The sequence below is a fragment of the Melozone crissalis genome, unplaced genomic scaffold (genome assembly GCF_028551555.1).
Source record: "Melozone crissalis strain CALT ecotype California unplaced genomic scaffold, PUWL_Pcris_2 ptg000039l_1, whole genome shotgun sequence".
In the NCBI taxonomy this organism is placed as follows: Eukaryota; Metazoa; Chordata; class Aves; order Passeriformes; family Passerellidae; genus Melozone; species Melozone crissalis.
Genome location: NW_026535817.1, coordinates 1,503,272 through 1,625,530, shown reverse-complemented (window position 1 = coordinate 1,625,530; position 122,259 = coordinate 1,503,272). Strand labels below are relative to the sequence as shown.

Below are 122,259 nucleotides of genomic sequence, written 5' to 3'. Positions count from 1 at the left end.
GCTAATCTGTAAGTAGACTCAAAACAGAAATGCTGCTTTTGTGTTCAATAGGATGTGAAGGACAAAACTTTAGCAAACTTTGAATTTCTGAAAATTTCAGGTCTTATGTGCTGAGTGCTAAACTTAAGAAATGCTGGAAATGAGTGCTTTCTAGAGGGAAAATCTGAAAAATTATCTAAGTTATGGGTCTGGAGTTCTCCTGACTTTTAACAGGGTCTTTGGAGCAGTGTTGTGGGAACAGCAGGAAGGAAGGTAGGACAAATAGGGAGGAGTAGGCAGTAGCTGGACTGGGGAAACAAGTTGTCAAAGCCTAAAGAACAGCAGCAGGAAGTTGAAGAGCAAAAATGGTGAAAAGACGGACCGCACACATTTGTATGAAGCCTGTTCTGTCTGAAGTTGTTGAACACTATGTGCTTGGCTTTAATTATTTTCACCTGTTCTATATGAAATTATTGAACCCTCTGTGTGCTTGGGGTTTTAATTATTTGCACCTGTTCTTTCTTGCTGGTGTTTCTTTGAGTTTGGTCAAGTTGTCCAGAGTTTCACCTGAGGAGTCAGAAGGGACCTGGGGCTTGTGTGTTTTTTGCTGTGGGAATTCTGGCACAGTGATTAAAGGCATGCAGTCCTGAGGAGGAAAAAAAACCCTAAAGAATCATTAGGAAGTGAATCAAAAGTGAGCAGATGGAGTTACCACGGGGAATTGTTATCAAATTGAGCTGCCATCGTTGCATTTAATGAGGTAAGCAGGAGATGAAGGCAGCAGCAGCAACCCAGCTCTGTGTAACCAACTGCTGTGTGGGAACTAGGGTACTGCTATGAAGCGGGAACGCTGAAATTGGCAGGGGAAAAAAAAAATTGCATTCACAGACTAGTAAAAATAAACTCACTTTCTGAGTTCATTTTAGTTTGGGGCTTGGAATGGCTGTAACTTCAAATTGGGGCTGTTTTTCTTTATCCTGTGACTTGTAGGAGCCAAACGTCGTTCATTTGGAAACGTTGGCTCTGAGATGTGTTGAGTGTGCACTGCTGGAGGAAGCTTTTCTTGAATGGACATGGTACTGTGTGTGTGTGTGCAAGCCAAGAAGAAATGGACATGGAAATAGACTAGGCTTTGCTATTTCTTGTTATAATCCTACAACCCAAACTGACACCCAAAACACAACAAATCAGAAGCTTCCAACCCGGGTTGAGAGGGTGACCTCTCCCTTCCAGCCACCGGGATGGATCGAGTCACTGGGGTCAGGTCCAACACAAACACGTTTGATTTGCCTGATCCTGGCACGGCTGCGGGATCGCCGGGGGCTGCTCCATGCCCAGGCAGCCGGTGTGAGGGGGAGGAGAAGCCGGAATCCTCTGCCCCCCCCGGCGCAAGGTGCCGGGGAGTGGGAGGAGGAGGAGAGGCTCGGGTGCCGGGAGGAAGGAGGGCGCAGCGCTGCCCGGGGCGGGGCGGGGGGCGGGCGGGCTGCGGCGCGGAGCTGCCCCTTTGTCTGCGGGCGAAGTTTGGCGGCGGGGCGGGGGCCGAGGCGCTGCCCCGGCACCTGCCGCGGGCCCGGCGGGCACTCCCCGCTCGCTGCTCGCCGCCAGGGGCCATGGGCGCCCCGAGCGCCGCCGGGGCCACCGTGCTGCTGCCGCTGCTGCTGCTGCTGCTGCTGCTCCCAGCCGCGCTGGCCGACGCCGCCTCAGGTGAGTCCCGCGCCGAGCGCGTCCCGGTCCCGCGGGCGGGGGATCCCTGAGGGGAAAACGGCTCTGGGCGCCTTTTCCCCTGGCACACGGGACGGCTCTGCCTCGCTGCCTCCCTGGTCGCGCTGCCGGCCCGGGCGGGGGTCCGCCTCCGCCCCCCGCCATTTTGGCGGCTCTTCCACAGGCGAGGTGAGGGGCACCGGGGCGAAGCCGTGCCCGGCTGGCGGGCACGGGGGAACGCCGGTCCCGCTCCGGGCTGCCCCTCACGGCGGGCGGGAGGGAAGGCGGCGGCGCTCGGCCGTGCCCAGGTGAGGGGAGCTGCCCCGGCACGGTGTGTGGCGCTGAGGGGCCGGGGCGGGCAGCGGCAGCCGCAGCCCTCGGGCAGCCCGCGGGGAGCGGAGCGCTCGGGAATGCGGCGCTGGGAGCGGGCAGGGCCGGGAAAGCGTGAGGGGAACCGGCAGCAGCCCTGCTCCGCTCCCTGCGGCTGGAGCCAACTTGGGAGCGCTCGGGGAGGCACACCGGCATTTGTCTCGGCTGCTGGACGGACTCGTGGCCAGCGCAAGGCTGTGCCGTGCTGATGTTCGGAGTTTGGGGGTGCGGGTTGGATGCGTTCGTGCTCCTGGGTGGTTTTGCAGCCTGTCCTTTGGCTGTAGGTTGTTGGTTTCTGAAGTGGCAGTCTCCCCGAGTCCTGCTCCCACCATGAATCCCAATTTTAAGTGCTGCTGTTCCCAGCGAACAGCAGCGGTTCAAACCAGCGATGTGCGTGCGAGCCGGGGCGCTGCTAGGTGTGGGCTTGGACATTTGCTACCCAGTGTTAACTCGTTGGGTAGCACTCCGACAGACTTCACTTTTTCTGGTTTCAGAGCTTTTATTTTTGGTAAGTGACGTTACCAACAACCCGAATCCAAGATGTCCCCCACAAAAATACCACAGCAATAAGTCCGGGGTGCTTTTTTGGGTGCTTCAGTTTGTGCAAGTCATAATTTGCAGAATGCTTTTCAGGTGTGCTTTGCAACAGGTGGTGATCACACCTGGGGCTTTGAGTTTCTTGGAAAATCAGGGCACTGTTGCATGGCAATCTTAATTAATTAATGTGTGTAGTGTGTTTGGCTCACCCATAATTGGGGACAAAAGTAAAATTTATTTGTAAGTCAGGATTATCCAAGTCCTGCTGAGCTGGGTTGTATCTTAATCTCCCTTGGTAACTTGTAAAGGAGGGAGCTGTGTCTTTGCCGTTTGTGGGGAAGAGGGATCAGAGTTGGTGAATTTGCTTTCTAGTCCTACATGGTCCCTATTCCCTGCTCTGGCCCCGGAGGGGATGAGCACACTGGTATTTTAAGGAACTCTAGCTGTCAGTGAGCTAAAAATGAAAGGCAGCCAGCCCTGGAGGGGTAAAACAGATGGGTTGTGCTGGTCTTAACTAACTGATGTTAAATTTTTGGGGTTTTTCCCCCCCACTCCATGCCTCCCAATAATGTGTGACCTTGCGTTTTGCACTGAATTTTGAGGTGGAGCTAGATGATGAACCTTGAAATTATTTTCTCTTGCCAGAAGAACAGCTATTTGCTGAATTTGAGAGAAATGTGGCTGGGCTCCTGTGGCTCATCTTCTTGGCAAGGGAAAATAATTCCCGGGGGTGCCTCCACAGCCACTTGCAGCTGAGCTGAAGACAAGCTCAAAGGAGGAGCCTTTGATTCCAAGAAGTGTAGCTCCCAGGTTTTCTGTACAGATTGGTCTAATCTGCATTTCTCGGGAAACTCCACTCTTTGGCAGGGAAATTCTGACTTTTCTGGGTGGTCCCTCTAGGCAGCCTTTCCGTGGTCTCTTTCCCTTTCATCCTGGAGCTCCTTGGGTTATTTTGGGTTGTGTATTCCCCTCACCCTTTTGGGAGACGGATCATGTGCAGTTGCTCCAGGGTGACCATTTCCAGAAAATTGATAGAAAAGCGGTCATTCAGCTTATTCCTGGTTTTACTTCCTAACCTCTTATTTGATTATTGGGGTGAAATATGTGAATATATTTGAATATATTGGTTGGGTCCCTGTCCGTGCCTGGGACAAGCTTTCTCTCAGTTAGCAGGGCCAGGACAGCTGAAGCAGCAGAGCCCTGTGAGCCTGTCCTGTTGTCCATGCAGGAGTGGTTTAGGAATGAGGATTCACACTGGCTCTTCTCACACTGTTATTTTGGCAGGTCCCCTCTTTTCTCCCTGCCTTTTTGAGACGGCCAGAGGTCCTGTCCCTTACCCAGAGGTTGCCCAGCTGCCCCAAAACTGTATTTTTTTGTGGCTGCCCAGTTCAGAGCAGGCTCACTGGAGGATGTGCTGCTGCTTTTACTCGTTCCTAACCTGATTTTGTTTTTTTTTTTCTGGTCCCTCAGGTGCCTGTGTCTCCCACGGCCTCTTATTTGAGGTAGGTGAGCTCAAACGCGCCGTGCTGGGGAAGGGTTGGAGAGGGTGCTGTTCAATGAACTTGACTCCAGTTCCTGCTTTTTGTCACCCCTGTGGCTGGGGTGCAGGCCACAGGTCTGGCAGCTTCCAGTCTGCTGGAGAACACACATCCCTCTCATGGAGAGGTTGGGAATTCTCCCTGGGCCTTTGGACCCAGCCAGTCCAACTGGGTGAGAAGATGTGAGGGACTTGTGGGGTGTTGGAAGGCACAGATGTGCAGTGCCGGGCAGGATGGAGGTGGTGCTTTGTAAAACATGAGTGCAATGCCAGGCTGTGTTCTTTCTATGTATTTCTTTCCCTGATTTAATGAGCTGTTAATGACAGCAGCTTAACACTTTTGGCCCTCAGCTGGTCACGGTGAGTCTGGTGTACCCCGACTGATCCTTACAAACGCAACACATTTTCTTTTCTGGTGCCTCTAGAAACGTAATCCGTGAGTGACTCGGTGCAAGAATCAGAGTTTTTAAGTATTCATGAACAGTGTTTTGCTCGGTAACGCTTGTCTGCCTTGCTCTGGTACTACTCTGGGCTAAAAGGAGGTGCCTGAGCTACTTTGTGTCTCTGGAATGCTTCTAGATGTGTTTGCTCCTCTTCCTGATGCACTGTGGAGGGTCCTGGCAGCCCCCAGGAGAAACCTGTAGCGACTTTTCATTGTGTTTTAGACGGTGCTTGGAAACACTGTTTCCTTTCAGTGTCTGGTGCAGAGGAGGATGATGAGAGGGATGGAGCACCCATTCCATGGGGAGAGGCTGAGAGAGGTGGGATTGTCCAGCCTGGAGAGGAGAAGCCTTGGGGTGGCCCTTACCTGAAAGGAACATGAAGGAGGGATGGAGAGAGGCTGTTTCAAAGGGATGGGGTGATGGGACAGAGAGGAATGAATGGACTCAAACCAACAGACAGGGGAGGTTCAGGTTGGATATTGGAAAGGAATTCTTGGCTGTGGGGGGGTGAGGCCCTGGCACAGGCTGCCCAGAGGAGCTGTGGCTGCCCCTGGATGCTGGAAGTGTCCAAGGCCAGGAGCTTGGAGCAGCCTGGGTTTGGGGGAGGTGTCCCTGCCCGTGGCAGGGGTGGCACTGGATGAGCTTTAGGTGCCTGCCAAGCTGTTGTTTGATTGCACGTGGAAGTGGCTGTAGGTGAGCTGCTCCTGGGTGATTGTGGGAATGCTGTTTGCTGCACAAGTCTCTGAAGTCACCTGGAAAACCCTTGGTGCATAAATCAAACCTTGAAGTGCAGCGATGCAGGCACTGCAGGGTTGCTGCAATTGTTAATGCTGCGCAAGTCCTGCCTCTTGCTTGGCTGACTTAGCTCCAGGGTCAGCTGGTGTCTGTGGCTTTGCTCTGAGGGAAAGCACCTCCCTGAGCGTGATTCCCAGCTGAGCTGCTTGGTGTTCCTCCCTCTGGCTTCTCCTGTCAGCGAGTTTTCAGCTCCCTTTACTTGGAAAGAGGAAAATCCACTTTACTTGTTCTTAGCTGCAGGCCACGAGGAGACACACTGATGTCACTCTGGAAGTCAGGGTGTGTGGGAGGTGTGGAGCAAATCCTAAAAGCTGGAGTCTTTCTGCCAGCTGGTTTGTGCCAAGGGGGAGGGGAAGGACAGGGCTGTGCCTGGAGGTGCTTTGAATGGTGAGTGTGATTGAAAAATGAGTTTGTGTCTGGGACAGGCTGCAGCACAGAAGGACAAGTCCAGCTGAGCAGCATCCATTTCCATTCTGTCCTCTTTAAAACATGGATGTTATCTGTGGCACCAGCTGCTGGTAGTGCACCTAGGGATGGGTTTCTGGGCTGGATTGTTTTGGAAGTTTCCTGAGACACAAATGGGCTGCTTGGTTTCAACACTAGAAAGCACTAAAGAAGCATTTTTTGAAAGAAAATGTTTGTAGTCTTTGGGTCAAAAATTGTGAAGAGAATGAAAAGCCTTAGCTTAATTGTACTTGTGCTTCTACCAAAAATTTTGCTTTCTTTTGTGACATCTGTGTGCGTTTTATTGTCAGAAGTTTAAACAAATCCTGATTTTATGCTTTTTAAATCAGATTTCTGTTTCTATCAGTAGTTTGAGCTGGGCAGAATGAGAGTGGAAAGGTAATAAATAAAAAATGCTGGGAGTCTCTTCTCCCCCAAATTTCCAATCTCCCATTCCAGAGAGCTTCTACCCTGAATAAATTCAGTGACCTTTAAAATAAATGTTAGCCAGTGCAAAGCACTTCTGGTTAGGGAATATATCAAATTAGCAGTGGAAAATGGGCTTCATTTTAATTTCATTAGAAAGGTAAGGAGTTACTACTGAAAAATGAGATCAGAATTGAATATTTCAGTTGAAAGGTTTGCTTGTTAACTCTTATAATGGTGAAGATATTTTTGTTTATAAATGATGTGATTTAAATGGCACTACTTAGCCTGGGGCTGCGTCCTCTGGATGTACATGAATGTTTTGCAGCTAAGATTTATGAATACAGTAATGCAATGCCTCTCATGGAGCAAATCTCATCTGCTTGTGGGTTTCAGAAAGCTGGGATCAACTGAGGATCAAAAATAAAAGTGATTTTTGAATCAAGTGTGTGCTCTATGTGTGTCCCTTCTTTGTGTTCCTTGAAAACAGCAGTGAAATACAGAGGGATGGGATAGGCTCTTGATTTCATGGTACCAGGTAAAAGAACCTTAGATGTAAGAGTTTTCCTTTGAGGATGAAGTGAGTTTTTTCCCTTCATCAGCAAATGAAGGGGACTGAGGAAGACATTTTAATATAAAATAATTTTTCTGTTTTATCTTAGTGGATCTAAATGTCACCTCCTTGCCCAAGCAAATGCACCCTCATGCAGCAGCAGCAGCAGCATCTCTCCATTCCCCCTGAGCCTGGAGCTGGGCAGGGGTTCAGATCCACAGCCCTGCTGTCTGGGAGCAGCAGTGGCACCTGGAGAGACACATCCCTTTCCATGAGGTGTCTGGGCAGGGCTGAGGCCCTTCCCTGCACCAGGCACACCTGCCCTGCCGCCAGAGGAGCACCCAGCCCCTGTCTGCTCACCCTGAGGTCATTTATCTCACCAGGTATTCCACAGTGGGCTGCAGGTGCATGGGATTCACCATCCCCTTCCCTCCCCTCCAACCCCTCTGAGCCTCTGGACAAATCTCAGTGTTTTTTCTCAGTACCCTCACTGCTCACAAGTTCTTTCTCCTTCTTTTTCTTCTTTTTGGATCTTGTATTCCAGCAGTCCAGAGCCCAGCAGTGAGGTTGTGCCCCTCTTCGGTTGTCTGTGCATGTCTTTGGCCCCCTGTTGGAATCCATGGGGTCTCTTCCTAAACAGCCAGGCACAGGCAGGGTTTTTTTGGCAAGAAGGGATTTTTAAAAAGACTCCTCTTTGCTTTGGATAGGAGGAATTAATAAATCTGGAGAAATTCATAAACTACAGAAGAGTTCTGGGAGTTGTGGGGCTTTTGAGCTTTAATCTGACACGCTGGTCTGTTTTCCTTGGAGCTCTGAGTGTCTGCTGGCTGTGATGTCCTTCTTGGAGGCCTTTCTTCTCCATCCTGCTTGGTGCAAGACTCATGCCTTAATCTTCTCGGTGTTGTGGGAGTCATCTGGTATCAGCTTTATTTGGAGATCAGGGTCTGTACAAGAGCTGCCCTGTTCCACATTTTCCATCTGTCTTGGTTTGGAAAGACCGGAGTCTGCTAAGGAAGGCAAGAGCCTCCCCTGAAATGGAGAATGTAAACCCTCCCCACCCCCTCTGAATTGCTATAAATTTGAAATTAAGGGGCTCTCAGGCAATAATATGTGAGCAGGAAATAACAGTTCTTTAATAGGGAAGGAAAAATAAAAGGATAAAATAAACAATGCAGTACACCAGAACTACAGTGACAGAGTCAGAACCCAACCTGACATCCTGTGGGTCAGGGTGTTGGCGGCAATCCCATTGGAATTGTGGCTGCAGCCCTCCTGAAGTGTCAGATGTGGTTCTGTTGGAGCAAGGGGGATCTGTAGAGAAGGATGTATTCTTCCTCTGAAGATCCAGAAGAGACAGCTGCTGTTCCTCTGGGGAATCCAGTGGAGAAAGCTGTGCTGGTGTGTCAGAACCTCTGGATTATATCTGGGTAGCAATGCTTGGCTCCTCCCTCTGGGCAGAGCATCTCCCAGTGGGATGCTGTAGTTCTTATCAGCCATGCAGTGACATTCAATAGCTGTTATCAGCAGATGTCCCTTCCCAGGGAGGAGTGATTGTGGTCACTCAGAGAGAGAAATAAGGCAAACTGCCCACTTGACAGAAGACAACTGCCATACACATGGCAATGGAATACATCTTGCCTTGCACTCTGGAACAGCATCCCAGTAAGCTCCTGGGACAGGAGCTGTTGTGCATGGGCACTGACTGAAGTATGCACATTTAATAGCACAGTGCTGGGAGCTGTGGGCCAGAGCCTTGGCAGGAGATAGCAGCTTTCCCATGGATTCATTCACCAGGACAGGAATTCAGCAAGTACCCAGCGTTTAGACATTTTCCAAGTCATTGTGCTTTCCATCTTTCAGAATGCATTTGAGCAGCTCTTTATCACACCTTATAATTCATCATTTACTTCTTCTTCTTCTTAAATCCCCACCATGCAAAATGCCTTTTTCCTTTGCTGGGTCTCTTCCTCATTCTTTCCCTTTCCTTAACCCCTTCAAAACCTTGGTCAGGATTATCATTTGCATCTTCTCTTTAAAGGAGGAGTTGCAGTGTCTAACTAATTGGGAAGAGAAATTTTACAACTTTGCTGTACCTTTTCAGTGACTTCCAAAGAGCTTAGGGACTTTGTAAGATGGCTGAGGGAAGTGGATCCCCACTTTGCTGACAAATTGAATGTCTGGAGTGAAGAAGTTAAAAGGAACTGAATGTCCTTTCAGGCTTTGGAAATAGATTGTTGGTGGTTTAATCCATCGTAAACCTTGGGCAAAACTGGACTATTGTGTCTGTGGAATTCGTGGTCCCATGTGGAATTTCTCATCTCTAGAGTAGTTTCGTGTTCCTTTTCCCCTTTCTTTTTTCCCCTTGAATAATCCCCATCAAAAATGCCATGATAGTTAAACTAGCATGTTCAGTGTTGTCCAGGATACATCATTCCCTGTGCCTTTTCAGCAGACATTACCTCTCCATTGTTGCTGTTTTAACCACTGACTTCACCTGAGGTACTCCTTGGCACTTTCAGGAAGACAAAAACTCGCAAATCTGAAGTTATTCCCAGCTGGGTGCATTGATTTTATGTCAGCCATGTGGTGCTCTGAGGTTGGTGATGCCAGGATGCCAATATTTCTGCCAGGCATATTGAATAGCTCCCAGTGGGAATGCAGGCAGCAGGCTTGCCTGGGAAGGCTGCTGTATTTCTCCTTGTGCTGTGGTTTATTGCTCAGCCACAGATTAAGGAGGCCCTTTAGGATAAAACACTCGATTTTGTAATCATTGTATCTCCTCCAGAGTCATTCTGTAATGAATCCTCTCACTAACCCCAGGAGCACAGCAGCCAAAGGATCTTTATATTACCAGCTGCTGTGCTGCAGCTAAGGGAGAGTCCCAGGATCTGTTTCTGAGGATCAGCCAGGGGGAAAAAATCCTCTCCCTCCTCCCCCAAAAGATAAATCCTGAACATGACTTCTTCCCAGATTAATTTGAGTAATTTAAAGCCAGATGTTTTGTTACTAAAAAAAAAAAAAAAAAAATTAGTTTCCTAACCTGCTTTGTTTGTGTTTTATGGACATGAAAATGAAACTTCTTGCAGGCTGAAAACTGGGAAATTTTAGTTTAAGTGTAATACATTTTTGGGGACATCTACAGGAGCTGAAAGATTGCAAAGATTAGAAACTTTGAACCCTTTGGTTATCAAACTAGAAATCTTGTTTCTAACAGAATGGCTCCTTGAAAATCTGAAACTTTTCCTTTCCTGGGACTTCACCTGTTGTCCTGCCTGAATAGATTTGGTCATGGTCATGTGGAATTAATTCCTTTTGGGTGCTCAGCCAGCTCGAGACTGACATGCCACACATCAGGTGTTGTGGTTCATGGCTGTTTATGTGTTCAGAGGAAACACAGGGTTGGTTGTTTTATTGTGAAAAGCTCCTGCTGCTGGAGACACAGTTGTCATTACTGACATGCCAGGAGACAGTTCTGAGTTGGTGGATGCTGTAAATCCTTTTATGCATCGAGCCTGGAAAAGTGGTTCCAGGGGAAAACATGAGCAAACTTGTTAGCAATTTCTTTCCCACATTTTTTTGCAGTTTTATGGATTCTTCTGTGTATGTGAAAAGCTTGGTTTTCTTGATTGCCTAAGGAATTCTCAGTGTTGTAGAGTAGAAGTAACTTGCTATGCTTTTATTCCAGTGGGTTAATTTTTTGTTGTTATTTTTCAAAATCAGAATTCAAAGAGTGTTCCATTTTGAAAACCTGGGTTTGGTTTTAAATTGAAGGCACTTAAAAATTGCATTTACTCTTTTCTGTCCTGATTTCTCTGTGAAATTGTGAGACCATTGTGGTTACGGAAACGGAACCCTCAAAGTGTCTCAATCTGCTGTTAAATGGAAATATTCCAAACCAAAAATGAATTATGTGCTTCTATGGAGTGACATAAAGGGTAATTCTTAGGCCTCTTTTCCATGATTTATTTAAAACAAAAATTCCCTCAATGAAACAGTAAACTTAATGAAAACCTATTTAAATTTTAACGAAATCCTTAGGACAAAGCAAAGTTGAATATGTTACTTCCAAGGACATTGGGAGACTTCATATTAGATAAAATGGAACCAATTGAGATACAGTTGATTAAAAATTGAGCAGAATTTGTCCCAGAATTTAGGCTTTAAAGCCTTGTTACCTAAGAGGAGTCTGGCTATGACTGCAGGGCAGTGTTTTGCAGTATGTTTTTTTTTTTTATTTCCATGTTGTAATTTTACTTTCTGAGAGGTTTTTGGAGGCTTGAATGCAATCCATGGAGGAATGCTATGGATGTGTGGTGTGTGATTAACAGGTGTATCTGTGATAGCACAGTATAACTGAGACCCCTCAGCATGGGAAAAGTAGAATGGATTTTAAAGACATTTACCTCTGTAACGTTGGGGGTTCCTTTTCTGTCTGGTCCCTTAATACTTTGATTTTTCTGAGCAGACTTAATTAATTAAACAGTGGTCCTGCTGTTTGTTTTGGAAGGTGATGTGGCTTTAACCGCACTGTGTACATCCTGCTGTGCACCTCAGAGTTCCTCTAGTCACAGGATCCTCTGCAGGGGGCTTCAGAAGGATTTGCTGGCTTTAGAAGAATGGTTAGGCTTCACTCTTTGGAGAGGAGTGTGCTGGAGTTACCACAGACCCTTCCCTCTCCTCTGACCTCGTTTTGTGGGGGAAGATCTAAGCTCACAAGATGTAAGACTGTCAGTTCTTCTTCTTGCTTCGGGCAGAGAAATATCTGTGAGATCAGAGGCAAGCCTCTTGAAATCCCTGGGAAAAGGCATGATCCATGATACACTGCAGCCTAGGAGGGAGCTGTGCAGTTCAGCTGCTTGTCCTGCTGGGATCAGCAGCCTGGGTTGCCCAGTTATCCCCTTGGATGGCATTTCTGTCTGGGCAGAGCTGCCCGTGGGCACCTGGTGTGTCCAGGCTGCCAGGAGCACTGATCTGTGACATGGAGCCCTCTCATCACCAGTCTGTGAATGATTATGGTGATGCTGATTTCCCTCATTAAAATAGGAAGTGTTAGTAGCAAGAGTAAACTGGGAATGATGATCTCTAAGCAAAATGCTTTTGCTGGTCTTTCACTGCTTATCAGGAAGCAGTGCTTGATGCTGTTGAGCCTGTGGCTTTTTGAAGAAAATGCAGGATTGGAATCTAGCACAGGGAACCTGCAGTTTGTTCACATGTGATGGTTTCCCTCCTTTTAGTCTAGCATGGGAACAGGCATTTTATTCTGCAGGTCTACCTGATGTGATCTTCAAGGTCAAATCTTCTCCTCAGCATCCTGTTTATACAGATGCCTTCATTAGCCTCTGCAAATAGCTGCTAAATCCACATGTTCAGGCTGAGGAGATGATAATTCCTCATCTGGCAGCCTCAGTAAGTAACGTCCTTGTTAAAATCAGCTGTTGGGCTATGTAAAAGGTGCTGTGAGGTCTCTACACTCAATATTTTTAGTGCATTCTGCATGGTGCCAGCATGTTTCTAACCTTACTGAAGTCATTTCATGCTTCTGTAATTCATTGGGTTTTTAGTGTATTTATAGATGCTATTTTATCAAGCACTGCAGTAGAAATGATGAGAGCATCTGGTGAAATCCATCACATCTCATGCAACAGCCTCTGAAAAAATAACCTTGGTAATCGAGCCTTTCCCTCTTTGGATGGTTCCACTAATGTTTTAAAGGCTTTAGATATTTAATGTCACTGGGGTGCCCTAAATGTCACTTTCTGTGACATCAGCCAGCAGTGACACCTGAAACAGCAGAGCCACCCTTCAGCTGGCACCCAGACCCTCAGCTGTGACCATGTGGAAACCACAAAGCTCTGATTTGTTGGGATTCCTCTTGGGAAACTTCCCTGAGGTGGTGTTGGCAGCAGCATCTGTGTGGGGTGACAGAGCAGGGTTGTGTCAGGAGTGTTGGGCAGGCCAGAGAAATGAGAAATATTCCCCTGTGCTGGCAGGGAGAGCTGTTCCCCTGCTGCATCTTCCACTCTCTGGGAAGTGATGCCTGAGTTATTTGGGTGGGGACTGCAGCCCTGCCAGCCTGCAGCCTTGCAGAGGAGCTGGAGGGGAGGCTCATTGAAACATGATCAGCACGTTTCTATTTGGGGAGCCCGCATTCCTGGGCTCCTCTAAGTGCTGCAGCTGCTTTGATGTCGGTGGAGCTGGGCATTTTCCCAGCGGAGCACTTGACCCTGGTGCTGGCAGTCAGCCTTCCAGGCACTGAGCTCATGTCATGAAGCAGGGCTGCAGGCTGGCCACAGCCTTGCCAGTTGGCGTTTTCCAGAGAGAGCATGGATTTGCCTTCTCATTTCCCTTCAAGGGATTTGCAGCACACCCAGCTGTGCCCTGTCTCTTTTTCATACCTTGTCTTGGCCCTATATGTGAAATTTTGGCTCTTGTGAACCAAGCTCTCACCTACACACATAAAAAACTGATTTGGCATTGGACCTGGAAGTTTAGAGAGGAAGCTGGCTTTGGGGGATGAGTTAAAGGTGGGATGGAGATTCCCTTCACGTGGCTGCCTTTAGACACCCTAATGCTCAGCTGCCCTGGATGGGAATGCAGTTCCTTGCGTGATTCCTGCGCTTCTGGACCACTTGTGTGAGGGGCAGCGTGCTCTGGCATCCCGAGGCTGCAGTCCAGGCTGGAATACCAGAGGTGTTGGGAGGTTGGCAAGGTCTTGGCTGCACCCATTGTGGTGTCCTGGGTGTGGCTACAGTGCCCAGGTGATGTTCTCATGACTGAACTGGGCAGCAGGGGCTGTGCTTTGTGCTCTGTGCATGTTCCTACAGTAGTTCCAGCAGGGTTACTCTCACTCCAGTCAAACAGGACTATCCTTGTCTTCCCAGGCACCTGGAGTGCTGGAAATCCATCCCTGCTTTGCCTCTGGCTTTCTGCTGGCTGTGCCTCGTGTTCGTGTCTCTGCTTCCTGGCAAGGCTCTTGCTGTGGCTGCTGAGAAGTCAAATGAGGTCCTTGACTGGGCTTTTTTTCCCCCTCTTTGCACAGTCAGTTTGGTCACTGTGAAGGTGATGATCCCTACGTGTCTGAAGGAGTTGGAAAATGGTATTGTAGGATTCCAACCAAAACTGCGTTTCTCTCTCGCCTCCCCTCATTTCCCCGTTCTCCTAATCACCACTTGACACAGACTTCCAGAGGGTTTTCTGATGAGCTTTTGGCCTCCTTGTGTTCCAAATGCTGCTTTATTGACCCTGTTGTCAATGTGGGGACCTCAAAATGAGAGCAGTGCAGTGGGACTGGTGTGCAGGAATCTTTTGGTATCCTCTACACAGAGAGTAAATTTTCAATTTTATCAGTGACAAGGGTTCTTTCTATAGAGTGTTTTCCCTGGCATTTCAATGTGAGCATGTATATGAATAAATAAAAGTTCCTGCAGGCATCTTACTTTTTTTTTTTTTTTTTCATTGTGCTTTTAAATAGCTGCACTTACAGGAGCCTGTTTCCAATTTCATCTGATTTTTTACAGACCTAGGGAAAGAAAAGGCCTTTCCTGTGGACTTTAGACTTTCAGAGTTTAAGTCCTGTAGGAGAAGATCAGCAAGGGGCAACCACCCTGACCCTGTGAAGTGTTAAAAGCAGGTGTGCACCTCCTGTATCCAACTTTGGGCAAGGTGTGTGTACCCTTTAAAAAAAAAAAAAAGGCAACTTGGAAGCTGAACTAAGCAGTGGTTGGTTGTATTTCTGTGCCCTTGGGTTTGCTGGATTTTCTGCCAGATGTTTTGCTGTTTATTTTGTGCACACTACATCTGAAGAGTCGCTGTAGGTAAGGCAGTATTTTGGGTAGTTCCTTGGAATAGCATTAAAACAAAAAAACTGCAGCAAAGTCCTGCAGAATTTACCAAACAGAGGATGCTGTGCATCAAGGGGTTTGTTTGTTTTCAAAATAGTTTTTTTTGAAAGTTTTTGATTCAGAATTTAGGGCAGCTATGATAAACCTGTCACCTTTGCTGGAGTTGTAGATGAAGGTATTTGGGAGAGAAAAAAACCCTTCTGGTGTGTCTTGGATCTTAATTTCCATCTTAATTTCCTCAGAGCAGGACATGTCCTAGCCCCAAGGAGAGGAAGAGGTTCAGAAGCTCAGGGCTTGCTCCTCATTGTCTGTCTCAACCAGATTCATGCACAAAACAAACACAAAGCTGGATTTTCTTTGGGAAGCAGTGATTTATGGTGTGGAGTCACTAAACATGTTTGCACATGAGTCCTTTGGGCACACATAACAGCTTAGCTGGGGAGCCTACCACAGAAGCATTCATTCCTTCTTATCTTGCCCCAGAGGCCAGGGCCAGTGCTGTTTTTGTTTCTGGTCCCAAAGAACTGGCTGCAGGCAGGGGTGAATTAGAGGGGGATCTCCAGGCTTTCTGAAAGGGGGAAAAAGAGCTACACTTCAGTATTTTTTACAAAAAAACCCCTACATTATGATATATTACATCTGAATACAGGATACAAACATCCTGGCTTGTACTGGAAATAGTGGAACAGCAGGACCAGAGCAGGGACTGTCCCTGTGTGCTGGCCACTGGTGAGGCCCCACCTTGCACGCTTGGGGACAGTTTAGGGCTCCTGGCTCCAAGGAAGGCACAGAGGGGCTGGGACATGTCCAGGGAACAGAATGGATCTGGAGCACAGGTGTGGTGAGGAGCGGCTGAGGGGGAAAATAGGAGGCTCAGGGGGGACCTTCTTGGTCCCTGCAACTCCCTGACAGGAGGTCACAGCGACAGGACAAGAGTAAATAGCCTCAAATTGTACCAGGGGGTGTTTCCATTGAATTTTAGGGGAAATTTCTTCAGTGAAACGGTGGCCAGTCATGGAAACAGCCTGCCCAGTGCAGTGGGGGAGTCCCCATCGTGGAGGGGTTTAAAAGCCCTGTGGATGTGGCACCTGGGGACACGGGTTAGTGGTGGCCTTGGCAGTGCTGGCTTGATGGCTGGTCTCCATGGTCTTGAAGGTCTTTTCCACCCTGAGGGATTCCATGGTTCTGTGATTCTGGGAAACATTCTGGGGGCTCCTGGTGTGTTCAGACTCGAGTGTTAAGGTGTGATAAAATTCCTCTGTGAGTATTAGGGGCTTACAGTTCAGGGGGAGCAGTGTTACATGAGCTGGGTGTTTGGCACTGCTGTCACAGCTGGAGGAACATTATTCTGATTTTTCACTGTTCATTTGTGCTGAGATGTGGGGGGGATGCACAGGGATGGAGGAGATCCAGAAGAGGGTCATGATTCCTCATTACAAAGGACTTGAGCACTATCTGCACCAGTTCTCAAAGGGAAAGTTAAGGGGTAATTTGTAGAATGCTACAGAGGGAACAGAAATTATTATAAATAATCCTCTTCTACCCATAAGAGAATGGAGGAGCCAGAAAATGAAAGCTAGACAAATTCAGCCTAGGAACTAGGTAGGTTTTACTGTGGAGATTGGAAATCGTTGGAACTGTTTCCTGGTGTGTGCTATGAATTATTCTGTATCACTAGAAATCTTTAAATCATGGCTGGCTTCCCCCCCACTGAAAGTTACTCTTGTGTTAAATTGCAGCTTTTGGCCCAGAGTCCAGAATGAATTGATTTATTGGCAGAGTCAAGCAGCACAGCCCCCCTGCATTGCAAACCAGGCAGCTTTGGGGTGGATCTGTGGAAGTGCAGGGGCACAGGGACAGCCTCGTGGGGAAGGTGCAGTGTTCATCTCTCCTGCCTTTTCACATCACAACTAAGTGGAAGCTGAGGGAATTCTGTCTTGCTCCACTGACACTCCTTGTGTGTGAGTGGAAGGTAAAGCCCACTCCTGTCCCAGGATTAAAAGCTGTGTCTCGCTTGCATGTAACTCTTGCTGAATAACAGCAGTATACACAGAAATGGCCAAATCACTGTGTGCTGCTTTATTCCTTGCTCTGGGAAAAGGGAAAGGAAGGAGGCAAAGGCATCCTTCCCACCTGCTGGTAACATCCAGCTGATTTACACCCTGTCCCTGTGGCTCTTGTTCTCCACCAGCTGGGGTGAGTGGCCAAATGAATGCCTGGGAGTTATGATGGCATAAAACTGATGTGAGAGCGGAATTATGGAGGGCATAAGCTTGTTCCACACTGGAAACCAAGGCTGCAGGAACAAGCTGTGCAGCGCCCTGGCTCCTGGGAGGATTAATTACAGATGGTGGCTGTGGCAGCTAAATCAAGTGCCTCTAATGTTGTGTAAACTTCATTAAACAAATGCCGAAGCAGGGCTGTAATCTATGCCAAATGGGATAGGATGACGAGAGTAGAAAAGGAAAATACTCTGTGGGAAGTTAAAAAAAAAGAAACCTCAGTGTCTAAATCCACTGGAGTAATTTCTTCTACCTCTTGTGCTTTAATGGTAGAATTTTAAACCACAAGCTTTTAAACTTATTATCTGGCAAAGCCTCAGTAGCTTGAATTAATAACAACTTTCTGCTAATGCCTTGCTGAATTCCTCTTAGTCAGCAAATCCTGGTTTATCTGATATGCTCAATCCTTCCTGATATTCTGCCACCACGAGCATTTGGCCATTTCTTTTCCACTTGTGGCAATGGCAGAGGAGGAAGCACTGACCACCAGCTTGGTTGTGGCTGCTGTTGTTGCTGGACTGATGTGGTGCAGGGCTTATGGGAGCCCTGGATTCTCATTTTGGCTGCAGGTTTGTGTTTTAATCTGAAAGTTAAGAGCTTCTGCATGTTGATATAATATCCTAAGCAATGTTATCTGATTTAAGGTCCAAGAAATGCAAGTTCTTCCAGCTGTCGCCTGTAATGGGTGCAGTTTCATTCTGCTCTGATTCGCAGGCACTCGTGTGCTGCTGCAGAAAGGGGTGCTGGCATTCCCCTGCCCCCCTCAGAGGAGGCAGCAGCCTGGGTCAGGGAAAGGGGAATAAATCTCTGCTGATTTAGCAAGTGAAAATCTGCTCAGCAGAGAGTCCCACGGATGGCAGCGCTGGGGCTGGGAATCAGGGCACGGAGGAGGGCTGCTCTGGGGGAAGAGTCCAGGGCATAATCCCACAGTGGGATTAATTCATCTGCAATTTGTGATTCCACCCCTGGCAGCTCAGGTATTAACGTGGTGAGGGACTGAAAGGCCACTTAAATGAACTGAGCTTTTCCAGACAGGGAGAATTGACTGGGGAGGAAAAGCCAAGAGTGTACTTCAAAGTGCTTTTGGTGGCCAGTGACAGAGTTTTTGTGCTTGTTTAGTTCAGCTGTTTGCTTGAAGTTGGACAGTCAGGGTTGTGTTGGACATTTGTCACTACAGACACTCTCAGTGTGACCCTGTGCCTGGCTGAACAATCAAGTGGATAGTAGCTTGTCCTTAAAGGAGCTGCAGGAGATCTAATACCCAAGGGAGTGCTTTTTTAAACTATTATTTTCTCTCAAAATAATATTTTTGAATTATTTCCCCTGCTGTGTCTCTATCCTCTCCCAGATCCCTGTCCATGTAGGGTGCTTTAAGGTGACTTGTGTAGCTCCTTCAAGATCAGGAGCCTGAAGTCAGGCTGTGGATTTAGGGATCCTGCCTGTGCTTTGATTCTTTCCTCTGCTGTTTTAGCTGTGTGGTGGCTCCACAGGACTTGTGAATGGTCAGCTGAACATGGGGCTTTTGGAGAGGAGCACTGAACACTTTGATGCATAAATTTAGGTTCAGGAGCTTGACTTAGCTCAGCTGGTTTGGAAAATGCTGATTTTTGAAAATGTCATCTTTCTCTTGCAGTTTAGGAGGGCTTAAAAGGAAACCAGTCTTGCCCAGTGTCTCTTTTTGATGTAGGAAGCAAGTTAAAAAGTTGTACCATTTAAATGAAGGTAGATTTCAAGCAGCAAAAATATTTCAGCTTTTATGTTGGCATTAAGTCACTTTTGGTTTTGAAACGCATTTTTAAGTCTTCTTTAAGGGATCCAGGACTAACAGCCTGGCCCTGCACTGCCCTGCAGGTAAGTGCTCAGAGGAATTGCTTTTGGTTACCCACAGTTTAGATGCAGCTGAAGAGAGATATTTTGGCCTTTGGGCTTCATCAGATAACACAGCACAGGCTCTGTGATCAGTGGGAACAGCACATGTTCTTAGGGGAAGCGCTGGAATTTTTATATTCATTATAAAACGCTGCAAAATGTCTTTTTCTTTTCCTTTCCAAGCTGTTCTGCTAAAGGGAATCCTCATTCCTCCTCTAAAGCTGTTCCTTGCAGTAGGAAAAGCAGCAAAACAACCAAATGTTCTTTGCTCCCTTGTCCTCAGGAGCAGCTCAGGGGTGCACGTGTGTTTTGTGCTCAGGGTGAGCAATGCTGAGGAGTTTTACAGAGCTGATGAGTGCAGTGTCAATGGGATCTCTGTCAGCTTGTTTTTCAGGAAGGAGGGATGTGGCTTTCCTCAAACAGGGAGCTGGGCAAGCAGCCAATTGGGTACCAAAAATAAGAAAATCGTGCAAGTCCAGACCCAGCCGAACTGCAAATGACTTTGAATGGGCCTGCCTGGAAAATGCTGGAGCCACAATGATGGAAAGGTCTTAATTGCTTTTTTTTGAAGAAGCATGTCCAATTCTGACAGTCCAGAAGTCCACATGGACGGAGGGGAAGGACTGATAGATCCATATGTGCAAACATTTAGTCATTGCATTTATTTTTTGGATGCTTTATACCTAAAATGAGGGGAAATTGGAATTAAAAAGTAGTTTGCTGCTGGGTAACACCTGTACATTTCTATTTGCCAAGGCATTTATTTTGTGTGTGAGATCTGTGTCAAGCCTGGGAAATACTTTTCTGCAGATGCCTTGAAAAGGAACATTCCTGAAGCAGTGTTGGGTTTATGATCATCTATTTTATCCCATTTACTTCCTGCTAATTGCTGCTGCTTGGATTTATCTGTATCACTGTGAGTTTGCTTGACTGGATTTATCTGTTGTTTGGATTTATCTGTATCACTGTGAATTGTCCTTGCTCAGGAAAGGTATTTTCCAAGAAGAGCATTTTTATGTATTGAGAATAATTAGTTTATTTGTTTCTCCTTGAGGGGTCTGTTAAGTGTATTTTCTTTAAAAAAAATTATTATTTTTTGAGTCTTCTTAGCCCTGTTGTGGTGTATTGATGGGAAGTTTAAAAAAAACCAAACCTATAAATCATGGATCCTTTGGGAGGATTTAAAAAAAAATCTCATGTCAGGACAGTTGGGTGGTGCTTTGGAGCCAGGTCTTTTTTTTCCTCCCTTTAAAAAGACTAAAGTAGGTTTTCTGGCCTTCTGGGTAAACCTTGTCCTAATTTGCGTCCCTCTTACCTTCCTTGGTCTGTGTGAAGCTCCAAAATGCCTCTAATTAGGGAAAACATGGCAATGAAAAGCAATTACAAAAAGAGTTGTTTCTAACGCAGCTTTGACGCCGGTGCTGGTGCTGAGGGTGAGTTTCCAGGCAGGGGGAATTGCTCGGGGAGCAGTGTCTGGCAGGGTTTGATGGATCTGCTTAGCCACTGGAACACGTTTTGCTGCTTTGGGCAACGCTGAATTTACTGTTGGCTCTGCCTTATTTTTTGCCAGCTCTGCCTGGAGGGAGGCAACAAGCCATATCTGCTTGGAAAAAGCAGCCTGGGAAGCCCAGGAATTGCTGCCTGGCCGGGGATAAAGGGCTTGCTGCAGAGCTGGGCTGGCCTGTGGCAGCGTGAGCAGTGTCCTTTCGGCGGGGTTGGATGGAGAGATGTTCCTGCAGCTTCTCCTTCCTCTCCCTAGCCAGGGCCCAGCGCCCTGGGATGGAATTCCAGGTGCCCGTTTGGCACTGACAGACAGGAATGGGAATGAGCGCGGCTCAGCAGCTGTGCCTGGCTCTTAATTGCAGGTTCCTACAAGAAAATGGCTGTTGGATGCGGTGTAAAGGAATTAAATCCTAATGGCCCGAGCAGACGATACAAAAGGCCTGTGACAGCTGGATGGATGGTAATGGTTCCCTCGGTCACTGGAGATGTAAACAGGCACTTCACACCCCATTTTCCCTGCTCTAACTCCGCTCCTAACAGAAGGATGGGCTGCCTTGAATTTAAGCAGATGCGAAGAGGCAAGGAGGGGAGAGGAAACCTGTGCTTGCTCACGTGTCTGTAAAATGCTGAACACACAAAGATGGGGTAATTGAGACAAGCCAAATGTTTATACAAGGGCATTTCTAGTGCGCCCATCCTTAGCAGGACCGGAGTTCAACTTGCCTGGGGGAGAGGATGAAATGAGACCAGAGACTTGTTTTCTTTTGTTTATCTGCAGGAGAATCAAAGCAGGGCAAGGGACAGCTTTGATGCGGGTCAGACGTGGGTTTTGTTAAGTGCAGGGCTTGGTTTGGATTCATTAGCCGGATGCAGAGGGAGGAGACCTCGCCCGGACGAACACCAGCAGGAATCATTGCTTTGCTGGGAGAGGAAGAAAATCTAACAGTGGAGTCAGCGTGGGTTTCTGCTGACTTGGCTGCGCTGCTGTGTTTGGGCAGTGAGGAACCATGGCTTTATTTCTGGATTGCCCAGTGGCAGGTACTGAAATGGCCTTCTACCTTTAGCTGGTCCTTTTTAAAGAATTTATTGTGGGGCACCTCCTCTTACTCCTTTTTACGGTCTTGCTCTCGGGTTTTTTTCGAAGGGACATACTTCTCCTGATGAGGAAGGTGGTTTTGCTCACTGTCACGAATTCCCTCCGAGCTAACAGCTCTCGGATGAGTTTCAGTGTGGCACCCTGCTCATGCCCAGAACAGCCAGGGCTCTCAAGCTGGCAGCAAATGTTCCTGGCTCCCACAGACAGAGATTTTGGAGAGATCAAGCAAGTTCCATTGTACTACGCTAGCAAATTATTGGTGCTCAATACTTGTCTTGAAAAAATTGCTAACAAAGGGCACATCACAGCCAAAACTTGCACAGGTTTTGGCTGCTCCTGGCTGTGTGATCAAAGCGCCTTGGGGGGATCCAAGATCACTCCACCCTCTTAATGGGGGTTTGGCTCTTGGGCTGGAATTGCCGTTCAAGGGGACACTTTTATCCCAATGGGATTAGACCTGTGACTGTGCAGGGGCAGAGCTGACACTGCCAGCTCGCTTTGTGAAGGTCACCAAGCAGGAGTGGCCGTCATTCATTAACAGCCTTCTGAAACAGAAAGCTCTGCTTTCCTGCCCGTTTCCTGACAGGTTCCCTGCTCGCTCCTTCCTTGGAATTCATGCAGTTTGCTGCTACACTGGAGCAGCGGACAGAGTATGAGTATTGTGTGTGACAGGCTGCTCCTCCTAGGACTTCCATCTTGCATAAATCACTTCTCTTATGCCTCTCTATAAAATTTAAATGACATCTGAAAGGAAGGGACTTGCCAGCCCCGTCCAGCTGAAATATTCAAGTTGTTTTACATTACACTGGTATTGCTCAAATCAAAATCTCAGCCTTTAGGATGGGACTTGTGACCACCTAAAAATTAGGGCACAGCATCCACAGGAGAGATATTGGAGAGAAAATGTGATATTATTTCTTACCCTAAGGGTATGTGAGCTTTTGATTTTCTTCTGGTATCGCACTGGCTGCTGTGTCTTTTCATTGAAAGCAATAATTGCTTGCAGTCCTTGGGTTTTGGGTCAGCAAAAAGGGCAGGTTTGGGTCTACTTTACATTCTGGTCCATGAAGAAATTGTCCCTTGTCTAAAGTGATTTTCCTTCAAACTGTTAGGTCTTGGAAGCAAGTGTTTTTATGAGACAAGGTGGTTCACTGGAATACTTCACCCTGTTTTTCCTCAGAGGTATTTCAAAGCACCAGTAAAATGTCATCTCCTTTCAGAGTCTCTTTATGTTCTGGGAAGGTTTAAAAACTCAAATATTGAAAGATAAACAGGCTTTGCAATCTAAAAATTGTAAAGAGATTTGAATGATGAGATGGTAACACAATGGCAAAATTTGGTGAATGCCACAATGGCACAGTGGTGAAGCTGGTGAAGTTTTGGGAAGTTACAGCAGTTAGCAGAGCCCACCCCCAAAACAAGCAGGGAAAGGTAAATGATATGAAATGGGCTGAATGTTAAGAATGTAATAAATGATGTCTGTAAGAAGTGGGAAAATATCAGGGAGAAGAAAGGAGAAATGACAGGAAAGAAGGACATTCTAGGAAGATGTGGAGAATGCTTCCCTCCCCTGTAGCGAAAGCATTTTAAAATAACTCCTGCCATCGTGGATTTTCTCAAGGTCCTTGGTGCTTTCCCAAACCAGCCCTTTGCCAGGCGTGGGGATTTCAGTTCTCTGCCCTGAGTGTACGCAGCAGGGCTGCCCGGGGTCATGGCAGGAGGCTGGATTGACATTCCCAGCAGGCTCTGGGGTTTGGATAGTCTCTGTGATCTTTCCTTATCCCCTGCCATGCGGTGGGAACCATGTGCTGACGATTCCGAGCAGGTGATGTGGCTGGAGGGGATTATTGGAAGCACAACTCCCTCTTCTTTAGCATGGCCACGGCTTGGAGGTCCAGCAAGGAGCCTGGGGGCCTGCCTGCTGTCCTTCTGCCCCAGGTTTTCCTCCTTTTTCCTCCTGGAGATAGAGATACTCACTTTAGCATGGCAACACAAGGAAAACCCCACCCTTTCCTGCCATCCTGGATGACATTTTCCTTACACCTGCAGACCCAAGGTGTAAATGCAGCTGCGACCATGTCTGCATAAGCTTGCTACAAAAGCTCCAGTGGGGTGGCTGCTCCTTGTCCCTGAGAGGTGAGCTCTCTTTAGGTACAAATCTCTGTTTTTCCAGTGCAGATGCTGGGGTGGGGAGGGTGGGGTGGACACGACAGGACTTGTGCACGTAGCTCATGGGCACTTCAGTCTCGCTGTGCTCTGCCTTCAGACGTGGGAGTGGTGCCCACGTTAATCATCCAGGCAAGGGGAGGGAAAAACATCCATGGCTTGGCTTCTTTTCAAGTCAGGTGTGCTCCGAGCTAGGCTCCGAAATTCTGCCTCCCTCTGCTCCTCATCGTGGGGAGGGAAAGTTCTGCACATTAACAGGGGGTGAAGCAATTTTTTCTGCCTTTGTTCATCCTCATTTCCAAGAACAGTGTGTCTGGGCTGTCTCAATGTCTCAGTCCTGTGGGAGCTGGTATGGGCTGAGGGATTTGGGATTTCCCTGGAGCAATCTGCTTTTGCAGGGAGGGCCCTGACTGTCTTGAGGCTTTCATCAAGCATCTTCCACTGGCCTCTTGAAGGTGAGGGGAAGCTGGAGGATCTTTAGTGTGCTGTGTTAAAAAGAGTTGCAGGCTTGCTTTCCTCTTTGTTTTTAGGAGCCTCCCCTCAGTGTGAGGCTCTCTGGTGTGTGTTTTGAGGAGGGGATGCTGGATGGCTGCAGTTCCCACTGGGTTTGGCTGCTGTTTTAGCAGGTTTGTCCTGGAAGGTGATAATGCAGCCACTTCCCAGTCACCTGTCACTGCACATCCTCTGTTCAACATCCCCTTGTGCAAAGTCTGCTGTGTATTCCTAGAAATAGGAAACAGTCATAAATGACATCAGTGACCTAAAGCTCAGCCATTTCCAGCCCCCTGCCATGGGCAGGGACACCTTCCACTAGACCAGCTTGCTCCAAGCCCCATCCAGCCTGGCTTTGAGCACTTCCAGGGCTGGGGCAGGCACAGCTGTACTTGCCAGAAGCTGAAGGTTGCACTCCTAGCAGGACTTAAACAGCTGTCAGGTGCATTCCAAGTGCAATATTTACTGCACTGTAGAAAAGAACACTGAAATACTTCGTGTTCCTAAGCTCCTGAAAAATGGGCTGTCTCATGATGGCAGTTTCTTCCCAGAGCCTGAAACAACATTGCTCATGGCCCTGAGAGGGGAACACCAGGCACAAGGTGAAGGCTGTGTTTTGGGGCAGGCTCTCCTCTGGGCTGGTGCAGTGCAGGAGCTGTGGCTGAGCCAGGCACCACTGACCCAGCGAGCCAGGGATGTTTCCCTGCAGGCAGGAAGGGAGGGAGCCTGCTGCCAGCTTCACTCTGGTGACCCACATTGCTTTCCTTTTTTCTTTTTAAGATAAAGGTAACTAAAGATGCAGGGAAGAATGTGGCCTCTGGAGGTCAAATGAAATGATGGATGCAGGTGTTTGGAAAAGCCATCCATCCACGCTGGTGTGCACAGACCTCTGGGAAGGGTGCCAGTGCAGAGGAGTGGAAGAGCTGTGCAGGAAAGAAAGTTAATTCATAGTATCCAATCTCCCAGCTCAGTTTTTTTATTTTGCTGAGGGGGAAAAAAAGGAGGGAAAGGGGAGGAAGGAAAAATACAACAGAGTATTTTTCTAAATCCCCTACTCTTTTTTGGTATCAGGTGCTTTGTTTACATGCTGCTGGTTTTGAAAGCATAGGGAGTAACAGGTAGGGAGACAGCTGAAAGTGTTGGAAGCACCAAGGCCTTGCTGATGGGAATTCCCACCACCATGATCTTCAGGAGAGATGAGTGTACTGAAACCAGGATTGTGATTGGAGCTGCTCTAAGTACCTGCAGTTCAGGGAATGTTCCTTTGTGCTTTGCTGTAATGTTCTTAGAAGTAAGTCTTGTGCAGCAAGGGAGATTACCCTGCTTTTTCTCTGGAGGGCTACTTCCTTAGAACTGAGTTAATCCCTGCAATCAGGTGGATCCCATTCATCCCTGGTGTGGGATTTCTGTAGCTCTAGGAAGGTGCCAGGCTGGTGATGGCATCAGCTACAGTCATGGCACAGACGGGGTGAAGGTGGGGAAAGGAGAGTGTGGAATCATATCCCAGGTTTTACAGCTGTCTTACAGGGGAACCTCTCCCTCTCCATCCTGGGCTTTTCCTTCCTGAGCCATTCAGTAGAGAGGACACTTCCCTCAGGAGTGTTTCCTGTGCCGCTTTTCCTAAATCTCTGCATTCTTCAGGGAAGCTGTGAATCGTTCAGGGAACAGGCAAGCCCTCAAGTGTGGGACTCTTCTACTTGGAGACCTTCTCCAAGTAGATGCACACGAATAAAAACTTAAAACCCGAGGATCCTGCTGGAACCTGGAGTTAAAGGCATTGTGAGATGTTTCTGAAGAAACATGTGAGATGTTTCCATGTAGAACTTCATGAACAAAATATTGGAAAATGGGATTTCCTTCTTTGAGGAGGAAAAAAAATTAAATTAAAACTACCTAAGCTGCGCAGTGGTCAATCTGTTTCACATCAGCTTCGAGAAGGAAGAGAAGGAGATTGCAAGGAAGAGTTCTGCCATATCACAGTGTCATGGTTAAATTTGTAATGAGGCAGCAATTATTTCTAACCAAGCGTGAAGCAGCCTGACAGGAATTGGCTCACACCATGTCAGGGAGCAATCTTCAGCCTGGCAAATATCCACGGCATGGAGAGGGACGTGAGCAGAGCCCTGTGCTCCTCCTCTCACTGAATCCGTGTGGACAGTGATCCCTGAGGCTTCATGTGAGCCAGAAAACACATTACCAAGCACTGCTGCAAGCTTATTAAAGAGGGAGAGTTAAAATGGTTAACAAAAGCACCTTCTCAGGTATTACCTGGTGTAATACCCACCCCATTCTTGCTGCCTCAGGACGGAGGGAAGATGCCTTTTCTTCCTCAGCCTGAACTTAAGGGATGCATATGCTTTGCCTCTGCTAAATATTTCATGGAGCAGCTTCTGTAGATTGAGACATCATTACAGTGAAGGAGCCAAGTGCTTTGATATAAAACTGTCCCTGTTTTACACGATGGGCACTGGAGAGATTTAGGAACCCCCCAGTCTGCTTTCAAGAGTCTAAATAAGTGCTTCTGCATGTGCTCCCTCTTAGCCTTGCTGCTGCAGCCCCCATGACGGGCTTGCTGTGTAAATTGTTCCAAGATTTATTCTGAGAGAGATGTTCAGTACTGAGAAGGGGGTGAGAGACAAAATTCATGTGCAGGAGCTCTAGAGGTTATGGTAATCTTTGTCCTTGGCTTGCTTCTCCTGTGGACAGTCAAATTTTGTAAAATCAGTTTTTCTATAGAAGGGTAAAGGGAACAAATTGGAGAGATGCTCCAGGTATGGATCATGGTTATTTCCAGAGCAACTCCTGACATCTCCCTGGCACTGTGCTGGAAATCAGGTCCAGATTCATGGTGGTGTGCACTCATCAGAGTCATGGTGGTGTGCATTGAAAAAATAAATATGCTTTACATAGGATTACAGGGCTTCGATTTTAAATAAATATTTTTTTTTGCCATGACCTTACACACAGTGCTTCTGAATAATGAAAGCAAAAGGAACTGTTCCAGCATGAGCTCAGAGACATGTGCAATTTGCTTCCTGCTGAATGCTGCCACTTAGCAATGGATAATATGATTTATTTCTGACTGATGGCCAATCATGCTAATTAATAGACTGGTACTTCGTCTGCTGAGGCCAACCCATGCCCTGTTTCTCTGTCCATCTTTTATCTGCCTCACGGGAGGGAGTTTCAGTGCCTCACAGAGCTGCTTTTTATGCCTTCTTCTCTGGAAAGCCATGGTTTGTGATTCATCTGACCAGCCTTTCCAGCCCTGGAGTTACTTTTTCCTCCCCTGCACCTTCTGGCCATGGCTGCTTCCCTGTTGGTGTTATTCCACAAGTTTTGCCTCTTCTTCCTCAGTCTGCTCATCACTCTTGGACAGGATAAGCTTTTGTAACCCTGGCACTTTCATTTCATAGAGAGAGGGGCAATTAGCTGTAGTTCTCCTGAGTTGTTTGGTGGGATTTTGTTGGCAGTGTAAAAAAATAACGACAATTTTCAAAGCACGTGTGACCCAGTGAATGCCAAGGACTGTGCTGCTTAACTTCTTCCCTCCTTCCCCTCATGCTGGCCCTCTTGATCCCAATGAACTTGATTCCACTTCACAGCACTGAAGCACACAAACACATCTATCATCTTTGCCCTCTTCAGGATATTTTAAACCTGATTTTGTTTTTTGGGCCTGTAGTTTCCGTGTGCCAGAGTCAATTAATTGACTCATTTGTAAGAGAAGGCAGCAAGGAGCCTGTGTTTGAGTCAAGCACTGAGGTGTCACCCACTTTCTGCTGCCATTATTTCCATTTGGTTTTGGACATAAACTGTCACCTTCTTGAGTCTCAACAGCTCCCAGTGAACCAGAGCAATACTGGAAACAGTTCTGGAGAACGTGAGGACACTCTGCACATTTCCTTATTCTACAGGCTTTTCTTCATCATTTTTGCTCTTTAGTGAAGCCTTTGCTCTCCAAGATTAATGACTGTGCAGGGGTCCTCTTTCCCTTTGGAAAGGAAGGGAGAACCACTTCATTAATCTGCTGCCCAGGGAGCTGAGATGGAAGATAAGGACATAAAGGGCTGTATTTTCTGGAGGCTGGAAGGGACATTACTCTGCTTGGATCCACAGTGACAACAGTAGGATTTGAGATGTGTAATTCCTTGCTTGGAAAGGACACTTCCTAAATATCCAGCCTGGAACTGGAGATAGCTCTACATTTGCTGACATGGCTTGCAGAATTGCTCAGGAGTGGATTGTTGCCTTCAAGAAGTAGAATTAGAGTTACCTTTCACCTGGTGCAGAGCTTCTGAGGGCCATGACTGGTACTGAAGGAAATTTCCTTCCTCTGCTGAATCAGCTGCAAGGGTTTTCATGGCCTGATGGGATTTTTTTTTTTTTTATTTTTTTTTTTTTTTTTTTTTTGGTTATTATTGTTAGAAAAGGGATAAAAGGCCTAGTCTGTCTTGTTCACTCTGCCCTGGCTGAGATGATGCAGTTAACGTGGCAGCATTTGGCCCCCCATAACCTGCATTCCAAATTGAAATCCCACATCCCCCTGGCAGTCTCACTTCACCATTTGACACATCTGTCACTGGCTGATGGCTGCTGGTGTCCTGGTGGCCCTCCCAGGTTCAAGTTTGGAGCAAGCAGCATCACTTGAAGGGGACAGAACATGACCTGCATCCAGAGCATCACAGAGCAGAGATGGGCACCCCTGCTGCTCCAGAAGTAGCCATTACGCTGTAATAAGTGCTATCATTAAAGCTGTGATCTAGTTTAGATTAAATTAATCCTTTGCCTCCCTTCTTTTCCACAGCTGTTCAGTCAAGCACTTTGGGTTTGACATCCATTAACAGTTTGATATCCACTCACAAGTCATTTTGGGGGCAGGATGTTTGAAATTTGCCAGTTGGCAGGTTAGGGGCTACTTGGGCAAAGGGGAGAAAAACCAGCAGGAGGACCCCAAATGTTATTCCTGCACGCTGAGGACAATTTCTGGTGTGTGTTGTTCATCAAAACACACAACTGGGCATGGAAAAATTCTGCAGCATAAGAAGATGGGAGAAAATAGTAATTGTTTTTCCTATTTAGTCCATTTATAGATTGATTTAATGTGAGAATAAAATTTGCAAAGAGGCTGCAAGTTGTTTTGGGTGAATCTAATAGTGACAAACCAAAAGGCATTAACCTTTCTAAAGGAACACTGCTGCTCCCAAAATATTGAACAAAGACCTCTGTGTGCTGATTTAAATCCTGGTTAGAACCAATAATTTGAAACCATAGTTTTACATAGTGCATTTGGTTCATTTGGGGCCCTTTCCTGGTGTCTGTGTGAAAGATAGGATGAAGATTACAACAGTAAGAATATTTTGGAATATCTTATCCCTAAAATATCTCAGGACTGCTGGGAAATGTTATTTTTAGACTCTTGATTTTTATGAGGCTGGTACAACTGGTGAAAGATTATCACAGTTGGAAAACGTGGCAGACTGTTGAACTGTGAAAACAGTACCTTGTTTTACTTTATGTAACTTCTTAATTCCCTGACTGGAAGAAGGGGAGAGCTGGTTCCCATTCCTGGAACAGTGTGTTCGTGTTGCTGTGCTGTTAATCAAGCCCTGTGCTTTACCTTAGCTGCTCTGTGCTCTCCTAGGACATGGGACTGAAGCTGTTTCCATGGAGAGGAGCTGAATTTCCATGTGATTCCCGAGCCCTGTGTTCCCGTGTTGCTCTCTTCCCATGTGGGCATGCTGGAACGAGCCCATTAAAACCCCCTTGTCAAGGAGCTTCTATTATCTGCCAGCAAATACCACATCTAAAAAACACACTCAGCAGAGCAACAGCTCCCCGTTGCCAGAGATAAAACATCAAATCCAAACCCAGTGGACACTGGGAATCCTTTATGTGGCTCTGAATTGCTTTCATCTCCTCATTGCTCCACTAATGGGTATCCCCACAGACCATGCAGTGCTCTCCGTGCTTCCCTCTCCTTGGGGCTTCTCCTGCCAATTTTCTGGCATTGTCAGGTAATTGGAGTGGAAATGACAAATGAAAGCGGTGCTGCCAGGGCTCCTCGCCTGGCAGCCGCTGGGTGATGCTGGTAATTGTTACCAAAAGTGTAATTGCTCCGGGCTCTGCCTGCCGATTCAACAGAGCAGCCTGGAATTCCTCCTCTGAGACACCCAATCCCTGCCTGTTCTCAGTTGTCTCTGGCACAGGAACGACTTGGGAGGTAAATCCCACCTGGCACTCGGACTTGGAGCTCCCTCGGGGCTTTCTCCCCGTGGTTCCTCTCCCAGGGGTTTCTCAGCTCCCTGCTCCCCGAAGCAGAGTCTGGGGCAGAGCAGCCTCTGGGAGAGTTACCCACAGAATCCCAGAATGGCTGGGGGTGGGAGGGAGCTCTGCAGGTCACCTGGAACAGGGATGGGTCTGGGTGAGTTTGGTCCCTGGGCAGCTGTCCCAGTGCTCTGCCACTCTCATGGAAAGAAGCTCTTCCTCATGGTGAAGTGAGACTCCTTGTGTGTTAGTTTATGGCTGCTGCCTCTTCTCCTGTCACTGGGCACACCAAAAATTGGCACACCTTGGAGATACTTGTATGGATTGATGAGATTCCCTCTCAGTCTTCTCCAGGCTAACCAGGCCCAGCTCCCACAGTCTCTCCTCGTGGGAGAGGTGTTACAGACCTCTCATCACCATCAGGTGATTGGTGGGGTACAGGACAAGCAGCAACCCCCTTGTTTTTGCTGTGACAGCACAAATGTGCAGCTCGACCCCTGGCTGGCACAAGGGCTGCAGCTGTGCTCTGCTGCCTTCACCCTGCTTAGCACCTGCAGCGATGCCACCACCCCAGTGAGCGGCTTCACAGGTCCTGCGTGCTGCAGGGGACACCCCCGCATCCAGGGACATTTCAGGCATGGACTGGATATTTTCAGGGAGCCGTAAGAGGATGCAAACCAGCTGTTGTGTGCTTCTTGTTTCCCCTGTCACAGAATAGCTCCCACAGTGTTATCTGGTGTGATGATATCCTGACTAAATTACTGAGGCTTTTCGCATATTAATAGCAGACTGGTTATTTGTGATTTGTTGGGTGGGGTGGGTTTTTTTGTTGTTGAGGTCGAGGAGGGACAGGTGCAGCTGTCTGAAGTTCCGATAGCCAGTTGAAAAAGCACTGCTCCAAGAGATTTAGGTCTTTCTGTGCTCTGGTTCATGTGACAGGGTGACAGCAGCAAACCAGGAGCACTCACAGCTGCTCTGGGCTCCCTTTGCTCCATGTCTGCTCTTTGGAGCTTTTTCTTTGCTTTTACTGCTTGTTGTGTTCTTGCCTCCTTCTTTTATCTTTTTCTAAATCCTCATCAGTATTCTCCAAACCCATCACACTGTGCTCCTGTGTCTCCAGTTTTATCTCATTTTGTCTTGGTCTGGCTATCTGCAGGCTCAAAAGATTTGGGAGCATTTCTTGGTTTTTGGGCCCCTGTTCTGCAGGCTGGCCCAAGTAATGTAGATGTATCTCTTCTTGCAGTGTAGTGTTTTAAAATTCAGTTGAATTAGGTATCATTTCTTCTTTTGATGTAGGGAAATCCAGGGAATTAATAAATTATAATGGCACTGCTTGGTGTTTAAGGAATCCTTTCCATCTTCAAAGCGCTCTCTGCATGGTATTTCATTATTTATACTGTTAATTATATTAGTACTGGTAAGGAAAAAGCCCCTGAAATTGTCATTGATAAAAATACTCTCAACAGGATTGGAATCCAGCACTTAGATTGCAGCAGATAATTTGTCCAGTGAGGTGCAGAGCCTTGGAGAAGATGCCAGGCAGGTTTCCAGCAGTTCTTTGGGTGTCTACTGCAAAGTCTTGCTCTATGTTTGGAACTGCATTGCCTGGGAGCTTTGAGGTGTCCTTGTGCCTGCTGGGTGAGCACCAATAAACTCACCTCACAACAGGTGATAGGTGGGATCCAGACTTTCCAAACTGGACACTTTAGGTCTGCTGCCAGGAATCCTAAGCTAAATGTTGAATTGTCCAAAGAGCTGGACGCTGAGACCCGTGAAGTGCTTGGGAGACTCTTATATCCCAACAGATCAGGTGGTACTTTCCTGACTATTAACTAGATAATGAATTTTTTAAAACTCTGCAGGGAAGTGTTGGTTTTGATCCTCTACCTGGCGAAAGGAATTTAGAAGCAGCTGATTTGAGCCCACAGACAGGAGCCAGCCTGCTTGGGCTGTGATAGAAACCAGGGGAGGAGGAAGAGCAAAGAGGGGTTTTCTTACCACAAACCTGAGCATTTAAGTCTATAAATGTGAATAAGGATGGCTCTGTGCTGACATTGTGCCATGAGGTTCCTTTGGTTATTATTCCATGGAGAAAATTATTTTCCTTTTTTAAAAGTTTTACTGAGCATGAGAGATCAGAGGTGAAGGTTTAGGAGAACCAAAGGATGGGGCACTGAGTCTGTCCCTTCCCTTCCCACTCCTGGTTACCCTGTGGCTGCCTTCCCTGCCAGCTTTCCAACACAGAGCTCTGCTGAAGCCAGCAGGATGAGTTAACTCCAGTGTATGTGTTAGCTACAGCTTGGCACACACATCACTTAACCTTCACTTCTTCCCTAACTGCACCATCAATCTGCTGGCAGAGATGATGTCAGGGTTTCTGTTCTGCAGCCCTGTGTGAGCCAGGGGAGAGCCAGCTGTGTTCCTGAGCAGGAATTACCATCCCTCTTTGCCTTGCCCAGGGGCTGTGCACCTTCTAAGGTCAGCATTGCCACTGATGTGGGAGAAATGCTTTTGGAAAGCAGGGCAGAGACCCAAGGAGGGTTTTTTTGGTAATACTTTTGGCCATCCCACTATTTGCAGATTGATGTTCTTGAAGTGCCTGAGCAAGTGGCCTGGTTTTTGAGGATATTTTTTTCTCTCATTAAGCGTCCTAATGGGCCTTTAAGGCACATTTCAGTATTTTATCATTATGCTTAACAGTTTTAGTAGTTAGCTGTAAATGTGCTCGTGGCAGTCAACTGTTAATCATCCTTCCTAAGTCCTGCTTAGCACTGTGAGTATATTGAGGTAAATCACTACACGGTGTAAATGAACAGCAAGGTCTGGTCTCCTTAGAAAAGAGGCTGGATGACTGGGCTGGGGGCTGTCCATCCTACCCAGGAGAACATCCTGTGTGGTGCCAGTTTAGCCCAGTGTTTGTCTATACAACAGGGACAGGGATTGTCTAGCTGCAAGCAGTGTTTCAGCTGAGAAACTGATCCTCCTCTTGCCCTTTTCTTGTGGAGGCAGCGTGGGATCGTGACCTCAGCAGGGAGGGAATGGAAGGGGGTCAAGCACGGCTGGTGGAAACCCTTGTGAATTAGCTGTGGGTGTTCCAGCTGGGTGCACTGATGGAGTGGTGGTGACAGCTGTTTCCAGATGTTTCAGGCTCTCTGCATGGCCAGAGTCTCCTCCGTGGTGTTTGGGAATACACGTGCCCAGGTAGAGCAAACCCCAGGAGCGGCTTTGCCTCAAAGCCACCTCTGCTGCCTCAGCACCACCTGGGATCACCCTGCAGTGTGGGCAGTGTGAGCCTGATCACAGGGAAGTTTTCCAGAGATGTTGTACTCCCCTGGGGCTCTTGGAGATTGGATTGTGTTGCTGTTGGAGCTGATGATTGGCCCTGCATGGCCTCGTCTTTCAGCTGTGTTTTGGAAGCTGCTGAGTGACAAGTGCCAACACAGGGCCTGAGAAGCGTGTGGGAGGGAGGGGCTCCATTGCAGTCCGTCTCTGTGGTGCTATTTGAGATGTGCTGTCAAGACAGGACGTGCCCTGTGCTGCATGGGCCTGGTTTCCAACTTCCTTTGCAGAATAACACCTCTTGGAAGCCGGATTCCTGCCAGGACTGCCGGTGCTGGAGCGGCGTTGTCACCTGCCAGCCTACAGTCTGCAGAGCCCCTCAGTGTGACTTCCAGAAGGTAAGGACTGAGTGCCTGTGGCTGCCCAGAGCCAGGCACGGGCGCTGAGTCCCTGTACTCCTCCTTGGAGTGACAACACCTCGTGGGGGAAGCCTTTGTCCCCTTGGCTGCAGCCAGAGGCCGGGTGTTGGAGCAGCTTGATCCCCAAGGAAGCCCCTGAACTGGGCTCCAGCCTCCCAGCATGAGCCCCCCTTCCTTTGGAGGTGGGGCTGGGGCTCCCTGGAAGGTGCAGATGGGCACTTTCCACTCTGCTGAGCAACAACAGAGCTGAGATTGTCTGTCCTCCAGTTTCTTCTTCCTCGTGATGGTTGCTGAGCTTTCCTTGTCTCCTGCTTGTTTTTGTCTGGGTCTTCATTAATTGGCCATGGGATTGGCCTTGCATTAACATCTGGATTGCTGGGGTAGAGTGCACAAATAGCAGTGAAAAAGAGTGTTTTAAAGAGGCTGTCAGGATAATTATATGGCTTTGTGAAGCAGGTTAAAATGTTTCCCAATATGACAGCACTAATGAGGAAATAATTTTGATTCTTACTGGTTTTCCCCATTATTATTGCTGTGTATTGATTAAAGCTAGACTGAATGAGTAGGAATTTTTGTGCTAAAGAGGAGGGAGATCAAGTGCTGTCATGGCACATGTAATAATGAGTGCACTAGATAAAATGATAAAAATCAGATAAATGAAAAGGTAGCTACTTTAAAGCTCATAAAGGGAAATAGGTTTATAGTGTCAAGCGAATCTGTGTGACTCCTTGACATGGGCAATCTCCAAGATAAAATGTTTAAGTGTTCCAAAAACATCTGGTCATTTAAACATTGAAAAGGATCACCAAGGATCTCAGAAGAAAAAAATCCTTTCATGCTTCAAGGCTAAACCACCAACAGAAAAGCAAGGTCAGAAATCATCGTCTTTCTCTATGGTTTATTTCTTATCTACTCATTATGAGATTTATGCAAATATGGCTGATCTTGTTTCAGCAACATCTGGCCCATGTTTCTCAGTGGCCTTTTAGTGAAGAACCTTGAGTTTTGTTTTTCATTCTTTGAAAACTGGTTCAGCTGAAGAATTCCCAACTGTACTCTTGGGGGTGTAAAGTCTGCTGTTATTTTGAGGGCACAATGTCAAACACACAAAGTGCTGTGCCGCCTCTCAGAAAGGCAATGTAGCGCAGCAGCATTCTGTATTTCACCTGAAACCTCTCCTTTCTGAGCTGAGAGCACCAGGTCCAGCCAGGCCTCATGGCTTCACTTTCATTTCAGAGTCCCTGTTTGATGTCAGCTGCTTATTGGAATCCTGTCTCTTTTCAGGGAGAAGTGCTCCAAATAGCCTCCAACAAGTGCTGCCCCCAGTGTGCCTCCCGAGCCGAAGGATTCTGCCAGCACGAGGGACAGATCCACAGCGTGAGTGCCCTGCCCACTGCCTCAGCAGGGACCATTCTTACCTGGTTTTAGCTCCCTGTTTGCTGCAGCCAGTGGAGGCTGCTGAGCTGCTGTGCAGGGGAAGGATGGATCTCTGCATTTGTATCCTGTCACTGCCAGAGAGTGGAATTTAGCAGGAGTTTGGTCAGCAGGGTTTGCAGTTGCTGAGCAGTTGTGTGTCCTGCGTGGCTTAATGGGAGAAATTTCCCCACTGATTCCTTCCCTTTGCTGTTTCTGTGCTTGGCTGAGGCAGTGCAGTAACATCAGAAGGGGAGCAAAGCGCAGAGAGCTTGACATATTAGCTGTGCTCAGAGAAGCTTTCCTCTCAGCAGCCACCTATGCTGCCAGAGATTGATTGCTGCTCTGCCACCTGGGTTCTGTGTTCTGTAATCCTGAATTATTCACAGAGCAGGTTCTGGGATGTGGTTTCACCCAGGGGGGCTGAAAGGCCAAAACAATCAGAATAAGTGTCTGGAGATGAGGAAAAAAATCAAGATTCATGGGTAGTAGTTAATGAATCATGTCAAACAACTGGCAAATGTAGAAAAATGACTTAACAGCAAACTCAAGTTCTATGTATGGTCTCTTACAGACTTTTCTGTTTCACAAGAAGCAAGTCAGGTCCAAACTCAAGAAATATGCTAAAATGCCCAGACATATTTGCAGGGCTGTGCATATTGGAGGGCTGTGCTCTCCACACCTGAGATGGATGTTGAAACCCATGGCCAGCATGAAGCTGGTACAAGCTAAACAAAATCTGGAACAGGAGCGGTAGCATACCCATCCTCTTCTCGTGTTTCTTTGTGCCTGTCATTTGGTGGCACTATGTTTTATCATAATACATTACATTTCTTCTTGTGCTATTTCTGCATTTTCCTGTGCTGTTCTCCTGCTGCAGCTTTTGTCTTTTGGCTCTTTTTGAGCCTGTTCTTTGGGCAGGCATCCCCACAAAAAAGATATGGATGTATTCGTACCTCAATTGCATTTCACATCCCAATCCTGCTGCCACGTGGTCAGGAAACCACTTTTTATCAGTGCCAAGCCTCGTCCTGGAGAGAGGAGGAGCTTGCAAAGGGACAAGGCTCATTTCCAGCTCTCACTGTGCCCTTGGTTGTGTTGTTGTGTTGTGTGCAGCACGGCACGCAGTGGGCCAGCTCGGGCTGTGTGCGCTGCTCCTGCGCCCACGGGAAGGTGACCTGCAGCCCCAGGACCTGCCCAGCTCTCACCTGCGCCCAAGGGGAGCTGCAGGACACTGCCCAGGGCTCCTGCTGTCCCAGATGTGTAGGCCCTGGTGGTGAGTACTGTCTGAGCTCAGAACCTCCTTTTAGCCTCAAATCTGGAAAGCTTTTCTGTTTTTGTGCAGTTTTGTTGGGGACACACTAGAGGCATGTGAGAAATTCCCTTTCTCTTCTGCTGCCATCTTTACATTTTTAATGGCTTCACTCATGGGCCAAGAGGTGGGGGCAAACTTTGAGCAGGGAGCAGATGTGCCTAATGTTGTCCTCATTTTGGAGATTAAAACGGGGAAAGAAACCTCAGGTATTCCCTGTGCACTTGGACTGCAAGTTCCAGAAATGCTTCTTCAGCTGTTGGGTGCCTTTCCTTGTAGAGTTCCAGTGGGAGTGATGCATCCAGAGCTCTTAACTCACAAGCCCCTTGGAAACTGGGGGAATTGTTGCCCTCTTAACTTGCTTTGGCAGTTTAGAATTCTAAGATGCACAGGAGCTGTGTTTTAACTATGGGTGACAGAAAGCGATGAAAGGGCATTGGAAAATAAACCTCCTCCTTGTTTTCCTGTCCCTTAGAGCCTTGCTCCTTTGATGGCCACGTGTTCCAGGATGGAGAGGGCTGGAGCCTGGGTCAGTGCTCCAGGTGTGTCTGCAGGGATGGTGCAGCTCAGTGCTCCACAGCTTCCTGCCAGCCTCTGCTCTGCAGCCAGGTCAGCACCCTCCAGCCTTCTGGGAATGCTCCTCAGCACCTCCCTTCCTGTGGGCAGCGTGCATTTCTCATGCTGGGGAACAAACCAGCAAGCCAAGCTTCTGGGTGACAAGTGGGTGGTTTGGAAAAGAGATATTTGCCCTGCAGAAATGGTGTGGAGTGACGGTGAAGCCTGTGTGTCTGTTCCCTAATACTTTCTTTCCTCATCATTTAATTTTTATCATCCCTTTGCTGGTTAATTAGGCAAAAATTATGTATAAAGAAACTACTTTTTGTTTCCACTCAAAAAAAATTGATCTGGAGTTGATCAGGAAATGTTTTTATTTCTGTTGGGTGAAGGAATGAAAACACAAGATTTATAATGGGGTTTAACTTTACAAATTTCAATGTTTGGTTTGCAGCTGGAAAGCTTGATCTGCAGATTTTGTTACTTTTTTTTTTTTGTACAAGAACTCTAGAAGTGCATTTGAGAGTAGTCAACTGTGGGTGAAATTCCCCTTTTGCCTTCAGAAATACAAGGCAACTTGAGCTGAAAGAAAAGTCTCAGAGCAGTGCTCCTTCTGTCTGTTTGTGTTTAGAAAACAACAAAACTGGGAAGAGGGGTTAGGCAAGCTCATGGTTTTAGTCCAATTAGGAGAGAAGGAACACTGCTGTCTCCAAGGTCTTTGCTGTGGACAAGTGATGAGTTTTTAGCATTTATGCAGGGATCAGCACAGCCAAAACCCTACAAGACACTACACAGCATTAACACAGGGTTAGGAAAGGCAGCAAACTGTTCACAGTACTCCGTACTCAGGGCAAATCACTCAGATTTTGGAATTCTTGTTGTTGTGTTGAAGGGTGTGACTGTGCTGTTTGGATCTTTTTCATGGGGTCCATGGTACCCTGGTTTTGGGCCCCTTGGTGTACTCCTTTTCAGCAGCATGCCTGGAACTGCTTCCCTGGAAATCCTTGTCTCTGACCTTGACTTTATGTTTTAGGGACTGCCATTTTCCAAGTATTTTTGATATATCCAATGATGAATCCAGGAGCTCCCTGAATGAGAACTCTTCACTGAGAAAATCAAAAGCAGTACTCACAAACCTTTTTCTCTATTGATGCATTCCCAGCTTTCTGTCACTGGACAGATGTTTGGACAATTAACACTTTTTTTTTTTTTTGATAGATGAAACCCCACCTGTTAGTGTGTGTGTATGTGTGTGTGTTAATTGTGTTTTACTTTGTCCTGAGATATTCCATTAGTATTCATTTACAAAGTACTCTGCATTAAAAGGAATTTTTGTCTGCTTTAGATCCCCCCTTTCCCACTCCAAGTGGGCTGGCGTTACCTGCTGAGCCATTGCACTAATGTTTAATCAGCTAATCATTAGGATCTAATTTATGGAATCAGGAGTGACTGGGTTGTTGCTGGGATGTATTTGAGAGTAATTGGGTGGCAGCATCCAAGTTAATGCAGCAGAAAGCCAGTTCTGATGGTGTTCCAGGCATTTCCTACCAAGGACATGTCCCACTGGAAGGGACATTAGCAGGGTGTGCAAAGAACCTGTTCTGATCTCAGCGAAACCAAAGATTTTCTTGCATGGGCCTTTATCTCTGTCCCTTCCTTTGTTCTCCACTCCACAAAAGCCAAGACAAAAATTCTCCCAGGATTAAATTCTCATCTTCCATCTTTCTGATAACTTTGCTCTTCCCTCGGAGCTGAGGGAGAAGAATGCCTAAAATTCCAGTTGCATGCCACCAAAATACACAAAAAAGGTCCTTTAACTCTGCTGGGAAATTTTGCTTGGTAACTTTTGTGCAAAGTCTTCCACTGATTCTTTGGGAGCTCAGGGTTTGACTGATGAACAGTGCTGTTCCCAGCTGTAGGATGTACATGGACTGGGAGCAATGGAATTAGCCAGGTTTTGGATGGTTGGAGTTGAGGCACACAGGAAAATTAATATTGGTGTGAAGTGCCAGCATTTTCCAACATGATTTAAATCCATCGTAAAAAAAACTGAAATTGGAAAAATCCAGTTTTAAGCATAATTTAGCATCTGCACAGACAGTCTGGATGGATTTAACTAAAACAGTGCAGATGCCTGAGAGGTGGTGAGTGTAAATCACACCTTCAAAACCTCAAAATGTGGCAATTCCAGAAAAAAACTTCTCTCATCCATCTCCTGCTTTATTGTGCTTCCCTGCAAGCTGTATAATTATTTTTTCCCTCTATATACCTGAATGTAAACACTTTATGTCATGTGTATGAATTTATCTGCATCTCTCCATCTATTCACACCTCAGCTGCCATCTAAATAAGCACAGAAAATGAGGTGGAGAAAACATCTTTAAAGCCTTTTACTCTGCTTCTGTGGGGCCAAAATGAAGCCCTGAGTGGCAGAGGGTTATCCCATGGATGCTAAATGCCTGGAATTCCAAGCACTGATGTTCATGCTTTCTTTTCCTTGTCTCTGCCTTCTGTTTAGGAGGAAGTCATGGTTCTGCCTCCTGGAAAATGCTGCCCAGAATGTGTCCCCAAGCCCTGCTCGGTGTCGGGAAGAACGTTCCAGGTGACTTGTAACAAACCACACCAAAACCACTCCCAATTTTTGGCACATCTCTCTTTCCCTTCTCCCCAGCCTCTGACTTTGTGCCAGCACTGATAGCTTACTACAAACATTGCTTTTTTCCCTCCTGGCAAGGCAAGAGAGCTGAAAGAAATCAGGACTTGATAAGAATTTGCTGGCCAAAGCAGATGAGGCACTTTCTTTCCACATTCATTTTGAAGGAGGAAAGCAGAAAGCACTGGTGGTCAAAGTATTTATAGCTTTCATTGTGTCATCTGGAATTAATTGAGTGCATTATTTAATGTATGTGGGATTTTCTGTCAATGATTCTTTTTGGCTAATAATAGTAGTTTAGGCCTCCCCAAAGCCACTAGCTTGCAATTAATGAGAAATACACATCCACAGTGTGATCTAGACCTCAGCCCCTCTTCTTCCTGTTTGCTGAGCATGTAGAGATCAGCGTTTTCTAAGGAAGGTTTATTATCTGATACAGACATGCAGAAGGAGCCATCATATTCCATAAGCAGCTCAGGTTTCTGGAAGGAATTTGGTTGTTTTCCAAGAGTGTTTAACAGCTCTATCCATGTTCTTTTTCAACAGCACGGGGAGCAGTGGCAAAAAAATGCCTGCATTACGTGTGTGTGTCAGAGAGGGGATGTCAGGTGTCTGAGGGAGACCTGTGGCTCTGTCACCTGTGAGGAGGTACTGAAAAATCACCCACCTCTGAGAGCCCAGCTGCACTTCTGCTGTGCCAGGGGCCTCAGAGAGCCCTGCTCACTGCTGGGTGCTGTTTCCAGGGGCAGAGCAAGGTGCAGCGCCCTGGGAAGTGCTGTGAGGAGTGTGTGTCTTCCAAAGGGAGCTGCTTGGATGGTGGCACCATCAGGTACCACGGGGAGATGTGGAACAGCACCCTCTGTGACTTCTGCATGTGCCAGGAGGGGGAAGTCACCTGCCAGGGAGCTGAGTGTGCCAAAGTGGAGTGTGCCAAGGTGAGAAAGGCTTTCTTCTCAAGGTTTGGGATCTTATTTTTTCCCCTCCCTTTTTTCTTGTTTCTCAACTTGAGGCACTTGAAGAACCAGCCCTTGTTTTGTGCAATCCCCTCAAAAATATTTCACAGAGGAGAGCAAACCTGGAATTTCCCATGCAAGTTTGCACAGTGGGCTTCCACTGTGAAGCAAATCCAGTTAATTTAACTTGGATTCCCTCCCATGCTGTGTCTGCCTGCTGTAGTGGAGGGTCAGACACACAGGGGATTCAGTGGTGATCACTGGACTTACCAGGAGCTGAACATGGGGAAAATGTGCACGTCAGAGATGGTTAAAAGCCTAAGAAATGTTCCTTTTATCCTCATTCTGCATGCTGCAGTGGTCTTCAGGAAGGTAGTTGGACATGGAAGTCAGCGTTCTACTTTTCTTCATTTTTTCCATGTCACTCTCAGCATGGAAGTGAGGCTGGCAAGGTGTTTTATTCCCAGTGCTGTTTACTCCAAAACTAATACCCTCCCTGCCAGGTTATGTTATATTTGCTCTGCAGTGGATGTGCAAAATGCATTAGATAGGGTTGAATGCTTCCCCCACATGCTTTGAATTGGCTTTTTTTGTAGTGGGATAAGACTTCTGTGTTGTCTGTCACTGCACAGGCTGAGAGGATTGGGATTGGTCATCCTGGGGAAGAGAATGCTTTGGGGTGACCTCACTGCAGTTTCCAGTACCTGAGGGGCTCCAAGAAACATGGAGAGACTTTTTGCAAGGGTCTAGAGTGACACAATAAGAGGTCATGGCTTCACACTGGCAGAAAGTAGGTTTAAATTGGATATTGGGAAGAAATCCTTCCTGTGAGGGTGCTGAGGCCCTGGCACAGGTTGCCCACAGAAGCTGTGGCTGCCCCATTCCTAGAAGTGTCCAAGGCCATTTGTCCCTTCCAGCCCAAACCTTTCAGTGTTTCTGTGATCTGTTTCAATTGGTGGGTTCTTACCTGTTTTATGCCTACTGCTCCACAGTGTCAGTGAGGAAAAGGGAAAGAATTGTGGCCTCCTGGGTTTTCTGCCTCAGTGGTGGTGATGCTTTTCTGGTGACCCTGCCTGTGTGTGCTAACTCTTGAGCAGCAGCAGCACCACCCTTGTGGTGTGTCTGAGGTCCAGCCGAAACCCAGCATAACGGTTTCACTGGATTAGCTTGTTTTAATGAGTGTTCAGAGGAGTAAAAACCCACACGTGGGCTCCCAAATGGGACACAAAAGGGCGCATCAAGGCATAAAAGTGGATGTTCACCTGTGGCTGTGCCTTTGAAAGAGCCAAAATGCCCCGAGTGTGGGACCCAAAGTCACCCCTGGCGTGGTGCTGCTGCTGATCACGGGAACTGAAACTGCTCAGAGAGATTTTGCTGGATGAAAAGTCGTGGTTGCCATAAAATCTCGTGCTCTTGCAGCTGTCTGAGCGAGCTGCCTGCGTGCTCCTGGCTGTAAATTGGATCATTTACACTAATGATGATGGCCTGCTGTCATGGCTCAGTGGGGAGGATTAGTTAATATTCATGCTCACATCTTGGGTACTGACAAAAAAAAATCCACTGTTGAGAAAAGCCAGGGGTGTCTTGCAGAACAACAGCTGGAGATGTTAACGTGTAGGTTCAAAACCCCTCAAGTCATGTTCAGTCCTGGTTTGCCTCAGTAGTACAAGGTGTGCATTAATTAATTACAAGAAAATGTTTGCTCAGAAAGCAATGCCATGTTTTCTTTCTCCTTTGTATTTTCTTTCTAAAGTTGCAGATCTGTTTACTCAGGCACCTGCCTCAATAAACCAGAGCCAGTGTGAAGCCAGGAGCTCTTGGATTTCTCTCCTCACAAAGCACTATTAATTTCCTGGTCACATCCTCCTACTGGAAGTGTAATGAGGCCACAGATAGGAACTGCAAGAGGTTCAGCTCCAAACCCTTTCAAACAAACTCGCCCAGCAAAGTGTCCGTGGTGATTCTGACCTAATCCTCAAAAAGCCATTTTCAGCAGGCTGTGAGCATGTTCTCCACCTGGAATATGATCAATCTCTCTGCAGCAAAGCCACAAGTTATCTCCCACAGCCTCTCCCTTTTCTGAGCCTTGGCAGAGCAGCACAGCTGCATTTTTTTGGGGCTAGGCAAGCTGTGTTCCATGGATAGCTGCTCCCAGTTTTCCTATAGCCTCTGTTTATGGATGTGGGTGGGGATGGCAGAGTTTACAGTACACAGCAGTGACATGAGATCCAAACCCTGCCAAAGGCATTTTGGAGTAATTGAAGAGCAGAGATGTATAGAAGCAGCAGGGAGAGATTTGGGCTGTGTGTGGTCCTCAGAGACTAGGAACCAGGTGGTTCCTCCTCTGTTTCCCTGCTCTGGAATGCCAGAGTGTGGCCTGGCTTAGGTGTTCTTCCTTGGTGACTCTAGCAATGACCAGTGCTGCTCCTGCCCTGTCTATGTCCCACACAAAGATTGTGTGTGCCAGTGTGGCACAGGGAAAATGATCCTGGAACAAACACCCAACTGGCATAAATCAGAAAAACTTACTGATAATCCTGGAAACCAAAGCTGTTTCTTGTGAGCTATGTCCTGGTTCCCTAGGAAAAAGAAATCTCTCTCTTTTCTAAATATTCAGCTTCCACTTGGGCACAAAGAGTCATAGTGAATTGGGGCACTTTATTCCTTTCTCCTGCTGCTAAATTCTTATCTTCAAACTGAAGTTATTTAAGTGGAATCTGCGGAGCTGTACAGTTGTGACAAAGAACAGGCTTTTTCCATCTGGGATAAATAGAGCATGTGCTTCGAAATTCTCTTGGGGAAGTAAAAGTAGAACATTGAAAAGGAAGGTAAGCCTCTATGCATTGAAGTCCTGAGGTTGGCCTGGTGAAATCCCAGTGATCCATGGGAGAAAGGGGGAGTATTTCTCTGTGGGATTTGGGGATGAGGTAATGGCCTTAGCGCTGAATTCCGAGGCCTTTCCTGGGGTTTATTCTGCAGCTGCAATATTGGCCAAGCATGTTTTCCAACCTCTGCCTACAGAGGTGAAGTGGGATAGGGAGAAGATAAGGTGAAATTAGATATTGGAGATTGCATTCCAGGGCAAGAGCTGTTCTGCCTCGGCATTCCACAGTGGTTTTGGCGGTGTTGATTCCGTTGGAATTGCTGCAACCTTTCTCTTCTTCACAGGGTGAAGAATTAATTCACTTAGAGGGGAAGTGCTGTCCTGAATGTATCTCCAGCCGTAGTGACTGTGTTTACAAAGAGCATACCAAAGCTGTGAGTACCCTTGTACAGGATTGCAGCAGGGAATAGTGAGTTCTGCTCACAAAGGTTTGGAGGGGCTGGCTCTCCCCCTCTGGTTCTGAGAAGGATATTATTTGCAAGTGTGGTAGCAAAATAATCCATTAATATAGTCTGCAGATTGCTTTTGCAGTTTGCAGAAACACTTGTGTGCATCTGCTGCAGAATTTCAGTTTTTATTGGTCTCCTCTGTGTAGCTCAATCAATCATTTTCCTTTAATATTTAATATCCCTACTCAGAGGTTTCCTGCACATTTCATAATGATAGTTGATTTTAATCCTATCAAGCAGAAGCTACAGAGCTGGGGCAGTCTGTAGCTTTCTGCCAATGTATCCCACTGATTATAATCTTTACTGCAGCAGGAGCCCATTATTAATATTTTCAAGGAACTTCCCTCTGAAGTTAAAGAGAAAAGAGGGAACATTGATTATCTCAGTTTAAATATTCCAGTAGTGGACTTTTCATTGCCCTCACTGATGAGGGCTGGAGCTGACAGCTGCTGCTTGCCAACAAAAGTGGGAAATGGGAAATTTAATGTTGTGTGGGGCTATTTTTTTAGACGCTGAGCCTTTCTTTGCTCAGATCCCTTTCTCTGCCCCAGGCGAGGTAAAACACTGAGGTGTGAGTTTTTTCCCAATTGGTCCTGGCAGAAAAGCTTGGTGAGCGTTTGGAATGCCTGCTGTCTCCTTTCCGTGCCGTTCAGCCGCCGGCCTGGCACAGGCGGCTTTCTGAAGGCGTGTTCTCCCACAGGCCGGGCAGCGCTGGGCCGAGGGGCCGTGCCGCGAGTGCGAGTGCCGGGACGCGGCCGTGACCTGCTTCCAGCGCTCCTGCCCGCCCTGCCCGCCGGGCAGCCGGCCCCAGGAGGCCAAGGGACGCTGCTGCCCCCGCTGCCAGCCAGGTACGGAGCCCTGCCTGCTTCTGGAGCCCCTGCCGCCTGTGGGAACTCAGCACAACATTCCTGATGTGCAGAGTCACCAAGACCACCCTTGGGGGGCTCGGAGGTCCTGGAACGTTGCCAAAAGTGTTTGGTGGTTAGACTTTGATCCTGCATGGGAAACAACACCTGTATGAGGATGAGAGGATCACACAGGGATAAGTGGTGAAGAGATAGATTAATTATAGTGTGAAACACAGGTTTTAATATCTCGGTACAGGGGGGTTCTAAAGGGACAAGATGGAGGAATTAGGGCGTATCCTGTCCTTCTTCTTCTTCTTCTTGTCATCCATCTTCGGTGGTGATGGTGGCACTTTGAGATTGGTTCTTACTGAATGTGCACTTGTCAATAAGGGTGAAAGGTATTGGGGAGAAAAGATAAATATCTTATACGTATTTTTGGGTATAAAGATAAGTGACCGCCCCGAGGGCAGTCAGTGTGCTCATGGTTGGCTTGCTGTGCGGACCTGTGTCGGGCTGGGAGAAAATATTGTAGATAAGAATTAATAAACAACACTGAAGACCGAAAAACCTGAAGACTCCTTCCGTCCTTTGGAGCGCGGGCTGCCCCAAGGCCATCCAGAGCCTTACCAGGCCATTAGAACAGCCGAGGAACGGGACAGCTGCCCTCCTTCCTTCCCCCGTCACCGCTCTCATCCAGCCCCTAGTCTGCAGGCGCTGATTAACTCTACGGTTTAGCTCTTAGATAAGTTTGAGGCTCCCAGTGACTTCCCCTGAAATGTTTTGTCTTTTTTTTTCCACTGCTCCTTTCTTGAATCCCAGCGTGAGTTTTGGAGTTTATGGGCTCCTGATTATTTCTTGGGAGTGGGAAGAAAGACTGTGCACACACTGTTAATGCCACAAGCTCACCTGAGGCTGACTGGCTGCCAGTTAATAATTGTTTGGAAAGACTAGCCTAGCCTTGGCCTATATGATAATTTTGCCTATAAATTCCTTTTTCTCCAGGATATTGTCATTCCCTTGGATTTACATTTCATGGTTGGGAGGCTTTAGCTGTGGGTTGCTCGTTCTTTTTGGTAGCTCTTCTTGTTGCAGTCACATAACTTTGGTTTTATCAGGGTGCTCCAGTTAATGCTTTATCTCAGTAAAAAAGAAAATAGCGTCACAGTTTAATTGTGCTGGAGTGCCCGGGCACATTTGCCATCTTCTTGTTTTAAAGCTTGTTATTTGCTGCATGCTAATGGAAATGCAAAGCACTAGAGATAGAAAAATGAAGGAAACAGGCTTTAGAAAGTTCTGATGGAATTGTCCTGGATTTTTGAGACCAAACAGCATCTGCACAGGCTGCTGAGCAAGAGATAGATGATACAGTATTCTCAGCACCTCTCCCTTCCCCTTATCAAGAATTGCCTCTGTCTGCTGGTTATCCTTGAAAAAGTGGTCATTTAGCTTCCATCATGGTAGCATTTTGGAAAACCTAGGCTTTGGAGTCGTGGTATTGGACATTCAAGCCTGCATTTTTGTGTCCTGAAAGGTAACTGACAGTTTCCCTCATCCAAACCTACTCTCTTCCCTCTGTGTTTCTTCTGTCTTGCAGAGGTGGGGGATGAGAAACAAATGCAAAGTGCAGCCTGCAGCAGTTTGATCTGTGAGCCCAGAACACCAGCCCATTGCTGCATCTGCTTCCATAAAGCCAGCAAAAATTGATTGCTGCTTCTCAGAGATGTGCTGGAAGGAAGAGGGCAGAGAGAACCCACTCCTTTTCAGCCAAGAGAAAGCAAAAAGCCCTGGGCACTGCTGTATTTATGTTAAAACCAGCAAATATTCCCTCTCACTGAGAACCTTTGGCTTGGAGCCTCGCTGAGAACACTTGGCTGGGAGCAGAGGGGCTTTTTTGTAGCTAGAGAAAAATTGTTCTGTTCTGAATCTCTCCCCTTACCTGTGGCCAGGAGATCCTTCTGTGATGCTGGGGCATCAAGGTTTTTGTGTAGGGGTAGCAGTCTGCCAGCTGTGCTGTGACCTGGCATGGACACAGAGTCATGACTTACTGCAGGGTTTGGCTTTAGGAGTCTCAAATTCAGGTTGCTTCAGGCCATTGATTCCTGGTGACTTACAATTTTCACTGCTGAGAAACCATGTGGACAGTGAATATCCCTTTAATCAACTGCCTAGAAAATCTGAGTGTCTATAATGGCTTCTCACATACTGAATAGAGCAATAAAACATTTAGCCCCTTTGAAATAATCTGGTGTATAAAAACCCACTCCAAAGCTAGCACACCTTGCACCACCCAGGGAAACAAGCCGTGAATTTCACTTGGGTTTCAGAGTTGCTTTCTTTTGCTCCTTCCTGGCTGCCAACACTGCTCTGTGTGTTGCCCCTGTGCCAGGTGAGTGCCACCCAGACTGTGTGAGCTGCTCCCAGGCCTCTGATCGCTGTGACTCCTGCCGGGACCCCAGGAAGCTGCTGCAGGACGGGCGCTGCGTGGAGATGTGTGCAAGGGGCTTCTACCTGCACGGGGGGGCCTGCCTGGGTGAGTTCTGCAAGGGGCTGGACCCCCCTCCTCTGCTGCATGCTGTGCTTTGGGCTGTGGGATCCCATGGGCTCGTCCTGAACAGGCTGGGAAAGCATCCAGGCACGCGCTGTGCTGTATCCATGAGACTTTGGGAGGTTTCAGATGGAAGCAGAAGCAAATTCTTGAACTCTTGAGCTAAAATGAGGCAAAATAATCTCATTTTGTCAGACCCGGGTTGGGGGGGGGGGGGTCCTTCTGCATCAGGGATTTGGGATTGATTTTCCTTCTCTCTTTCCTTTCTCCTGGCAGCCTGCAATGAAACCTGCTCAGCCTGCAGCAATGGATTTGAGTGCTCCTCATGCCAGGCACCCCTGCTGCTGAAGGACGGGCAGTGTGTGCCTTCCTGTGGGGAGGGCTACGTCCAGGATCAGCTCCTCTGCACAGGTACCTCCGAGGACAAGGGGCTGCAGCCCTCTGGGATGGCAAAGCAGCAGCAAAACTTTACCTGGGCTATGAGAACCCTCTCTCTTGAGGCATCTGCTGTTGACATAGGTGTTAATGTTCACCCTTGAGTAAAGGAAGGAGTGAGTGAACAGAGAAACCAAGCCATGCAGGGTAACGTTGATCACTGCTTGAGGAAATACTCGTGACAATTCCTCAGTGGATCAGTTCTGTTGTGTGATTCTTTGACTTCAGTGCAGACTGCCTGTAAGTGCTCAGGATATGGTACTTTGATGTGTATAGAAAATTGCCTGCAGGGGTGGAGGATTGATAGAATTCAGGAAATACTTTCTGGGGAAGTTTCCTGCTTGGTTTTGCTGTTCACTCAGTCCATACCATGTGCTCTTCCTGGAAGTGCACTGAGCTCGCTGCTCTCAGGAAGCATTCTTACAAGGTAAATTGGTAATTCTATAAAACACTGAGCGCTGTCTAAATCATTTTTCTTAGCAGTTGGAAAGACTGAGAGTAAGATTGGAAAGTTAGCTTTCTCTTTGATGGGACTATGACAGTGCTTTTATGAGCTTCCCCGGCTCCTTTGAAATACTTTAAACTCTTCCCAAACTGTAAAGCAGCTGCTTTTTCATCATGGCAGTTTAATTGTTTTCTCTAAAATTAACACTTTTCTCATCTTGATGTTGGCCTTTTTAAAAGGCTTCTAATTATTTCTGCAGTTCTGATTCAGCAGAGGGGTGGAGCAAATGCTTAACTTCTGAGCCATCGCTTCAATTTCTTTGGAGCTAACCCTCCTGCTCAGAATTAAATACAGGCTGAGGGCTTCTGGCACATTTCAGGGCAAAGCACTTTAGAGGGTAAGTCCAGCTTCCTTTTCTGAAGTGGCTTCCCTTGAAGAGCTGACTACTTGTTTCAGGTTGTGAAAGTCTGAAAAACCTCTGTCCTCCAGCAGCCACTACAGCCCAGGGCACCATTGTGGATGTATAAACAGACAAGAGAGACCCAGTCCAAAAGAATTTGTAGGCTTAAGTATCAAATAATCTTCTCCTTCATTTGGTTTTATTTTATCATTTCCTTTCCACCTGCTGGTGGTGGTTTAATTGGCAGTGCCCATGTACTGCTGAAGGGGTAGGGAAAGGCTAATGTTTCATTTTATTGCTGGTTTGTAGATTACTGATTGTACACTCCATCCAAATTTGCAGTCACGCATGCTTGTGGCTGAATGTTGCTGGGAAAATTTGTTCCTCTTTCCTCAAGGGAATTGAACCAATTTGCTTTAGTTCTGCATGGCTGCATTTTCTGCATAAAGTCAAACCAGTGGAGAAAGTCTTAAGTTTCAGATGCTGTCCGTAATTCATGGCCATTCACTCTTTTCCTTGTATCCTCTTTATTGCTGCAAATCTCTAATCAGATTGTCGAGACGGGCCTCAGACTGCTCCAAAAGATTTTCCTCATAATGGTTTTAACATCTACAATAAGCATGTTCCAAAAGCACAGAAAGGATGAACTAGACTGTGTTAATTGCTGTAGCTCCAGTAAACTCCCTCTTGAGGAATTTGCTCTGGACTTGAAAGAGACTTAACACCAGGTTTCTTGCTCTAGCCTCTTGTTGGAACACTGTTGTCTGCATTGTAGAAAAACACAGTGTATTAGCCTTTCCTTTTGTTCATGTTTTATAACAGCTGGTTTAATTGAGTCTCTTTTGAATTTTTGATTACAGTTGTTTGATCTCTGCCCTATTTGAATCCTACACTGGGGTTGTTTCCTGCCCCCATCCCTCCACTTGCTTTTGTGAAAAATTAAAACCATTAAGAGAAAGTAGAGTTGAGAATAAAAGGTAATAAGTTCAGTTATGTAGCAGTGGATTTAAAGTTCATGGTTGAGTTTGTGTCAGGCAGAGTGGTGGGCTCTCCCTTGGCAGAAACAGAACTCCCTTACCAGAGGCAAAGCAAAGGGAAGCAAAAATAAACTATGTCAGCATGGTAGAATGGAAGGGCTCAAAGGACTCGCAGTGTTCAATGCTCTCACTGCATTTTTCTTACTTAATTATTTATGTTTTCAGGATTATTCAAAAGCCCAGGCAGAACTGGAGTGTTCCTGCTTTCATCTCCCAAAATGCCAATGCTGAAGTGTGTAACTTGACACTAACAGACCCTGCTCGCTCTGGAACAAGGCACTTTGATTCCTGCTGCCTACATGTTGCTTTTCCCTGCTGTCCCTGGGCTGTGGAGGATGCTCCAGGATCCAGCACAGCTCAGCTGAGCTTGCCCAGCTCCCAGGGAGGAGTGCAGGGCAGGGGTGGCACAGATCCAAAGCCCAGCAGTGCCTTCTGTGTTCTTACTGGAATACCACTGGCATTGCCCTCCTGCTGTGGTCAGACCTGGGAGGGTTTCAGGTGTTTGCAGAAGTTTGGTGAGCTACAAAAAAAGCCCCTACAAATCCCAACTGGAAATAGCCAGGGGGGTGGAATCAGCTTCCTGGCTGCGCAGTCACTTCTGTTGATTTATTTTCACACAGCCACTTGGTTGCTGCAGGCAAAGATGTTTGAGCTGACAGTGGCTCATGGAATGCTTCCATTTCCCCCCTGTTCTTTCTGTGGAGCTGGTGCCTGGCTGCTTGGGTGAGGAGCAGCTGCTGAGCCTGGCAGGGATCCAGTGCTGAGGGAGCCAGGGGTTCTGGAGTCAGGGTGTGTAATCACAGAATCAGGGAACCACAGAATGGTTTGGGTTGGAAGAGACTGTAAAGATTATTGTGTTCCAACTCCTCTGCTGTGGACACTTATCTCTATCCCAGGTTGTTCAGAGCTCCATCCAATCTGGCCTTAAACACTTCCAGGGATGGGGCAGCCGCAGCTTCTCTGGGCAACCTGTGCTAGGGCCTCACCCCCTCACAGGGCTTTGCCAAGGGCCAGCAAGAGCCAACTGGGAACTGTTCAAAAACACAGCCAGGCTGCCAGCAGGGAAAAGTGTCTCCTGGAAAGGAGCAGCACATCTAGGGAGGAATTGAGAGCTTTGCAAATGGCTGTGAATGTTCAGATGTGCTGACATACTGAGGCAGGTTAACAGGCAGGGGTCCCAGCTGTGCAGTGGGAAGTCTGCAATTAAAAGATCCAAGTCCTGGCACCCACTCTTTAAAAAACATGTTGAAAGTTATAGTGAGCTCAGAGAGGAGCAATACAGGTCTGGAAGGTGAAGTGAGGACATTTCACTGCTTAGAAATTTACAGCATGAACTCATACTCTGCAGTCAACTTTGAGAAATCATCCAAGCTGGAATGAGATGCAGGTTTTGTATCAGCAAGGGAAATTATCGACTGGAGCAGGAACTGTGCTCAAGCTTTGCCTTGGGATGGGATAGTTGGTGTTTGTGTGTTGGGATTGTGAGAGGAGGATCCTACCCAGTACAGGATGCCCAGGGTCCTTTTGAGACACCCCTCACACTGGGGTGCTCAGGAACCAGAGGAGCCACAGCATTCTGGAAAGATCAGGAAGGAAGTGGAGGGAAAGAAGATGCAGGAGGGTGAGAAGGACGAGAGCAAGCAGCTAATCAGGACAGGGAAAGGGAAAATGAACCAGGGTGGAAGTGTGGAGAAGGAGCATCCAGAATGCCCAAGGACCAAGGGCATGAGCTCAAATGTCCTGTGTCTTGCTGCCTGAACACTCCCTGTTCTAACCCCAGGTGTTCAGTTCCCTCTGTGGGAGATGGAGCTGATAGCTCTCCCCTGCCTAGGGCAGCAGGGAAATCCCCTGGGATGGGATGCTGTGCCCCTCTGTGCCACAGGACTCGTGTATAATGTGCTCTCAGTGCTGTGGATGAGCTGCTGCTGTGCCTGCACGTCCCTGCATTGCACTGATGCTGCTCACACATGAGTTTTTCTTGGGTGGCTGCAACTTCAGGGCAGTGTTGGCAGGACAAACATCAAGAAGTTCCCTTTTCTCCCACCTGCCACAGACTGGGAGCACAAGCGTTGGAACATATTTGGGTGTAATTGAGGAAAAAAAAACAAACAACGTTAACAGCTTCAAAAATTGTAATTTGCACTGTTCCTGCAACACTGGTAGCACAGGTTTTGATAGGAGTCTGTGTCCCATATTTTCCCCAGGAATTACTCAGGCTGAGCACGTGAGGTTTCCTCATAAGTCAGTTCCTTCTGCACCTGGAAGGGCAGCAGGAGCTGTTTCTAGAAGCAGGCTGGCTTGTTTTGCTTTCTGCCAAACCTTGACTGCAGCCCTGCAGCACAATTCTGTGCTTGTGCCTGGAGCTCGGTTACTGTCAGCAGCCACCCCGAGCATCTGAGTTTTAAGAAGCCTCTGATGGGATCTCTTCCTATTTCCCTTTGTGCTCCAGGGACTTTAGAGTGTTCCAGCACTCCTCCTGGGGTGGGAACAGCTACACCATCTTCTCTGGTCTGTGCTGCTGCCATATTCCAAAACGTACAAAACACAGCGGGGAGTTATCCTGCTGGGATGGCTTGGATGAAAGATTCCAACCTCAGAGCAGCAGTGGGTTGTGTTGGTTATTTTTCATCTTCTGTAGCAGTGAAAGGCTGAGCACACCTGAGAGGAAGTGCAGTGGTGCAGGCCCTGGGCTGTAAGGAGCTGCTTGGAGGGGGTTGTTGACTAATCCTGCACTTCTCTCCCCTGCAGCCTGCCATGAGTCCTGCTCCTCGTGCTGGGGAGCTGCTGAGAGCCACTGCCTGTCCTGCAGGGACCCATCACACGTGCTCCAAGCTGGGCTCTGTCTGGTCAGCTGTGCCCAGGGGTTCTTCCCAAAGGATGGTGTCTGCACTGGTAAATACCTGTGAGAGGAGTGCTCTGCACAAGCAGCAATCAATATTTCATTTTGCTGTGCAGCAGCTGGGGTTTTATTCATGTCTGACAAGCCAGCTGCACCCTGAGCATTCATAGGGGATGAGGGAAGCTGCTGTTTGTTTGTGAGATTATTAATTCATTTACACTAATCAGATGCTGAAAGGTTTGAGGGATTTTTCCTTGCTGAACAGCTTGAAAAGCTGGGCTCTTTCTGAGGGCTTGACAAATCCATTTGTCTGTGGAAAGAAAAATGGCCTTTGCCAGCAGCTTTCTGTAAATTTAATTATAATTCAGCATCACAGTAACTAATACCTGCACAGCAGATGTGCCTTGGGAGATGGGAAGGTTTGCTGGGAAAAAGGGAGAAGAGGTGGCTAGAGGGGATTAAAAGACATAAGTCAAACAGATCCTGAAAGGGAGAAAAAAGATCTCAGATAAGGAACCTGGCATTTGCCACATGGATTCCTGTCCAATCTGGATGGCTGTTGGCAGCCACCTCCAGCTGCTTGGGAGGACTGTCCATGGTCAGTCAGGGCTTGTTGGGCTTCAGGAGTGTGGCTCACACAGGTGTGTCTGGGCTACAGCTTGATAGAGAGAGCTTAAAAGCTGGAACCTGGTGGCAAAATTGTTGCTGTTTGTGCTTATTCTCAAGGACCAGATTCCTCTTCATTTTGGTCAGTGTTTGTACCAGGCAGCTTTATTCACCTATGTTTTAAATGTGCAGGCTTGAAATCTTACAGCTGAAAATAATTTAGACAGAAAAGAAAATTTAGCTTAGGTTTGATTCTTATTGCCAGTGGTTTCTCAAAACCCCACAGTTGTTCCTTGAAGCCTCTGAGAGTCAGACCTTTCACCTTCTACCAAAACCCATGCATTTTGATACCCAGCTGGAGAGCTGCTTTGTCTAGTGAAAAGAAACAGAAATTGGTTAAGTAAAATGCTTGACTCTTCTAAAACTCCATCAGCATATTGCCTTAGGAAAGCCAGAGTTCCATGGACAACAGGTCAGTTCACTTCAGAGCTGATTGCCTAGGACAATATATGGACCACAGGAATTGATAAGAAAAATTATCATGCTGGAGTTCAGCTGCATTTTCCCACTTTGAAGAGAAGGTGGAGGGGGGAAATTATCATTTTTTTAAATCACCTTTTCCCCCCCCCTTCCTTCCTGAGCAATCTGCTAACTGCTGCTTGTGAAAATGTATGGGGTGCTTTCCATCCATGGGGAGAGGCTGATGGCTTTGCTGTTCTTCTTCTCGTGGCAGCTTGTGGCCAGTTCTGTGAGAGGTGCTCTCCAGAGGCAGGCAGGTGTGTGAGCTGTGCTGCAGGGAAGCTGCTGCACCAGGGGCAGTGCCTCCCTCAGTGCCCACACGGACACTTCCCCAGCAGCACTGGAAGGTGCACAGGTAAGAGGGGTATTTTTGCAGGTAAGAGGGGCATTTTTGCCCTTTTCTAAGCTCTCAGGGCACCCCCCTTGTGTTGTCTGCTCTTCCTCAGTCATGGGGAAGGAATTTTGAGAGCACAGAAATGGGAGTGGGGACAGGGAATTTGACTTTTTTTGGTTGTTTTCTTTGGTTCACTTGTGATGGATTGTCTCAAATAACCTCTCTTCCTTGCCAAACATGCTGAGGTACACATTCAAAACATCGTGTGAGCGAGAGTAATTACTGGTAGTACTTATTAATACATGGGCACTGAGTCTGACTCCAGCTGGGAGTTTTCTGCAGCTAGAGAAGGCTGTAGTCAGCAGCAGCACCACTCTGAAGGAGTAGAAATGGGATGTTTCAGCTCTGTGTGCTCTGTTTCTCTGTCAGCTTGTCACGCTTCATGCTCCACGTGCCAGGGACCTCTGGCCACTCACTGCACCTCCTGTTCCTTCCCTCTGGCCCTGCGCCAGGGCCAGTGCCTGGAAAGCTGTGGAGAGGGCTTTTACCAGGATCACAACATCTGCAAGGGTAAGCTCTGCACTTGGGATAAGTTCCCCAGCTGCTATAAACCAAGTTTTGTTTTTCCTGTATCCTGTGCTGAACCAGTCAATGCTTGATTCCTGCCTTTCCTGCTGATTGTTTTCTGCTTTGAAAAAAAGTGAATTTTCCCACATACTTTCTGATTTCACACCCCCAGGATTTAGTGATTTCTGGGACTTTTTTTTTTCCCTTCTCTGTGTACAGTGCTGACATAAATGTACATTGCTCCCAGGTTTTTTTCAACATTATTTAAGAGGTGGGTGAAATTCCACATATACCTGGTATGAAATTCCACATATACCTAGTATGAAATTCCACATATTTGTGATATGAAATTCCACACACATCTGGCAGATTTGCAAAGACTGAGGTCATCTTTGCAGTAGTGGGAAAAGAGAAAATTGGGAAGGTGAATTTCTCTTTTGTGTGAGCCCTTCACACGAAGGGCTTTTCTCCTGTCATTTCTTGCTGCCCCTCCTAATGAGATTGAGCTCACTGTTGCAGTTCCAGAAATTAAAGGAGAATTGGCTGTCTGTGGCCCAGGGCTGCAGTTTATTATTTGTTCACCAGCTTTGCTCAGGAAAAGAGCTGCTCCTTGGAGGTGGGGGGGAGCAATGTCAAAGTGTTTTTCTCAAATCCCTGTTCTGTTGTAGAGAGCAGGACCACATGCTGCTGAGACTTGTCTGTTGGGTCTCTGGGAAGCTGTCCATGCCCTTCTCCCTGGGAAAGCTGTGACTCTGATGGCTCTGTCCCCCTGTGCCCAGGTTGCCACCCATCCTGCCGCTCCTGCGCCGGCCCGGGGTCCGCGCAGTGCCTGCAGTGCCGGGCACCCCAGGATGTCCTGCAGCCTCACCTGCCTGGGGAAGGAGCTCTCCATGGCCTTTGCCTGCCCCTCTGCCCATCCCATTTCCATGTGGACAGCACAGGAGTCTGCAGAGGTGAGAGGAGCTGGTTGGAGCCCTGGGGTTTGGATGTTATGGGGGAGCTTGTAGAGCATTTGATTTGTACAGCCCTGTGCTTGCCTCGTGACTGCCATGATTGTTTAAACTCTGTAACTTTCAAAATGACACATGCTAGTGCTTTTGAGGGAAAATGTAATCTACATAAGTCTCCTGACTAAAGGACTCAGGTACCTTCTTTTTGAATGCCTGTGTTCAAGCCTGCACAGCTCAGCTCCTTTCCATTGAAGCTGAGTATGTGATTTTTAGCACTGACTTACTTTGAAGCAGGATCAACCCTTAAATCCTTTTCAAAAAAGACTGAGCTTTCTCCTTCTTAGCCCTTGGAGCAGGTCAAGACATCCCACAGCAGTCTTTTCTTTTGAGGAAGCTCTTCTGCTACATGCCCTGCAGCACAACTGCCATTTCAGCCACTCTCCTGAAATACCAACTAGGAAGCTTTTCCATGAAGGCTGGACTTTGGAAAAGGGGGTGATGGGATGTACACTGGGGATATGTGTGATATCCCACCAGTCAGAGAGATAGTGACTGAAGTAAAGTAATAGTAATAACAATAGTAACAACTCTACAGGCGACTATTTCTTCCTGTTAGGAAAAAACTATCTGTAAAAGTGGACATAATTTAAAATCCAGGTTTTTTGGTTTATAGTGCTTTGAAAAGCAAACTCACAACATTGTGCAGAACAGAAGTATGTTCATATGTAGGGCAAAATTCTGGTTTTGCAGAGTCATAGAATGGCCTGGGTTGGAAGGGAACCCTAAAGATCTCCCTGGCTGCCAGCTAAGTGTAATTGTATAAATTACTTTATTTCATTTAATTTCCTCTGTCCAGCCCTGTGTAGTTGTATAAATTACTTTATTTCATTTAATTTCCTCTGTCCAGCCCTGTGTCGTTGTATAAATTACTTTATTTCATTAATTTGCTCTGTCCAGCCCTGTGTCTTGTCTCCCCAGAGTCCAGAGGTCTGCGTTCAACTCACACAGTAGAACCTGTAGCCTCCAGCCACCCTAATAAGTATGAGATTTTTGGCTAGTGAGTTGATGTATTTATTTAATCAGATGGCTTAGCTGAAGATGGTTTGGTTTAGGGCCAGTTCCAGGAAAGAAATGCAGTTTTTACCTGCTCTCCTCCTTCTTGGTGGGCCATCCTTGTGGTGAGTGTTTGTTTCAGGTGGCCAGTCCACCTCTGTGGGTGTTTGCTCTAGAATGGATGATAACTGTGCAGTGATAGGAAACCCTGCCTGGAGTGGCTGCAGGGTGATAACAGAAGGTGACTTCAGCAGCTGGTGAGTTTGCAGAACCCCAGAGCTCTTCCAAGGAGGACAAGAGCATCACATGGTGTTGGGCAGCTCAGCTTTGCATTTCAGTGGGTGCAAAGAGATATCAAATCTGCAGCTGTCTCTGCCTGCCCCTTATCTTCAGGAACTGCTCTCTACTTTGCTCTCCTTCCTACCTCTCCCAAGCATATTTTGAGGCAGTAAGGAGCGAAATAAGGTGGAATTAACGTGGCTTTCTGTGTGTTGTTGTGTCTCCCTGTGCTGCAGAGTGCCACTCCTCCTGTGCGGGCTGCGTGGGGAATTCCTCCCAGGACTGCACGGCCTGCCCGGCTCCTCGCGTGCTGCTGCAGGGCAGGTGCCTCCCCTCGTGTCCTGAGGGGCTCTTCAGCCACAGGAACCGCTGCTCCCGTGAGTGCACCTGCAGTTACAGAGGCTGTAATTCCTCTGAGGGTGTTTAGGTATTTTCAGTCCAACTTCAGGGAATGGAATCTCCTCCTAATGCGAGAGAGAACGTCTGCCGCTATAGCGCATGAAATAAAACGATGTGGACACGCGGCTCTCCAAGGTTAAAAAGAGGGAAGTTTAATTTCTGACTCCAACATTTATAGATTTCTAAAAGTGACAGTGGATTGGGGGATGACAGTGCCACCTCTCCAATGGCATTGGACAAACCAGCAGTCTCCATAAAAGAATTTCTTCTCCATAAAAGAATGCAAAACAATAAGTTATTTACATAAAGTGTGTGAGAAAGTTCGTTTCAAGAATGTAAACATCAGAAGGCTTAGAAAATCTAAAAAAACTAGGGCAACAGACATGCACCTGGAATCATAAATTGCAATAAGTTTTGCTCCTCAGGACTGTTTCCCTGAAGATATTTTGCGCTTGATTTCAGGGTGGTGTTCCTAGCTTGTGTGCTGTGGGAAAAAAACTCTTTAATGGACAACACCAAAAAAATAAAATGCTTTTATTTGGCAAAGCCTCGGATTTAGAGAGAAAAACCTTTCCTAAAAAGTCCATTGCTCTATTTATTTAATTTATTCAGCCAAGGAACAACTCTATTAATAGATTTATTTGGCAGGCCATTGTAAAGATTCATCAGTTCTGAGGTGTGCACTGCCACCTTAGAGCTGAGGTAACTGCTGAGTGCTGCTTTACGCCGTTTCAGGCTTATAAAAATGTCTTAGAAACAAAATTTTGGTGTCAGGAAAGTGCCATCTTGCAAGCTGTGTCCTTTTATTCCTAAAGAGCTTTGAAAGTAGTTTTTAAGAATTTTTTACTGACTGGTAGCCTTAGTATTTTTATCTCCCTCAGATCTATAGCATGTAAATCTGACATCTGTCGTTAAAGCTGGGAGGATACAAAAGCAGCCCATGAAATATTTTTGAGTGCTCTTAAGCCACTTTCTCTGCCATGTCTTTGTTGAGCTTTTGGCAGACAGAAGTGGCTAATGAGCTGGCAGGGCATTCCTGCTTGAGAGGTTTCAGTTTGGCAGGGCTTGGTGGAAAAACCATTCCCCAGTTTTCCTCTCATGCATATCAAGCACCACAATGATGTTGACAGAGTCCCAAGAGAAGTTTAATTTATCTCCCCTGTGCATCCCACTCTGTTTTTTTATATGCACAAGCATATGCTGGAGGGAGGAATAACAGGGCCAACCTATCTCTCTCTCTCTCTTTTATGTTGTGTCTAGATCTATACCTTGATTAATGCAGGGAACAAATCACTGACAACCCATTTCTCACCTTGTGTATTCAAAATGAGCCTTCCAAGCCACAACCCTGCAGTCCCTGGTGCCATGAGACCACTTTGTGCCCATGTTTTGTGGGAGCAAATGATGGTGGGAGCTGGTTTTTGGAAAGGGAGGGGAGAGGGTTCACCAGTAGCCTAACCAGGAGTGTTGATTCTCTCCCTCAGCCTGTCACCCATCCTGCAAGACATGCCATGGCCCCTCTGACTGGGAATGCTCCACCTGCCACCCCCATGCCACTCTGGATGGTGGCAGGTGCAGGACAGGCTGCAAGGAGGAGCAGTACCTCAACCTGGTGGGCTACTGTGTGGGTGAGTCAGGGCAGCTGCTGGGGCCTGGGCTGTCTGTGCCATTGAACTGCTGCTGCACACTGCCAGCAAAGCTGCTTGAGTCCTGCTCAGAGCTTCAGGAAAAGGAGCTAAGTTGGAATTTGTGATCCAAAGAAGCAGCTTGATGGGGCCCTAAAGAAAAGCTGGCGTAGCAAGAGTTGCTGTGTGCATCTTTGGGAGGTAATAGGATTTCTGGATGGGGGTTGTGCTGTGTGGGTGCTCACTGCCTGCACTTAAGCCCATCATCTGAAACCACTGATTGCATTTATCTGTTTAAAAAGAAAAATCGCTTTTAATCCGTCCCACAGACACGTATAAACATATCCTGGGAACTGCTCCAACCATTTCTGAGCTTTGTCAAGCCTTTTCTTTTTTCTTTATCAGAAAAAGCTACGGTGTGTGAGGCTTAATCCAGGCTGAACAGTTCCAAATGAGATAAGGAATCCTAAGAAAAGGGAAAAATGCATTAGGAGTAATAAATATATCCATTGAGAGGCTATTGTTCTCAGTTTAATATGATTTCCCTTCACAGAGCCTTCTCTTTGCTGAACATCTATGTCCTGGATGTTTTTTAATGAAAGACTTGTTTCTTTGCTCTCCACAGCTTAATTCTATGAACCATTTCTTCATCTCCCTTTTAAACAACAGTGACTGTTTTGTCTGCAGGGACAAAAAGAGCAGGAAAAGAAAGTGTGTGTGGAGTAGGAAACTATCCTAAAAGTACTGTACAGCTCCTTAGGAATTCAGGCTGGGGAATCAAGATAGAGCCAGATAACTGCAAACTGGAAATAATTCAGCATTTCAGTGTAAAGAGGTATCTCTGTCCTGTACAATTTTGGGGGATACAGTGGTACTTACTAATGTCCTGGCATGTGAGAGCTCTGTGCATTTCATTTCTTCTACCTTATTTCCCCATTAATTTGCATTATGCTTCCTATAAAGAAGTCCTGTGGAAAAGTGGCCTTCCTCTTTGCATTGTGCTGGGAAAACCTTAGTACCATTTATCATCAGTCAGCACTCTTTCTGAGGAGGATTTATTCTTTAATTATCCCTTTGTTTGGTGTCATGGACCAGTTCTCCTGCTCCCCAATCCCAGTGAGCATCGGGGAGATGTCCCAGGAACTAGAAGCAGTGTGGAGGGCATTCCTTGTGGCATGGGAACCTTCAGTGTCCCGGTGTTTCTTTGTCCCGCAGAAACTGTGAGAACCCTTGCAGAGCAACATGACTGAGGTTTTTCACCTTGACCAAAAAGTTGTGCTCTGGCCCAGGATCTGCAGTCTGAAGTGTGTTGCTCTTTGTGCTAAATTTATGTATGGTGTTTAAGCAAAGGATGTTTGTGGCCAGTTCTCCTGGAGGTAAAGTGCTCCACATCCAGGTTGTTAAGTTTCACTCAATCTTCTCATTTAGCACTGATTGAAATGCTGAATTTGCCCTTGCAAGTTATTAATTACCAGTTAAAGAGCAGCTGTCCCATAAAAGAGCACATTAAAACTCCTGACACCCTCATAAGATATGATTTGCAACAGAATCTAACAAAGCTTTTTCCTTCACCTCCCAAAGCAATATATTTTTACAATTATCTTCCCATTTATCTTTAATTCCCCACCCTGCAGGCAGAATTGTGTTATGGCTTATAGGGCCTGCTGTGCATCACAGTCACCTGCCATCCTTTATGGACCTGGAGGGGGAAATCTTTCACAGAGGCTGGAGAAAAGCAACTGTCACTCCAAACCATTGCTTGGGAATTAATGGTGTTATTGTGACTGTTACCTGAATGAGGATTGGAACATTTGCCTTGTTAATAGGAACAAAAAAAGGTCTTGTTTTCAGCAGTTAATCAAATAAGCATTTTGCATTTAAACAGAGGAAAGATAAAATGTCCTCAACTTTCAGAAAATCAGTGAGTCCCTGAGCTCTGTTTTGGGCACACAGAATTTGTGCCAATTCTCCCCTGAGAGTGCTCAATTGATTAATTTCACTTTATAGCCCAAATGTACAGGAATGTGCTTGAGACTTGAGCCATCCCCCATTGGATCTCACAGCTTCTGTGGTGTTTGTTTTCCCAGTTCCCAGATGTCCCTCTCCCTCTGGCTCAGCTTGACTTCAGCTTCAGGAAACTTTGCAATCGGCACTCTAAAAGTCCCAGTCACTGCTGAAAGCCTTGTCCTGCCCTTGCTTTTCTGATTTGAGGTTTCCCTGTTTATCTGGAAGCTTCCCTGGCTTTTCCTGACTTTTCCTGACTGCATGGAAGGGCAGAGGGACTAGTGTGGAAGAAAACTGTGCACCCCAGCTGATAGAGAATCCATCTCAGTCTGGTTTTAACTCCAGCTGCAAGGGAGCTCCCACTCCCTGTGTTCCTCAGGCCCATGCTTTCTTAGCCTGTGTGCAGTTGGGAAAACCTTCAAAGCTAAACCAGAAGAGCTCACTCAGGAGGGGGCCTGTAACAAGCTTTGCTGCCTTGCTCTTAAAATTCCAGAAGGGACACTCTGACAACAAGAAATATCCTCAGCTCCTTGTAAAATTAATGAGCTGTTGCTGTCCGTTTAGAGAGACACTGATATCATCACAGAGAGCTGGAGCAAGAGGGGCTCAGCTCCACTCCTTTGCTGCTCTGCAGCCTCCTACAGAGCCAGCAGCTGAGCTGCCAGAGGAGGGAAAACGCTTTCCCTGCTTTGCTCTGGGCTCCTTTGTGCCAGGGACCTTCCAGCTGGGTCTCGCACCTCACACTGCCTGGGGAAGCTCTCCCAGAGCAGGCAGATCCCTGCAAACCTGGTGTCACTTCACCAGGAATTCACTTGGCTTCTTTCAATGACAGATTCCCTCTCAGGTCTTGGAAAAGAGACACATGAAAAACATTCCAACAACCAAAGCAAGCCAAAGATCCTGGTCAGTGTTGCATATCCTTCTAAACCAACCACACTGACTTGCTTTCTGGAATTACTGTAGGACCAGAGGCTTTTTTGCCCACTGATGTGACTATAAAGTGTGTGGTGTTTTCAGTGCTGATTTTAAGTCATGCTCTGTTGTAAACCTCAGGTCTCACCTTAGAGCACAGCACAAAACTTGCATCAGGAAATACTTTCCTGGAGAGCCCCTAAGAGGGATGATGTGTTTAAACAATATATGCTCAGCAAGTGGTGGAGCTGAGAGGCAGAAATGCCACTGGTTTCCTTTGTCAGCATTCACAAACACTTCAGAGATGGTTTTGTCTCCCCAAGAGCCTCTTTTGTCTTAGAACAACCTGTAACAGATAATTTCCATATAGGAAGGGCACAGTTTTCTTGCTTTATTTGCTAAGAGAAAGCTGAAGAGGGTGTGGAAGTCAAGGAACTCTGGAAATCCATGTAAGTACTTCCATTCTCCTTTGCAATGGAAGTAGCTTCACAGGAAGATCGGTGATGGGGGTTATTTTTGCATAGAGGTGAGGAAGAGGGAAATCAGAGCCAGCTGGCAGGGGAGCAGGAAAACATTTTGCTTGGAGAGTGGGAGGAAAGTCAGCAGTCTCAGAAAGATGAGGAGGGAGGCATGGGGACTACCAACTAAGGGGTGACAGAATTGCTAAGAATTCAGTTGGAAGGGATCTAAGGGAATTAACTAACTAGTGTGACACTGACCTGCAGCCAGCTGGAGATGTGAAGGCTCCAGAAAACCCAAATCCCACAGGCTGTGCCCGCTGGCTGAGCTGGAGGCAGGACTGACAGGGAGAAGGCAGAAGCAGGAAACAAGAAGGGCTGGGGAATGACTGAGAAGCACAAGGAAAACATCCCCCTTCTGTTAGTCCTGGCTTCAAAGGGAGCCTGCTGTGAAAAAGTGAAATCATCTCTCCCTAAACAAAGCCCTTCAGTTCTTCCCTCGCTCTCTTACTCACTCCCCAATGTCCCTGAAATTCACCATGAGCAGCAGCCCTGGGCTTTTTGTTGGTGCTGTGTGTGCTTTGATCTCCAGGCTTGCAAAGGAACAAGAGAGTGATGGGGCTGATTCATCCTAAAACAGTAACTGAGAAAACTCTTGCCACTCGCTGGAGCAAAAATAGAGGCTTGTGAAGGGAAAACTCTGCTGCAGCAGCACTGAGTTTTGTAGATACTTGGATCTTTGAGTGTTAGTTTGTGAGAATCTGGGTTTTTGCTGCAGATACTGACTGTGTGGATACCCTGCATTTTCTCAGCCTCATTTTTATGCTCTGTGTATGAAACCTTTTGAGCAGATTTGTTAATCATTATACCCTGCCAAAGCTCTTTATTAGAGACCAGGGGCTCTAGCAAGAGATTCAACTGGAGGAGTATTATTTTAGCAGTAAGGAGAGTCAACATATTACCAGGTAAATGTGGAAGTACAAAAAACTAATTGGATTTTTGGTAATTTTGTTGGTTATAAGTACATAAACCTCATCACCCCACCTCCAGCCCATACAAATCACAGGTACTCAGGGCCTTTGGGATGATCTCCCAGTCCTTGCTCCCTAAGGTGGGCTGCATGTGATCCTTTCTGGCTCCAGGGCCTCCACCTCTGTACCCCAACTCTGGCTGGTCGTTTCCCAGCTCCAAGGCTGAGAGCACAGAGCAGAAACTCCATGGGTTCTGCACCCTGTAAAAGCAGGAGCTGAAGGAGGCAGCTCTGTAAGAAGCTTGGATTCCTGCCTGCAGTCAGGACTGGATCAGTTTCTGGGCTGCTTCTGGGCTTTTGCAGCAGTGTGGGGTGAGAGTCTCCTGTGTGTGACATGCAGGAGATGTCAGCTGGGGCCAGGCTCCTGCAGCTATGGATGCAGAATTCCTCCAGGCTCCCATGTGAGCCTGTGCTCAGCTTGTAAATCTAGATTGCCTGACAACCTGTAGTAGTGCTGTTACAGGAGACAAAAGACAGAAAGGTGAACCTGCAGCAGAAATCTGACAAGAGGCCAGGCACTCCAATCAAGCTCATTGTTACATATCTTTCAAGACAGTTGTCATTTCCTTTATAATTTTCTCGATTACCATAATGAGGATTAATTTGGCTTCCAGGTTGCCTTACACTGCACCTTTGTGCACACAAAAGCCTTGTTGTCAAACCTTGCGAAGCACCTAAGTTCAGGCAGAGGTCAGGAGACGCAAGCTTGCGTCCTGCTGGGGAGAAATGAAAAAAGGAAAAGGTTTTGAGGCACTCTGATGCCACTCTTGGCCTGGCTTGGAGGGCTGCTGTGGCTGTTTCAGGGTGTGGATGGCTCGTTTGTGTGGGAAAATGGGAGCAGCAGGAGCTACAGGAGAAGGTCATGCAGCTGTCCAGGTCCTGCTCCTCATTTTGCCATGGTGGGAGCAGAGGGAGGTGGGTGCCTGAGGCCTCCGGTGGGGCTAAAGAGGAGCCTTAGGCAGAGGCACTCAGCATCAGAGAAAGGGCTTGGGAAGCAAAGGCCTTTGAGCTGGCTTTGTGCAAAACTTTCCCAAGCTCACTTAAGTATGCAAAGAGGATGCTTCAGTGGGGCAGGAGAGAACGTGAAAATGCTGTGGTGCTGAGGAAGAGCACAAGATGAGGAGGAGGCAAGAGGAAAGGATGCGGGAGTTTCGGGTAGGGGGATTTGCTCTCCAAGTTCCATCCCTGCTGCCCTGCTGCCATTCTCAGCCGTGCTCTGTGCCGTCCCTCCGTGCTCAGTGTCCCTTGTTCCCTGCAGACTGCCACCCCCTGTGCCAGCGGTGCGTGGCCGACCTGCGGGACAGCGGCAGCGTGTGCCTCAGGTGCCAGCACGGGCGGCACCTGCTGCTGGGGGATCGCTGCCTGCCCCACTGCCCCCCGGGACACTACGCCGAGCACGGAGCCTGCAAACGTGAGTGCCTCCTGCAGAAACCTCGAGGAGCTGCAGGGAGCTGCCTGCACCCCTGGGACGAGTCCCACCAAGTGGCTCCTGTCTAGTGGAGAGGCTTTGTCCAGCTGGCAGGACGCTGCGCTGGAGCAGTTTTGTTTTCGTGCTGTAGGAGTTTTTTCCAGGATGTTTTGCAGCCTAAGGTCTGTTGCTGAGGCTTGTCTTGGTGCAATAATGGCCCTGAAGGTGATGGCTTGTAGAAGCTCCCAAAACAGAAAGCCAATTCCATTCAGCTTTCTAGGCTGGTGCAATGGATGCAGCACCCAGGGCACATTTCATTTTCTGACATGTGCCTGCATCTCCTCCACTTGTTGTTGTTGATGTGGTTTCATGTTCCAGTCATTGTCTGAGCTGCTTTCTACTCCCGGGCTCTTAAAAGGAAGCAGATTCCTTTTCTTGTTCTGAGCCTGTCAGAGAAGTGGTAAAGCTCCAAGCTGAGCAGAGGATATTGCACTTCAGTTTGAGAGAAAAGAACCCAGAGCAGAAATTCAGCACAATGGAGATGCTCCTTTTGCAGGAAGTAGCATTTCCTAATCTAGTTCAGGGCAGGTAATATTTCAAAGCTTCTCTCCAGCATTCTGGGACCTGTGTGTTTATTTACCTGGTTTTGACAAATGAGATCTCAGAGCTATGAAACATACTCTGTGTCACTTGATTGGAAAGGCCCCTGAGAGAGAGAGAGAGGTTTTGCCTTCCTGGCAGTGTAAGCCTAGGGATAACATTTCTTCCCTTTGGTTTGAAGGTTTGATTTAAAAGGAGTTGTGCATTTTTCAGACTGTGTCACAGCCTGTAGGATATTTTGTTCTGCCTTTTAAGATCCCCAGCACAGCTTCTGATCCCTTTGCCCACTCTTTCTCATGATTAATTTTACACCTATCATGATAGGTGTAATGATGGCATCAATCTTTAAATAAAGGCCTGTCAAGAAGTAAAACAGATTAATCATTTTGTACGTAACCTCTCTGGAGAAAGTAATTGGGTACATTGCCCTCAGCCCCTGTGATATTTTAAATCCCGTTGGTCGGACTAAGAAATGAGCCTGAAAAGTCAGGAGGGAAATGTGGAGAGGGTGCATGGAGGTAGTCTGGTCTCCATCAGTGCGATTCCTGCTGAAGGGATGGATGTGAATCTTCAGAGAAGTGTGGAGCTGTCAGAAAAGCACTGGATGGCTCCTGCACAGACACAGAGGATCTAACCTGAATCTAGCTGGGAGAAAGCATGAGGGGGAGGTATGTGCTAGCCCTTTTTTCACTCTTCTCTGTTAGACAGGTCCTGGCCACATCCTGCAAGGGTTTTTCTTAAGAAGGAAAGGCTGAAGAGAAGAGGGTAAAAAGAAAGAAAGGAGAGGATCCTTTCTTGGGTGGGGGGCACTGTGCACCACTGAGGGCTTAGACTTGACAGGAGCTTCTGGTGCTCACCACCCCTGCTCCCAGTCCCAGAGTGTTCCTGCTGAAGCCTGTGACACTTGCCCTGAGACCTGTTTTTCCTTGATCAGAAGCCGTGTTTTTGCTGTCCCTGCAGCGTGCCACCCTTCCTGTAAGAGCTGCACTGGCGAGGGTCCCTCGTCCTGCTCGTCCTGCAGTGCCAGCCTGGTGCTGTCCCACACGGGCGCGTGTGCTCCGCTCTGCTCCCTGGGCTACTACAGGGATGACAGCAACACCTGCAGACGTGAGTGCCTCTCCCCCAGCCCCCTCTCCTTCCCACAGTGCCTTTTCCAACCTGGCTTTTCTTGCTTCTTTGCTCACCATGGCCGTTGCCTGGAAAAAAAAAGGGTTCAGGTGCCTAAAAATGTGATGTGAGTTGACAGAGGTGATGAGCTGCCTCAGGAGCAGAGCCTAGAGCAGGGCTGAAATTTCAAAACAGTTGCAGTTTTGTTATTGACCTCAAAAGACAAGAGGCTTTGTGTCCTGCTGTAAAAATCTGCAGGAACATTTGTGTAGGTTTCCCTGTGATGGATTCTGGACTTGATGAAAACTTGGCAAGTTGAGACCAGTTTTAATGAATCCTTACTAAGGCAGACCCCCTCCCCACTGCACTGCCTGCCAGTACATGCCATGGAAGCTGCACTGGAGCTTTTATGTCCATTTCTCCTCATGGGAAACCCCAGGAGAGTTGAGGCACAGCTTCGTAGACACAGACCTGAGCTGATCCTAATGATCTGGTGGAATTGATCTGGTGTTAGGCTATGTTTTATGCCACTATTGGTATCCTTTGTGCATCTCTCAGGGCCTCTCTTTTCCTTTATTATTTTGTGTTCACTCCGACCCTGGGTTATTCCTCTCAAAAATTATTTGGCTTGATGTTCTAAAATTCAAAATTATATGGCCCAACAATACAAAAAAACTGGAAAAAGCCCTGCTTGAGTTGTCCCACTATAATACACATACCTAAAAGTGAGTGAATGCTGATGTGGTTTGGTCACTGTGAACCTGAACACTCAGATTAGTGAAGTCCTGTGTTACCCTGATTCAAATTCTCCCAATTTATGATAAAATAACTCTGTCGCACTGAGTCCAGGTATCAGTGTCATCCTACCTAGACCCAATTTTGTCACTGATGAGGTCCTGTAGGAGGAAACTGAGGTGGTTGTCAGCTTTACCTGCCTGTTGTTGAAATAGATGGTTCTCCTGAAACTATTATTTCCATCTGATCAGCAGAAATGGAGACGCCTTACATAAGTTCAAGGAAATACTTGTACCATTCTTCTGTTGTGGAAAAAAAAAGAAAGAGGGCATTCTATAATAACAATGATAAAAAAAGGGAAAGTAATAAAAAATAGGAATTAAAAAAGTGTTCTCGCTGGCTTCTTACAAGCTCAATAAAATACTGTTTTCTCCAGCAGTAGGGATTCTCTTCTTGCTTGCTGCACCAAATTATCTCCCTTCCTAATTAACATGTCCCTTTCTAATGAAAGCTTTCCTGTTGATAGCTCCTGCCTCGGGATATCAGCCTAGACTGGGAATGTTCATGAGGCCTGCACCCTTCCTGAATTTGGTTCAGGGGCTCAAATAGATTTTTTTTTTTTTTTTGCAAGCCAATTTAGCTACTCTAATCTCCTTATTGCAAATGGCTTTTTAAGAAGTGTTTGTAATCCTTGGAGCAGGGGGCTCAAGGCCAAGTGTGTTGGATTTTTGTCATTCCAAGTGTCACTTGTGCCTTTTCAAGTGCTGCTGATAAGCCAGGGAGATACAAATTGTCCCAGGCTGCTGGGAAACTGCCACTTGGAGGGAATGAAGATTGTTTAATCGGAGGTTGGCTGCCAGGCTGAGAAAATCTGGTCCCTTTTCAATGTTTATTTTAGTCTCTTTGCACTTTTGAGGAACTCAGGGTTGGAATGAGGTTCAGAGAGATGCTGAGTGCATGTATGGACCCTGGGAGATATTTTTAAACTCAAAGACATCCTGGCCCATGAACAGTGAGAAGCTTAACGGGCTTAAAAATGCAGATAGGGAGTTGTGCTGATAAAACAAGCAGACAGGTTTGCTTCCAGATACAGTTTTGCTTACTCTTCTGGCATGCCTCCATGGGTAGCCAGATTCCCGCGGATTTAGACCTCATGTAGAATGTTTTACTGTATTTTTAATAGTTGGTTCTTTGGAGCGCTTGAAAAAAATAATTTTTTCATGTAGTGTTCTTAAGTAAAGAAAAATCAGAGTGGCACCAGAGCACCTAAAAGCAGCTGCTCGATTCTTTAAGTAAATATTTTGCTAGAAATCATTTGTAGATCAATAAAATGCAGACCTTCTGTGACATTTTTTAGAGTACTGTTTTGAAAAACACTGTGTTCCTGCTTCAGGGAGAGCAACGTGGGTATTTTCACATTTACTTTGGAGGTTTTTTGGTTATAAAACTGTGTTTTGAATGAGCATGTCAGTATTTATCACCCAAACTGTTAGTACAGCTTCCTGCAAAGTTTAGTTCCTGGACATCAAAGAGGTGAGTTGAAATATTCTGAACCTCTGGACTTTGATCCTAGATTCAGTAAATCCCTGAATTATTTTTTTTCCTGGCATCTTTTTTGCTCCCTGCAGCTCCAGAATTTCACACTGTGCGCAGATAAAAAGGTACAAACGTTAAGTGAAATTAAATGGGCCTTTGGTCCCACCAAGGATTGCAGCAGTCTACTCTGCTCTCCAAGTTTGTGTGTTTCAGTTGTATGAAAAAGGAAATTTAATAAAAAAACACAGGCAGGGAAAGCTCTTATTTGGGGTTTTGGATTCATGGTCCATGTTTTACCCTGACCTGTCCAGAGGAAAGTAAGAAGCAGCGTGAGGGGACATTCCAGCCTACTCCAAATGGAACGAGGCTCTTTACACTTTGGAGATTGCGAAAAGGAGCAAAACAAGCAAAACCCCTGGAGTGTCCACAGAGGACAAGAGGGGTAGCAAGGCTGCAGGGTAACCAGAGTGAGGAATGAGCCTGTTTTTCCTTGTGTTCCCACAGCTTGCAGCAGCCAGTGCCGGAGCTGCGACTCGGCCGCCGGCTGCACATCGTGCAGAGATGCAGCCAAGGTCCTGCTCTTTGGGGAGTGCCGGTACGACAGCTGTGCTCAGCAGTATTACCTGGACTTTTCCACCAACACTTGCAAAGGTGAAAAATGCCTTGCTGGTATCAAGGGAGAAAAAAAAAGGAAAGAGAAAAAGGAATAAATGCAAGTGAGAATCCGTTAGATGGCAGCGGGAGCTGTGCAGGTGGCCTACTTTAAAAAGGGTGCAGGAAGGGGAAAATTGTTCAGTGACAGGTTGCTTGCGAGGTTTCTGCAGGTTTTTTTTGCTTTTTGGGCAGCCTGCTGTCACATACTTGAGCCTTTCAGTGGAACAAGATGATTGCAAATCACTCTCTTGTAAATGATTTTGTAACTGAGCCAGCAAAGTTTTTAAGGGTCAGGTCCAGCAATTCATTTAGTCACGGGTCAGCTGATCAGGAGTGAGCTTGCCAGGCTAAGTCTCTTTGCAGGGGCTTATCTGGCCTCCTGTACTTACCTGTCTCTCTCTCTGTCTTACTAAATCCTGCATCAGCGGATGGCTGCAGAAACAGCAGTTTGGAGGGATTTAAAAGACACGTGACTTGAAAGATTTCCAGAACTCCCCAGCAGAGTGTTCCATGATGGAAATAAGTGATGTTTTCCCACAGCTTGTAGACCCCAAGTGCTAAGCCCTTGTGCAGGGTGAGCACCCCAGAAAGGGCTGCCCTGAACTGATTTCTGTTTTCTTCCAGAGTGTGACTGGAGCTGTAACGCCTGCAAAGGTCCCCAGAGGACTGACTGCTTGCTGTGCATGGAAGGCCACGTTCTCTACGAAGGAGCTTGTGTGGAACAGTGTCCTCCAGCTTTCTACCGGGAGTCAGACACGTGCCAGAGTGAGTTTTCATGGAGCATTCCCTCCAACATGTTCCCTGCTTGTCTCCCAGGAGCTGCCATGCTGAGCTCTTTGCCTGTGTCTCTTCAGGGTGTGACCAGCCCTGCCTTCAGTGCCACCAAGCAGACAAGTGCAGCCTCTGCCCAGCCCCGTTCTTCCTCCTGGGCAGTGCCTGTGTTCCCAAATGTGGGCAGGGATACCACGCAGACGAGGCACAGCGCCAGTGCACAGGTGAGCACCATGAGCTTGGTGCAGGCACGGTGGGCAAATGAGGAAGGAACTGCTTGTCAACTGTTATCATAGCTCTTTACCCACTGTTTTGACTCTTTTTCTCAGGTAGGTAAGACACACATAGTGGTGTTTCTGCTCTGAGCCTGGGGACAGCTCTGCGTGCCAGTGGCTGTGCTGGTTTTGAGACTGAGACTGGTTTTATCTCAGTGGGGTTGTGCTTTCCATCCCATGCAGCTTGTCCTCCTGGATGCCTGGAGTGTGACAGTGGCAGCCTGTGCCACCTCTGTGACAGCAGCACGTTTCTGAAGAATAAGATCTGTGTTTCTGCCTGTGGCCAGGGTTTCTATGGCAATCCACGGACCAGAGAGTGTGAAGAAGGTGAGTGCTTCACAAGAGACAGCACCATTTATCATCAGTGTAAAGCCAGTGACAAAATGTCATGGGGGAAATCCCTTCCTGAATCAAACTGAGTGGTTACTTATCCATTCTTTATTCTAAATGAAGATTTACTAGTCTGTCTGCAGCTGGCTTTCAGTTCTGTGACAGGGAAATCAAGGTGGGAAGTCATTTGCCCAAGTCGTGGTGGGGATTGGGATGGCTTGCGGTTCACCTGGGTCAGGAATGAGCAGGCCACCCAAAACCAGTGCTGGCAGGCACGATGCCAGCACAGCCCGTGGTGGTCCCTGCAGTGACAGCTCTCCCCTCTTTCCCTTCAGGCAGCAGGCATCCCCGGAGCTCCCGTGTGGGCAGCACCCTGACGGTGGGCATTGGCGGGGTGCAGCCCCTAGCCCCGGCCCTGCTGGGCTGTGATCCGGCCGGTTCCTGGCGCCAGCCGCAGTTCCAGGTGGACAGCATTCCCTCCACCGGCCGGCTGGTGATGCTGCGGGCCGGGCGGGAGGCGCCGCTGAGCCCCGGGCAGCGCTTCGGCTGCGCGGACCTGCGGGACAGGAGGGTGCGCTTCGTGCACGGCACACAGGAGCCCAGGTGACTCGGGGAGGCTTCGTTACTGAGCTCTTGCCTCACAAAAAAAACTGCTGTATCTTGAGAACGGGTATTTCCTTTTCCCATGGAAGCATTCCTACGGGGAGGCACGCTTCCCACTGCTGCTAAATCGGCTTGCAGCTTCTTGCACTGTACCGTGGTGTAACTGGTGCTGCAAAACTTCTCAGTTCGTGGTGGAAGGGCTCACTGTGACCCAATCCCAAACCTTCTGTGCTTTTGGGGTGCAGGAATATGTCCCATCTTCAGGGCACTCAGCTGAGAGTTAAAACTGGTGTATTAATCTGATTGTTACCACAGTTTGTTGACATTGTTAGGAGGATGCTCAAGCGATGTCACTGCTGTGCTCTCCGGCATAGTTTGCCTTCAGTCATTCCTTGTTTGCCTCCAGGGTCAGCTCTGTTAGTACCCTGGAGTAATTAGTGGTGATTAGTGGCTGGCAAAGCTCGCACTGCAAGGGTGTTGCAGGGAAGCAGATTTTTCCTGCAGCCAGGCTATAAGCCAGCCACCCTGCCAAATCTCACACTTGATTTGCATCACCATAAAGCCTTGGCATCAGCATGACATGGGTGGAACTGTTCTAAATTTCTGGCTGTATAAATCAGGGAGGTCTTCCATCTAAATCAGATCTGAAGAAGACTTTCAGGGTGTCCTGATGCCAAGGGTTAGCTGGTGCTCACCAGACTTCAGGCATATGTTCCTGTATTTCCTGTATCCTGCTTTTTTTTTTTTTTTTTAGTCTACCTGGTATTCACCATGAAATGTCAGCATCTTGTCTTGAGAAACAAAGCTGCTTTATTACCAAATATCACTCTATTTATTATTTATACTGTTACTTTAAACCTCAAGGTGTTTGGGGTGGCATCACTGAAAAGTAAATGGGAAGAAAAATTCCTGGCAGGTCCTGAAGCCAGAGAAGTGAGGTTTTTCTTTAGCAGCATTTAGAATTGGCACTTTATCTTGGGGATGCCATCTGATGTTACTCAAAGGGAGATGAGGGTATATTATCACACAGCTAAAGGTGCTTTATTGTCTGTTGTGACTGTTGTGAATGTTCAGGAAAAAATACTATAAAAATGTAATTGAAGGAAACTTGAGCTAAAGCTTCTGTCACTGAGCCAGTCACTTTTGCTGAATATATAATGTGCTTATCATTGCTGAGTCCTGGAAGAGTACTTCATTAATTTATATTATCCTGTATTTTGCCTTGCTGGGGACCTGTTTAGGAAAGGACAGTTTTCCTTGAAGGTCAGTGACCAAGAGTCATTCTCCCACCTTGAGGTGATCAACATTCAAGCCTTCTCAACACAGGTAAGAAAGCATGGAAACAACCCCAAATTTGGTACCATTTGAAGCCCTGGTTTCTTGCAGGGGTAACAGAGGAGCTGGGCACAACTTGAGCAGGGGCTCAGATCAGGCAGGTTTGGCTCAGCTCTCCCTTAGGGCAGCAGCCAAGAGTTACATGGAGGAAAAGAACTTGGGGAATTGACTGGAGAGGTTGGCCTGTGCCATTTTGCTTGTGCAGGGAATGGCAGCTGTGCAATCACAGAGCAATTATCAGTGAGGGCTGAGGAATCCCTACTGCTCCAGTTGTCCTCTGGATCTGCTGATGCTCCCATTCAGCCTCTTGCTGCAGGCCAATTGGGCCAGGATTGATCCTGACTGCAGGAGAGCTTTGACACTCAGGTTCAGTGCTCTGTTCTGGAGCAGCTGGGAATTAAATCAGTGTGAGCTGAGCTAGTTAAAGCATGTCTCTTAAACTTATCACCACCTCTGGGCAAGATGATGGTGCTGCCAAGCATCTCCTGTGTTATTGTTATTTAAAGTCTGTGGACAATCTGTGGGTCTCACCCCAGGGAGGGTACAGGCACCTGAAGAGGTTCCAGGTTTCCAGGGGGGGTTTGCAGCTTACATTAAGCTTTTTCCAGTGTGGAGCTGTGGCTACTTGGCATATCCTTACAAATAGAGACCCTAAAGTGCAAAAGAGAATCTGCTACTCTTAAGGCCCATTTACATCCTAAGAGGGGCACCAAATGACTTGACAGAACTGTTCTAGTGCTGGCTCCTTCCTGCCTACAAGCCTGGCTCAGCCTCCACCCTCCCCATGGGTAATTTATATTCCATAGTAGTCTTTCCCATAACTTCTGGAAATTAGAAGTGCTCTAGTTTGTCCTTTAGAATAAGACAAACTGTGGGTTTTGATCCTGCAGTGTTTATATTGATTCTGGCTGGTGCTGAGATCTTGGCTCAGCTTAATCTCTTGTTTGCCTCAGTAGGACGTTCACCTGAGTAAGAGCTGCAGTCACTGTCCCAGAATACATAAGTGAGGTTTAATGATAGGAATTCTGGCTGCTGATCCCTAATAACCCTGGGAAGCCATGCACAGGTGAGGTGGCTCCCTGGTGGATGTTCCCAGGGCTTTGCCTTTGTCTCTGTGGGAACGCCTCCCTCCCGAGGCAGTGCATTACCCATGGCAAATGGTGTTTATTGGGATCAATAGACACTGCAGATTGAAACTTTTCTTGATGACAAAGAACTGGAGAACTAATTTAAACCAGCAGAAATATGGCCTCTGGCAGGTTTTTGGTATAAGTTGAGTAAGGCAGTGGGGAGTGTTGGGAATGAAATAAATACTGATGATGAAGACACCCGGTTTTGCTGTCATCTCAAAAGGCTCATGAGGATCACCTAGAGTCACGTGCTTGCTATATAAATGTCCCAAGTTTTTGCCTCTCCTAAGCCAAATGTGGCATGAGAATTTTCTTTTAAAGGGACTAATTCAGTTTAAATGCTAAATATTCTTAGATCTGCCCATCGGGGGAAAAGAAAGTGGAGAGCAATTCTCTGCTGCTAAGAAATAAGAGATTTCCAGGGATGAAGTGAGCTGATGTCCTTATCCCCAAACTTTTAATTCCAGACTTTGATCATGATCCAGCCTCCCAGGCTCAGCAGACACCTCAGAGCTGCTTTTGTGTTCCAGGCGCCGTTCGTGTTCAGGAACGAGCCCCTCCTCGTCGGCAGGGGACAAACCGGGACCATATCGGAGCTGGTGCTGGGCGTGGGGGACAGTGACAACCCTCAGGACGTGGTGCTGATGGTCCTGGAGCCCCCAAGGCACGGCAGGCTGCTCGGGGCCCCTGGGGACCCTGCCACCTTGTCCCTGGGTGACCTGGCAGGAGGGCGGCTGCGCTACGCCCACGACGGCTCCGACAGCCGGCAGGACGCGGCTCTGCTGCAAGTGAGCGATGGGTACCACTTCCAGAACATCCTGCTCCTCATCAGGATTGCTCCCGAGGTATGTGCTGGCGCATGAACCGTGGCAGGCACGCTGGGGGTCTGGAGGAGGGCCACTCTGTCCCTGAGGTGTCACTAATCCTGAGTAACCAGCCGGAGGAGGTAGTGGGTAAGTGGGTTTTGGAGGTTGCCTGAATTTTTGGTTTACCACAGCTCCAGTTGTGCAGCTTTGCTGATTCAAAGTCCATAGTTACTTGATAAAAGGTAGTAAACTGTAATAAAGCAGAAGGAAAAAAGCTGAAGATATGTTCATTCCTTCCTGATGTGAAAGAGTAGCAACAAGTAGAGCTGTCATTAGAGGTCGTGGTTTGCAGTTTTTTATGTAGAGATCTGACACACTGTCTTGGAGTTCCTCACCTTGGGAGGAGCTAGGAGGAGATGACATTGCCCCCCTTTGGCCCTCTCTGCTGTGTGAGATGTCTTTCACAGCAGCTTGGGCAGGACAATTTAAGGGAGCTTGGTGAGTGCTCCAAGTGGCGGTGGGGCTCTGCAAAAGGAGGCCCTGATCCCATTTGGACCCTGCAGGTTCCCCTAAAGCTATGGTAGTAATTAATGTTAATTAGTGCTGTGACTCATACAGCAGCCTGGGGATGAAAAAGGGATTGTTTTCAAGACTGGTGCTGCTATTAGACTCCTGGAATAAAAGGAGCCCTGCCTGTGGTTTTCACCCAGACCACTTCCATGGCCCTAAGGAGTCTGAACAGGATCGCAAAGGCGGTGGAAATGCTTGGACACCACTCTGTGTTCTTTGTAACACCTTCTTTTCCCCACTGCTGATTTAGCAGGTTCCTGTAAATGCCAGTGAGGGTGAATTACTGAGAGTGGTTTCTTTTATTATCCTGTTTTGTGCTCCCTTGTCTCTCCTTATCATTCCACATTTCTCTGTGCAGCACTTGGCTACAGAGGGGAATGAGGGTGGTGACAGAGGTGAGAGCAGGGCAGCTTTTAGGGCTTTTTCCAGTCCCTTTTGTTGCTAATGGCTGCTTTTCCCATCCAGACCCTTTGCTGGAACAGTTGCAGTTCCAAGGGACATGGAAGCCTTTCTTTTCTGAGAGGCCAGGGGGAACACAGAAAAAAAAGGCAAAAGATGTTTATTTTACGGGTACCCCGGACCTCTAGAGATCCAGCTAAGGGAGACCTCCAAGGTATTTGCGAGGCAGCTGACCTTGCCCTGCCTGGAAGCAGGTAGATGAAAACACTTCTACATTTAAAAAATATTTTTAAAATAGATTACCAAGCAAAAAGTGCTGTCTCATGAGTCTGTTCTTATTAACAAGCAGCATCAAAGCCATGTGGGAATGGTATCACAACATGCTGGACAGGTTTGATGTGGCCAGTGAAGGAACATTCAGTTATTTAGTGACCTAAGAGCTGAAGGTTTCCATGTTTATAATAAACCCACAGTGTAAGTGCAGTACAAAATAGGTGGGTGCACAGCAGACATGCCAAAAAGGAGGTCAGGAATCATCCTGTAACGTGGTTCCTTTTCACAAACATCGTTTTAGCTTTCTCTCCTGTCTCTGTGGCAGATCCAGAAGAACAGAGCAGTGAGTCATTTATCAGTTTGGGGGCTGATTATGTGGAGTAGCAAGTGAGGAGGGAGGTGATCCCTTAGATGGAGCAGTCAGGATTTTGACTGATCACACAGTTCAAGGCGAACTGCAGCCACAGCCAGTTTCAAGGTGAATGTGCAGAAATCCACTAAAGAAGTCACATTTACAGCAGCTGGACGTATACGAAGGAACCATGGCATGGAAGAGGTCACTGGGATTTTGGTGACCTGTCCAACAAAGCAAATTAGAGCCAAAAAGCTGATATCCTTGAATGCCAGAGTAATGTCACTGAAATAAATGGAAACTGTACTGAAACTATTATTGCAATCCAGTGCTGACATCCACATTTCAGGAAGCTTAAATTAATATTGGAAAAAAAATTTTTAAAAGCCACAGGAATAGTTTGAAGGTGAGGAAACCCACAAAGTAACTAAAGACTTGGGTAGATGCTCACAGAGAATGAGCATGCTGGTAAAAGAAAAAATTATGGAGGGAGACTTGAATTTAGGGTCAGCAGCAGGAAATGAGGAATTAGAGGATGAGGTCAGTTCTACAGGCTGGGAATGGGGTCTGAGGGATACTGCAGAAGATTTCTTCAAGCAGACAAGCAGGGTAGAATGCCTAAGAAATTCCAGAACTCTCCTTGATCATCTCTTTTCCCTTGGAAGTGCCATTGCTGATGTGGCAATCAGTCTTTCCCTGCTGTCCCCTGCCTGCAGGGCGCCAGGAGCCCCCGGCTGGTGAGCAATGCCCTGGTGTGGGTGCCCCAGGGAGGAATGCTGCAGATCTCCAGGACAATCCTGCACGCCGAGCTGACCGGTGCCAGGGACTCTGACATCACCTACACCATCACTGAGGGGCAGCCCACACACGGTAAATGCCCTGCAGCCCTGCTGCCCCACAGCAGCGCCCTTCCAGGCTGTTATGTGCACGTTTGGGGGAATGTTTCCTTCGGATGGTGTGGTGGCTGAGTGTGCTAGCCTCATCTTTTTCCACTCCTAATGGCTGTACAGAGGAACAAAGCACTTTTGCCCTTCCTGATCATCTGTGTTCCTCCAGTTGTGGTGGAATCCTGGCGTGTTTACAGCCCTGAGAGAGCAGAATGTTAGTGCCAAAAGATAGTCCTCCATGGTGAATGCCTGCCTTGAGAAGCACAGAGCAGTATCTGCCTCTGGAAATTTACCTTGAAGAATTCCCTACATTCTGTGACATTTGATTTAATTTGGCCCAGAGGAAGGGGTTGCTGACCGAAACAGGATTTCTGGTGTTGTTTGGATCTGTAGATAATTCTTGTCTCCAGATTCCTTCTGAGAGGCTCTGAGCTCAGCTCTCAGAGCAGTGACTTTCACCAGAAATCCCATGCTTAGGGAGGATCTTCTGGGTACAGGGTAAGGAGGCTGTGGAAAGTTCTGGGATTTGTGACTGAGCCATAAATGGAGAAACATGGGATGAAAAAGACATGTCATGTGGAGGGAATTGAAATATGGAAAGAAAAGAAAAATGCTCCTTTCTTTCTCAGCATCACTATTTTCTTCACAAAATCCATGTGTTCAAATAACATGTTTTGCACTTCTAAGAAATGATACCGCATATAATTTGCCTGGGAAAATTAGAGGATCCCTCTAGCAACATCCATGTGTTTTTTTATTTCCTTTTGCTGGGAGGACAGGCTGGTTTCCATCAGCTGCCAACACCTGATGGAAACAGAGATAATAAGAGTTTTGCAGTTTAGAAGAGAAGTAATTAATTTGTATTCCCCCTTTTGCTTTCTGCAGATGAAGGTCTGTCTTCCAATTTTTAATAAGCATTTACAGAAATACAGGAGTTTTTCCCTGAGGAGCTTGTCTCCTGCTGCCTAACCCTAACTAAAATTTATAATCCTGTATTTGTATCACCATAATTATTGCTGCTGTGATTAATTGCAGTAATATAAGCAGGTTTGTAGCTGCAGGAAGAAGCAGCAGAAATCAATGATTCCCAAAATTTTATCTGAAATACTGTTTTGCAGAAAGGGAGGGAAAAAGTAAGAGAGAGAAATGTGGAAAATTGGTCCTGAATCCAGGAGGCCTTATCTGCTTAACTTAGTCTGTGAATAATGGGAAAGATATTCATACCTATAGAAAATATCGAATTTGATTTTTAGGTTTTTAGGGGAACTCTCATAAGCAAAACCATAATATCTGGAATGTAATTAGGGTACTGAAAAAGGAATTTTAGCCCAGAGTTTGATGATGGAATGGAAGTGTGATATTGCATCTTGCTGAACCACTTTTTTTTGTTGCTCCAACTTTTCAAGGGTGGTTTGAGGAAATGAAATGGAAGAGCTTATGATGGATGATTCCCATAACAGAGTGATTAATTATCAATCAGCAGAATTATCAACCCGTTTAATGGAATTAATTAACAAGATTGCCCAATGTCACCGGGATGTCTCAATGACTGCTGATGGCTTTAGGGAGCTCTGCTGGCATTTCTGTCACTTGACACTGCGTGGAAAAAAGCTCTGAGTGGGTGGGCATTTGCCTTGGCTGCTCCTTGGCTTGCTGCCTGTGTTCTCCCAAGCTCCTGCTTGCCTTTCCCAGGGGAAGTGGTGCTGCTGGTGCCCATGGCGGCGGACGGCCCGGCGGGCTCCTGGCAGCTCTTGCCCGATGGAAGAGCGGCCTCCCCCACCACCTCCTTCACCCAGCAGGACATCAGTGACGGCATCGTGTGGTACAGGCACTCGGGGGCTGAAGTGGAGAGTGACTCCTTCCAGTTCCAGGTATTCCTTGTCCTTTCCCTAGAAATACCACGTGGCAGCTCTCTGAGGTGACTCCACTCGTGTCCTGTGGAGCCAGGACACTGCACCCTCTCATACAACCTAGAATATTGACGCCAAGTGAAAAACGTTCCAAGTGACTTTTTAAAAATTGGTGAGCCCCAGAGTCACACAGCCCTTGGTTTCTAAGCTAATAATTTCATTTTGGCTTCAGAGTCCTCTGTCTTGTGAACAGGCCAAAAGGTAGAAATACTCCCCAGCAGCTGGGAAACTGAAATAAATCCCCACTCCCCAGAGGTTTAAGAGCCATAAAATTGTTCAGACAGGCCCTTGCTGTTTGCTGGGAGGGTTTCACAGCCTGCCCTCAGTAAGCCTACGTGAAAACTGGCTCACAGTGTTTGTTACATCTGGTTTACAAGGCAGGATCAATTACTGTAGCACCACAGAGGCAATTAAGGTAATTTCTAAAGTAATTAACATAAGTGATAACGAGGAATTTGTGAGGATCAGTGTTGAACAAGCTAATCTTTGGCTTAATTGCTGCGTTCCTCTTAGAGACTATGCATTTTGCATGAGTTGAGTGTTTGGGTTCAGTAGCTCAGTAGCAATAACTGCACAGAGAGCTCAGAAGGGGAGCTGGGAATACCTGGTCACATCAGGACACCATGGCACCCCTGTCCAAGTCCAAGCCTTGAACTTTGGCTTGGGACATTTCATTGGTTTTAGGACAGAGCAGGTGCAGCAAATGGCTAAAATGACATTGTTCCTTTCATCAGAGCTTACATTTTTATGCATTTTCTAAAAATTAAGGCTTCAGGATGTTCACTTACCCATTCCTGTGGCCTTTTCTTCCCAGGTGTCCAGCTCTGCCAGTCCACAAGCCAGCCTGGAAAGCCACGTGTTCAACGTCGCTGTTCTGCCCCAGACACCCAAGGCCCCTCAGCTTTCCCTCGGCTCCTCTCTGCACATGGCTGTAAGTGACAGCACCACACATATGGCTGGAGTAGGAATGGGAAAAAAGTAGATTAGAAGAGTAACTGGGCTGGGGGATGCAGATAATACCCATGAAAAGCTGAAAAACTCAGTATTAAAAGTAATGAATGTACAGACTGGAAAGGAGAGGGGAAAGAGAAGCAACATCAATGTTTTATGTAATTCTTACCCTTTCCTGAGAAGCCAGGAGGAATGGCAAGAGAGAAAAACTGTGGCTTAGACCGTAATGAGTGGGGTTTGCCAGTAGTTCCACTGTAAACTTGATCCTACCTGCTGCTCTGGGAATGACTATTTGAATGAGAATGGTCTCTCTAAGCTGGTTCCTTCCCCAGCTGTGTTGATTGGAAAGATGATCATAGAGTTTCAAGTCAGTTTTGTAGGCTCTCAGGCTGTGGTGCAAGCCTTCCCTGTGTGTCCCCACCACCTTCTACTTTTCCTGGCCTGCATGCCAGGCATGGGGCCAGGAAAGGCACAGGAAGCAATGGGAGAGGGATTAGTGGGAAGCCCATGGCACAGCAGCCTTGTCAAGGTTTGAAATAGTGGCGACCTTTCCTGGGTGATAATGAAACATGGTCAGACTGCTACTTGGAGCCATTCATCTTCCTGCTCCTGACTTTTTGTTGTTGTCATTATTGACAGAATTGATGGGAGAGATGTCTGGCAGAGCCACACAGCACTGGATTTTATAGCTAATTACTCCCCACAAAATTCAATAGGGCCATAAAACACCTTTTACCTCACCACCTACAAGTCCCACCTTTGGGAGAGACAAATAGGCCTTGGAGGCAGCGAGGAAGAAACATAACCTTAAATCTTTCTGTCAGAAAATCTCACTTCCCTGCCCCAGTGTGATGGAGTTCTGTTCATTCATCTTCAGACTCCTTCAGAATGAGACTTCCAAAGCTGAGAGGAAAGCACAATACTGTGAGTCCTCCCATCCCTCTAGTCTTGACTTGGACTTGTGCTGCTGGGAAAGGTCCAGAGAAGTTTGATGACTCTTTTGTTAAACTGGACACAACGTCTATATTGGTTTTTCTTCAATCAAGTAAACCTCATTCCCCCATGTTGGTAACCTTTCATGTTCCAAAGCAGGTTATTTAAGTGCCCAAATCCTTAACTTAGCTTGTTCTCTCCCTGTTTTTGCTCAAGATTATGAAATGAGCTGGATGCTTTTCATACCCAGCTGAGCAGTTTAATTTGTTAATTCTGCAGGATTAAGGTTCATGAACACGTGCAAATTAACTGGTTTTGGGCACTTAAGTCTCTTCAAGTAGCACTGTAATTCCTTTAAGGCCCTGCCTGCCTTTGGTTCATGATAATCTTGTTATGGAAGGATGAGAGCAATTTTAGTCAGGTTTAAAATAAAAAGGAGAGCTTTGGTTCCTCTATATTCCAATTGAATGGGCTGAGTAATTTTCAGTCATTTTCTTTTGAAAGAGAATGAAGTCCAGCCACATCAGACTACATGAGAAAACTACACAGACAATGAACTACGTGTTCATCCAGGGGATTCTTGATCAAACTAGGTTTTCCTTTCTTTCTGTTTAATTACTGTAGGCCAAAAGAGAAACCTGGCCACCTGTGATTGTGGAAGTTGTGCATCTGCAGGGGACAGGGGGTCAGGGTCAGGTTTCAGAACTGGGCCTTTACATCTCAAGACTGTCTTGTATTTACTAGAGCAAAGCAAATTCTCTTTCAATGCATTTTTGGGTGAATCTTTCCCTGTCTCTGGCCTTGATGCTCATGGTCTGATGTGTTTATTGAGGTGCTGGAGGACCGTGTGACAGTGATTGAGCCCCATCACCTCTCCTTTGTAGACCCGGAGGTTCCCAGCGAGAAAATCCTGTACAACGTGACTGTGCCTCTCCTTCCTGGGCAAGGCAAGTGTACCTGCTGCATGCCACATTTTCTGAGCACATCTCCTCCTTCCCTCAGAGCATCACTCTGTGGAGGCACCTGTTAATCCATCTGGCCTCTTTCCTTGGCTTTTAAACACCTTGTTCCTTAACCCAGCTTCGTTAGGAATGTGCTGCAGGGTTCAGACAGTTTTTGCTGCTGTCTGAATAATTCTGAATGTTGTGTCCCATGGCTTTCTGCCTCCCACCTCTCGAGTGAGAGGTTCTGTGAAGAAATGCCTCAGTGAGGAATCATTGTTTCATTTCTCTTGTCCTTAGAGCCCATCCTCCATGCAGTTGCATCCGTGTGACTTGTTCTGGAAGCGGTACAAAGAAGTACCCAAAGGGGAAAAGGCAAAGGAAGCTGTGGAATCAGGTAATTAACCCCTCCTGGTAATGCTGGTGTCTCTGCACCCACAGGTATTGTGGAGCACAGGGACAGGCCTCTGTCCCCAGCCAGGCTCTTCAGCCAGGCCGACATCAACCACGGCAGGATCGCTTATCGCCCGCCGGCCGCCGCTCCTCACCTCCGGGAGATGACGGCCTTCTCCTTCGCAGGTGAGCTCCCAGTGCCCCTGCAGGGCTGGCACAGCTGCACTGCTGCTGCTCCTCCCTGCTGAGGAAAGGCTCTGCCCAGTTCAACATCAGCACTTCAAATTTCCCCCAAATCCTCCCAGTCCCCGTCAAGGCGTGCTTTCCCGTCCTGACCACATCACTCTGTGCTTGTGTTTGTCCCGCCAGGTCTCCCGGAGTCCGTGAGCTTCCGATTCACAGGTATGTCTGTTGCCAGGCTTGCAAGGGTCTTTCAGGGTGAGAGAGAGACAAGAGTCTTGATTCCATGATCAGAAGGCTGGATTTATTATTTTATGATACATATGTTACATTATGACTATGCTAATAGGAATAGAGAGAAAAGTCTCAGAAGCTTGCTATGCTAAGAAGAGAATAGGAATGAATAAACAAAGGAGCTCTCTCTGATTCTGTCCCAGAGAGAGCTCGGCCTGTGATTGGCCCTTAATTGTACACATCCAACATGGGCCAATCACAGGCGCACCTGTTGCATTTCACAGCAGCAGATAACCACTGTTTACATTCTTCTTCTGGGGCCTCATCTTCCCAGAAGGAAAAATCCTAAAGAAAGGATTTTTCACAAAAGATGTCTGTGACATATGTCGGCCACTTTTTCTTTCCTGGCCACAGCAGTTTTCATCCTTCTTTTGCCCTTCCCATTGCCTGTTGCCCCTTGGCCTTTGCTCTGCTGCAGGCACACCTGTGGGCACTCAGTAGGAATTTCTGGAAATGCACGTGCTTGGGGAATATTAATTTGTCAGGTTCCCAGCAGTGCTTTACAGAAGCTGAGCTGCAGCTTGCTAGAGACATCTTTTTCCAGTGATTGCCTGGAATCAGTCCTAAAAGCCTGATTTATCCCCATTGTCCCCCCAGTGTGAACAAGGAGTTTTACACTCTCATTTTCTTTAATACAGCATGGAGACATTTCTGCAATTAAATTGCCACAGATAAGCTGCTTGCTTATTTAACACATCCTTCTGTTTCCATGTGCTTTCTGGCTTCCACTAGCAAGGAGAAGTCCATGTTCTGAGTTAGAGGCAGAGAGAAATGCTCTTGGCCTGAGTGAAATGTGTGTATGCTCACAGATAAAGGTGGGAGATGAGTCAGCCATGTGGAATGGTGATTTTTGTACAGACAGGTGAATTTCCCAGGTGAAGGGTCCCTGCAAACCCATCCCTGCACTCAGGCATGGTTTCTGTCTGTGCCTAGTGTCTGGTGGGGAGCACACGAGCCCGGAGATGGTGTTTGTCATCCACCTGCTCTCTGCTGAGCAGCAGCCTCCAGTCTTCCAGATCGCAGCTCCCTTCCTGGAGGTCAGCCAGGGGGGCAGAGCCACCATCGGTGAGTGGTGTGCATGGGGCACGGGCTGGGGCTCAGTTCTCTGCCAGGAGGCCCAGCTTCATTTGCCCTGGGGTCACTTGAGAGCTAGTCTAGGAGAGAATTCCCTGACACAGCCTGAGCATTATCAGGGCACAAACTATTTCCATGGAACTTGTAGCTCTCAGGCTGGGGGAGCTCCAGAATTATTTACTTTTCTTGTACTGACTGAATTACAGGTTTTTTTTGGCTCCATTCACATCAGCTATGCTCTCTTTCCCTGGCACAGGGATCCAGTTGGCTGTAAGTGACACAGATACAGCTCCTGAGGGCCTTTTCTTTGAGCTGGTGAAACCTCCCCATCATGGCATCGTGCTCAAGTACAGCGCAGATGTGCAGGAGCTCATGAGAGCAGGTGAGTGGAGCAAGAGTTTCCCTCAGTGCAGGAGAGGGGTCAGCCTGGCTGGTTTATATGAGCAGGAGGAGACAGATGCTCCTGGCAGATCAGGATGCATCCATAGGGAAGCCTTATCTAGCTGTGAGCTCAGGAAGCAGCTGGGAAGAAAAGGAGGGTTGATGTCCTCCTTGAGAATCACGAGGAGTCGCTGGCGCTGGGAAGGTCATAGCTTTTCCTCTGCCCTGCCAGCTCCTTAATGAATGTCCTCATAACCCACAGCCCTGGCAGGATGGGATGAAATGCCAGTTTAGTTCTTGATTAAGGTCATTTGAGTTGGATTCCTGCTCTGAGCAGGGTCTTTCTGACTCGTGTGTCTCCTCCCTGGGTAGGCGACACCTTCACCTACGAGGACGTCACCCGGAACGCTCTGCAGTACGTGCACGACGGCTCGGCAGCGGCAGAGGACAGCATGGAAATCTCTGTCACCGACGGTGTCACCACAGTCACCACGGTGCTGAGGGTGGACGTGTCCCAGCTGGACACCCACGGCCCCCAGCTGGCCCCGGGCTGCCTGTTGGCTGTCACCGTGGCCAGCAAAAGCTCTGTGACCCTGTCCCGACAGCACCTGGCTTACACGGTGGGTTTGCATCTGCTCCTAAGCCCAGGGAATGCTGCCAGGCTCCCTTTCCTTATCCCCCACACACCTCCCTGCTGTCAGCATGGATTCTGGCTAGAGAGCTCAAGTTTTGGCTGCTGCCAAAGAGAGGATAACAGACTCTTTCATCCCACAGGGATTTAAGGTTATCCCCATTTGACTGTACCAGAGGTGAACTGCCATGCTAAACATGAGAACCTAGTTAATCCCAGATTTTTCTGTCAAACAGTCTTTCTAGTAAAGCACGTGGATTTGCCAAGTGTTAATCCCTTGAAAACTTCAGCCTCCTCACCCACCTTTTTCTGGGCAGATCGGAAGGGGGAAGGAGTAAACAACCCTAGGATGCTGCAGAGCTTGGTGGCTTGAGTTGGTCCCAGGGCTTGTGGGCTGTGCAAGAGTTATCCTGCTGGTGACATTCCCAAGAAAGCTCTGTACTCCTTGCAGATGATGTAGCACCCTCCTGAGGGAGGAGAGATCACAGTACAGAAGCAAGGCTGGAGAGACCTGAGCTGAGAGAGGCTGGCTGTAAGAGAGATTATTGGGAATTTTTTTTGGTTTTTTTTTTAAGGGATCAGTCTGAATACAAGTCTGGAATCTGTCCTGTACTCCTCTTAAGGAGGAAGGCTGACTAGGGAGATGGTCATGTTTTATCTGAATAAGAGCACAGATAGGGAAAAGAAGATTTCACTTCTGACCCATATGCTCAGGATGTGTTGATTTCTGCTCTGGGCCTTATTTTTCAATCACCTAACAAAACTCTTCTAAGAAAGATGACATCTGAGTTGTGATGCCACAGTGTGGTTGTACCTAATGGGGTTGAAAAGAGACAAAATCAGCTTTTAGTTCATTGTGAAGTACTTAGAAAATGAAAATACCAGGCTTATGTCTGGGAGACTGTGTTAACGTGACACAGGGACATAGAGAAAGCCTTGCTGAGCTGAGAGAAAATGAAAATACATTTCGTGGTATGCTTTGAAAATGTCAACCCTCCTGACTCTCTTCTCATCAGTAGAGTTTCACTTAATATTCATCTGTGGGTATGACCCAACTAGGCAGGTATAAGACTATAAAACTCTTATTCTGCCTTCCATTTTTAGTGGAACACAGCAATGGCTAATTCTGCCCTGTTTTCATTTGGTTTGTTTCTTCATGCTTAGGACAACAACTCTCCTGACTCAGAGATCAGAATCCAGCTGATATCTCTGCCAGCCTATGGAACCCTCCTCAGGACATCAGGCTCCCACAACAAAGAGCTTTCCAAGGTTTACAATTTCACCATGGAAGACATCAACAGCCAGAGGATCAGGTAGCAAAGAACACCGTTCTCCCTCAAGCCATACCAGTTAAAAGCTCACTGAGCTTTTCCCCAGGGATCTCTGGGCTGCTTAAAAGAATTCAGGGAATGAAAGTGATGGAGGATTGGGAACTGAGACACCACCTCTCTTCTAAGAGGATGGGATGGATGTGCCTGGGGGTCAGTGAGGCTCCCTGACTCCCCATGTCCTCATCCCTCAGCTACTCCACCACGTTTGAGACCAGCAATCAGCCCGTGACTGACATCTTCCACTTCTCAGTGCTGGATGCTGACAACAACAGGCTGGACAGACAGATGTTCACCGTCACCATCACCTCCGCCCCGGCGCTCATCGCCTTCGCTGACCATGTCACCGTGAGTGCCTGGGCACAGGGACGTGGCTGTGGGTGTCTGGGGACAGGGACAGCCGTGGCTCTGAGTGCCTGGGCACAGGGACGTGGCTCTGGGTGCCTGGGGACAGGGACAGCCGTGGCTCAGATGGGAGCAGCTGAACAGTTTTCCTGGACTGAGGGGAAGTGACTGAATAAAGTATAGTGTTACCTGTGCCCCCCAAAAGGTGGACAAAGCACTTGGAGGCTGGAGGAGGCTGACATCTGCATCCCCAAACCTCATCTGTTTATATCTGTCCACTCAGGAGCTACTTGTCCCTAGGGTGTCTTCTTGATATCAGTGGAACAACTCACATTTAGCCCTACTCAATATTTCATCCGTAATTTCACCAGTGTATGCGTAAGAGACTCTTCAAGTCTGAGGACACCTGGTGCTTTGGGCTGACACAGATCATTTTACACTCCTTATCAAGGCCTTTGGAAGTCATCTCCCTCCTTTCCAGCTGTGCATTCCCCCTCCCTTGCCTTCAAAAGGCTCTCCACAACAAGAACTACAGGTCTTGCCTTCCAGGAGGTCACCATGACACTGACAGTGTCCCTTCCTGTCCTGTCCAGGCTCCTCTTGGAGGCCAGATGGGCTTTGTTCTTCCTATCCCACCTCACCTCACCTCACCTCCCTGCTGAATTCCTGATTAACAGACCCAGGGGAGGGTGGGACAGCACTCCAGCGCCCGGGCAAGCCTCTCCCATGGAGGCAGCCTTGTTCAGTAAGGATTTGTGTTGTCTGCTGTTACTTCCCAGGTGGATGAGGGGGGCAGGGTCCCGCTGCTGGCTCATCACCACTTGACTGCTGACTATGACACTGCTGCCAAGGAGGACCTGAGGGTCACCATGGTCACTCTGCCTGTGTATGGCTGCATCGAGAACACCAGGACAGGTAAAACTGCTGGGCACTCCCTTCTTTCCTCCTCTGGGCTCCTAACAGGATGACATCTGTCATATCCCATGGAGGGGATGGCTTGTGCTGCAACAAAAACTGGGGCTTCCCCAGGGCCCACTCTAATACAGCAGATGTTTTCTCCCTCAAAGGCCCTAGATGTGGGAAGCCAAGCTGTAGAAGGGAGCATCCCTTCCTCTGCAGCCTTCACAATGTGCTGGGTCTCTGTTCAGTTTATCAGCCATTTGAGCATCTTTTCACCAGCGATATTCTGGTTTGCAGGAGAGAGCTTTGGCCCACAGAGTGAGTCTGTGGGGAGCACAGATGTGTCCTTTTCTCTTCATGATGTCCTGGAGAAGAGCATTTACTACTTCCAGAGCGTCCATGAGAGCATTGAGCCCACAAGTGACGCTTTCAGCTTCTATGTGAGTGATGGCTTCAGCCAGTCAGAGGTGCAGAGCATCAACATCACAATCCAGGTATGCCAGCTGCCAGAGCCCTCTCCTTTCACACAAACTCTTTTTCAAGGCTTTCCTCCTTCCTTTTTAGTATGTGGGAAAGGGAATTAAAGGGAGATTCCTTCCTCTAGCACAGGCACATAATTTACCTGTGATGCCCAGGGACAGTTGTGCATTGTAGCCTCTTCCCCAGGGCTTACTGCTCTGGTGTCTCCTCCGTCTTGGAAGCAGCCGTGGTGCTGGATAGGTTTGGAGGGACTGATGATGCCAGCACCAGTTCTGTCATTTGGGAGCTTGTGTTTCAGTCAGGTGGGCCTTTCCCTGTGCTCATGTTCCTTTTCCTGGCTGTGTGCAGCGGCAGAACGATGAGCCCCCCAGGATGGTGCTGGAGCCTGTCCGGGTGCAGGAGAGCTCGGCCGTGGTCGTGACCAATGCCTCCCTCAGCCTGCAGGACTTGGACACGCAGAGCAGCGAGCTGGTCATCGTGGTCAGCCAAAGCCCTGAGCATGGTACGTCCTGACAGGCTGGGGCTGAGAGACAGGGAGTCTGTCTGTCTGTCTGTGTGTCTGTAAGAGCCTCTGCTGTGAGAGGGAAGCTTGGCATGTGGGAAAAAGCACAATCTGGACCAGGACTATGCTTGAGGAGAGCCCTGTTCTTGGCGGGCTGTCCCTGCTCTTTGCCAGGGAGCACAGGGGTGGCGCAGGTGTTTCCCAGGGGATTCCCTGCTGGCAGGTGCCTGTCCCTGCAGTGCCCGGGGCAGGCAGGGTGCCAGGTGAGGGCAGGCTCTGTCCCCAGCGGGCTGTGCTGAGCCCTGTGTGGTTTGGCAGGCCAGCTGCGCAGAAGGCAGAGCGCGGCGGAGGCGCCGGAGCAGGGCCGGCCGCTGTCCCGGGGCTCCTCCTTCACCTACCAGGATGTCCTGGAGCGGCTGATCGTGTACACCCGGAGCAGGGCCGCCGCACACACCGACGGCTTCGGCTTCTCCCTCACCGATGGGCTCCACACGCAGGCAGGGAGGCTGGAGTTCTCCATGGAGCTGCCCAGGACGCTGCCACCCACGGTGGCTGTCAGCAGGGACCTGCAGCTGCCAGCTGGTACGGGGACAGGCGTGAGAGTGGCATTGCTGGGCGCTGCTGTCGCTTGGCCGGGCTGCCTGAGGCTGACTCTGAAGCTGATTGTGGGTTTTGCTCTCTCTGGTGCAGGCTCTGCATCTCGGCTCACGGCTCAGCACCTGAAAGCAGCAGCTGCACATTCAGAGGACACGGCCATCAGATTTGTCCTGAGAAGGGACCCCAGCAGGGGCCAGCTGCAGCTGACCACAGCTGATAGCCCAGTCCAGATCTCTGCCAAAGGACCCCTCAGAAGTTTCACCCAGGCTGATATAAACAAAGGTGAGAGTGCTGCATTTTAGGTAGTCACGGCAAGTATATCAACCAAACCTGGTTTAAGGTAGTCCTGTGAGGAGCAGGGAGTTGGACCTGATGATCTTTATGGGTCCCTTCCAGTTTCAGATATTCCATGACTCTGTCATCTTTATGAGAGGGGAGTGATGAGCTGAAGTAGGGAAGGGAGAGGGAAAGAAGTAAGCTCAGGTTGTTAAGTTAGAGCAGAACCATGTATCATTAAATATATGTTAAAAAGTCTCTCTCAGCAGAAGAAAGAGAATAAAGAGAGAAAAAAAATTTTGAAACCCAAATCCAGGAGCCCTGTCAAGCCCCAGGTGCCTCAGCTGATGGTGCCAGCTTCCAAAGTAAGGATTAAAAGCTGCAGCCTGGAGTAAAGCATCTCTTTTCTGCTCTCCCTCTCCCCAGGGCATGTGGTGTACAGCCATGGCAAAGGGGATCCCGGCGGAAACTTCCCCTTCACCTTTGATGTGATGGATGCAGATGGCAACAAGTTGATGGACCAGGTTTTCCACATCCATGTAATAGGTAAAAAGTACTGCTGAAGTTGTATTTTCTTTGCTGCAGAGCTTGAGCCTGCCCACAGATTCCCATCCCACATGTACTGCAAGGCAAAATGGAATTTTTGAGCTGTGGTTTTGATGAGCTGTCAATTCCAAGGCCTTTGAAGTGAGGGGCACGGGGAGATTCTGCAGATGCAAGGGTTCATTCTTTGGCTTCTGACAAACTCACTGAAAAGGTAGAAAAATTCCCCTTAATGCCTTCATGCTGTTTAGATAGTCTTTAGGACATTATAATGTTACCATCCCTGATAAATGGGATGGCCCCAAGTTCCTGTTTTGGAATTACCAAAATGTTTGTGCATGTGCTGTCTTTGCTTGAGCACAAGTACCTGAGGGATGGAGTGTGACTGTCTCCTAACTCAGCTTTGTGTTTAACCCTTCCAGAGGACAGATTTCCCCCCTCCATCATCACCAACAAGGGGCTGGTGTTGGATGAGAACTCAGCCAAGGCCATCACAACCCTGCAGCTCTCGGCCACTGACCAGGACAGCGAGGCCTCCCAGCTGCAGTACAAGGTGACCCAGCAGCCACAGCTGGGCCATCTGGAGCACGTGGCCTCCCCAGGTGAGCAGGGAGGTGCTGGGCCCTTGGAGCAGCAAAACACTGGAGCCTCTTGAGCCCTAAACATTCATTGCAGGAAAAACGTGCCCAGAGGCAGCAGCACGGAATTCCCAGAAATTGTTAGAAATCAATCCGCAGAACAATTCACAGAATTGTTAGGAACCAAAGGGCCATTAACCCAGAGGGTTGGGGAATAAGGTGAGTGGAGGCCGAGCAGCCCAATAATCCCAGTTGAGGATTTATGTGAGTTTATGGCCCTACTGCTGCTTCTACATGTCAGGAAAACCTTTGGCCTTTGCTGTGAACAGCACAGTGCCCCAAAGAATCCATCCCTTAAAGTCCTTGGAAACAGCCCATCTTGGTGAACAGATGACTTTTCCTGCACATGTGATCTGAATTTCAGAGCTGCCTTTCATGCCTGCTGACAGTGTGAGTGTGCTGTCCCTCTCTGATGAATTAATCTAAATCTGTGGTGTCACATTATACGCTCTTCTGATTTTATTATACTCATCTAAGATTATATTTCTTCTTAGCTTTAGATTTCTCATTAACATGAGATTAAAGTAGAAATATCTGCTGTGTGTTTTCAAGATGCAGACAGTCCCTGTACAGCTCAGTTTGAGTGTGGGGTTTGCCTCATCTTCTCACCAAAAACGTGTTGAAAGGGCAGGAATAATGAATAAGTTATAATAACTCACTGCTGAGAGTAAATTAGAAACATGCACTGTTTTTGCCTAAATTGCAAACTAGCCAGTAAATCTTGTACTTTGAAGACTTCAATTAAGGACTTTATTCCTCCTATTATTTAAAATCTGATGATGATTTTGATTTCTGTGTTTTTTCATGTCTGTGAGGGACTAATAAGGATACAGAGTCACAGACTGAGGAGTAGTTGTAATCATGATTTAAACAGCATAAACCTAAGAAGAGAATACTGAAGTGTTCAAAAGAGAACCCAAACCTTCACAGCTGATGAGCTCTGAAGAAATATTAGCTGAATGTTCCATTTTGGCTCATTTATTTAAATCAGATCCTGATGTCTTTTGTAGTGTGGCCAGCATCTGTCAGCAGCCATTTAGTGTGATATATTGGTGGCAAACTTCTTGTCAGGGTGTTTGTTGACAACAGCAGTAAAACTGTTGAACACAGCAACGAGATTTAAAAAGCTCAAGTGCTTTTTGAAATGCTTGTCAGGTACCTTTCTGTGGCTGTGTCACACCTAATGGCCTGTAAAGATGTCACTATAAATCAGTGCTGAAAAAGGGACTTGGTACAAAATGCAGGGGTACAAGGAGGGGCAGAGAGAAGAGATACTTGGAAGGCATTTTGGAAAACTGCTGTGAGGCCAGGAGGCCTTTAGCTCATCCTCAGTGATGCCTTGGTTGGGCTAGTCCTGCCCAGCAGTGACAATCCAAGCGTTACATGGGCCATTTTTCTCCCAGCTTCTCTCCCCCTCTGCCCCAGGAGGCCCACTCCCAACAGGATGAGGTCAAAAGAAGCCTGGACTTCTTTTGGAGAAGGAGATTTTAGGAGGCTCTGTGCCAGCTTAAATCCCTGGCTCCACTGAGATTCATGGGGCAGCCTGACTTGGATCAGAACCAGCCAAAACTGAGTGCTTATGGCTAAATATGTCCTGTTTCCTGTAGTTTTTCCCTGCCTTGCTCTTTCTGTTGCACATTTTCCCCCTGTTGTTCATTTCCCAGGGACAAGAATTAGTTCCTTCAGCCAGGCAGACTTGGCCTCTGGCAGCATCCAGTACATCCACACCAGTGACATGGAAAAGCACAGGGACACCTTCACCTTCTCTGTGTCTGATGGGACAAACGAGGTCAGTCCCAGCCTGACCTCTGCCTGAGAAGGAGCCTGGGCAGAGGTGGCTGTTCCTCCTCCTCCTGCTGTGGGATTCCCCACATCCCTCAGGGCAGGGAGCAAGCCCTGTGCAGGGAGCAGGGAGCCACCTGATGACAATCAGACCCTGGAGAAATGCCTCTTTGCTGCTTTCTGAAAGAGCTGCACATTGAGGGAGAGGGGCAACACAGACTGAGAGAGGGAGGGAGAGTGCATGTCCATAAATATCACAAAAAGAGGGAGAATTAATTAGTGAGGAGGGTTAAAGAAGGGCATGTTCATGTGATCTGGGCTTAGCAGCTCAGATTTACTCACCAGACAAGGCTGAAATGAAGTGACCCAACCTGAAGATTGCTGTGCTCTTGCCATAAAGTCACACTCTTGGAAGGCTGAGTTCATCAAGAGAGGTTTTTCCTCCTGTCCCAGGTGAGCCAGACCTTTGACATCACCATAAACCCTGTGGATGACTCCTTACCCGTGGTGCAAATCTTTGGGATGACGGTTCAGGAAGGGGTGAGAAAAACCATCACTGAGTTTGAGCTCAAAGCAACAGATGCTGACACAGAGGTAAGGCAGGACCCCCCCAGCCTCCTCCCTCCCCTCTTCTGCTGCACATCTGGGCTGTTGGGAAAATGGGCTTGTGTTTTAGGACTCATAAACACTGAGTTTATGCTTAGCATGGATGAGAATGGCACTTCCTCTTCTTGCTGGGTCTGGCCAGAGGCTGAGCTGTCTGACCCTGGCTCTTCCTCACTGCTGCTTCCCCTGCAGCAAGAGATCCGGCTGCCGGAGCCAAAATCCTGCCCCAAAGGTTTTCGCTGCTTCTGCCCTGGCAGAGTGGCAAGGGACACATTGCCCAGCATGGCTGCAGGGCTGGGGGCCGCTCTTGTGTTCCTGGAGCTGTCCCGGGGTGGGAGCTGTCTCCAACCCGCGGAACCAGCAGTTGGGTGGGACGTGCCTTGCTTTGTCGGGAGCCACCGTGGGAGAGGAATAAGGCCAGGGTGGGGCTCAGGGGGAAGCAGGAACGTGCTGGCCCTGAGGTGGTGTGCCAGCCTTGCCCCTTCCTGTGCGGGCACAGGTGGAGTCCATCACGTTCCGGGTGGTGCAGCCGCCCCGGCACGGGCTGCTGGAGCGCGGCGGCCGTGGGCAGCGTCCCCTCCCGGCCAGCACCTTCACCATGGCTGACATCTACCAGAACCTCGTCAGTTACAGCCACCGCGGCGGCGGCGCCGCGCTCAGGGACCGCTTCACCTTCACCGTGTCCGACGGCACCAACGCCCTCTTCGTGGTGCAGGAGGGCCAAAGGAAGGTCAGGGGGCACAGGGGATGGGAAGGGGCCTTGAGAGCCTGTAGGGAGCTGCCTCTTCTCAGGGCAGGGGCCTGAGCTGCTGTGGCTGCAGGCAAGGGCTGCGTGCTCTCCTTTATGTGATCCCTTTGCTCCTTCCCTTTGCTCCTTCCCTTTGCCCCTTCCCCTCCCTGCCCTCTGGGTGTGCAAACTCGCCCCAGGACCTCGATGGCAGCAGAGCTGAAGGGAGCTGAGCTGGTGATGTGTTGGGGGAGGCTCTGCCTCCCAGAGTCACCCCCTTTTATCTTGAACTGTTGTCAGGTGGTGACCGCAGCACCGCAGCGCTTCCAGGTGGAAATCCTCCCTGTGGATGATGGGACACCCAGGGTTGTCACCAATGTGGGCTTGCAGTGGCTGGAGTACATGGATGGCAAGGTAACACCTGCCTGGCCTCGGCCTGGGCTGCTTCTCAGGCTGCTCCAGGAGAAGGGGCTTCTCAGGAAAACATCCTCGTCCTTCAGCACTTCTGTTTTTGTGAGGGAGAATGCCCACTCCAGGGTACATTTTTAGCTTTGCTGATGGTGGAGATGGCTTGATGATGTGCTGTAGCAGCCATGGCAGAGAAATGTGGCTTTCCAAGGATATGGTGCAGGAATTTCTTGTTGTGACATGCCTTTGTTGTGCTGAAGTCCAAACAGAACCCCAGGAAACTCTTGGCTTGTTTTTGAGGAGCCAGTATTAACTGTAAAGAAACACTTTGATTCCTCCCAGAAAAAAAAAGAGTGGAAGATGCTGCAGTAAGAAATTGTATTAAGAAATGGCTATCTCAGCTCAAACTCCTCACTTCAGGAAAAGCACTCCTGCAGCCTCAAGCAGCTCAATTTTCTCTCTTTCTCCTGCTGTTAAAAACATTTTGTTTTTGAAGAGGAAGCAAAATGTGGTGGAACTGAATCGAATCCCTGTGAGGGCATTTGAAAGAGGCTCTCATGGAGACTCAGCAGAGCCGTGTGAACAGTCTTGAGTGAGTCTTTCAATCTGAGGCTGTTTGCAGATTTGTTTTTTTGCCAAGCAAGGCCTCACCTGAGCATCAGCACAGCTCATGGAATAGAGGTGTCTAAGAGAAACCCAAAGATTTGTCCTAGCTTTTAGCTCCAGCTAAATAAGGCTGGGCAGCTGCTTTGGAATTTGCTTTTCTTTGAGCTGCATTTGTCTTTTAAATTCAAGGAACCAGATGTGAGGCAAAATTTGAATCCTTCTTGTGTTGTCAAACATGTTGTGGGATATCTCTGTTCAAGGCTGCTCTGTACTTCCACATCCCTAGATCTTCCCTCATGGAGAGCTGTTTTGACAGAGGGATGGTTGGGCTTTTTGTGTGAACAGTCAATCAGACTTGCACTGCTGGACCCTCAGTTTTACTCCCTTGATTTGGCTTTAATCCAGGCCACCAATCTCATCACTAAGAAGGAATTACTGACGACAGATCCTGACACAGGTGACAAACAGCTGATCTATGAGATAACAACTGGTCCCAGGAATGGTCATGTGGAGAACAAGCTGAAGCCAGAGACAGCTGTGACCACCTTTACACAGGGTATGGAGCTGGGCTGTGCCCTGCTGCTTTTTTTTCCATCAGTTGATTCAGTTTGTTAAAATAAGAAAAAAAATAGGTGGGAGGGAAGAAAGCCAAGGGCAGCATGTTGAAAACAAGCATTGAACTTTGCTGTCAGTTGCAGGAATCCTACAATTTCTTAGAGACAACAGCCTGTGTCCTGTAGGTTGTCCCAGGTTCTCCAGGCTTGTTAGAGCTGGAGATGTGACTTGGGGCAGTAAAGAGGGGTTGCAGATCTTGCAAGTGCATCTGATCATCGCAGTCTGGCAGAGGTGCAGCTGTGCAGAGTCAGCACTGTGGGGGAAGCTCATTCTTGCAGGGCTGAGGGGGTAACTGCTTCCTATGCCACTGGGATCCCCAATTCCAGCAGATCATCCACACTGCTCATCCACAAAGCTGCCTTTGGATTTCTGTGTTGACTCACTGGCTGTTCCCTCCTGGCAGAGGATGTGAACCAGGGCCTCATTCGGTACGTGATGCACGAGGAGAGGGTTCAGGAGACCACAGACAGCTTCCAGTTCCTGGTGAAAGACGGCAAACCCAATGTGGTCAGCGGCAACGTCTTCCACATCCAGTGGTCCTTCCTCAGCTTTACTCACTCCAGGTAAGTGCCATGAGGGTCACAGCACTTGCCTGGCAGCTGGGCTCTTACCTGAGCTCCCTACAGTGTGGGAAGGAAATCCTGCCAGTGAGGAGAGGGCCCTGCCAGGCTGAACCACGGAGCAGCTGCCCAGTTATTTCCCTGCCTCGGATTTTCCACGGAGCCTCACCCTCAGTGTCACACAAACACGCAGGGTTTGCTTCCCAGCCTGTTCCTCATGTGCGCTTGATCCCTTTCCAGCTACAAGGTCAGGGAGAGCGCTGGCTCCGTGAGCGTCACCGTGAGGCGGCTGGGGAACCTCAACCAGTACAGCATCGTCCTGTGCCGCACCGAGCAGGGAACGGCTGCCGCTGGATCGGGAGCACGGCCCGGAGAGCAGGACTACGTGGAGTACGCGGGGCAGGTGGGCGGCACACAGCAAAGGGACGGGCTCACCGTGCCTGCCACCAAGCCTGGAGCAAAGAATGGGTGGGAAGTGACCAAAACACCAAGGAGGGTGTGTTCTGTTAGTAAAGTCAGGCGGGTTGTTTGCTATTGGAAGAGGGAGCACCTCAGGGCAGGGTGAGACAGGAAGGACGGGGAGCTCCAGGTGGCACTCCAAGGACAGCAGTCATCTTGCTGCCCTGTAGGTGCAGTTTGAGGAGAGGGAGGACACCAAGGCCTGCACCATTGCCATCCACGACGATGATGTGTTTGAGGGCACGGAGAGCTTTTCCGTGGAGCTCAGCATGCCGGCGTACGCCCTGCTGGGCAACGTCACCCGCGCCACCGTCACCATCGCCGACCCCGAGGACGAGCCCACGCTGCAGTTCGACAGGAGCACCTTCCACGTCAGCGAGAGCGCCGGCTTCCTCTCGGCTCCTGTGCAAAGGAAAGGTGGGTTGGGCCCTGCTGAGCCCCGTGGGAGGGACACGTGCAGAGGGGGAACCCTTGGCCTTTGTCTGCTTATGGTTTTGGAGCCTTCTCCCATGTTTTGGAAGAGGTTCTGGAGCACAATGAAATGGCAAGCAATGGACAGCGTTGTTTATTTTTTTTAACCTTTCCTGTCTCCGCTGTTAAAGCCTCTTGGGTTTGGATTTGTTCCAGCTCCCGGCATGAGCAGGAGCAAATCTTTGTATTTGTTTGCTGCTTCTCTGTGAGCTAGGCAGTGCTTTATGTGGAGCCTGTCAGTGTCTGTGTGTTCTTTAACAGGCAAGTGCCACCTCTCAGCTTCCTGAGTGGGGTTTAGGAGCTTGCCTGGAAGTCACATCTAAGCCAGCCGCTATCCAAGTTCAGCATTTCATTCCTCATCCTCTTTTCCAAATGCTGCTTTATTATTTAAGTGAAAGGTGTCTCCACCAAGTAGACTTAAAGTATTTCCACTATGGAGTTTTCCTGTTGCTTCCTAGGGGATGCCAGCAGCACTGTGTCTGCCATCTGCTACACCGTCCCCAAATCAGCCAGGGGCAGCAGCCTTTACATGCTGGAATCCGGCTCCGACTTCAAGTCCCGGGGGCTGTCGGACGAGAGCCGCCTCGTGTTGGGGCCGGGGGTCACCGTGGTGACCTGTGATGTCACTCTGATCGATGACAGCGAGTATGAAGAGGAGGAGGAGTTTGAGGTGGTGCTGGCCGACGCCTCGGACAACGTGCGCCTTGGCAGCCGGGCTTCGGCCAGCGTGGTCATTGCTGGTCCCAACGATGCCTCCACGGTGTCCCTGGGGAATGCCACCTTTACTGTCAGTGAGGCTGCAGGTGAGGAGCAGAGGGCTGTGTTGGGATGCTCCCTGTAGAAGCTTTCACCATGAAGAGGTGTCAGAAGGACCGATTCAGGGCACAACAGAACTGCAAAGATGTGCTGCAGAGGGGCTCTGTGCTTCCCTCTGTGCCGAAGGGGAGGCTGGGGGGCAGGAGCAGTGCTGAAGGGAAAGGGGTGGGCTTGTGGAATGTGGCTGCTCTCTCAGTTTGTTCTCTGTCATGTGCATCTGGTGCTGCAGGACACATTGAGATCCCAGTGCTGCGGCAGGGACCCGACCTCTCCACGCCCACGTCGGTGTGGTGTGCCACTCGGACATCGGACCCGCCCTCGGCCAGCCCGGGAGTCGATTATGTGCCCAGCTCCAGGAAAATAGAGTTCAGGCCAGGCAAGACAGAAGAGGTGAGGAGCCACTTGGATTCCTGCTCAGTCTGCTTTGCCCGGCAACACCTGTCTTGTGTTTCTGTGCATATCTGCCACTTGTTTTGAAAATCCTCTCAGGGCCACTTGAGAACTGTTAATGATTCTGCTAGGCACAGATTCCCCATGCCATCAGCACTCCAGCCTGGAGAGATTTGGTCATGCCACCTCTTCCGGGGCAAGGATCGCTGCCTGTTCTCTGAAATGATAGGCTGAGTTCGTGTAGAACATTCTTTACATTGATTAGTGGACTCAGAAAGCATAATTACATAATGGCTTTACACTAGACTCCCAAATGTGAGTGCTGGGAAGGATGAAAGCTTTGTATGTCTAACAGCAGGAATTCCACTTTCCTCCCAGTTCTGCCCCCTGACAATCCTGGATGATGCCCAGTACCCAGTGATAGAAGGGCTCGAGACATTTGTTGTTTACCTCAGCTCCCCCCACGGAGCCGAGCTGGCAAAGCCCTTCCAAGCCATCGTGGCCATCAATGACATCTTCCAGGACGGTAAGTCATCCCTGGCAGCTGTGACTGCTCCCTCCCGGCCCCTTGGCTCCCTGTGCATCCCCAGCACTGCTTGGCTCTGTTTCTGCCCCCCTGCAGTGCCCAGCATGCAGTTCAGCAAGGACAGCTACATGGCCAGGGAGAAGGAGGGCACCCTGCACATCCCCATCTTGCGCGCGGGGGACCTGAGCTACGAGTCCTCCATCAGGTGCTACACCCGGAGCCTGACAGCACAGGTCATGGAGGACTTCACCGAGAGGAGGGATGCAGAGGAGTCTCGCATCACCTTCCTCAAAGGGGAGAAGGTGAGCTGCACCTGCCTCCTGGGGCAGTGAAGAACCAGTTCTGGGAGAGGTTCACATCTCCTCCTCGGCCCTCTGTCACCAGAGGGGCTGGCAGACTGCTCCGGGCTGGTTTCAGATACAAATTCTTGTCCTGGCAATGTGACCCACTCTGAAGGGGTTGGGTGTTCCAGGATGGAACTGGTTAAATTGTGAAATGCAAATCTGATGCATCAGGAGGACCCAGGATTGTTGTACAGAGAGCTGTGGGTTTGTGGAAGGAGATGCTTTTGCTTCTATGTCTCATCATGTGACAGTGTGGTTGGTCCACACTGAAGGAGCAGCCCTAAAAATGGAAGGGTTTCTTCCAGGATGGACAGGACTCCAACGTGCAGCCCTAGATAGGGAAGTACACCCTGGCCTTTATGTGGCTTTATCAGACTTATCAGAGTTTGCTGCTTTCTCCTCTTCACTTGGCTTTAGGTGAAGAACTGCAGTGTTCACATCAGTGACGACTCTGCCTTCGAACCAGAAGAGCAGTTCCAGGTCTATCTGGGGAGCCCCCTTGGAAACCACTGGAGTGGAGCTAGGATTGGGAAGATGGATGTGGCAACCATAACTGTCACCAACGACGAAGATGGTGAGTGAGGCTGCTCAGCAAAGGTGTCTGAGGGGTCCCGGCGAGTCAGCACAGCCCCATCAATGTGGATGCCTTCGGTGCCACGGTCGCAGCCTTGTGTGCAGGTCACTGCTGTGCACTGGGCTGGACTGAAGGGAGAGGCTGGATAGGAGTGCTTGGACCCCCCACCTCTCCTATTTCCCATTCCACTGCAGCTGGAGTTGCTGTGCTTCCCTTGGGAGGTGTTCCTCTCCCTCCACAGCAACACAGCCTGGAGAGATCTGTAGGGGAGAAGAGGGATGCCAGGCTGGATCACCAGCACGTGGCAGGGATTTGGGGATGTGTGGGAGGCAGGGATGGGAGAATCATTTGCCATTCTCTGTAGCCCAACACCCTCCTTAGGTTTTACCCTAAGTCACACCCAAGCCTTTTTGGCCCCCGCTTTGAGGAGCTCCTTGCCCTGAAGGTGTGGGGATGAGCCTGAAAGGTGCCAGGGTGCAAATCCGGAGCTTTTCCCTCCCTGCTGTGCCCGCAGCCCCCACCATCGAGTTCGAGGAGGCGGCGTACCAGGTGCGGGAGCCGGCGGGCCCCGAGGCCGTGGCGGTGCTGAGCATCCCGGTGGTGCGCAGGGGCGACCACAACCGCACCTCCCGCGTGCGCTGCAGCACCCGCGACGGCTCCGCGCAGGCCGGCGTGGATTACTACCCCAAGAGCCGCATGCTCAAGTTCAGCCCAGGTAAAGGGGCCCCGAGGGGAGGGTTAGAGGTGGGGGCGTGGCCAGAACGCCCAGGGATGTGGAAAAAGCCACTTGTCGCAGGAATTTTAGCTGATGTGTTAAACGAAGGGTGATGGGACCAGAGGAAGGAGCACTGGCACCTGGCAGAGTGAAGTCCTCTTCGGGCAATGTAGAGCTGTGAGCACCTCAGACCATGTTGCTGGACCCTCACTAAACAGCTCTGCACACCTGAGGGAGAGGAGGGATGGCAATGTGCTTTGCATCCCAGGTTTTTCCTCCAGACAGCTAATAGAAGACAGTCATTATTAATCCTCAGTCGGCATCTGCTAGTAAATCTATCACTAGATCGATTGGATCAGTTGTCATAGCTGGAGTTTTATGTTGATAATAGACTCCTCTGGGTAAATTATTAGCAGCAATGAGTGGAAATAAAATTTATAATGTGTATTTTATCATAATGTCTCTGTGGTCACAGCCTGGAGCAGCTGTGCAGGGCTCGGACGAGAACTTGAGAGCAGTCTCTGGTGATGAATCAACTTCCCTCTGTTTCTCTTGCACTCGCTCCCCCAGGTGTGGCCCACATCATGTTCAAGGTGGAGATCATGTCCAACGAGGACCGGGAATGGCATGAGTCCTTTTCTCTGGTGCTGGGCCCAGATGATCCAGTGGAAGCAGTCCTGGGAGACATCAGCACTGCCACAGTGACTATTTTGGATCAGGAGGCAGCAGGGAGCCTGATTCTCCCAGCACCTCCTGTGGTGAGTGGATGTGATTTAGTGCCCTGCAAGTACAGATTGGAAACCGCAGTGGGATTTTGGAAATAAAATGTAGAGCTGCAGTGACAACATGGGAGGGAAGGATGGCATTTTCCACCCTCTCCCTCAGCCCCTCTTGCCTCCACACAGGTTGTCACCCTGGCCGACTACGACCGTGTGGAAGAAGTGACCAAGGAGGGCGCTAGGAAATCCCCCTCCCCAGGCTACCCCCTGGTCTGTGTGACTCCCTGTGACCCTCACTTCCCCAAGTACGCCCTGATGAGAGAGCGCTGTGCTGAGGCTGGCATCAACCAGTCCTCCATCCAGTTCAGCTGGGAAGTGGCCGCCCCCACAGACAGCAACGGAGCCCGGTCGCCTTTCGAGACCATCACGGACAACACCCCCTTCACCAGCGTCAACCACAGGGTAGGCAGACATTCCAGACTAAAGTCTCCTTGGATCTGAGGCCTGGGGGTTTGGGTTTAGAAAACTGAGTGCTGTTTTCCCTTAGCCTGCTGGAAGCACCAGTGGTTTCCCCCTCCTCGTTCCCTCAGGTGCTGGACAGCATCTACTTCAGCCGGCGGTTCCACGTGCGCTGCGTGGCCAAGGCTGTGGACAGGGCCGGCCACGTGGGGACGCCCCTGAGGAGCAGCGCGGTCACCATAGGCACAGACAGTGCCATCTGCCACACGCCCGTGGTGGCGGGGACGGCCCGAGGCTTCCAGGCACAGTCCTTCATTGCCACGCTCAAGTACCTGGATGTGAAGCACAAGGAGCATCCCAACAGGTATGAGGCTGAAGAAAGGGGAGTGCAGCCCTTTCCGCAGCCCCCCTGGGCTTACAAAGGGTGCCCGGGCTCACAAGCACGATGTGTGTGTGAAACCACATCCCTCAGGCACCATGGGCTGCTCGGGCTCCTGCTACCACTCTCGTCTCACAGCCTGCCCAGCTGAGGGGGTGCCCTTCCCCTCACCAGCGGGGAGCTGGGGGGACACAACTTAAGGCTGTGCTGCTGTGGGGATCCTGTGCCTGCCAGGCTGCTCTGTTCTGCTGTCTCACGTGCTGCTTGTTCCAGGATCCACATCTCGGTGCAGATCCCCCACCAGGATGGGATGCTGCCCCTGATCTCCACGCTGCCGCTGCACAACCTGCACTTCCTGCTCTCCGAGTCCATCTACAGGCACCAGCATGTCTGCTCCAACCTGGTCACTGCCAGGGACCTCAGAGGCATCTCAGGTAACCTTCAAAGCTTCCTGAAGGTGGAAGCCTGGAAAAAAGTCAGAGAAAGGGTCTTTGTCTTCCTCTGGGCTCTCTTGACGTGATGTAAATAGCAATGAATCTTCCTGGTCTCTCAGCAGTGACCAGAGCTGCCCCATTGGAGATGGGATTCCAGGCATGGGAACATTTGGGGTTGTGGATTCATGTTGTGCTAGTGGTTTTCTGCTTTTTAAATCATTTTTGTGATATCCTCCTGGTTAGAGAGGGATCTGCAGGGCTGGATCACTGTGTCTGGGTCACTGAGGTCTCCCATGAGGCAACAAAATCAATTCACTGCTGAAAGAAATGTCAGAGCTGAAAAGAACAGGCAGATTTTGTCTCTGACACTCCAGGAAATGAAGTCCACGCTAGATCCAGGCAGGATCTTGTACTTTGTTCTGATAATTCCACACTCAACCCATTCCTCATTCCTTAAAGGTTAACTTCAGCCCTGAATCAGTCGGTCCCTAAGTTGGATTATTAGGATGCTTGCCCCATTCCTGTAACAGTTTTCCCTGTGAAGACCTGAGTGTGTCCTCCAGGATAAGGAAGGGAGAGGAGCTCTGGTGATTCAGGAGTGAAGCGAGCATGTGGCCTGGGGCAGTTTAAAGCCGGGAGGGGTCACTGTCCTGCTTTGTGTCCCTCAGAGGCAGGGTTCCTGGCCGAGGTGGCCCCGGAGAGCTCCGTGCTGGGCCCGGGCTATGACCGGCCCTACCAGCTGGACCCTGCAGTGCGGGAGCCCAGGAGCATCCAGCTGTACCAGCACCTCAACCTCAAGAGCTGCATCTGGACCTTCGACGCCTACTACGACATGACCGAGCTAATCGACGTCTGTGGGGGCTCTGTCACCGCTGACTTCCAGGTGAGAGGCCCATCCCCAGCTCTCCCACCTATCCCAGATCTCAGCTCTCAGGCACAGCTCTGCCTTGCCCTTGAGTGTAGCTGCTGCTCTGCTCTGTACAGGTGGAGTGTGCCTTTCCCTCCCTGTCACCTGGAAGAGAACAGTGCTGTGTGCATTTATTTCATGTATTTTCCTAGGAGTATCACAGGTTTTATTCTTTTAATCTTCAGAGCACCAGGAAAATATTTGTTTTTTTTAATGTATAGCCATACTGGAAATATAAAACATTCTCAGCTGGGCTCTCTTTTATAATTTTGGCTGTGTTCTCAGCCAATAGAAATGAGCCAAAGACAGAGAAGAGACAGCTTAGTTCATGCTCTACAACAGAGCGAGGCCATGGGATATTTTAACTCATTTCCTAATTAACAGGCTGGCAGACCAAAACCCAGGAATGTTCCTCCATAAATGAGTGGCTTCCACTACGTGAGGTGTCTCACCGCCCTCTCGTGGCTACCTTATCCATGTGCTGCCCACTCCACCTTCCCTAAGCTCAGGCATTAAATTCCCAGGCACTTTGCTAGGACCAGTATCATCTTTTTTAATTCCTGCCAGCCTAGACTACTTCATTAAGTTTCCTTTTATAGCTCCAATTGTTTGCACAAGCCCAGAGAAGCTACTTGGCCTGAACAAGTGCCCACTGGAGCATGTGGAGCCTGGCACCAGCCAGGCTGGAACATCTCCCTGAATTCTCCGGGGCCTGCAAAGTGCAGCTGCACTCTGCAGATAATAAATGGAGAGCTCTGGCAGGCCTGAGCAAGCAGAATTGCTGATTTTTAATTCCCAGCCTTGGGAGCTGGGGGGTTTTGAGGTGAAATTGCACCTAGAGCTCCTCTGTCCCATGGTCCCAGCGATCCTCAGCACTGCCCCTGAATTAAAACCCAGGTTTGTCTGAGGTAAAGAATACCCAGAGTCACCTCTGACCTCCCCTGAAGGTGCCTAACCCCCTTTTTGGGGTTTTATTGCCAGGTGAGGGACTCTGCCCAGTCCTTCCTGACAGTCCACGTGCCTCTGTACGTGTCCTACATCTACGTGACGGCGCCGAGGGGCTGGGCTTCCCTGGAGCACCACACGGAGATGGAGTTCTCCTTCTTCTATGACACCGTGCTCTGGAGGACAGGTGAGCCTGGGGCACTCCAAGGGCTGTGGAATAAGTGGCTCCTTCGTGTTTCCCCTGAGCTCCTGCACTGCCACCAGAGTCCTGAGGGAGTGGGCACTCGGAATATTCCTTCCTTTATGCCTGTGGGGGGTTTAGGCAGCCGGGGGGGAGGGAGGAAGCGTGCAGCTGGCTCAGTGGAGGATGATGCCAAGGAAACCCTGCCTTTGGGAGGTCTCCCAGAGCTCCTGGGGCTGGCAGAGGCCAGCTGAGCGGCGAGCGTGGCCCCGCTGTGCTTGCAGGGATCCAGACGGACAGCGTGCTCTCGGCCCGCCTGCAGATCATCCGCATCTACATCCGCGACGACGGCCGCCTCGTCATCGAGTTCAGGACACAGGCCAAGTTCAGAGGTGAGGGCACTGATCCTGGCAGGGACGCACGGCAGGGTCACACACAGCTCTGCTTTGGCACCACAGGCAGCAGAGCAAGTCCCTGTCCCCGCCAGGAGCCCCTCTGTGCTGACACCATGGGACCTCTGTGCCCTGTCACCTCCTTGTCCCCCCCAGGGCTGTTTGTCATGGAGCACCACAGCCTGCCAGATGTCAGGTCCTCCTTGATGACTCCAGAGCACCTGGGAGGGATCGAGTTTGACCTGCAGCTGCTGTGGAGTGCTCAGACTTTTGACTCTCCCTACCAGCTCTGGAGAGCAACCAGCTCCTACAACAGGTGAGGGCTGGGGGTCCAGCCCCGTTCAGCAGCTTCCCACAGCATCAGGCTCTCCCCTGGCACCCCTCCAGCAGCCACTGCAGTAGTGTGGAATGCTCAGGAGCTTGGCCAGAGCTTGGAACACTGTTCTACTGAGAGGAAAATCAGCTCAGCCTTTTGTAAAGGAATTTTTCCAGCAATGAAGCATGTGGATAGGCTGATCCCAGAAGTGACGGTGCATTTCAGAAGGTCCCTCAGGGACTGCTGGATGACCTTGCCGGGGCAAGAGAGAGCTGCTGCCCTGCGTGAAGAGCTCAGAGCTCTGCTTGGTGACTGCTCCTGTCTGTTCCCAGGAAGGACTACTCTGGAGAATACACCATCCTGCTGATCCCCTGCACGGTGCAGCCCACGCAGCCATGGACAGAGCCTGGAGACAAGCCCCTGCCCTGCACGGCTCACGCTCCCGAGCGGTAAGGAGGCCCCGGCCCCAGGGCAGGGCCAGCCCCTTTGGGCTGCACAAACCTCATCTCCCCTTTCTTTCCTTCCTTCTCCCAATTCCAGGTTTTTGATCCCGATTGCCTTCCAGCAGACAAACCGCCCGGTTCCGGTTGTTTACTCCCTGAACACAGAGTTTCAGCTCTGCAACAACGAGAAGGTTTTTCTCATGGATCCCACCAAGTCGGAAATGTCTCTGGCAGAAATGGATTACAAAGGGGCTTTTTCCAAGGGTAGGATTTACCTCACCTCTTCTGCTTCTTCGCACTGTTCTTCCCTGCACAGCTTCCGTTTCCTGGAGAGGAAAGGGCAAAACCCAGATGTGGCTTTGCCTCTTCCACGGCAATAAATGGCATTTTGAGCATCTTACAGCCCTGTAAAAAAACAACATGCTCTGGCACCTTGTTTTGTCACTCGCACCCCCCCCAAGCCCTTCCCAAACAATCCAAACTCTTCTCAGCACAGACTCACCTGTGGTCTGGCACACTTGGCTCTGGCAGTGTTCCCCTGGTTGGAGGATCACCTGCTCCTCTTTGTTCCCAGGGCAAATCCTGTACGGGCGTGTGCTCTGGCACCCGGAGCAGAACCTGAACGCGGCGTACAGGCTGCAGCTGGAGAAGGTTTACCTGTGCACGGGCAGGGACGGCTACGTGCCCTTCTTCGACCCCACGGGCACCGTCTACAACGAGGGGCCCCAGTATGGCTGCATCCAGCCCAACAAGTACCTGAAGCACCGATTCCTGCTCCTGGTGAGTGCTCTGCTCCTGCTTCCCCTCTGGGATTTCCTCTGGCAGCAAGCAGATCCTGACTGCAGAGGGATGAAGAAAGGAGCTCACTGGATCTTTTGTACTGCTGGTGCAAAGTGTGAGCACAGGACCGGTTTTTCCCCACCCTTTGTCCATGAGTGTCCCTTAATCCGTGCCTGCTTGTAGGTGTGGAGATGGGGCATTTGCATTATGGGGCATTTGCATTAGAGCCCTTACCCGGGTAGTGCCCTGCCTTCCAGCCTCTTTTGGGAAAGCAGACAGCATCCCTCAGGACACTTCTCTGCCTTCCAGGACCGAAACCAGCCGGAAGTGACTGATAAGTATTTCCATGATGTGCCTTTTGACGCCCACTTTGCTTCTGAGCTGTCCGAGTTCCACTCGGTCAGCAGCATGCCCGGAGTTGACGGATTCACTCTCAAGGTGGATGCTCTCTACAAGGTATGTACCCAGTGCTTTTGGTAGCCCAACACTGACTTGTCTGTCCAGGACCTCCCAAACACTTGGTGAATTGCAGGCTCTGGGCCCTCAGAATTCAACTCTGACACAGGAAATGGAGATTAGGATATTATTCTGGTGATTTTATTTTTTTTCCTGAAGCATTAATGAAAAAGCTCTTTAAAAGCATATTATTCATGTTCCTGAATAAATTACTGCCTCTGGCAAAGGCTGGACATCCCACTGGGTGGTCTGTGTTACTGCTTAGAAAAACCTACTGAGATGAATTTGTCAGACACAGGACACAAAACACACCAGCTTTTAACAGAATCACTTGATGTAAAACCCGACAGATGTTAATGACTTCTGTCCGTGCCTTCTCTTTGGGAAAGGTGGAAGCTGGGCACCAGTGGTACCTCCAGGTGATCTACGTGATCGGCCCGGAGGGCACGGCCGGGCCCCGTGTGCAGCGCTCGCTGGCTCGCCGCTGGCAGCGCGGCCGCAGGGACCTGCCCGAGGCGCTGGATGCGTCCCTCGTCTACGACAACGAGGGCGACCAGCTGAAGAACGGCACCAACATGAAGTCGCTGCTCTTGGAGAGGGAGGAAGCTGCCGCCGCAGCCTCCTTGTCCCAAGCGGGCGCCTCCCTGGGCAGCGCCTTCGCCGCCCTCACCCTGCTGCTGCTGGTGCTGTCCGGAATTTGCCTCCTGGCCAGGCAGTGCCGCAAGCTGCGGAGGAAGCGGGAGGCTGCCGGCGGCGCTCCCGAGGAGCACCCCTTGAACACCAAGGTGGAGCTGCCCCGGGGCGGCCCGCAGGCCGTGGGCAGCCGGTGTTGCACGGTCAGGAACGTTCATTCCCCGTGGGACTACGGCAGCGGCCGCCAGGGGCACGGCAGGAAGGTGAAGCAGGTGAACTTGGAAGTCAAAGTCCACAGCAATTTGCACGACGGCACGGAAGTTTAACGGAGCACACGCGTTGGGAAAAGCTTTTTATAAACTGTAAAATAAAGATAATCCCAAACTGAAAAGCCACGTGGGTGTTTTTTTAGTCTGCTGAGGAGGGGCAGCTGTCAATTCCCGCTGCTCCTGTCCTAGAGGCTTTGCCGCATGGCATCGCTGCCCTCTCTCGGTGCTGCTCTAGCTCGGCGGGCTCCAGCTCTCCCCGGCGCTGGGCAGCGTGGGGAAACAATCCTTCATCCCCGGCATGTGGGAGCTCTCAACCAGTCTCTGCGTCCTCTGGAAGAGAGTAAAGCTGAAATAAAAACTTCACCCCGGGTGCCCGGGCTGTCCTGTCCTCTGCCGCCCTTACGGTCCCGCTCATTCTCCTGGGGTGCGGCGGGAGCCCCTCGGAGCTGCGGCGCCGGGGAAGGGAAGGAGGGAGTCACGGGCTGCTCTGGCCCGGGGGCGCCGCGGCCTCGGGGGGCACCGGGCCGGGAGTGCTCCGGGGTGCGGTGCCGGCCCTGCCCCGCACCGCTCTCCGTGTCCGCCAGAGGGCGCCCTGCGGGGTCCCGGCCCCACACGGCGGCTCCGCGCCCGCACCGGGGAACGGCCGCGATCCCGCACCCGGCAGCGCCCCGTGCCCGCGGCCGTCCCGGGCCCCAAACCGATCCCCGGCCCGGTGCCGCTTCGATCCGCCCGACGGGGGAGAGGCGGCACCGCCCGGGACCCCTCGGCAGACCCCGGCAGGACCCTAACGCCCCATCCCGGCTCCGGCTGTGGGCTCCATCGCCCGCTTACGGTCAGCGTGGTCCCGGCATCGTAGCAGGAGCGGGCATCGAGCCCAGGCTGGGCTTTGCCCAGTCTCAACCCCAGTCCGGCCGAGAGCCGCGACCCTCCCGCCGGGGCAGAGGCAGCACCGCCCCGCGAGCGGGCACCGGCAGGACTCGGTCTCACAGCCCCGTCCCCAGTCGCGGCCCCGCCGCAGCGCTCCGGGCTCCGAGCGATCCCCGCCACACGGGGCCGGGGCTCACACAGCGCCGAGCGAGGGTCCCGGGACAGCGGGACGGGGACACAAAGTGCGGGCACGGGATGCTGCAGCGGGGCCGCGACGGCGGCAGGGGGTGCGGATCCGAGCACTGCTGGGGTCTGCCGAGGTCCCGGGCGGTGCCGCCTCTCCCCCGTCGGGAGGATGGAGGTGGCACCGGGCCCGGGATCGGTTTGGGGCCCGGGACGGCCGCGGGCACGGGGCGCTGCCGGGTGCGGGATCGCGGCCGTTCCCCGGTGCGGGCGCGGAGCCGCCGTGTGGGGCCGGGACCTCGCAGGGCGCCCTCTGGCGGACACGGAGCGCGGTGCGAGCGCGGCGCCCCGGCGCGGTGAGGGGGCGGGGCCTGAAAGAACAGAGGGCGGGGCCAGGGGCGGGGCCAGAGCTCAGGCGTGCAGGGCGGGCAGAGCTCAGGTGTGCGGGGCCCCGGGGCGGCTGCGCGGGCTGGGGCCGAGGTGATTCAGACCCCGGAATTCGCCTCGATCGCCAATTGCTCACTCAGAGCACGGTGCGGACAGGAGCTCCCTGTGCGGGCTCCGCAGGTGAGGCACAGAGGCTTCGGCCTCCCCTTCTGTCCCTCTCTCTACCCCTCCCTCCTTCTCCGCGTATTCCCTTTCTTTCTCCCCCTTTCCTCTCGCCCTGAAACGCTCCTTTCCTCTCCTCCCAAACTGGACCCACTCCCACTGCTTCCCATCCTGTCCCTTCTCCGCTTCTCCCTTCTATTCCTCCGCTCTCCACCGTCCCTCTTCTCCCCTTCGGCCTTTCCCTTCCTCTCCCGCTTCCCTCCTCACTCCGACCCCTCTCCCTCCCCGTCCTCACCACCCCCATCTCTCCTGTCTCCCCGTCCTCCCCTCTCCTTCTTCCCTCGCAGCCGCGGGGCTCGGGGTGCCGGGCATTAATAAAGCCCTGAGGGCCGGAGCCCGGCGCCCCCGCCCTCACTGGGCTCCCCACACGGGGCCGGAGCCGCTCTGCGGGTCCCCCCATTGCAGTGCAACACAGGCCCCGCACCGCCGGGGCTCCGGCTGTCCCAGCATCACACTGGGGGGCCCCTGGGGGGTCGGTGGGAGGGGCCCCCTCTGGAGGAGGGGTCCGGGGGAGTGCGCGGGACCCAGAAGGGGAGTTACCCCCAGGCCCCGCCCCCTCCCCCGGACGGGTTCCCGCCCCGGCCCCCTGCCGGGAACCCCTCCTCCGGACCGGGACCCGAGGGGAGGGAGGCCCGGAGGTGGGAGGGAAGCAGAGGGGGAAACGTCACTCTGCAGCGTGAACACACAGGGCGGGGGGGGAGGGGGAAGGGGGAAATTGCCTGACATACGACCGTCGGCCGTGGCCCTGCCCCCTTTCTCCCCCCGGGCCCCGGTCCGGGGGAGGGGGGTCCTCGGGAGGGAGCCGGGGCGGGACCCGGGCCGGAGGAGGGGGCCGGGCCGGGAGGGGGAAGTTACCCCCCCCAGGCCCCGCCCACTCCCAGGACCCCCCTCCTCCGGAGACGGTCCCCCCTAACCCCCCCTCCGCCCTGGGACCCCCTCCTCCGGAGGGGGCCCCTGTAACTCGGACCCCCCCACCCCAGGACCCCCCCCAGTGTGATGCTGGGACAGCCGGAGCCCCGGCGGTGCGGGGCCTGTGTTGCACTGCAATGGGGGCACCCGCAGAGCGGCTCCGGCCCCGTGTGGGGACCCCAGCGAGGGCGGGGGCGCCGGGCTCCGGCCCTCAGGGCTTTATTAATGCCCGGCACCCCGAGCCCCGCGGCTGCGAGGGAAGGAGGAGAGGGGAAAACGGGAATAGGGGAGCAGTGAGGTAGGTGACGGGAAGGTGGGGGGAGGTCGGGGTGTGCAGGGCAGCAGGGGACAGGGCTGGGAGGAAGGCAGGGTGGAGGAAGGAGCAGGACTGAGGGCGGGTGGGGAGCGACTGGAGGCGGGGGGGAGTTAGGGGAGCAGGGAGAGGGGATGGGGGGAGCCCGGTTGGGGAGGGAAGGAAGACGGAGGGAATAGAGGAGTAGGGTGGGGTACGGTAGGGGAATAGAGACAAGGGGGCGGGGGACGGCCGTAGGGGAAGAGGGAGGGGAGGGCTTGGGGGGTAAATGGAGGGGGGGGTTTGGGGGAGGGTGTAGGGGAGGGGTGGAAGGGAGGGTAGGAAGGAGAGGTATAGAGAAAAAGAAATATAACAGAAAAGAAACGTAAAACAAAAGAAACGTAGAGAAGAAGAGCTATAGAGCCCCAGGCAGCAGTAACCTCCCCCACCGAATACCGAGGGGCAAATAGCTCAGCCGCTTCCTCCCCGCGCCTTAAATCCCCCAAGGCGCACTGTGGTCCCTCACACCTGTGTCGGCCCCGCCCCCGGGGCCCCGCCTCCCCCCCGCCCATAAATCCCGGCGGATCCGCGCCTGTCCCGCTTTCGGCGGGGGATGCTCCGCTCGGGATGCGGCGGGAGCGTCGGTCGGAGCGCTGTGCGGAGATCCGGATCAGGGACTGGTGCTGCGCGGGGTCCAGGGCGCTCGGATAGGACCGGGAGTCCGGGTCCTGACCCTGCCGGTGTTTCCTGTGGGAGCCGGGCCGAGCCGCTTCTTCCTCGGTGGGCAGGGTGTGGGTGCTGGGGCCGGAGGATCGAGGTGGGATTGGGGCCGGATCGGGACCGGCATCGCCGCGGGCATGAAGAGCCGCTCCGGGACAGGCGCTGCCGCTCCAGCTGCGGCCGGTGCAGGGCTGGGTCCCGCCGGGACTTCAGGCCTGCTCCGGCTGCGGCGGCAGGGAGCCGGTGCTGTGCCGCTGCCATGCCCGCCGGGAGGATGGCGCTTCCCGGGAGCAGCCTTTGGATCACGGCTGGAAGTGGGAAGGACACGGAGACCGCCCGTACCGGCCCCGGGACCCCATCGGTATCGCCGCTCGCTCAGTACCGCCGCCACCACCCCCGGCCCGGTAACCCCGGGGGGACACCGAGCCCCCCCACCCGACCCGGTAACCCCGGGGGGATGCAGACGCCCCTCCCCCGGCCCGGTAACCCCGGGGGGACACCGAGCCCCCCCCCCCGGCCCGGTAACCCCAGGAGCCCCGCGCTCCCCTACGAGCCCCAGCGCCTGCAGCCCCTTCTCCGTGCCCGCACCCCGGGGGCTGCAGCGCCCCGGCCGGGAGCAGCTGTTCTGGGACGGCCGCTGGGGCCGAGGCGTTGCTGCTCCTGCTCCAATTGTGCCTGGGACTGGGAAACACGAGGGAAAAAACAGTGAAAACTCTTTGCTCTTTATTTCCAGAGCCATGAGGATCATTGAGTCAAATGCTGAGAACTGACTGGCTCAGCTGCACACTGAACACAGAATTTTGGTCCTCTCAGCACCCTGCTCCAAACACCTGGGCCAATCCCAGGGCTGTTCCAAAGGCCCTGTGTGGGATGGGAATGACTGCTGCCAGTAAGAGAACTCCTCTGCAAATGCAGCTCCTTCCCTTCTGCTAATGCTGCTTTACACACCAGCCCCTGCAATGGCCGTAGGGCACAACTGGCTGGCACTCAGCATGTCAGCACCAAACTCTTCCCCATGACCCTGATTTTTCTGCCCTTTCCAGGATTTACCTGGCAGCTGTAAACGTGCTCACACAATGTCCCTCGGCTTCCCCAGAAGAAGTGAACAAGACAAGTCCTGAGGGTGCCCTTGCTCTGTGGCCAAAGTGCCTCTGGAGAGTGGCAGGGGGCGTTTCCCGCACGTGAGCGCTGCCAGGCCAAAGCGACGGTGGCTGCTGAGGCCGGGGCTGTTTCTGGGCCCAGAGGCCTCGGTGTCTCCTGCTCGCTGCCAGCCATGCTCCCTGGTGTTCCCTCAGCGTGTCCCAACTGGCTGGGAGCGCAGGGCAGGAGGAGCCAGAAGCTCCTGAAGGCAAGCAGCCCCTCGTGTCTTTGGGATCTGCAGGGGAGGAGCTGTGCCTGCACTGTGGCTCCTCGGCCAGGGGCTGCTCTGAGCAGGCACGTGGAAATGCTCCAGCCCACACAGAGCACCAAGAGCCCAGAAGGACCCCAAGGAGCAGCTGGTATGACCTGGGAATGGAGGCACAGGCTGTTTGCACAGGGGCTCACACAGAAATTCCCGGTTCAGAGCTCCCACACAACTGCAGGTATGTCCCAGCCACCCCAAATCCCTTCCCTCCCCTCCCCAGCCTGAGGCCATCATCCATCAGCAGCATTAAAGGCAAGGCAATCTTCTCCCACAGGTATTAAATCCCAGACAGTAGCCCTCAGAGATACCTGAAAATCAGTGGGATGGAGTTTGGAGTTTTTCAGGGATCCAGCTGCAAGTGCACAAGTGAAGGAAAGCTTTCACAGGTAGGTCCCACTGGAGGTGTGCTGCAGACAGAGCTGTGCATCCCCTTCCTGAGGGAAAAGAATTTGGAGAGGCCACTGCTGAGGCTCTGAAAGGAGCTGAGCTCCTGCAGGGAGAGATGTCCCCCCCCCGGGCACAGGGGCTGCCCCAGCACAGGCTGGGAGCACATCTGGCCACTGCCTTCTCCTGCTTTAAACATCAACTGGATGTTCTCCACTCTGGAGCTCAGGGGGGTGAAATCAGCTCAATTCCAGGCAGCTCTATCCAGTGACCCCAGGGACACCATTGGGGTGAGGGTCCAAATGCCAGTTCTATGGAATATAACCCTGTCCTTGTCCCTGTGCTGCTGAGCTTCCTTGGAAGCTCTGCTGGCTCCTGGCACAGCTGCTGTCCAAGGCAGCAGCTCTGCATGGCAATGCCCACACTCCATGGGGCACTGGGAGGTTACTGCAGTGGGAATGGAGCAGGGAATTTGGGGCTCTGGGAATAATTCATCAGAACTAGCACAGCTGACATCGAATCCCAAATCTGGGCCCCGCACAGAGAACAATCTTTGTCCTGCCCTGTCAGCTCAAACCCCTGGGCTGGGAAGTTTTGGGAATTAAATGTGTGCAATTACACAAATCACAGCAAGTGGCATCACCCAGAGGGACAATCCAGGTCCCAGACAATTCCTCCACAATCCACTATGAGGGAAAACACCCTGTGCCTGCCAGGAGCTCTGACTCTGCTTTTCCTACCAGCTCCTGAGCAGTGTCAGGGCCACCATGAGAGCTTTAAAATCCAAATAAACCCCAAATCCCACCCAGTGAATAATCCAAATAAAGAAATGCATTCTTGTCACCAAAGCTCAAAACTGTGTTGGGAGTTCTGACAACAAGTTAATGGGATTCCCAGGAATCTCATGAATGCTCTTGGTTTCATTTTTATGTATTTTTAATCCCTCAGTGGGCAGCCTGTACAACTTATCCTGGGATTTAGAGGTTGAGCAGGGCTGGCTTTGGATTGACCTTCACCTCTGGCCCCAGCCTGTGCAAACACACCTTGTGCCAGGGTGGGTGAGCTCATCACCTCAGCTTTTCCCTCCTAAATATCCCCTGCTTATTTCCCTGTAGATAAACTCAGACTTTGCCCCAAACCATCCACTCCTCACCTCCATGTGGCCTCCAAGTGCCCATTCTGTTCCTCACAGGTGCCCTGGTGACACCATGTTGGTCCCTTTGCCTTTCTCCAGCCCGAGGCCGCTCCTCTGCTCGCTCTCTCCAGTCTCATCCCACAGGGATCCTCTTCTCCCTTCCCTGCTGGCTGCTGCCAAGGAAGGAGCACACAGTGAGTCTCAGGGCTGCCCCCTCAGCCCTGGAGAGTCCTGGCTGTGGGCCCTTGGATTTCCCAGGGGAATTGTCTGCTGCTCTCCCTTCAATGACCTCAGCAATTCCCTCACAAATGCCACCTCACTGCCCCTGACATCCCCTCACATTGCATTTTCCCACACAAACAGTTCTTGTATCCCCTCTAGATGATACCAGGTTTGCAGCTACATGAATGGCATCATCTGTGCCCACTGCTCGTTACTCACCCAACCAAAATCAAGAGCAAATGTTGGTTGGGCTTTAATAACAACTTGAAATAACTTTAAAGCAAAACAAGTCACCTTTTTCTTCTGTGTTTCTGGACTTACCTCTGAGGATGTGTGCTGAGCTCTGGGTGGAGGGGCCTGTCAGGCTGAATGGCTGAGTTTGTGTTCTTCTCACTGGGGCACCAGAACTCCCCCAGTCCCTTTTCCCAGGCTGTGCTCAGGCTGTGGCAGCACAGGCAGATGCAGCTCCCAGCACTCCCTGCTCCAAACACAACTCTGGCCTCCATTGCAATCTGTCTCTGCTGGGAGGTTTTCTCCTAGAGAAATCAAAGAATTGCTCATGGCAATTGGGAGAACGAATTTCCACAAAGGGAAGTAAGGAATAAAATCCTGCTCTAGGAGCCCTTGGGATCTGCAGGGCTGCTTAGGGAAGGGGACAGTCACTCCCTGCAGTGCCCCCAGCCCCACCTGCAGCACCAGCACAGGCTGCCAGCTGGGCTCTGCCAGCCCCTCCCTGTCACCCTCCCTGTGCTGCTCCCTCTCAGTGCCCTGGGCAATCCAGCCCTGAGCCTGAGCAGCCCAAAGCTCTGGCTGGCAGCCCAGGGACAAAGGGACACTGCCAGGGATGAGGCACATTCCCAGCAAACGCTCCCAACAGAGCACAGAGGCACCCCTGGAGCTCCTGTGGGGGCTGGCAGGAGGGCACAGCCCCAGTGGGGTGGCAGTGACAGCAGCAAACTGCCACCGTCTGGTGGCACAGCAGAGACACCAAGGGCAGCAGTGCCCATGGGAGTGGCACAATTAATGCTGCTCCCTGTGCTGCCCCATGCCAGCAGAAAGCTCCAGGGGGATGGAAACTCCTCCCCTTCCCCCAGCCCCAGGTAAGCACTGCTCAGTTTCACACACCCAGTTCTCACCTCCAGCTGCTCTGGGGCTGCTGCCACATCCCTGCCAAGGTGCCAAAGCCACTTGGGACAGGGCTCCCTCTGTGTCCCAGGGCTTGGGGATGGCAGGGACCAGGGTGCTCCAGCAAGGACAGCCTGAAACCAGAGCAGATGTCTCAGGGTCAGCAACAGGCTGGGGACAGGAGTTCTAAACCCAGATTGCTGAAAACAGCCCCCAAAATGTTCTATGATCACACCTTTAAAATGGCTCCAAAGGGCAGCAGCTCTGGTCAGTACCTGCACGATTCCCTGTGCCAGCCCTGGCTCACTGAAAAACAAAACAAATCAACCGTCACACAGGCCCTGTTTGCAGAATTCCTGATCCAAACCCTCACCTTTCCTGCCCAGCACTGAGGGGAATCTGACACAGCATTAATAAGTAACCTTTGCTGAGAGCAGCCAGCATCCCAGTCCTCCAGCCTTGGCAAGATCTGCAGTGAATGGACCTAAGTTCTAATCCTGAACCTAAATTTCTGTCAGTTTTTGTTAGAAAGATACTGGACAGTAAATCATGCAACAGAATTTAAAAGTTGCACAAAGAATAACAAGGCCCAGAGCAAACCCAACCACTCCCATCACTGCTTCACCCCAATTTTGGGAGAAATATTGATATCATTTCTAAATACTCCCCTTCCCTCCCACTCAGTCCTTCACTGCACATCCCTGGAGAGGACTGACTCCATCTTTTGTTCCCAAGAGCCCCTCTCCAGCCCAAAGCCCACTTCTCACAGACACAAACTGAGCAAGCCTGAGGCATTGTTCCCAGCAGCAGATGCAATTGCTGAACTCCCTTTTCCCTGGATTTCTCTTCTAAGCACTTGCAGGAAACTCACCTGAGCCCAGAGACTGTTCTGCTTTCCCAGAGGGAAACAGAGCCTGATGGGCCACAGCTCTGGCCACATTGCCCTTGTTCCTGCTGACCTGGGAGGCCACAGGTGAGCCCAGTCCCTCAGAGCCCATCCCTGGGCACCAGGAGAGCTGGAGCTGCTCCCAGATCCCAGTGCCCTGCAGGGCTGTGCTGACAGAGCACAGGCTGAGCACTGTGCCCACACCATCCCTCACTCTCCTCCCATTGCTGCCAAACCCTCCCAGCCCTGCCCCTGCATCCGTGCCAGGGCCAGTGCCTGCCCCAGCCCCAGCAGGGGCTGTCACCCAGCCCTGCCCAGCCCCAGCAGGGGCTGTCACCCAGCCCTGCCCCAGCTGCCACCCCTGGCATGGCTGGGAATGCACTGAGAGCTCCTGAAGCCCAGAGCAGTCCTGGGGGCACAGACAATGCCCAAGCTGCCCCTCAGGGCACAGCCAACACCACAGCTCCATCATCCCCAGGGAACTCTGGCATTTGTCCCTTCACCTCTGCCCTTGTCCAGCAGACACAGCTGGGGCTGGGCTGGCACAAATGGCATTGCCATGGCAGGTAATGCCAGCAGAGAGGAAAAGAGGAGCCCTGTGTCCCTCTGACTTACCCCACAGCGTGGGCAGGAGCAGAGCCCTCCAGGACAGAGCCCTGGTGCTGAGGCCTCTTGCCTTTGGCTGCCTAAACACCAAAGCTTCTGGCAAAGATGGGAGGAGTTGGATGATTTTTCCTGCCCTCAAAGAGAGGAGAAAAGAAAATTAAGTCCACTGTGGAAGTCAAAGGATCCCAGCTCTCATACTTCTGCTCTGATTGCTCCCTATGGGGTTTTATCCATGAGAGGTGGCACCAATTCAAACACAAACGTGTCCTTTGCCAGCATTTTTATTCCTGACTATTTCAGACAATAACAGGATGCTCATTTTTCATATTGCATTCTTTGCCCAATTTCACAGAACCATTTTTATCCCAGACCCCACATGTCAGTCATTCAATCCTTTACCACTGGACTTTGCACAAAGGAAGGGACACTCAGGATGCTGCATCACAAGAAATCCCAAAGAGAATCCCCTCCAAAGCCTCACAGGGAAAGGATTTTTGCTTTTGGGACACAAGAAAGGCCTTTGACCATTTGCATCCACGTGGAAAGCCCACACTGAGCACTTGGCTTTAAAGACTTTGCACTTGAAGTTACAGACATGGAATTGCTTTGGGATTTGGCATTTCCTGCACCCACACAAACACATTAAAGGAATTAAGTGCAGAGTCCCAAAGTTTGGTTATTCCAATGCTGCTTTGGTAGTGCCACTTGACACACCAAAATCCACAGCAACACTTCAAAAAATGAAAAGCAACTTTCACCCCCACATCCCCCTTCCTTTTGATTTTGCAGTTTTGGGGTCCTCTTAAGAACAGGTTAAAGGAAAGAAGAGAAAAGCCCAGGACCTACTACCAGCCAGTGCACCAAGCACCTGTTTTCCACAGATTCTCCTTACAGCTGATGGCTTTTCTAGGAAAGCTTCAGTTCCCCTTATCACAATGACCTGGCAGCACTCACTGCCGGCCCCAAAGGGCAGAGCCCATCTCTGAGCTGTGCCAGGGAGCTCAGTCCCTCTCTGTGGGACAGAACCTGCTCTGGGCCCCAGAGCTGACTCCAATCCCTGCTGGCTGAACTGTCCAGCTGTAGGATACAGCTGGATGCTGAGGGGCAGAGTGTGTGACCCTGTGTGAAAGCCAGGCTCCAAAGGCAGCCCTTGGTGCCCAGCACTGCTGCTGGCAGCGCTGGCAGCCCTGGCACAGATGGGATGGGGCCTCCCCACAGCTCTGTGCCCTGGCACCGAGGGTGGCACAGCAGAGAGGCTGATGGAAGTGAAACCAGCGCTGCATTTCCATGGGCACTGATGGCACTGAGAGCCCAGCCCAGAGCTGCTCCTGCCCAGCACGGGAGCCCCAAGTGCTGCTGCAGGCACAGGCTCTGAGGGAGCCCTGCAGCTGTGACAGTCAGGCAGCAACAACAATTCCCAGGCACAGAGAGATCCATCCCCACCTGCTCCAACAACTGAACCTCTGTGGCTCAGCCCCAGGGCTGTCCCTGCTCCAGGCAGGAGGAGCCACACAGCCCCGAGGCTGGGGCACACCCTGCCCTGCAGCAGGAAACAAGGGGTTAATGAAGCTCTGGGGACACGTCCTGTCCCCAGAGGGGTTTGACAAAACATCCAGCAGTGTGGATCTTTAATAAGGACAGCTTGTACCTATCCTTGCAACAGACTCACCTATGTTATTTCCTCAAAGTCCCTGTTTTAAAATATTTTGCTATTCCAAGTGTGTAAACAAGATTGACCACGAGCTCTGCACCCTGGCCATGCTCCAAGGCCTAAGGAAGAGCTGGACATCCTCACACTCATCCAATCTGAGGCGCTGCTGCAGCATTAAAACATTTAAAAGCCACCCCTGCCCCGAGGGTGTCCAGCCCTGGGAGGTGCCCGGGTGCCAGCCCAGCGCTAGAGATGGGACAGCAGGAGAGCAGCAGCAACAGCCACTGCAGCCTCGGCACTCTCAGCACTCCGGCTGCACGTCCTCACTGCCCAGCCACTCCCAGCTCTGTTCCCAGGACTCCCAGCAGGAACCTGAGGGCCCTTTCCAGATGCAAATCCCCAAAGAGCCACTGCTCCCCCCTCTGCCCACCCTCCTGCCCCAACTCTGACCCCTTTGATCGCCACCACCCCACCCGGGACACAGAGGAGGCTCTCGGGTGCCAGCTGAGACCCAAATCGTTCCAGTGCCCCAGGAAATAAATACAAAGAAACTCGTCCCTTCTAGGGTAACAAAATGTCTCGGTGCCCAGTTCCTGTTTCCTAAGGCAAAACACACGGAGCGGGGGAAATGCCAAGTCCCAAACCCAATAAAACCTGGTTTGCCATCGGTTTCCATCAGGACTGCTCAGGGTTCCCAGTGCCCCTCAGCTGCAGCCACAGGAGCAGCTTCTCTCTGGGACCCAGGGGTGGACACAGGGACCCCCATCCCGCTGCTTCCCGGGACACAGAGCCCAGCCCAGCCCAGAATGAAACATAACAAATGCAGTTATTGCCTCTGCCATTCGTGTATTAGCTCTGGCACAGTGGTATTGCCCACAAAACTCCTGAGAGAGCACAATCTGTAACTACTGCTCTTGATAAAGTATCATCTGTCAGTTCATGTATGCACTGCAGAGCTTTAATAAATAGCAGTGCAAGAGATACTATTTTAGACTGTAGCATAATAGAGACTGTGAAATGGCAAAATGATTTTACATGTAAGGAACTCAGAACATGGTGTAAGATAATTAGGTGATTTCCCACATTTGGGGACAATCTTATCTGAAACACAAGATAACAGAAACAGAAACCAGAGCACCGAGAAAAAGGCAAAAATTATTGACCCTCGTTATCAAATACCGAGGGAGTGAAAATAAAACAGGATGGCACCACAGGAAGAAATAAAGTATATTGGTTTAATCCACAAGATGGCACGAAGGTTAAAACCAAGCAAAAGAACACCTAAACTCCAAGGACTGTTTGAATATGTACAAACTCGAATGAATATGCATACACCACTGCAGTGGAACAGAATCTAGAGAACACGGTTAAAGGTAACCGGCTGCTCCTGGCAAACAGCCCAGCCTCCCAGCGCTGGCTTTTATCCCTTAACAAACGTGTAAAACTTCTAAGGAGTGAACTTTGTTTCTCACACAACAAAGCGCTGCCCCCGCAGCTGGGACGACCCGCAGCTTTATTCCACGGAACGCGATCCCAGAGAGCCGCAAGGCCCGGGACAGCCCCGTCCCACCCACGGCGGGTCCCCCGCAGCAGCAGCGCCCAAAGCAGCCCCGGCCCGCTGTGGGTGCCCCCGTCCCGCTGTGGGTGCCCCGTCCCTCTGTGGGTGCCCCCGTCCCGCTGTGGGTGCCCCGTCCCGCTGTGGGTGCCCCCGGCCCCGCTCCCTCCGCTCCGGCCGCTCACCTGAGGGCACCGCCCGCCGCCTCCCGGCGCCGCTGCCGAGCCAAGGCCATTGGCCCCGCTCCTGGCTCCGAGGCCGCGTTCTGCGCTGCAGGGCGCGCTCCGGGGGACGCGGGCCCGGGCAGGGCCAGGGTGACCCGGGCTGAGGCGGCTGTGCCAGCGCTCTGTCCCCTCATGGGGCTCAGGCCGGGCAGCGGAGCCCTGCCACCGGCCGCCATTGCGCCGCGGAGCAGAGTCAGGGACGGCCGAAGAACCGAGTGCGGCCGAGTGGAGCCGAGAACAGCCGAGTGTGGCCGAGAACAGCCGAGCGTAACCGAAGCGGCGACTCTGGCCGGGATTTGCCGAATCGATCCGAGTTTAGCCGAGGTGAGCTGAACGGAACGGGACGGAACCGCGTTCAGCCGAACCGAACTAGATAAGCCGAACCAAACTAGATAAGCCGAACCAACCTGAACATTACGGGGTCGGTCGAACCGAGCCGAGCTGAGCTCCGAATGCTGCGATCGGCTCCGAGTTCCGCCGAACCGAGCCGAGCTCGGCCGAACCCAGTCTACTGCTCTTGTGCCCATTAATTAGCGCGAGTGCAGTCACAGCCTAATGAGCGCTGAACGTGTCACAGACACACCAGCCACCCTCCTGACACTGATGCTCCCAGGGATTTTCCTTTTTCCAGGGTCCAAACTCATCCCAAGGAGTGAGAAAATGATGTCGGCATAAGGAGCTGAGCAGTTCTTGGGAAGGTCCTCGCTGGACAAGGGACACAAATAGCACAGGGAGCATTTAAAGCAAACCAAGTGACAAAAAGCCACCTTTAGGTCAGAGAGAGCTGAATCCCCGTAAGGAAATCCACTGAAACAATAAGCTAAGTGATGGAAATTCAGGGTTTGGCTGTGGCCACCACCTTCTGGTAGGAAATGTTATCATATTATCCCAAATAGTCTCAGAACAAAACAAACAAAGGCATTTTAAATCTTATGAAGTGTAAGTGCAAATGAGATCAAATGCACAAATTCAGGTAAGATATAGACTGTGATCACTGTTTCTGTGGTTAATGGCTTTGTGTTTGAACCTGAGTGACCTCCCTCTCCTCTGTCACCTGTGTGTCCTTGCTGTGTTTCCTTGAGTGTCCCAGAATACCTTGGAAGAGATTCTTCCCCTGCTCCTGCCTGTATTTGTCAGAAATGGTTCATTTAGACAGCACAGCAGTCACAAAGAACCAGCCCCTCAGGCGTCACAGCACCATTGCCCTCTCCCTGAAATCCTGGCCAACAGCACCAGCTCTGTGCCCTATCCCCAAACTTCTGTCTGCCCAAAGTTTTCAGTCCCAATTCAGCAAGACAAGAGAATTGAAAAGGATTCAAGTCTTGAACATCAGATGGTGACAAAAATGGCCTATTTAATTCCTACCTCTTAACCATGACTTATTGTTATTTCTGCCCTCTGTGCTCCCTTGTCCCTACCCATTCTCCTGGGCAGGATTATAAACTGTACTTTGAAACAACACACTTGCTGCAACCTGAGGAGCTTCAATATCAGCACCTTGACCTTTACTTTCTGAATTCCCATCCCAGTAACAGGATTTCAGGCAGTGTAAAAGTTTTAAAATTTGATTTACTCCATACAATTTCGAGGCCACATGTTCTGCACATCCCTTTCCTCCCTCACAAGCATTTGTTACCTGCCTGAGACAAAGCAGCTGAGGTAAGGCACAAATACCAGTTGAAGACAATCAGGTAGTGCAGGAGGACAAGGAGCTGTGCAGAGATTTATTTTATTTACGTCTCTGTAACTGGAGCTCTAAGATGGAGCACAGCTCAGCCAGGAAGGACCTGGCAGGGGCTGCAGTGCCCTGCGTGGGGCTGGGCTGGAGCCAAACTGCATCTCTGGGGAGGCCGTGGGCCCAGCCCTCCCTGGCTGTGACACGCGGCCTCTCACTGAGCACCTCCATTCCCATCAAACAGAACACTCAGGAAGGAACACAATCAATAATTCCAACTACAGAAACCACTGAGGTGCCTTTCAGGACCCCACAGTGTTCAGTCAGTT

The 122,259-nt window shown here is 49.9% G+C and overlaps 2 protein-coding genes across 4 annotated transcripts; one reads left to right on the top strand and one right to left on the bottom strand.

The window, feature by feature from the left end:
• Positions 1 to 1,220: 1,220 nt before the first annotated feature.
• FRAS1 (Fraser extracellular matrix complex subunit 1) lies at positions 1,221 to 107,831 on the top strand. The gene is made up of 75 exons (XM_054283763.1): positions 1,221 to 1,683; positions 1,865 to 1,988; positions 2,413 to 2,465; positions 4,057 to 4,088; positions 33,870 to 33,977; positions 35,283 to 35,375; positions 36,528 to 36,687; positions 37,199 to 37,332; positions 39,797 to 39,880; positions 40,478 to 40,579; positions 40,675 to 40,866; positions 44,053 to 44,142; positions 44,918 to 45,065; positions 47,452 to 47,595; positions 47,887 to 48,021; positions 52,676 to 52,819; positions 54,106 to 54,246; positions 54,655 to 54,795; positions 55,572 to 55,745; positions 57,311 to 57,451; positions 58,958 to 59,101; positions 64,761 to 64,913; positions 66,471 to 66,617; positions 69,393 to 69,539; positions 70,167 to 70,307; positions 70,397 to 70,537; positions 70,772 to 70,915; positions 71,254 to 71,521; positions 72,763 to 72,847; positions 74,517 to 74,831; positions 77,103 to 77,256; positions 78,966 to 79,144; positions 79,998 to 80,114; positions 81,900 to 82,014; positions 82,450 to 82,587; positions 82,771 to 82,803; positions 83,809 to 83,940; positions 84,206 to 84,331; positions 84,703 to 84,950; positions 86,126 to 86,274; positions 86,484 to 86,637; positions 87,414 to 87,549; positions 87,832 to 88,028; positions 88,363 to 88,516; positions 88,835 to 89,098; positions 89,207 to 89,395; positions 89,816 to 89,935; positions 90,355 to 90,534; positions 92,235 to 92,359; positions 92,806 to 92,946; positions 93,458 to 93,688; positions 93,986 to 94,099; positions 95,105 to 95,255; positions 95,718 to 95,877; positions 96,115 to 96,277; positions 96,504 to 96,750; positions 97,263 to 97,607; positions 97,850 to 98,010; positions 98,389 to 98,536; positions 98,633 to 98,838; positions 99,298 to 99,454; positions 99,969 to 100,169; positions 100,740 to 100,927; positions 101,075 to 101,350; positions 101,479 to 101,711; positions 102,000 to 102,160; positions 102,829 to 103,043; positions 104,049 to 104,199; positions 104,478 to 104,585; positions 104,742 to 104,901; positions 105,234 to 105,350; positions 105,442 to 105,608; positions 105,919 to 106,124; positions 106,434 to 106,580; positions 106,970 to 107,831. Exons 1-75 carry the CDS (start codon positions 1,221 to 1,223, stop codon positions 107,537 to 107,539), a joined length of 12,522 nt encoding a protein of 4,173 aa, XP_054139738.1. The 3' UTR covers positions 107,540 to 107,831.
• Positions 107,832 to 111,818: 3,987 nt separating this feature from the next.
• LOC128941812 (uncharacterized) lies at positions 111,819 to 120,446 on the bottom strand. Of its 3 annotated transcripts, XR_008483582.1 has the most exons (7): positions 120,217 to 120,446; positions 116,835 to 116,959; positions 115,569 to 115,639; positions 115,345 to 115,467; positions 114,530 to 114,744; positions 114,005 to 114,159; positions 111,819 to 112,901 (listed from the first exon to the last, which is right to left on the bottom strand). XR_008483582.1 is itself a non-coding variant. In XM_054283773.1 (6 exons), the coding sequence occupies exons 1-4, from the start codon at positions 120,429 to 120,431 to the stop codon at positions 114,599 to 114,601; spliced, it is 609 nt and encodes a 202-aa protein (XP_054139748.1). In that variant the 5' UTR covers positions 120,432 to 120,446; the 3' UTR covers positions 111,819 to 112,901; positions 114,005 to 114,159; positions 114,530 to 114,598. The 3 variants fall into 3 exon arrangements, 2 of the variants coding, with proteins under 2 accessions (XP_054139748.1, XP_054139749.1); XM_054283773.1 differs by lacking the exon at positions 115,569 to 115,639; XM_054283774.1 differs by lacking the exon at positions 115,569 to 115,639 and having other exon boundaries at positions 114,005 to 114,156.
• Positions 120,447 to 122,259: the final 1,813 nt, after the last annotated feature.

Excerpts from the sequence above, each read along its gene's own strand:
- LOC128941812 (XM_054283773.1), bottom strand. The coding sequence starts at position 120,431 with ATGGCGGCCGGTGGCAGGGCTCCGCTGCCCGGCCTGAGCCCCATGAGG. Across the intron at positions 116,960-120,216 it reads GCGGCGGGCGGTGCCCTCAG|GGCAGGAAAAATCATCCAAC; the intron begins GTGAGCGGCCGG and ends CCTCTCTTTGAG. Across the intron at positions 115,468-116,834 it reads GCTCCTGCCCACGCTGTGGG|GCTGTCCTTGCTGGAGCACC; the intron begins GTAAGTCAGAGG and ends CTCTGGTTTCAG.
- FRAS1 (XM_054283763.1), top strand. The coding sequence starts at position 1,221 with ATGGATCGAGTCACTGGGGTCAGGTCCAACACAAACACGTTTGATTTG. Across the intron at positions 71,522-72,762 it reads CACGGCACACAGGAGCCCAG|GAAAGGACAGTTTTCCTTGA; the intron begins GTGACTCGGGGA and ends GGACCTGTTTAG. Across the intron at positions 99,455-99,968 it reads TGTCACCAACGACGAAGATG|CCCCCACCATCGAGTTCGAG; the intron begins GTGAGTGAGGCT and ends CTGTGCCCGCAG.